We start from the raw sequence: 133323 nt of genomic DNA, 5'->3' as shown, positions 1-133323 counted from the left end.
TACAAAGTTCAAAATGATATGGTATTAATTGAAAAAAAAGTAAGGTGCTAGACACTAAGGCCACATGTAATTGCATTAATAAGAACTAGAATAAGTCAGTCCAGAGAAACAAGTCAGATTAGTGGTTACCAAAGGAAAGGGGGATGTCTACTTAATGAGCAGATGGTTTCTTTTCGGAGTAATAGCAGTCCTCTAGAACATGACTGATGATGATTGCACAGTACTGGGGACATACTGATTGTCACAAATCATGTAATCTAAGATTGTACATTTATTTATGTTCTATGCATTTTACTACACCTGTTTTTTTGAGAAGGATGTGGTATTTGAGGTCATTAGTAAATCCCCACAAAAATCTGTCCCCAAGACTTATAAAATGTTCAAGCTGAAGATAAGAATTAATTTAAAATAGCATTAATAACATAGCAGATGTATTAGATTAAAATTCTCAGGAAAATCCGTGAGTCCCATTTAGACTTACTGATGACAGTAGAAATAAAGCTGATTACTCATAATTTCCTTATATCGAAGACAACTGTGACCTAGTAATTTTTTCTGTTTTTTTTTTTACTTTGCATTTTGTTATGATCCCTGTGACTTTTTAAAATGCTTTGAAAAAGTATTTTTATGTTTTTTATATATTATGTTCCTTTTAAAGAACAAATACAATTATGTATTAGGCAAGATTTAATAAATTGGACTCTGCATTTTTAAAAAACTCCTTTTGTATTGTCTTGTGGAAAAGAAACTACTCGATTCTTGAGCTTTGTAAGCCTTTAATGATTACTTACTATTTGGTGAGATTGAAATTGTTATTGTGTTCATTGCATACTTAGTAAACACTCATTCCTGTTCCCATGTAGGTTTGACTCTGGGAGACTTCTAAACTCTCAAGTTTTATAGGTAATTTATTATTTTTCTATAATTTACCACCTCATAATGATGTTAGACAAATGGACAAATTCCAGTAAAGCAAAGGATTATGGTAAAGATTTACTTAAAATGTTTAACTACATAATTCCCTAAATACTTCCAAAAGGTGTACTTTGGCATATTTATGTACATATGGTCATTAGGAATTCCCTCAAGGAATTAATTTATTTCTCATGATTCTGGAAGGAGTTGATTTCAAGTCATTTGAAGCTAACAACTGTACAGAGTGCAAAGATACCAACTTTGCAAAATCGTAGACTCAGCAATTAAATTGCTTTGCAAATAGCTGTACTTGTCATATAACTGGGGGTATTCATGCCAACTAAAGGGTATGTTCTCTAAGTGGAATGACAATAAGTATAATTAAGTGAGATTACCATGATGAGGATACTGTGGACTAGATCATCAGGATAAAAAGACAAGAAGAGACTTGTACTACAATAGCTGTACTTACACAGGCCAAACAGGCTCAAAAGGAGAACACAGCAAATAACTCTTATTCATGCTCTGGCAGTTCATTGTATTTTGTTACTCTGTGACTTCTTATTAATGGAACTTGTGTACTGTTTAGGGAACAGGTCATTTAACCCATATTTCATTGTCTTCTATTCCACATTACATTCTATCTTTCTTATTCACTGTACTTATTTCTCCAAAACTTTGTATCTTTTAATGTTGCTGAACCTTTTCACCTATTTCCTTTGATAAAAATGTTCTCCTTCAACTTGCATTGTTCATTGGTGAAGATATAATTCTGATCACACTGTTCTTATACTTTCTTGTCGCCTTTTATTTTGGTTTGTTTTTCTAGTTATTTTTCAGCATTGATCACACTGCAGTACCATTTCTGTTTACTAGTATCTGTAACAAGGTTACTTGGGAACTCTCTAGGTAGATTTCCTGTTGAGTGTCTGTGCCTGGGTGAGACCCTTAATTTAGAAGGATCTATTAGATGTTTATTGATATAATTAGTGAATAATGATTAATTTTAGTGCCATTCAGTTAGTTTTAGTCTAGCAAACTCATGCTATGTTGGCTAGACTCTTTTGGCCTGCCTCACCTGCTGCCTGGTTGGCTCACATGTCCACAGTCAGCTGATTGATGAACAGATGATTAGACAATTTAAAATCTCCTTATGTGTCTGGTAGTTGGCAGGCCACTGGCCAGACTAATGGGATGCTTAGGCCACATATCTCTCATCGTCCATCAAGCCAGCCCAGACTTATTTATACAGCAGTAGCAAGAACAGCAAGTGAGTAGGTCCCAGTTGGCAAATCCTTTCCATGCCACTGTTTGTTCTATTTATTAATGTTCTGTTTCCCAAAGCAGCCCCATTGTCAATGAAATGGATTATCTTGATTGGAAGAGCAGCACAACCATGTTACAAATTACTAACATACAAGAATGGGGAAAGTCATCCAATTAAGCCTTAAAAGTATAATATCACTAATTTCCATCATCCTCAAACCCTTTCAACATTGTAAAAAAGATTCTAAATAACAAAAAAGTAACAGAAGTTGAAACCTTAGTGTTATGGCTACTCTTTTGTCTTTTTGGCTCTTTTGGGTGTGCACCACCCAGCTCCCAAATACATCACACAGGCTTATTCTTAGTTATGGATTCCTGGCCTTAGCTTGGCTTGTTCATAGCCAGCTTTTCTTATCTTTAATTATCCCCTCTACCTACCTTTCCCCTCTTGTCTTTCTTTCTTTCTTTCTTTCTTTCTTTCTTTCTTTCTTTCTTTCTTTTCTTTCTTTTCTTTCTTCCTTTCTCTTTTTCTTTCTATATATCTTACTTTCCTTCTTGGTCCATATCTGGCTGGGTGACTGACACCTGATGTCCTCCTTTCCTTGTTGTCATTTCTCCTATTTGTACTGTCTGCCATCCCCGCCTATCCTTGATCCTGCCTCATTATTGGCCATTGATTAGGACCACCAGGTGTTTTAGACAGTCAAAGAATCACAGCTTCACAAAGTTAAAGAAATTCAGGAGACAAACAAAAGTCAATAATAATGTAAAATAATATTCTACCACAACTTAGAACCTTTTTTTTTTTTTTCTTTCCTCGAAAATTAAAAGGAATCGAGCAGGGAAGAGAGGAGTGAGGAAATGCAGGGAGGGACAGCTAACATTAATGGCCATTTGGTGGGGTAATATTAAGACCTAATATGAGCTTCTTAAAATACAGATATGAATGAAATCTAAATGGAATCGCCAAAACAAAACCCAATTGGACCCATGTCACCACCAAACAAATCCTCTAGGACCAGAAATGGGTTACATCTAACTGAGTTGTTGACCAAAGGGGTGCCGTGGAAATCCCTAAACAACTCAGGCTATTGTCAAGGCTCTTGGTTGCTCTCTACAAACTGATGGTGAGGCCCTGTTGGTGAAGACTACCACATTATTCGCTGAAGACTAAGAAGCTGAGCGGGTGCCTACCTATGGCTTTTACCCCCGTACTGGCCTTCATGGTACTGGAAGGTATTCTGTACACTACCAGAGGAGAAAGCTAAACACCAACCCAGCTACAAACCCTTCAGTCAACAATAGGGACCTGTCTGAAAGATACACTGATGAAATCCTGGCACAGAAGTTATGGGAGTAACCAACCATTATCTGGATTTCAGGCTGAGTTCGAGATGGAATTCATGCCTGACATTGCTCCTGTGGCCAAGAACCTTAGACAAGATATGCCATGGAGCTAGGGGGAAAACTGTTGTAGTGCTAAAGGAGCATAGTAAATGACTCTTAACCTGCTATGCCCATAGATCAGTGTCTTAGCCAGCATCAAAGACAGCTTCCTTCTGCAGTAGATGGGAACACACTATACAGAGACCCGCAACTGGAAGTGTGTAGAAATTGAAAGGCCTTGGAATACTCAGTCCTAAATGGGATGTCTTCATCAAACCCTCTTCCTGGGGCTTGGAGAACTCTACGGAAAAGAAGACACACAGATTCTAAGAGCCAGTGGGAGTTGAAAACACCAAAGAAACAATTCCTTCCAGGCAACAGTATTGATTCACATGTGAACTCAGACTATAGCAGCATGCACAAGTCCAAACCAGCACTGAGAACAGAAGGGGATACCAGCCCCCATTCCTAACATAGAAGCTATAGCCAATTGGCAACAGCTCACAAAGGAAAAAATAGTTTTCTCCAATGGAATCACACTATGCAAAATGGGAAGCCTCATGCCCAGTGGTAGATGGCCAACAAAACAAACTCAATCGTATTTTTGGAGAACATTTGCCTCATAGTGCTTTGTTGGAGCATTTTGTACCTTGTCTTTTGCTTATGTGTTATGGTTTCCAATTTGGTGTTTTTATGGTATGTCTCTGTGTATATGTGTTTATTGTGCTTTTTCTTTCCGTCTGCTGCTTTATTCTGGCTTGTTTATTGGCCTCTGTTTTCTAGAGAGAGAGAGAAAGAAGGATTGGAGTTGGGTGGGTGAAAGTGGAAGGAGATGAGGGAGGGGCAATCATGATAGATATACTGCATATAATTATTTTTAATAAATTTAAAACGTTATATATTTGGCATTAAAGGAATTTAATGTCAAGTCAAAGAATATAAAAGCATGTTGCCTAGTATTTCAAACCAAATTTTATATATCTATATATCTATATGTATATGTGTATATGTGTACATATATGTATACACATAAACATATATATCATCTTATACTTCATGTGATAATTTGAATTTTGTAATAGATTTGACTGGATGACTGCATGCCAAGGATGTCTTCCCATCTCCCTTCCCTAGCACTGGCATTACAAGTGCATGCTACCACATAATTTTAATGTGCTTCCTGGAGATTGAACTCATGCCTTCATGCTTGCAAGGAAAGCACTTTACTTACAAATTCTTCCTACCCTTCCCCATATTTCTTTGGTAGTTTTCCACTCCTGTTCCAAGTTCCTGATCAGACAAGGCTCTGGCTACTCTCCCTGAATTAGTATACAACCACAATCTGGTATTCTATGCAAAGCACAAGTCAATTTGACTGGCTTGGTAGCTTCCCTGTTAGCACTGTCCTTCAGAGATATCACAGTGCTGTGTTGCTTCAGTTATCCACCTTATAGTAGTGCTCAAATTTTGGGTAGGAGCCCTGTAAACCAGGCCCAGTTCTTCTTAGTGCCAATTGGAAGAATTCCCCATGAGCTAAATATGTGTGGCCTTGGCTAATTCAACAAAGGAAACTGTGGCATTTGGACCACTTTTTCATGTAACTTAGTTGTGCCTTCAACCTGCTGATGCCTGATCACATACATATCACTTCATTGGGTGATTAAGTGCTACTGTGACTGCCTAACTTTATCCTGGTTGACCAAATAACATCTAGCTCATAATGACAGTTCAGGTCACAAGGGTAACTTGGCAGACCCGTGATGAAGCACTCTGTTTCTCCTAAAGCCAAGTAGCTGGCCAAAAACCTGTCTCTCAAAAGAGAGTAGTTATCTGCAGAGAATGGCAGGGCCATCCTCCAAATTTCTAAAGGTCTACACTACAGTTTTCCTATTAGGGTCTGCCAGAGGCTCCAGGGATTCCTTGTACAAGGTGAAAATACAGAGTAGGAAAAGGCTTTAAAGAGGTTAGTGGAATGAAAGAACTGGCAAGGGGAGAAAGGACTCTGAGAAATATTGGCATCACTTACATGAAAGCTTTCTGTGTTCCCTAGGAGATACAGTTCAGAATTCTTGATGTCTTTTCCAAATGCAACACAGAAGTTACATCCTCTTTACAAAACTAGGATAATAGCCTTGTTTTAGTTACTGTTTACTTACCTTATTATTAGAAGGCTTCAGAGATAGCAAAATTTGACTAAGATTCATCTGTAGAGCAAAATCTCAATATGTGGATGATGGGAATTTTATTGCAAGGGGTTACTTATGCAGTTGCAAAAAAAATGTCAGGTACATTCTGTATATAAAGTACAGCAGGGATGGAGAGAGGAACTTGCCTAGTTAAAAGATGGAAGAGATATAATGGTTTGGCACTAAGGAAATGAGAGTAAGAAAGGCGGTGAACTACATGGGGCAGAATAAGGGGATAATGTTTCCATTGTGTTTTAAGTAAGCTGTACACATGAACATATCTGGCAATTCTTAAAGAAAAAAGTGCAATTTTGGCTTATGCTCAAGTTTGCTTTGAATGCGACACTACAAATCAAACAGAAAGATGTACACACAGGCACACACCATATTCATGTGAAAATCACTTTGTAATTGGGTTGCCAGATTGTATAGAATATTGTTCTGGTTATAGACCCTTCAGTGGAAATGGTTTGTTAGAGACAAGAAGAGTATCCACTAAATTGAGCAAAAGAAGCAAGGTGCAAAAGAGTATACTTTGTTCACTTACATGGAATTCTAGAACAGGAAGAAAACTCCAGGGACGAAAAGTCAGCAGGTGGCTTTTTGGGGTTCAGGAGTGAGTGACTGCATTGCCTGTGGAGCCAGCCTCTAGCTTCGTTGGCTTTCTGCTAGTGTTTGCTGTTCCCTTGTCTGTGCCACACCATTCTGACCTCTGCCTTCATGTCATGTGCCATTCCCCCTTGTGTGCCTGCCTGAGTCCAAACTTACTACTTTATAAGGACGCCATTCCCAAAGGATTAGGAGAGTCCCACCTACTTAAGAGTAATTGAATCTTAACAGCTGTGTTAATGGAGACCTTGTTTCTAAATAAGGACACATTTGGACTGGAAGGTACCACATTTTGGTACAACACTTGCTTGTCGGTGGGAAAGAACGTTCACAAAATTAAGTGGTCCTGTCACCTTAGTGAAGTTTCTATGATCCAGTGGTTTGGTACACATCCATATTCACCATCTCAGGTAAAGTTGCTTTATATTGCCTTCCAAAAATCAAAGATACACAGCACTTACTGGACGCCTTTGGATTTTGGAAGTAGCATGTACCTCATTGAGCGTCTATTTCACATTTTTACTGCATGTTTCGAACAGTATCAATTTTTGTTGAAGCCTGAACAGGAACACACTACAACACCTAGGATGCCATGCAAACTACAGTAGTCGTTGGACCACACAGTCTAATGACGTTTAAAGGGTCAGAGGTGGACAATGACGTATGGAGCCTGCAGCAGATAGTTCATCACAGTGCTTGGCTATGCAATATACTACATCTTTTCATTCTTTGGATTTTCTTGTTTTCTTATATTAAGTAAATGACCTAGTTCAATGCAAAGCAGAAATGAGTGAGACAGACATTTATCTCCTTCCATCCATCTTAAATGGAAAGTATTCATTCTATCATTAGATTTGGTGGTAGCAGTAGGTTTTTCCTGACTGGTGGTTTAATTGAGAATGACCACCATATATTTGCATACTTGATCCCTCATTGGTGGAACTCTTTGGGAGGACTAGGAGATCTGGCCTAGTTGGAGAAAGTGTATCTATCACTGGGAGTGGGCTCTTGAGGTTTCAAAGAACACACCAGGCCCAGACTCAGTCTCCACCTGGGGATCAGGATGTAAGCTCTTAGCCACTGCACTAGTACCATGCCTGCCTTTTGCTGCCATACATACACCCCATCACGATGATTATGAACTAACTCTCAGAAACAATAAACCTCCAATTAAATGCTTTTTTAAAATAAGTTTCCTTGGTCTTGGTGTCTCTTCCCAACACTAGCTCCTCATTTGATTTTTCACCAGCATGTGCTACACTTACTTAGATTAGTATCATTTGTATATTGCAAAGAAAACCTACCTCTCAACATGTCTTCATTTATCATTGCTTCCTTCTGCATTAATAATTCAAAATAAAAGGAAAATTATTATGACTTCACAGTTCTTAAGCACTTTAAATAATGCACAAGTCTGCAACAGTAAATGGTGCCACCATGATAATTATTAATATGTTTGTCCCAGAAAGTGGATGTTTGATTGTTTATCATTCTCCTCATATTGATTTTCACTTCTTTGGGTTCTTGCTCTACTAGATATTTCTGGAAAGCCAATGAGTGTCTTGGAAAGTTGATTTGTTGTCAAGCTTAGGATATGTGCTGTAATAAAATTGATTATGCGACACCAGAATGAGAGCTTCAAGGTGATCCAGTCTTAATTTGCTGAAATATTAACTTCTTCTAATAATTCAAAACATCCTTACTGCATTATTGCATTTACAATGTCACTTCTTTCCATTTTCTCAGCTCTGTTCTAAAGAGTAATTTGTGTAGCAGTTTTCTACTTATGAGCTGTCCTGGGTACCCCAAGTATTCATGGTGTCAGGGCTACTCAATGACTTTTATCCTTGTGTTTTCCTTGAGTGCCATCTAGGTGTCAACCAAGTGTCTTCTAGATAAAACACCGAAGAAAACATACAGTTCCCCAGTTGATCTGCATCCTTAGCATCTAAAACAAGTCCACTCCTTCACTCTTAGAAGGGAAGTATGCCTCTAAAGGGACAGAGAGAGGAGGTGCCTCTAAAACATGCCATCGTTTTCAGCCAGTGAATTCATCTCACTTCCTTTTCCTGATTTCTCCTTCAGATAGTTACCCCTCCTCAATCCCAAATGCAATCCCTTTGCCAGCACTTTGTATTCCCTCCCTCCTGTGTTCAGGAGGCTTGCTCCTGAATAAAGCGCATTCCTTTTTCTCTGTATTCAAATCCTGTCTCTGCATGAACTTTTCCCCAGCATGTCAAATTTCATCACACAGTGGAAATGCCATCACCATTCTCGCTTAATTCCATCCCATCCCGCCTCTTGTTTCTTCAGGTCAAGTCTCTTGAAAGAGTGGTTTACTCGGTCTTTTTTCCTAAGGCATTATTTTTTTTATTTTTAAATTATATAAAGTGCGATATAGGAATTTTCCATATGGAACTTTCTTTTTCTTTTTCTTTTTCTTTTTTTTTTTTTTTTTTTTTTTTTGTTTTTTTGAGACAGGGTTTCTCTGTGGCTTTGGAGGCTGTCCTGGAACTAGCTCTTGTAGACCAGGCTGGTCTCTTAACTCACAGAGATCCACCCGCCTCTGCCTCCTGAGTGCTGGGATTAAAGGCATGTGCCATCAACGCCCGGCTCCATATGGAACTTTCATTCTTCTTACTATTTATTAGCTTCAGTCTCATTAACCAGTCACCTTGAGCAATTTGATTTCCCTTGCAAGACACCAAGGAAAGCATTTAAAAAGCTTTCACTGTCCCATGAAATATTTTTCTGTCCTTATCCTACTTAGAATCTTTGACTGAAGACTTTTCATTGGCAAACCTCCCTCCACATTATCCCTCTTGCTTTACTGTTTACTCATCAGTTTGGGCTGCTTTCCAGATGAATTCTCAAGGAAGTCTCAGATCTTATTTAAAACCTCCTCTCACTCTTATTCCTAAGTTCAGTGCATCGCACAGATGCACAAATACTTGCTCCTTCTCAGTCCTGGAAGTCTTTTAATGTGCCCACCAGGGCTTAATTCTTAAACTTTGCCTTCTCTCATTCTAACAAATCTCTCTCTCTGTCTCTCTGTCTCTGTCTGTCTGTCTCTCTGTCTCTGTCTCTCTGTCTCTCTGTCTGTCTCTGTCTATGTCTCTGTCTCTGTCTCTCTCTCTCTCTCTCTCTCTCTCTCTCTGTGTGTGTGTGTGTGTGTGTGTGTGTGTGTGTGTGTGTGTGTGTTTTGCCTGGTGCTCAACCCATTTGTTTAGGCTGGTTGGCCAGAAAGCTCTGTTTCTTGGCTTGAATAATTACTTTTAAAATGAAGCAATAGCTTTTGTTCACTGAACAGAATCCCCAGACCTCTAGCTCATTTTAATTGATGTTTTGTAATGTCATATCCTTATTTTGACACTATTTTCACCAAATGTCATTTGAACTGTAGCATCTTTTAATGCTAGTAAATTAAATTACCGCTTCTAAATACTTTAAAAAAAAATAGGATCTTTCAGGAATTGGTCTGAAGTTTCCAATTTAAATTTAGCTACTTAATTACTGGGAAAAGATAAAGAATTTATGTAGCCATTTGAGCTTTGTCTTGCTTGGTCAAACTGGACAATCATTTTCTAGTTCACACAATTGTTAAGAAAATTTTATTTGGTAGTGTAGACAAAGGATGATGTTCAGTGGTGGCCACAAGGTAGTTCTCCTTCAATAGATGCTTCAACTGTTATTGCCAAATCACTTGAGAAAATCCAAGTATCTCCAAGGCTAGACTTTCGCTCAAACTTTCTTATTTTTATTCAGTTATTTCACTTATCTAAGTGATGGTGTGTGTGATAGACTGCTCTAGAAAAACAAACACCCTGCAAAATTTCTGTGTGCCTAAAATAGATTTGTTTTTGCATATTTCTGCTAGTAGAAAAATGTCACACTTACAATTTCCCAAGTACAAATTGTTAAACAAGTCTTATGTAAACGTGAAGTTTTTTGGTCAGTAAATATGAGAAAGAAATTAGCATTTCCCCCAATTCCACCTTGGTTTTCCAAAGTTACTTGGCAATAGCAGATGCTTTAAAAACAAAACAAAAACAAACAAACAAAAAACAAAAAAACAACAACTTGTTGTGAATATTAATTTACCATTGAGACTTAATGTTTACTTGAGGATCAAATACAAGGTCACCAGGTACTTAAAGGACACAGTTGAAATCTAACATTAGCTCATTGTCAAAAGTGGCCTATGCTTTGCCCTTCCTGTTCAGTAATATTGTTGGGTTGTTCCTTGTGCATAACAAATTATAGTAAAATCTCTGGATCTGGCATTTTAAAAAAGGAATGTCATGTGGCCAACCACCCTTCTCAATGTCTAATGTGAGCCAGTCCTCCATAAGCATTCTTTGCTCTTTCTGCAAGTATACATACAACATGTCCTATGAATAAGAAGACAGGGTGTTTTGGTTTACTTGGGAAGGATCTACTTTGTATCTGCTATCACTGTTCATTACTTTGACAATTCTTTCCCCAGTAGCCTATTTTGGGCAACAGCTTGCATGGTCATGCTAGATTTGAAAAATTCAAGTCACATAAAAGAGCATAATGGGAGTGATTAGAGCATTGAAGACAGGCCTCACAAAAAAGTGACTGAAGAGGTGCTGGAGAGATGGCTCAGAGGTTACGAGCACTGGCTGCACTTCCAGAGGTCCTGAGTTCAATTCCCAGCAACCACATGGTGGTTCCAACCATCTGTAATGAGATCTAGTGCCCTCTTCTGGCATGCAAGCATACAAGCAGACAGAACACTGTGTACATAATAAATTAATAAATAAATTAATTAATTTAAAAAGTGACTGAAGAAATTAGGTTTACTTACTAAAGAAAAGAAAAAAGTTAGAGCGGTTATACTTTTTGAGGGACAAACAGAGGAAGAAGGTACTATTAAAAAAAAAAGCCATATACCTCTGCCCTCCCTCCTGCTGTAGGGTAGTATTTGATGCATAGCACTAGGTTTCATGCATGGGAGGTATGCTATGTAGAAATTAAAGATTAGGAGGGTGTTGGACACAGTGAAGAGTAATCTTTGGAAGGATTCTTTTCATCATTTGAATATTCTATAAGGAACAGACAGAATAGAATACAAGCTATGACTCTTAGTAGTTCTATGCTAAAGAATATACTTTAGGAAATAGTTTTGTGGAAATGTGCAAGATGAACCCACTAGGGTTTATTAGCTTCACAGATCCATACTGGAGACAATTCATCTACTCACTAATAGAACAATTTATAAAATATGGGCTATGCCATACAAAAATAATTTAATTATAGCTATATGTTTTACAATATATGAATTTTAAAAGCATATGTTGAGTACCAAACAAGAACCACCACAGGATCCAAGCAGAATAATTTCATCGATACAAAAACAAAAGAGTTGATGAAAATTTTAGCATGGGTGTTCCTTGAAGCAGGCCTTCCAAAAAGATTTTGAGTTCAACTGTTAAGGTAAAACATGAAATTAAAGGTCTGTAACCATTTTTGACCTATGAAAATGTCAAATATGGTTAAATCAAGTAGTTTATTTAGTAATGGAAGAAAAATACCACAGTGATGTAATAAGGAGGGAAAGGAAAAATACAGTGTTTGTTTGTAAGCCAGTTCTCACAGTATCTAGATTTTAATCTCATTAGAGAATCACTGAGGAGTCCATGGAAAATATGGAGAACAATTTATTTTAGGGGAGAAGAAGTGGAGATATTTCAACACTGCTTTCTGTTTGTTTTTGTTGGAAGGGTGCTTTGGAGTAGTGTACAGAGGCTTCACACAGCATCCCAGTCTCCTGTTAACATCTCAAGCATGAAGGGATTAGTTTAGGCACATGTTCTGGAAGATGTCATTACTGAGTCCACAGCCTGAGATGCTACTGAACCATTTCTCTTTCTGGGCACAATAGCAACTGGAAGTTTTCTAGTTTATCCAATGAAGACTGGAAATAATACTTTGAGATGTGGTGCATGTTTTTCCAAATGTAAAGAGGCTGACCTATGATTTTGTTTCACTCTTAGTTGAAACGTGTGATAATTGTCCTTCACTTCCAAAGTGATCCACTGGTTGTATTTCAGAGCCTTGGACTTTTGAAGGTATTATATCCAATTGTCCATCTGGTATGCATGTACTACTCTTGCTCTTTGGCTCCAGTGATTCTATCACATGGTGTGGCTTGTTGAAACATTCAGAAAAGTGTACAGATAATGGAGGTTCCTTTGAATTACACCATGCTTCAGATCAGGTGGCGATTCCGATGTCCTGAAAAAAAAAAGGTGCACTCTACCACCATCTATCATGATGTACATGGTTTAGAAAGGACAATGGTGATAAACTGGATAGAGTAGTGATGAGAACCATGCCCCTAAATCTTTTTCACTTTCAAGGGAGACACTAGTTATTGTCTTTCTATACCCAGTGAGATACTATTTCTCTGCAATAGAAGGGTTTACAAGGGCCTAAAAAAATTCTGTACTATATTTTTATAAATGTACTCTTCAAGTCAAGGAGCCAATTTAAAACTCACCTGATCTACCAGCCCCCTAAACACACCCATTTTGATTCAAGGACTGTGAAATAAGTGTGGATGCTTCCATAGACTCATTGGGAATAATGTGAACTAGGCAGTGCCCAGGAATCTATTTGTCAACTGACCATGGACTACCTTTTCTCTAGTTGGCTGCCCATGATATTTTGGATTCCTAATAATTCATGCCTGGTCCTATGTCTAAGAGCTCTTCAAAGACATGGGAGTTCTCATTTCTGCAACATAAAGTTGCTCACACATCCTTTTGGTGTGAAGATTTGAAAGTAACTGTACAGATGATTGCTGTGCCATTGAAAATGCCTTTGTTGAGGGGCCAGAACTTCCCTTCAATAAACAGTGTTACATCAGGCAGAGGTATTTCCTTCCTCAAAATCTTATCATTCCTATTTGATAACATGGAGTTCAGTTCCATAGTGATCTTCTCTGAGGCCTGGCCTGAAGTAAGAGTTGTCAACGGCAGCCTGAGAGCCAGTTTTCCTTCAGTAGAGCATCTGTTGCTGATCTAGCAAATGACAACCCTTATCTCCTCCAGTGTTCAGCTGGTGGCTCCTCTGGTGCTGAGTACATTCTCTTGTGCTCACCCCATAAGTCTGTCTTTCCCTCCATACTCTGAAGTAGTCATACTTCCTTTATAATCTGTCATAAGACAATTTCCACATTTTGCTTTATCCTCTCTCCCTGTCCCTATATTTTAAGGAACCATTCCAGTAATGGCTTTGGCAGTCCTTGCAAAGACATCGTTTACCGAGTCTTTGGAAAGTGCCCTAAAGTTAAAAAGCATATTTTTATCCATCTTATATTCTAGGTTCTGTTTCCAACATGTCCTCACAGTTCCTGTCTATACATATAGCTAGGTCCTGTGACACATTAAGTAATTTGTTCCCTCTTGGGGTTGAACAGTTCTCCAGTTAGGCCCTAACTGGGCATAATCCTAGTAATGGCTGTATAAACCATGAGGGGTAGAGTCTCAAGATATAGATGGATATGTTCCTTTTCATCTGTATAGAATTGCTGCAGTAAATAAACATACCCTCCCTTGGAAAAAAAATCAAGAAAAAACTGCTAGTTAAGTACTTGTTATGGCATTGCAAAATTCTTCCTGAAGGACCCCTGGCTTCCCCTCCAATTGATGGGGGAATAGGAACTGACTTAGGTTTGGTATTGGGTGAGGAAGCAATGTTTTTCCATTGTGACAGATGATTGTCCTCTGCTCTTGAAGTTATGATTCCAAGCGCCCACATGGGCAGATCACAACTGTCTATAACTCCCATCCCAGGAATTCTGATACCACCTCTGGCCTTTGAGAGCACCACACCCTCAGGTGGTACAAAGACATATGCAGACCAAACACCCATACACATAGAGAAAATTAAAGTAAAAATTTAATGGATGTATGCCCTGAAATTGGGTTGTTCCTGTCCATCAGGGTCCCACTTCTTTAACAGGACTTTAGATGGACATAGGATAATTGCTGGAACTCCTAATTCAGCATTCGAAACTCACAATTAAATCTAGTACCTAGTTTGTGAGTAGTCTACTCTATAGCCAGAGACAAGGAGGCAGAGCATCCCCTTTTAGAATAATCACTGCCTCCACATCCTGGAGTGAGTTGAACTGTGGCCCTAAAAAGATATGTTCAGATTCCAATCCTTGGCGTTGGTAAATGTGACCTTATTTGGAATTCTGCAGTTTTGGAGTTTTTGCAGATGTAATCAAGTTAAGATGCAGTCATGCTGGATTAGAGTCAGCTCCACATCAGTGTCTAGCACTTTTATGAGAAAGGAAAAGGAGATTTTGAGATAAAAAGACAAAAATGCAGAAGGAAGAATGTCATGTGGCGATGGGGGACGACTGAATGACTCAAACTGAAAGGGAAGGACCATGGAAGATTGCTGGCCCCACCCAAAGTTAGGAAGCACCAAGGGAGGGACTGTCCCTGGAGTTCTCCTGGGATCATGGCTGTGCCTGAAATACTGACTTCTGGCCTCTGGAACTATGAGAGAATGTGTTTTTAGTTTGTATTAGTTATGGAAGCCCTAGGAAACCAATGTAATTAGTGTTATCAAACATATGTCTACTGATAGTGTTCTTCAAATGTTCCATGTTTAGCACTGATATGAAGCCTTGGAATGAGCTTCTTTGCGTTTTTTTTTTTTATTCTGCTTATTTGGTAAAAATTTCACATATATAAACATCATCCATTAAATTTGAAAAATAATCATTTTAATATGGTATTAGGGATTGGACCCATAGTTCTGTGCAAGCTAGGTAAGTGCTCTACCACTGAGATTTAACCTTGGCCTTGAAAACGCCTTTAGTCCCTGCACTCAGGAGGCAGAGGTAGGCAGATCTCTGTGAGTTTGAGACCAGCCTGGATTACAAGAGGTAGTTCCAGGACAGCCTCCAAAGCCACAGAGAAACCCTGTCTCAAAACTCCCCCCACAAAAAAAATGCATTTATTTTGAGACAGGCCTAGTTAAGTTGCTCGGGCTAGCTTTGAACTTAACTCTATATTTTAGAAATGACCTTGAATCAGTGATCCACCTGCCTCAGTCTCCTGAGTAGCTAGGTGTACAAATCCTTGCCACCAGGGCCAGCTTTGAAAAATTGACAAGGCTTATTTATACAATTGTCTTGTCAAATTTTCTCTCCTTCTTTAGATCAATTATACATAACTGAGCCATACTTTAATCATGACCCTCCACCTTTGGGATTTCCTTGTATATGGCTCAATATAATTTTTTCTCTCTCTCAATTTTCAAACAATTTTAAACTTAGAGAAATGGTGAAAGCAGATCTCAAAAGCAAAACAAAAGAAAAACACAAAAACCTTTGACATAAGCTGTAACCAGCCAGACTCACTGTGTGGAATAGGCAGCACACGCTGTAAGCTCCTGCTCTCACCTAAGCTCCAGTGCCCTTTTGAAGTTACTGTCCTGTTCCCAGTTACTGCATATAATGTAACACAGTGACTTTCTGCATGTGCCCATCTAACATGGACCTTCTGATAATGTCCTTGTCTACTTACTGAAGTAAATTGGGAACACGTGGGTACCCAGGTGCAGGTGCATTAAAACTTGACTAGAAAAACCAGGCAAATAGAGCAAGGATGAAACCTCTTACATGGGAAGAGTGTGGTGGTAGTGGCTGCATTCACCTGCCATTTCTCCATTGGGCGCATGTGCAAGGGATGAACAGTTAGAAAGCTCCTGACTGCACATGGGGCTTTAGTTCTGCACAATCCCACTGACTGATGCCACCCTCTTGAGAGTTTCTGTTCATCTATCTGTCTTTTCAGTCTACCTTCCAGTCTGACTGTTCATCTTGATCATTCCTATACCCTGTCTCCTCCATCTACATTCCTGCATGTTGGCAGCTATGTATTGGGTGAATGAATTACTGTCATCAACCATCTTCCGTGACTTACTTTGCTTTATTTATTTCCTTGTGCGCGCGCGTGTGTGTGTATGTGTGTGTGTGTGTGTGTGTGTGTGTGTGTGTGCGCGCGCGCGCGCGCGCGTGCGCGTGCGTATGTGTATGTGTGCATGTGTGTGGGTGCGCTTGCATGTGTGTGTGCTTGAATATGTGTGTTTGTGTGTGCGCATACAAGTGCGAACACTTCTCAGGGTCTAAATTCATTGTATAAGCTTGCAGAACCAGCCCTTTCCCCACTGAGCCTTCTCCCCAGTTGGATCTTTTACAACTTTATTAGATCTCTGCTTCTGCCTTCAGTGTTTTTTCTTTGGACATGTGTCTTTTTTCTATTGCTGTGAAGAGACACCATGACCAAGGCAACTTATAAAAGAAAGAATTTAATTTGAGGGCTTGCTTACAGTTTCAGAGGGTGAATCCACGGCCATCATGGTGGGGAGTGTGGTGGCAGGTAGGAAGGTATGGTGCTGGAGCAGTATCAGAGACTTTACATCTGATCTGGAAGTTGGAGGCAGGGTGGGCAGTAGTATGAGCATTTGAAACCTCAAAGCCCCCACCCCTCCTTAACACACCTCCAAAAAGGCCACACCTCCTAGTTCTTCTCAACAGTTCAACCACTGGAAACCAAATATTGAACTATATTAGCCAGTAGGGATTATTCTTACTCAAACCATCACAACATGAAACCTGTTTAACCTTAGCCCGTACACCCCCTCTGTCTGTCTGTCTGTCTGTCTGTCTGTCTGTCTCTGTCTTTCTTCTCCCTCCCTAAGTTAATTTTAATGATTGAGATTGCTAGTGGCCACACTATCAAGAAAAATAGGATTACTGGTAATTGCAGTCAATGAAACTCTTGTAGCTTGTGAATTTATTACTAGTCAATAAATTTTAATAGTATGAAGATATACAAACATACTAATTTTTTGTTTCTGATAGCACATTCATGGTGCCTGCCAACCATGAACAATGCATATTGGATATATGACCCTCACCTTCTTAATTCTCTCGCTTTTTTATGTGTTAACCATATTTATATTGAATGCATATATACCTAGATATATGTACATAATAGGTACTATGTAAACATAAATATATGATTATTATAGTTTATAAAATGTGATCTGTTAACGTCATATACATTTTAAATATATTAATATTATATACACATGTTATGTTTATTATTGTAAAGAGATCTGAGAAGAGACCATTCTAAATTTTTCACTGATAGTTTCCTGATAATAAAAGGCTATGTTCTTTCTCATAAATGAATATTATATAATCATTAAATTAAGAAACTTACCATAAACATAATAATTTGTATCGATCTTTTACACTTTTGCTAGTAGGTCCAGTATTGTCTTTAGTGCATCTTTTTCCAGGCTCAGGGTCCAATTTAGGAATATGAATTTCATTTTTGGGGGGTTTGAGACAGGGTTTCTCTGTGGCTTTGGAGGCTGTCCTGGAACTAGCTCTTGTAGACCAGGCTAGTCTCAAACTCACAGAGATCTGCCTTCCTCTGCCTCCCAAGTTCTGGGACTAAAGGTGTTTGCCACCACCGCCCAACATAAATTTCATTTTTGTCAAGCTTTTGTCATCTTTAAGCTAGAGAACTCATTTGGCCTTTGTCTGCCATGGTATTGCATTTCTGAAAGGTAGAGATCAATTGATTATGAAATAAATCTCAATTTCACTCAGTGTGTCCTAATGAAAATGCCTGATCAATTTGGGTAGAAACTGTACATAGAAATAGTACATAAAGTTACATTGCATTGGCCTGCACTCCCTCTCTAGCCCCAGATGGTCATCTGTGTAGTAGCTAGTGTTCTTTGAGGAAGTGGGCCTTGGCCTATTAGGAAGTGTGGCCTAAGGGATCTGTTAAGGATAATTACACTGGATTAAAGCAGAGAAACCAATCAGATACATATTTCCCATGACACTCATTGAGTGACATTCAAGAGAAAGTTGGGCATAGGAAGAGCGATAGGAGGCAAGGAGAGAACAGCTGAGTCATGCCCAGTGGCAGAACACCAGAGGAGAGATCCCGAGGTTGCCAGCTTTTCAGCATTCAGGTCTTAGAGTTGCTGGGACACCAGAACCACTCTTGGCTGTTTGGAAGGTCTGGCTGTGTTGCTGTCTGCCTCTGTTTTACAGGGAGCTCCAATTAACCAAGGAAACTTAGTTGTTTCTATTCCTTCTATACTGGGACTCAAAATTAGCTAAACGGTGCAGGTGATGCGGGTGTGGCTTATAGGCTGCTTCAATGTAAATGAGCAGATCAATACCCACCCACTACTAGGACTGAAGGAATCCTGAAAGATAAAGTAATGCATAAACGAGGAGAGTCGCTACTGAGCATACGGTTTGTGCTTCAGCTAAATGTGCCAAAGCTGCTCTTCCTGTTGTAGATGGATGTCAACTGGAGAGATGGTAGTCTCAAAACTAATAGTATCCCTGCACAAGTACTCTTTCTTAGAATGTCCGTTCATAAAGAGTAGGGCTTTAAAATGCTGTTTAAATATGGAACTGTTGCTTTAAAGAGTAGTAGAAAAAATATTCCAAACAAAGCACTCTATGGCTGTATTGTCCAGTCTATCCTCTCTCTCTCCCTCCCTCCCTCCCTCCCTCCCTGCCTCCCTCCCTCCCTTCCTTCTCCTCCATCCCTTTCTCTTTCCCTTCCTACATTTGAAACAGCTTTTGTGTAACTCAGGTTATATTTCCTCTAGTGCTAGGATTACAGGAATTCACCACCATACTCATTTTCCATGGTGCTGGGGACAGAATCCAGAGCCTCATGCATATTAGGTAAGCACTCTTCCAGCTGAGATACATCCTCAACAGACTTTATTTTCTTGAAGTAATGACTCTTCTCAGTCACAGACTGTACATGTTACTACATTAGCCGTTTCATGAACTCTTGATACTGTCCTGTAGCACTTCAGTTAAGGAGAAAAATCTTCATGTTAAGGGGACTGTGTCTCTGTTAATCATTCAATTTCAGGAATCTTAGTTTACAGATGAAAACAAATAATAAACTTCCATATGAGTATTTTCTAATATCAGACAATGTAGCTGGAATAAAGGAGTATGCTTCTTGTAACCTGTAGTTCTAAGTGAAACAGTTCTGTCTTCCATTGTCTAGCCATACAACTAAGTACATTAAAACTGACTATGGCTGGGTGTCGGTGGCGCATGCCTTTAATCCCAGCACCTGGGAGGCAGAGACAGGTGGATCTCTGTGAGTTCGAAGCCAGCCTGGTCTGCAGAGCGAGTGCCAGGATAGGCTCCAAAGCTACACAGAGAAACCCTGTCTCGAAAAACCAAAAAAAAAAAAAAAACAAAAAAAAACAAAAAAAAAAAACAAAAAAAAACCTGACTATGAAAAGCATTGATATGTTGAAATGAATTTGTGTTTTTATTTATTGTGTGAAAAATTTCTAGTCACAGTCATAGAACCAATTGCCACCCCACCTGGAGCATGTAAAGTTAATTAAACTGTGAGTTGTTTTATTCAGGTGCTTTTAGTGGACCTGAAGTGACCATGTCAGAGCTGGACATGTAGCTGAAAGTTAAAGATTTTGAAATCAATCTATCATATCCTCAGAGTGAGAGTAAATCATATTTTCTAAAATGAAAATATGTTTGCATTACATAGATGTTTATTTCTGAAAAGCAATTTCATGTACTTAACACTTAACAAGTTTGGTAACTTAAGGAGATTATTAATTGTGTATTAGTCTTTCCATGACTGATAATATTTGCCAGGTAAGCTTGTGGGTATCTAAACACATATACTCCTTCCTGAAAGTGATAAGCAAGTAGATTATAACAGCTAACACTATGCAAATTTCTACCACCAGGAGAAATGAGACAGGGGATATGGAATGGCTTATCTCTTGATTTTAACAAGACTCATGTTCTGGTGTTCACATTAAATATCCAAGATATTATATTTTTATATATTTTCTTCTTTATAGAACTACCATGCTCATGTCCCCATCTCTTGTCTATATTTATAAATTTTTAAATGGGAAATATATAAGCTGAAGTAATAATTAGTCTAAAAAGTGATTGAGAAAGGCAAAATATGTTTGCCATATAATTATCTTAACATACAGTTTATGAGATTTTGAATTCATTACTCTGCTTCAGATGTATTGTCCCTCTGCTTTTGTTGATGTTGGTCCCTGGCTTAGAAATCAGCTTCCTTCTTCCTACTGAGAGAGCATCTTTTCCTTTTTTTCTGATGCTCCAGTTTTTCTGATGCTCTGTGATGACATCTCAGAGCTGCATAGGCCCTTCATGATGCAGCCTATTCTGATTGAGGGTTAGGTTAGACATTTCTCCATCACAAGCAATTTAGTGTCATTACAATGTAAAGACTTCATTTTTATATTCTGCAACTACTGTGCTGAGCTCTGTGGGGGCAAGGAGCACATCCTGGATATATTTGTATGCTTCACATAACCTAACTTAATGATAAATTTATCAAAAGTGTTTGTAATGGTTTCTTTACAAATAGATATGTCTTTGGGGGAATAATTTGAATAAATTAAAAAATACTGTTGTTACCTACTACTACAAAATGCAAATCAGTACCATGTTGTAGGGTAGAGGGATCTGTAAACTAAGTGCCTGCTTTTCTAAATTCTGAGTAATTAGGTTTACATGCACTCTCCGTTGGAAGTTGGAGGACTAGGCAATCCTAATACTTGAGATACTCAAAACACGAGGGATTCAAAACTTAAATAACTTATAAAGATGAGACAGAATAATTTAGTATAGCCAGGCGGTGGTGGCGCATGCCTTTAGTCCCAGCACTCGGGAGGCAGAGGCAGGCAGATCTCTGTGAGTTTGAGACCAGCCTAGTCTACAAGAGCTAGTTCCAGACAGCCTCCAAAGCCACAGAGAAACCCTGTCTCAAAAAAACCAACCAACCAACCAACCAACCAACCAGCCAACCAGCCAACCACAACAACAACAAACCTTTTTTTGTCATCTCCCCAAAGAATTGTAAATTCTTTAGTAGTTTTTCCCTATTTTCTCTCCTCTTGCATACAATCCTTGGCAACACATAATTTGCTTCATACCCCTGCAGACCTGCTTAGTGTGCTCATTTCATATACATGGAATCATACTATCCATGGTGTTTTGTGTCTTATTACTTAGCATCATGTTTTCAGGTTCATCTGTGTTGTGACAAGTATTTGTGCTTTTATTCCATCCCATCCCGTGATATAACAGTTGTTGATCCACTTATTAGTTGATAAGCATTTGGGTAGTCTGCATTTGGATTATTCTGAGTGATGTTTCCATAAGAATTCACGAAAAAGCTTGTGTGACATGTTTTTTTATAGAGGAGAGGGAGTGATGGGTTGTATAGCAACTGTATGTTTAACTTTGCTATTTTACATTCTCATGAGCATAAGGTGAATATTCCAGAAAATCAATATTCATGCTATATTTTAAAAAATTCTATTGGCTGAAGGGGGCTACAGAGTGGACTGTTCAAGCAGAAGATAAATAACAGCTTACACTTAGTTTGTGAAATACAGTTTGAGCGTTAGAAACTGGAATGTTGGGGCAGTCAAACCCAGCTGGCCCAGTCTCTTCTCCTCTTGCCTCAGTCACCTCACTAGTGGGATTTGTCCAGCAAAGAATTATTTCATTTTTCCTAATATTTCAATGCCTTCATTTATTTTACTATTTATTTTTAAGACCAATGACCAATGTTTATTATTTATGAAAATTTGTGCATATTTATCTGTTAATTATGCAGACATGTTCTCGATAGAACAATGAAAAATGCAATGATAGATCAATGGAAAATGCAGTTTAATAGTCCATAGAAAGTTAGTCAACTTTTAAATTGTAACCTAGTCATCTTTCTTTAGTTTTCTTTCAATGTTTGTTGAATTCTCTTCAACTAGTTCACCAACCTGCCCATTCTCTCATTTTATTTACATAAGAGTTACTTTGGAAAATTATACTTGACTGTGTCCTTATTATATGCTCAGACAAATATTTATCTTGGAATATATGGTTGGTTTCACTAATTAAATATGAATACAGTATCTCCAGGTATTACACAGGTGCTTTAGAGTACCAAAAGCAATAGGACCTATATGTGTTTGTGTACACACGTGCATTTCCATGCACATTATAAATGGGGACCTATCAGATCCGCTTACATGATAAGGTTCAACGGTGGGCATATATATATGCTCGAGGGGTCAAGAAGCTGCTCAGCCCACAAAGCCGGATACTTCAGCAGTCCCAATCTGGCACTGGAGGCCTGGAAGATCCATTGAGAGTCTCTGGTGTTTGGTCCATATTGGAAAGCCAAAGAAGCTGGAGTCTGATGGCAGGAGAGGATGGAGCAGAAGAGGTCGGTGTACTGGCTCAGAAAGAAACAAACACAGGTAACACTGCCTTTTCTTTAGACCGCTTCATAGCTGAGCCATCCTCCTGGAGAGGCCTTTCACTTTGAGTGTGAGACTTCCCCAACTAAGTTCCCCAATACCCTCTTCTGGCTGACACCTGCAGGCACATGAATATATGCACATAAATACACACAATAATATTTTCTAAAAAGAATGATTTCAAACTCACCTTCTGCCTGGACCCAATCTGCTTCGTGTCTAAAACAACTATCCCCCTCTACACTGATGTAAGATTTATTGGTAAGTATGACTGGTAGGGTGTGAGGTGCAGCACACAGGAGTGTAGGGCCCACTGTTTGCCAGGGGACCATATATAGGGATATATTTGATCCATGGCCACCAGGGATGAGCTTTAAACTTCGTGGAGCCCTCTCTCTTCTTTGTGATCTAGATCTTTTGGTTTCCAGGGAACTTAACAGGGCTCTGCACAGGGCCCCATTACATGTTCTACAGCATGGAGTCTAAGGACATGATGGCCTCACCAATGTGAATCCTGGCCATTGTGTCCTGGAGCTTCCCAAGGGCACACTGCATAACTGTCTGAAACCTTGATGTGGGGAAGCATGGCGATCCGACATATGAATATCCACCCAAAACTGTCTTCACGGGTCCTTATGAAAACCCATACAAGCATCAGGCTACATGTACTCCTCCCACAGACTCACCAGGCCCCCATGAAAAAAGGAACCTGGTCAGCTTAACTTGAAATACTTTTACTCAGTGAATGTGGTGGTACAAGCTTTTAATCCCAGCATTCAGGAGGCAGAGTTAGTCCGAAGCCAGCCAGTCTATGTAGGGAGTCAAGACCATGTTTCAAACAATAGAACAAAAATCTATGTTTGTTCTTATTATAACACACACAATAGTTAGAAAAAATAAGCAAACAGTGAATTATAGAAAGTTCAAATTGTTAAACATTTTTGGCCAGGTTTGTCCCACCCATGGTCTCTTTCACCAACCTTGGTCCTTGGTCCTTGTTGCTCTAAATCTTTTCAAGTGCCTGTGAGAACATCCCTTCCAGTGACCCCACAGTATTTTAAAGAAAACAATGGCATTAGTCAGCTGTCAATCAAGTCACTGCAGACTTGGAATGTTTTTATACCTGAAGGAAGCCTTAAACTGGTGTCTCTAACCCAGTTAACCTCCCTGGCCCTCACTCTCTCCTGGCAGAGTCCCTTTAGGTCACAGCCTTAACAGAAGCCATGTAAGGGTTCTCAGCTGAGGGAGGAGGTGTGGTTTCACGGTGATGATGGTGAGATGGGATGGGGGCGGAAAGCACAACGTGGTGTCTTTTGAAATGGCATATGCTGCACTGTAATTGTATAGGGGGGAATCTTCTTTTTGTTTGTAATTCTGTGCATGCATGTGAGTCTGTGTGAAAGTGTGTGCAGCTATCTGAACAGAAGAAGATGTTGAATCCTCTAGTGCTGGAGTTATAGTCAATAACGGGTGCTGGAAATTGAACTCCAATCCTGTGCAATGGCAGGGTATGCCTGTAACCAATGAACCATCACTCGAGCCCCTGGGGGAGAGCTTTTAAATAAACATATTTTATATGATAAATGAAGGATATAAACATAAAGAAGGAATACGGTATAAATAAGGGAAAAGGAGCATGACAAAGGGGCTGGGGCTGATATACTGGGGAAGGAAGAAAGGCCTCTTATGTAGTCCCACATTTCCAGAGGCGTTTCCCACAGCCTAACCCACTGTTTCCAGTCCAGAAAAAAAAATGGCTATGATTAACTAATGCACACTTCTTGATAATGCTGTATCAAACTTTCTCTGGGTTCTGATCTTTAAGGCACAAATCATTTAGCTTTTAGATATGTTCTTTGAAGTAATAAACTGCTACTTACACTGTGACTTCTACCATCGAGCATTCATCTATACACACACTATCACAAGGGAAGACTAACAGCACCCTGACTAGTGAAACACACCATCAGAAACATGTTACAACAGAGCCAGGAAATGGCTTTCCCCAAGGGGACTTTGAAGGAATGCATATTTAAATTGGATCCTGAAACTTGTAGGTTTGAATTTATTACCCATTCTCCAAGAAATATTATAGTTATATAAAAGATGGCACTATAGAAATGGAATTCAATGACAAAATATAGGTTGGTCTTTTAAAAATGATTCCCAGAATTATGTTTCTCCACTGAGCTGTGTTGGCTCTAAACTCAGCGTGTCACTGTAGCATTTAAATCTGACTGCAAATGGATTTATAAATAATCTCTTTCAATAAATACCAACACTTTTTGTCATATAAAGGAAGATTTGATAAAGAATATCCAAGAAAGAGTACGGTGGCGCACTCCTTTAATCCCAGCACTTGGGAGGCAGAGGCAAGAGGATCTCTGTGATTTTGAGGCCAGAATGGTCTACACAGTGAGTTCCAGGACAGCCAGGACAGTGACACAGAGAAACCTTGTCTTGAAAAACAAAGAAAAAAGAAAAAAAAGGAAGAAAATCCAAGAAAGAAAAAGATCTAGGTGTAATGCAGTTTAATCACTGGATACTCTATCGTGGCTTCTTAAGTCTGTGTTTCTATTATTAACAAAACAAATGCACAACCTGGGTGTGGTAGTTCAAGCCTGTGATCCCAGAACATTCGAGGTTGGGCCAAAAGGATCAGGAACTTAAGGGCAATTTGGGTCTCATATTGAGTTTGAGACCAGTCTGGTCTATATGAGATGTTGTCTAAAAAACCAAAAACAAAAAAAACAAACAAACAAAATAATAATAAAATAAAACAGGTGTAAAAAGAGCATAAATCCTTTATTTCCTATAATTTAAAGTCAAATCCTCCATAAACATCAACATATTTGTTTGTACAGACTCATTGATACTTTAAACTTTCATTTGGGCTTTATCTATCCTATTATTCTTAGGGATGAAATTAGTTATAGGAAATTATGAGACATTAATGTTTTATTAAAAGATGGAAGAGTAATATTTGAATATGTTTGGAAGGCTGAGATTCCTCAGTGGGTAAAAGTTCTTCCTGCCAAGCTTGACTTCAATTTCTGGAACCCCTGAAAATTGTACTCTACACACATACAGAGACAGAGACTAAAAGTAATAAAATTCAAAAAATACACATGGATTTAAATGCATTCCATATAAAAATTTCCTACCAAAAGATACTTTTTACATACTTAACTGTTAACAAAATGGATATTTTTTAGCATGTGACTTTTCCTTTTGCTTCCTGTGGAATGACCCCTTTCGTATCTCAGTTTCCTTGCATCTGAAATGGGGATGATTTTGTAGTTATCTTATAGGACTGTTCTCGAGTCAAATGAGATCATCAAAGAGAAAAACTTTGTCTTGTCATAATGACTCCTCAGTGACTATTACTATCTTTGAGTCAAAATTTGATTGAGGCATTGATATACGTTGCTTAATCCATATTTTGGTAGTCTGTTTTCCCCTTGCCCTTTGCTTGGTACACAATGTAACCATCACATTGTCATCATATTTAGATCTATGCTTAAATAACGATCACATTTTGTTTAGTGATTGAGAAGGGCAGGTTTTTCAGTGGTTAAAACATTTAATATCTTTATGATGAGAAAGAAGAAAAAGTCAAAGTCCTTTGGACCAACATACTGTTTTCGTTCTGACATTATTTCACCTCTGAGAGGGCAGGGCTCACTCTGGAGGCCTGGAGAAAATTCTACTGGACAAACAAAAACACACAGGGCAGTCAGTGCCACATACAAGATTGCTGAAGAGCTAGAGTCTGCTTCTGGAAGAAATAAACCACTGAAGTCTGACGGGTTCCAAAATAGACAAGTAGTCCTTTTTGCATGGCCAAATGGCCATAATCTTCCTAAAATTACCCCCAGGTTTTGTAAGAGACTTAATAAACTGACCCGTTTGCCACTCTCAGCTCACTTCTGTTTTGTGTCTGAATCAATCATGATTGGCCAGCCTTACTAGCTTCACATTTTCATGTTTATCCTTAAATGAAGAAACCAAGCAAAATCTGAGTGGAATGTCACTGTTGAAGAGTGACATGTTGTATTTGTTTACTAACTGTTCTGCAAACTGCAAAAGATTTTTCCTACTTTTGTTTTACAGATTTTCCAAATGCATAAAATTCTGTTTTTCTCCTACATCAGCTTCCAAATATTGACAAGTCCTATGCTTCTTGTGATTTTTACCTCATTTAGGAATGTGTACCAGGTTAAAGGTTGGTGAATATATAAAGAATACCAAAGTAATACTACAAAGCAACTAAGAACAGAGAATACAAACAGAACATTTCTTTATTCATTTCAACAACAAATTGAAGTGTTCCCCTCTCTTCCTGGCAAGATGTAGATTTTTCTTTTGGCAAAATAATGCCAAAGCTATTTCTTGACCCAAAGATGTTTTTTGATGAAAAACCAGTGTTAATATTTACAAGAAGCAAATTTGAAATAGCAGGTTTTTAATGACACACTCAACCACCCCATTGGAAGTGGCAGGGCTCTGGGCCTGTAATCCCCTCACACACACCCTACTCGCCCCCCAGAAGTAGGTTTGTAAATATACACACACACCCACAGTCGGGCTCTGGGCCTATAATAAGTTTGAGGCCAGTCTGATCACCACCTTGAGACCTTGCTTCTAAACTTAAATGTTTAGCATCTCATAATCAAGGTTTTGTTTTGATCTTGAGAAGATCATTTTCCATAGGCTACAAACAGGAGTTTGTTTTTTTGCTCTTAAGTTTGCCTAGGCAAGTTTGCCTGTGTTTGATGAATCCGAGTTTTGCGTTTGGAGTGGAGCATCTCTAGAGACCATTATCCATCTGCATTATTCCCACCTCATAAACAGAGGCCACAGAGATTAAATGTTGGGCTGCTGGGAGCTACAGGGAAGTCCTGGATCTTTCCTCAGCTTCACTGGGGGGTGAGGGTGGGGGCTCAGCCTGGATACTATTTCCTCCTTGGTGACTTAGTAAAGGCACTTTCCAGTCTCCAGGAAGACGACAGGACAATGTCGAGTGCCATTTCCCTCTGTCCTGGTCCCACGGTGGGGTCTCGCTGGTCCGGAATGCCCGCTTCCCGCAGCCGCAGCTCACGGGTGCACGGGGAACCTACAGCTGCGACCGCGTGACCCGACCACAAACACGCGGTACGGCACGAGTCCGCGCAGCCAGGGGACTCGCACAGCCGTTCACTGAGACGCCCAGGACGGGCCGCGCTCGGGCTCCTGCCATGCTGTTCCGCTTCGGCGTGGTGGTGCCGCCCGCGGTGGCCGGGGCGCGGCCCGAGCTGCTGCTCGCGGGGTCGCGGCCCGAGCTGGGGCGCTGGGAGCCGCGCGGAGCCGTGCGTCTCAGGCCCGCGGGCACCGCGGCGGGGCGGCCGCGCTGGCGCTGCAGGAGCCGGGCCTGTGGCTCGCCGAGGTGGAGCTGGCGCCCGACAACGAGGCGGCGGCGGCCGGCGGGACGGAGCCGGGCCGCGTAGACACATTCTGGTACAAGTTCCTGCAGCGCGAGCCCGGAGGCGAGCTGCGCTGGGAAGGTACTGCGCACCCGGGCCTCGGGCCCGCACCCCGCGGCTCCCCCGTGCACCCCTCGGTCCGTCACCGCCCGTCCCCCGAGGCCTGCCCACCTTGACCTCAGCCCCGCCGCACGGCGTCCCCGCGCGCGGCTCGCCGCCCTAGGCCTGACTGAGAGCCGGCCCCTGTGGTTCTCGGCCTCCGCTCCGCCCCAGGTCTCCAACCCACTCAAAGTCGCCAATCCCAGGCTACAAAGGGCCGCTCCCTGCAGGGAATTTTCCCGTAGATTTTGAGACAGAACCACCAGTGGGAAATAGCAAGCTGGAGCCTCCCCCAATCACAGCTCGCCCAGATCCCAGAGAAAGACATGACTTGGTTTCTTAAAATGCGTGAAGAGTAATACTGGTTGTAAAGAAATAATAATAATAAAAATAAGTACCCAGGTGTGATGGCACGAATCTGTAATCCCAGCTTTGGGAAGCCGAGACAGGAAGATTTCTGGGAGTTCCCAGCCCCATAGGATACCACAGAGTGAGACATTGCTTCAGGAAAATACTATAATAATAAGAATACATGAGCGAAAACAGCATTTCTGCCATGCAACACCGTAAGCACACACGCGTATGTGTAACTTTTTGAACAAATATTGTGCAATATATCATTTTGAATATTTATATTTTTTCTAACTATTATTAATGCAGCTGGGTGTGTTTTATTTTTTTAAGTGAAAAAATACTGTGCACCTGTCTCTGTGCATGCAGGTTCCTTTTACTTTTAGAGATTCTTGGATTGGAATCCAGGTGCAGAGTTTTCTTTCCAGCATTTGGGAGTACTTCTGTACAGTAGATTCGGAGAAGCCAAAATGTAGCCACCTAGCATGTGGCTACATTTATGTCGGGAATGTCCTGAAGAAGTGGTACCAGTGTGTTTTCCCACAACACAGGGTGGATTGAAGCAGCCTTTTCTTTGATGGAAATGAGCAGGGTGGAAAATTGAATAAAAAAAAAGGAAATGTCCCCCTCCCCCCAAAGGAGTAGCACCATTAAAAGGTGTGGCTTTGTTGGAGCAGGTGTGGTCCTGTTGGGGACCTGTGTTAGTGTGGAGGTGGGTTTTGGGGTCTCATATATGCTCAAGTCATGTCCAGACTCTCAGAGCAACTGTTGCCTGCCTATTAAGATGCCTCCATGCCACCATGGGGCATCATGGTGATAATGGACTAAACCTCTGAAAGTGGAAGCCACCCCAATGAAATGTTTTTCCTTTATTAGAGTTCCCGTGGTCATGGTGTCTATTCACAGCAATAGAAACCCTAACTAAGACAGCATGGCTCAGTGGTTACTTAAACTTCTGAGTTTGATGGTCAGCTTAGCATTACTGTTTTTCATTATACCAGAATCGAGAGGTACCCCTCTGCTTGTCCTTCCCTTTGAAGTGTATGTCTATTAATATGACTGTGGACTTTTCCACCATAAAATAACATCTGATAATTTTAAAAACAGTGTAAAGGTATACTACATCTCCCATTTCCAGCTTCTCTCCTTTATTAGCCTTTCTGACATCGCCCAAGATGCCTAGTAATTTGCTTTATTGCTATTTCTTACTGCACCCACTTTTGCTTGTCTGCTTTCAGTTTTTCTGATAGTTACCACATACATTATATGTAATTTGTAAAAATTCACATCCATTGACACCCCCTGTAAATGCATAAATTTAACAACTGCATCTCGTATAAAATATGAAGAATTTGGTCCATATTCATTACCTCTTTCTTCCCTGTGGATTTTATATCCTCATTTTAAATTATAGAAGTGAGACTGACTTTTATTTTGTAGAGGGTTCATTATTACGCTATTAAAGAAAATTGCTTTTTAAAAGATTTCTAAGAATAATGTACACACCACCTCTCCCTTTCCCTACCCTGTCTTTGTTTCTATGCTAACTTTCATTTGTTCATGTTGTTTTCTCACTGTTACTAATGCCCTCTTGTGGATGGGTCGGTTGGTGCTGAGGATTGGAAATTAATGAGATGATGCCCTGTCTTTAAGAGCAAGGATCACTGTGCTGTCACTGGAAGGGTTAAACTGCCTTACCCAGAAATGTGGTTTATTAGAATAGCATAGACTGAGGTCAAGTGATGCATGTATTAACTGATAAGGTAGGGTTGACAGGCTCTCTCACACTGTATGTAGGTAGCCCAGGCTAGGCTGCAGCTGGTGGCAATTACTCCTTCTACAGCCTCCAGAGTGCTGGGGTAACAGATGTAAACTACTATGCTTTGTAATTTTGTTATTGTCACTATAAAAACCAAGTGGTGCTCTCAGAATTAAAAAAAGAAAAGAAAAAAAGTCAGGAAGATGGCACAGGCCTTTAATCCCAGCACGCAGGAGACAGGCAGGTGGATCTCTGAATTTTCAGAAGCTGACTGGTGTACAAAGAGAATTCCAAGGCACCCAGAGCTACATAATAGAGAGACCCTGTCTCAAGAACACCAGAATAAATATATTTTAAAAAAAGAAAATGAGTTTCAGAGGCAGAGACTATCCCTGAGTGGGTAAAGTCCCACTTTTTTCACTATAATGCCAACCTTACTCAAATTTTGCTTTAAATGATTTCAGAGTTTGTTTTTACTGTATGCTTATATTGAAAAGTTCTTCTACAACTTAATTTCAGATTTTTTCTTTTTAACTATTTTAACAGAAGACTCACACTAGCCCCCATGATTTCTTGCTTAACTAATTCTTGAAAATACCTTTCCTTGCAGACCCTGGGATTCCTGTTGCAGTTATCACTAATATGAGGCTGCCCTGTTGTAGTCTGTCTTTGTGGGCCTTCAGTTAGATCTTTGCCTGGTTTGTATCTGAGAGTGGGAGTGTGGATTGAGAAATGGCAGGTAAAGATGCTAAGAAAAAGACAGACACAAGATAGAGTCAGGAGGACAATCCAGTGAATACTGAATGCCGAAGTTTATTCTTCAACATTCTTAAGTACCCCAACCAAAAGGGGAACATGACAAAAAGACTTCTTTATTATGTATAAGGAACAAACAGATTTTCTTCCCTTAATCCTCCAAACATTTGGTAAACACACCTAAGACTCAGTTTCCCATTATCTTGGCCTTTAGGGTCAAGAGTAACCACACCTCAGACCAAGTTTGTTGCTATTTAGGTAATATATCCTCTACCAAGATCAAAATATCCTATAGTAGACACACCTTAGACCCTTAGGTCTTTTGACTTACTAAGGACAGTTTTGAACTCTCTGACCTTGAGCCAGTGTGAAGCTGAGCCATCTTTATGGGCCTTGACACTGCCCTAGCAAGGCCACCTGTTCGAGACATTAACAACAAGCACCTGTGTTTACTTCCTTGCTTTGGATTCCACATCATCGTTCTTGAGCAATGTAAGCATTCTGTTGTATTCTCTAATAACTTTCAAAAAGTGGCAGATGAGACACAGTGTCTGAGGGGACACACAATGTTTAAGCCCTGCCCCCCAATTCCATATTAGTCTTTCAGTAGAGCATTCTGATGTCAGAGCCCTTTGCTCTTTGCAGGGTGTGTCTCAAGACCTTTGGGCATCAATGTTGGAGGATAATCCTAATATCAAACTCAGTCCACTTTTTTTTCTTTTGGTGGAGGTGGTCCATTTTATTTTCCATTGGAACTTTAATTTTTAAAATAAATTATCTTGTCAGGATTTGTCTCATTATGTTTAGTGTCGATTGACACTTGGTTGCTTCCTTTAATACCAAGAATTATTTTCTTCAATTCATGGAAACTTTTCTTTGACTATTTTCTTCTTTTGTTTTTGTCTCCCCCCCCTTTGAAAGGTGATAGCCATATACCTTCTTTTTATGCAATAAACATCTCTAAAACCCTTTTCTCTCATTTTTATCTTTCATTACATATATTTTCTGTGATTTTCTAAAATCATCCATTTCACAATATTGTCAGCACAGTGACATTTTTACTTTTGATGGTTATTGTTTTTCATTTTTTATTTTATGTATATGGGTGCTTTGCCAGCACATATATCTGAGCACCAAGTGCTTGCCGTGCCTTGTGAGTCACCATGTGGGTAATGGGAATTGAACCCTCGTCCTCTGGAAGTGAGCACTCCAACTGTCATATTTTTAATCTCCCAGATATTTTTGTTCTCTTCTGGTGTCTTTTTTTTTCGGAGCTGGTTGTTATTAACATATGGACTATTATTAATCTGAAACACCCAATGGATGTTGAATAGAGTTGATTAAAGTTGGTCTTGTCTTGCAATTGTTAGTTTACCCTATTTGTCAGCAATTGTTTTTTCCTGATGGCTTCATCGTGCTATAGATTTGCCTCACATACCTGATAATCTTTGGATGGCTGCTCTCTGGACAAAGGGTATGTAGGTAGTTCTGCTGTTGAAGTTGGTTATGTTTATCCAAACTCTCCTCTGAACAGATGGTGGGTGGGCAGCAACACTGGTCCAAAGCTGGAGGTTAGAATGGCTGGTGATCGTAAGAAGCTTGAGGGGATTTGGTTAAAGCCTCCGGTTCACTGACCATTGGGTCAGGTTCCTAATATTTCCTGAAACAATCTTAAGAGATGGGGAACAGTTATTATTATTATAAGGATAGAAACCAGTGGGCTGAGGAGAGGTAAGGGCCTGGGCCCCAGACGGGACATATGAGAATCCCACATTGAAAGTGGCCATGGAGGTCCAGGTTTTTTATTATTTATTTATTTATTTATTTATTTTTTGAGACAGAGTTTCTCTGTATTGTTTTGGAGGCTGTCCTGGAACTTGCTCTGTAGATCAGGCTGTCCTCGAACTCACAGAGATCCACCTGCCTCTGTCTCCCATGTGCTGGGATTAAAGGCTTGAGCCACTAATGCCCATCGAGGTCCAGGTTTATAAGCCAGTTTGTGTAAGTTTTTTTTTTTTTAATCCTTTTTTCCTCTTGACCAGAATGATGTACATAGTACCAACATATTTTTTTTTACTGAAGAAGAAACAAGTGCCTCTCTTTTTGGCAGCCAGCATGTCAAGAGCCCTCCAGTTGTGTAGGACCATTGAGGCAAGGGAGGTGAGTTCGTTCTGGAGCAGTTGTAAGGTTGAGGTTGACTCCTGGCTGGTGTCTGCCAACTGTGAAGAGATCTGCTGAGGTAGATAAAAGCTATAACACAGTCTTTCTCACCCCTGGCCACCCCTACCCCTTGAGCCAGCCCGGTAGTAGCTACTGAGGTGGCCAAACTTATCCTAGTAGTTACTGGGAGAACTGCAGCTCACCCATTTCTGTGTGTGACCTGGAGGAGAGTGTAAAATTCTCCCTTCATATGTAGGGTGAAGCAACAGAGTGGGGAAGCAGGGACCACATGGCAGTAACTATCTGGGAGAACCCTAAGGAATAATACATGATATGGATTAATGACATATTAGTTATCACTGTGGAATATGAAAGTGTATGTTCTTCCTCTTTATTAAAAGCTTTAAAGATATTTTATTTAAAGTATAAAGCACAAAAGAAAAATTTCATGAGATGTACAACATTTAACTGCCAGACAAAATTAGGAATATTTAATTCATTGCCTCTTTAAGACCAATCAATGTTCTCTAGGTATTAATTACTTCGTAATGTTGAAATGTCAAAAAAGGAATATACTTAAAAATAGAAACATCCACTAGTATACATTTGTACTGAAACTTAAAAAAAAAAAAGACTAGAAGGGCAAAAAGGCTCTTCAAGACCATGAAACAAAATACATTAGGGAGTCAGCAAGTAGAAAAAAAAATCTGTCAGTTCTGTTCCTGGTAAAGTGTTTACTTCAAAGAAAATTTTTATAGGCTGAAGCTAACATATGTCTTAGGGTTTCTATTTGCTGTGAAGAGACCATGCACACAGCAACTTGTATAAAGGAAAACATTTAATTGTGGTGGTTCACTTACAGTTCAGAGGTTTAGTTCATTATCATGGAAGTAAGCAAGGCAGCATGCAGGCAGACATGGTGCCAGAGGAGCTGAGAGTTCTTACATCTTGTCTTACAGGCAACAGGAAGTGGTCTGAAACACTGGGTGTGGCTTGAGCATATATGAGATCTAAAAGCCCACCCCACTGTGACACACTTCCTCCAGCAAGGCCATACCTACTCCTAGAAAGCCACACCTCCTAACAGTGCCACTAGCTTTGGGGGCCATTATCTTTCAAACCACCACATGCATATTCAAGATGATAAACATTTTTTCCTTTGGATTACCTACAAACACTTAAAATATATCTCAGATGACTAAAAGTATAGCCAAATCTGTCTCAATGCAACATAAAAGGATTTACTTTCCCCAGACTGTTACATTTTCTGAATCTAATTCTACCCAGCTAGGAATTCATGTGCTTAAGTTTAGAGAAAAGTGTCTAGTGAGAAGTCACACTGCCATTTCTTGGCTTTTCCCATAAATGGTGGTCAGAGCTCTGGTCATCAGAGGTATCTTCTGTGGAATTAGAAAGAAGACTGAAATATGGAAGAGTCAATTTTAGGAATCCCCTTTGTCTTGGAAGCTAAATGATTACTATACTGTCTCCCTCTACTCACATCTGTTATGTTTAGAATTGGCTTCTCTGTCTTGCTTGATTATCTGTATCAGTAATTTTCTGTTGCTGTGGTAAAACATTCCAACCAAGAGCAACTTAAGGAAGAAAGTGTTTGTTTTGGCCTGTGAATCCAGAGCGATAGAGTCCTTCATGGCCAGGAAGGCATGGCATCCTGACCCCATGAGCCATAATTCTTTATAAACTCTTGGTGAACTTCCTTCTATGTTCCTGATGTAAACATCCTGTATCTTAGTCACCCAAGAACCTACATATAAGAAAATGTAGGTTGGGCTGCCTGTATTGTAAGATCCTGGAGTGATAAATATTCTTTGGCCATATTCTTAGAGATTTTAATTTGGTAGTTCTGGTACTGATTGTAGAATGAAAACAATTTATAGTTGTCCAGGTACTTCTGATGGAAGAATTGGTGTGAATACTGCTATTGTATTCTGAAGTTAGAATACACTCTGCATCCATCTCAGACATTTAATTTTTATTCCAGTGCTTATGCTATAGATGTCTAGATTGTTTTTGTCATTTCAGTGGCCTTCCACATGCTGTCACTCTTGCCTTTCTTTTCTATTCAACCTTACCATTTCTATAAAAAAATTATCTGGCTAAAATTAGATGGGATAATGTCACATGTTATCAAAATTATTTGATGGATTATTTACTTCTTAGAAAATAAAAATGTAAACTTAATACAGCCTTTCTAATTCCTCACAGTCTGGTTATTACATACTTTTGCTCACTTTTTCCTCCCATTTCCTGAAGTCAGGCTATTAATACTTTAATTTCTCATCAGCATCCTATAACTCTTCCTTTCTTAGTGCCATGTCCATTCCTTGGATTTCTGTTTCAATTATGGCAGTCTCAGTTCTACAAAGAACTCTGCTATCTTCATTCCACCGGTCTTGCTGTGATATGAAAACCAGTTAGAGATAATGTAATAGTCTATTTGCTTGCTATAGCAAAAAGACCTTAGTTTAGATCATTTATAAATGAGGGAAATTTGTTTCTCATAGCTCTGGAGGCTAGGAAGCCCAAGGTCCAGCTGGCAGAGGTCAGGTGTCTGGGAAGGACTTTCTGTCTACTTCTAAAGTGATGACTTCTCGCTTCATCCTAATGAGGAATAGAAGATGAAAGCTGCATTCTCACATGGTGGAAGGAGAAGCCTTTAGCATTTTTACTTTTATTTTATGTGTATGAGTGCTTGTATGCATGCATGTGTCCCATATGAATTCAGTGTCCATGGAATTGGAGTTACAGATCATTGTGAGCCACCATGTGGGTGCTGGGAACTAATCTTGGGTCCCCTGTAAGAGCAACCATCATCAAGCTATCTCTTTAGCCCCCACAAACCATTTCATAAGAACACTAATCTGTAATGGTAGGTCTTTCTGCCAAGCTGCCTGAGCCCTGCCGCCAGGTGTGAAATAACACACAGAGTCTTACATTAATTACAATGCTGGTGGCCAATGACTAGGATTTCTTATCTGCTACCTCTGTCTTAAGTATCAACCATAATTATTAATCTATATATTTTATAAAGACTTATCTGATCAAGGACACCAGCGGCATGCATCCTCTCTTGTAGGGCTCACATGGCGGCTCCCAGAGAAGAGAGGAGGAGGAGGAAGAGGAAGAGAGCGACTTCCTGCTTGTCCCTGCTTATATTCTGAGTCTGCCTGCTATGTCACTTCCTGCCTGGATCACAAAACTTCTCTTTACTATATTTCCTAGAATCCTCCTCGACTCCTAGTCCCACCTAACTTGCTTCCCTATTGGCCAACAGTACTTTATTTATCAACCAGTAAGACAAACATATACACAGAAGGACCTCCCCCATCACTAATCCAATTCATGAAGGTTTCACCTTCTGGTTTAATTATTTCCTTTATGGTCCCACCTCTTAGTGAATTTTGCTTTGGTTTCAGCTTGAATTTGGGAAGTATACAAATATTCAAACTATAGCAGCTAGCTTCTTTAACACATACTTATACATATTTCTTAAACATAATTATGCATTATAAAATTAACTCTATTAAAAACCTTTCCATTAGCTGGGCATTGGTGGTGCACGCCTTTAATCCCAGCACTGGGGAGGCAGAGGCAGGTGGATCTCTGTAAGTCTGAAGCCAGCCTGGTCTACAGACTCCAAAGCAATACAGAGAAACTCTGTCTTGAAAAACCAACAAAACAAAACAATACAAAACAAAAAACCAAACAAAAAACAAACAAACAAACAAAACACCAAAAACCAAAGAATCTTTCCATTCACATGTGCTTATACTTGTTACTTTGGATTAAGGGTATAAGGCTATAATATCTCAATCTCTATGTGCATCTGCCATGGTTTGTACTAGGCTTTTTCTTTGGGCCACCAGCCAACTCCCAAATCATGTCATGGCGACTTCTTATTAGTTATAAATGCTTGGTCTAGCTTAGGCTAATTTCTGGGCAGCTATTTTATCTTAAATTAACCTGTTTCTCTTTACCTTTTGCCTTGGACTTTTTACCTTCCTTTTTTTTTCAGTATAGCTTACTTTCACTGCTTCTTGTGCCTGTCTCTCTGGTGCTACCTGGCTTCTAGCGCTGGCTGTGTTCGTTTTTTTCCTCTCTTCTTTCTCTTGTTCTCCCCTCCCAAGCCTAGATGTCTCCTCCTACTTATTCTCTCTGCCTGCCAGTTCCACCTATCTTTTCTCTGCCTAACTATTGACCATTCAGTTCTTTATTAGACCAATCAGGTGCCTTAGGCAGGCAAGGTGAACCAAATGAAACACATCATTACATTATTAAACAAAGGCAGCACAGACAAAACAGTGTACCTCTATGTAGTTAGAGTAATGTTCCACAGCATAAACAAATGTAGCACATCTTTACATAGTTATAGTGATTTCCACAACAAGGGTCCATTCACCGCACTCTAGGAACGGATGTTCATTTTACCTCTGCCACCTGGCCGGTGTTGATGGGATTCTACATGAAGGCTTTCATTCTAGCCTCCTGTGTGAGACATAACCTTTCTCATTAACAGAAAGAAGGAACACCATGTCCCTTTTCAAGTGGAGAAAATGTTACTGAGCTGGGCAGCTGGTTGGCATTGAGTGGAGTTCACATGCCTCCCTGTATGTATGACTTGTACACTTCCTGTTTCTGTTGACATCACTCAACTCTTTATCAACTTGGAATTCTATTAGTTAACTAATATATTGGTTCTAGATTTCACTTGTGCACATGGGCCCTGATGTTCTCACTTAACTAGGTATATGTACCATAAGCCACCGGGCTGTGATATAGACCTAGGTGGTTCTGATGAGTTTGTGGTGATAGAGTATTGTGTGCAGAACTGACTCTTAAAGCCAGGCTCTATAGTCAAAGCGTTATAAATGTCTTCTCCCTGTATGCTTGTCTCATATATCTCAGTACAATACATTTAAATAAATATTCTAAAAAGGATTATCCTTCCACCATGTGAGAACATGTGTTGTTAAAGCCTAAAACAATCTTGACACTTTCATTAGACACTAGATGGATGAATGAACTAATGAAATTCACGTTTCAGATCTCAAACAGAAGCATTCACACTCTCCATCTTCTCTCTTTAATGCCATCATGTGCCAGTGAGCTGAATTTTTTGTTTGTTTTTTGAGACAAGGTTTCTCTGTAGTTTTTGATGTGAGCTGAGTTTGTTATACTGGATAAAGATATAACATTGTCCAGAACTTTGTTCTTTAAAAAGAGACACTTGAAAGCAGAAAATATTTAAAACTTAAAATAGACATGCTCATCCTTGAAATAGAAGCAGATCTTACAATTTTTAAAGGAAAACAATAGAAAAATCTTCCAAGAGTTTTCATGTCAGTGACTTTTCCTCCCAGGCTGTTTTATGGGGACACTTTGTGCATGTCTGGTACCTTGGTGGCCTTGGAGTCTCATTCTAACCCTCTGTGGAGGTCAGAGTTTGGCTAAGAGCAGGACTTACAGGTTCCTTGGGAGTGGCCCTGTGGGTGAACAGGGGAGACGGTGAGCCAGGAGCTACTACTTAAACATAGACTCCACTCTCAGACTCAGGGAAAGCGGTAATGACCTTCTGCTATGTGGACAACTGGAATTTTTGAGGCATCACACACTTGGAAGATTAGTTTCCCTTATTCCAACTTGAAAATGCCATGAAATTCTTGCAATCTTTTAAAGACTTTTATCTGTCTGATCCCACTGGGTGGCAGTGTTTCATTGGTACTCAGATGTGCAGTTTTTGTGTTATCTAACTGTTTCTCTCCCTCTCTCCACTTCCTCTTTCTCTCTCTTTTTTTTTTTTTTTTGAGACAGGGTCTCACTGTGTACTTAAACATAAAAGTCAATATGCATACCACTCTGGCCTTTAACTCACAGAGACAGACACACCTGCCTGCCTCTGCCTCCCCTCCCCCCAGGATCTGGGATGAAAGGTGTATGTCATTACATTCAGCTTGCTTTAAGTGAGTTCCTTATTCTTTCTCATCCCTCTTTCTCCCTATTTCTACATACCCACTTCATCCCAAGAAATTCTGAAAGAAAATTCCCGTTTAGTTAGAAAAAGAGTGTTTCATAAGAGTTATTACTTCTAGAATTGTTTCATGTGGGAAGAAGTAAAGTATTAGTTTTATGTGGCTCCCAAGTATGTAAATTACCTTGATGCGGTAATGATGATCAATTAAAATATTCTACAAAAATCCTGGTATTTGTTTTTTTCTGTGTGCTTTAGCAGTTATATTTAAAAAAAAAAACAACTCAGGTTGTACACATGCTTGTTATAGAATCTGGGTAAGTGTGCATGATGTGCCTCCATATATGTATGTGTTCGTATGTGTGTGTGAGCATGGGCACCCATGTAGAGCTCAGAGGGCAGCCTTGGCTGTGGATCCTAGCCTTCCACCCTGTTTAAATTCAGGTCTCTTGTTTGCTGCTGTGGGTGTCAGGCTGACTGGCCTAAAAGCTTATGGGCCGTCTCCTGCCTCCTTCCATCTCTGAGAGGTTATCACTGGGAGGACAGATGTGCTAGAACGTTTAACTTTAAATGGGTGCTAGGGATCCAAATTCAGTTCCTCACGCTGTGAGGTAAGTGCTTTGTCCTCTGAGACATCCCCGGAGCCCTGGTGCGGATGTTTCTGACAACTTATGCTGGCTGTGCTCATTATATCAGATCATCCAGCTATTGTCACGCCCATGCTTTTGATATGTATGACATGTTCGAGAAGTGCTTTACCGTGCTTTCATATTGGTTTGTTCTGTGTCAGAATTTCCTGGAGAATTAATCCAACGAGAAAAGTGCCTTGTGAACCATGATAAATGATTGTTTGCTGACATCTGTTGACATTAAGGCTTCACTATGAGTGAACATATGTGTGTTACAACATTCTTATCCTCTACAAAGAAAAAAATTAGTTATTCAGTGGCGTAATGACTGTCAGTGTCTACTCAGGCAGGGGCAATTTTGATACTGCCATAGGTACTGCATTTTACTCAAGAGATATAGCTGCTTTGAAAAAATTAGGCTATTTAAAGTTGTTTATAAAATTTGATCCAAATAGAGGTTATCTTTGCTTTTAAACAGCTGAAACGTGACACAAAATTTTAATTGCCTTTTGCCAAATAAATTTTTTGCTGTTTTCTGGGAGGAAAAATGCTTATTTTATTTTACTTTAAAATGTCTAGAGTATGATCCTGAGGCATGTCCCCACCTCCTCACTTACCATTTTTTTGAGGCATGCTCCCATGTAGCCTAGGCTAGCCTCAAACTCACTATATACGGGAGAGTGAACTTGGCTTCTGATTCCACCAAGTCCACCTCTAAATTCCTTAGGGCTACAGGTGTGTACCGTCATCAGAGCAGCTTTCCTTTTTGTCTCTTGGGTCAAAGTTGTGAATTACATTCTTGTCCTGTACAGAACCTTGGGGACTTGTGGACACTACATGGGTAAGTCTTCAAAACATGTTTCTGACGAGGCTAGTTCATAATTTTGCACTGATTTACAAAGAATATTGTAAACCACATAAACCTCTTCAATTTCACCATCATTTATTTCTGATAAAACACTGGTCCCTGTTTTTACTGGGGGTAAAATGTGTTAGGAATGGTGACTTTCATTTTCAGGAAAGGATTTCTGAGACCTTGCACAATTTCTTTGTCTATGAATTTAAAAATGGAAGTGCTTGCCAGTGGGTTAGTTAAATAGACTCATAAAAGGTGAACAGTGGCTTCTCCAGGGCTCTGATTAATGTCCAGTGTGGACGTAACGTGGGAGCCAGAGAAACCCTGATGAGGGCCCTTCCTGCTCATCTGCTCACCAGGAAGGGTGTTCATCAGATTTTCTGGCAAGAGAAAAAGGGAGAGTCAGTAATTTGTTTGAGTGATTTACCCCCAAATAGGAATAAACCAACCAGAAGAAATCTGTAGAAACAACTCTGATATTTGCATTATTTTACAACAACAGAAAACAAGAAAACTGTTTACCTTTAATATAATCAAGAGGAAAGGTTTTTGGAGTTTTAATTACATTCAGTTCTCAGGGGCAGTTCCCATGGTTTGGGCAGAAATTTTTGTAAACTAGATGAATTACTGGAAAAAATTACATGAGACCATATGGAGTTACCATTATTATGATTTTGTCTGGAACCACAGTCTGCACAAAGCTGTTGTGCAAATCATCTGCACATGTTTCAGTAGTGTTCTACAAACCAGTGTGCAGATTTTCATGTAAGCTAGAAGGGTTGGGATTTGCTAGAGAAGAATCATAGAGCTGCTACTGAGTTGTGAACACCAACTGTGTGAGTTCCTGTGTTAAATCCTTTTAATGGACTATCTAATTGATTCCCTTGTAGCAACCCCATGAGGTTGTTAGGACTATTTGTCCTTTTTCTGCAAATGAGAAGACACAAGCACAGGTTGCTCAAATGATTTTCTCATTACTGACTGTGTACAAACAGTAAACAAGACACTCAGCCTTTTTGTATTGTTAGATTCCACATCTGGAGTCTACTAACCAACCTGGAGTAAAAAATACCTGAGAAATTGCATCTGCACCAAACATGTAGGTTTTCCCCTGTTACTAGTTCTTAAATGATAAAGTGCTACAACTATGTATGTCAACTTGACGTCATATTAAGTAGCCTAAGGAACCTAGAGATAACTAGAAGTATACTGAGGATGTGTAAATGATGCACCACTTTATGTAAGAACATGAACATCCCTGGATCCAGAGGGGTGACTGTGTGACTTGGAATGAAGTCTGATTCTAAATCATGGGGTTGAACTTGAGGTCTTCCAGGACAGCAGCATGATGAATACATAGAGGAGGGTTTCACCAGATGATGTCATGGTTTTGAGTATCACAGGTAGGTAAAGAAAGAAGAAAAATTAATGTGGCAGTTAGATGATTTCATTTCAAGTCTCCAGTGGAGTACTGAGGACAAATTCCATATTATGGTGTTCCGGATGAAGAGTAATAGGGAATGGGAGTGTTGGGTGAAGGCAGGCTAGACATAGAAAAGGTATTTTAAAAGAAATTATGGGGCACTTGACCTCTGAGCTCCTGGAATCACTGTGTCCGCACAGTCTGGAACTGTGATTTGGCCACCGTGGGAACAAGAGAGGGTCTGTTGTAACCTGTAGAGTAACTTTGGAAGACTATATCAAAATAGAGAAAATTGGATAAGGTACTAATGGTGTGTTGTAGACACAGGACTACTGGCCAGATAGTGGCCATGAAGAAAAATCAGACTTGAAAGTGAGGAAGAAGGAGTGCCCAATTCTGCAATCCAGGAAATTTGTCTATTGAAAGAACTTTGCCATCCAAATATAGTCAGTTTTCAGGATGTATCTAATTTTTGAATTCCTGTCTATGGATCTCAAGAAGTGCTTTGATTCTATCCCTCCTGGTCAGTTCTTGGATTCTTCCCTTGTTAAGAGTTACTCATACCAAATCCTCCAGGGGAGTGTTTTGTCATTTCTGAAGAGTTCTTCACAGAGACTTGAAACCTCAAAATCTATTGATCAATGACAAAGAAACAATTAAATTGGATGATTTTGGCCTTTTCAGAGCCTTTGGGATAACTATTAGAGTCCACACACGAGGTAGTGACACTGTGGTACAGATCTCTAGAAGTGTTGCTGGGATCAGGTCGTTACTCCACCCCTGGACATCTGGAGTATAGGCACCGTATTTGCAGAACTGGCAACTAAGAGCCCGCTTTTCCATGGTGATTCAGAGATTGACCAGCTCTTCAGTATTTTCAGAGCTCTGGGGACTCCTAACAAGGAAGTGTGGCCAGAAGTAGTCTCTGCAGGACTACAAGAACACGTTTCCCAAGTGGAGGCCAGGGAGCCTGGCATCCCGTGTCAAGAATCTGGATGAAAATCGCTTGGCCGGTTGTGGTGGCACACACCAGTAGGATTTGCTGAAGGAGGCAGAGGCAGGAGGATCACGAGTTCGAGGCCAGCCTGGGTTACACATTTAGCCAGGAGTTGGTGGCACATGCCTTTAATCCCAGCACTCGGGAGGCAGAGGCAGGTGGATCTCTGTGAGTTTGAGGCCAGTCTGGTCTCCAGAGTGAGTGCCAGGATAGGCTCCAAAGCTACACAGAGAAACCCTGTCTCGAAAAACAAACAAACAAACAAACAAACAAACAAAAACAAAAAAAAAAGAAAAAGAAAATGGCTTGGATTTGCTCTCAAAAATGCTAGTGTATGATCCTGCCAAACAAATCTCTGGCAAAATGGCTCCAAAGCACCCGTACTTTGATGACTTGAACAATCAGATTAAGATGTAGCTTTTTGTGGAGTCCCTGCTTGCTGTGGCAGGGCCAGATAGTGGCATTTACTGTTGGCTCTCCCCCATATTGTATATTTTTCTGTGGAGTCCCTGCTTGCTGTGGCATGGTCAGATAGTGGCATTTCCCATTGGCTCTCTTCCTATCTTGTATATTTTTCTTCTGTTAGCTTGTAAACCATCATCTAGACTTTTCTTAATTTCATACATATAGCTTAATTAACATGTAAATATTGTTCCATATGATTTTTTTTTGATTTTTTGAGACAGGGTTTCTCTGTGTAGCTTTGGAGCATATCCTGGCACTTGCTCTGGAGACCAGGCTGGCCTCGAACTCACAGAGATCCGCCTGCCTCTGCCTCCCGAATGCTGGGATTAAAGGCGTACACCACCAATGCCCAGCATTCCATATGAATTTAAATATAATAATTCTGTATAAAAAAAGAAATTGTGGTATAGCTGGGACTGCTGACATAGGCTGATATTCTCAGATACTCAAGGGCCTGTTGCAGGATGATTATAAACTAGGGACTTACCTGGGATACTGAATGAATTCAAGGCCAGTTTGGGCAATTTAGTAAAACCCTGTCTCTAAATAAAATAATCACGAAGTAGCTGGGGAAAGAGATCAGTGGTAGAGCACTTGCCTAGCCAGCATGCTTGGAGCCCTAGGTTCAATGTATACGTGGTGGGGACAGTTGGAAAACTAGGGTGGCTTAAGGCAGAGATTTGGAGGAGAATCCTATGTTATAGCAAAGGATTTGCAAAAGTAAACACAGTTAAGAACCAGAAAAACAATCTATTTATGTGTATAAGTACTCTCGGTTTTTTCAAGTACATTAAAATGATGTTATTTTATTATTGATTTACTTAACTAGATATTCTATATACCCTACAGTGTAATGTATTGGGTGGGGGGCAGGAGTGATGGCTCAGCAGGTAAAAGCTCCTGCACAACCCTGACAACCTGAGTTCAATCCTTGGATCCCATGGAGGAAAAGTCTGGCTCCTGAGACGTTTCCTCTAACCTCTCTATGTGCTCTGTAGCACAAGGACAGGGCATTCACAAGTCATATGCATGCACATGCAGAATAGTAATAATAGACAACACTTTTGAATTAAGTCAGGCTATTCTACAGATTCCTTTATTGCAAAAGATGATGTATTTGCCATGGGAAGTATTTACTTCTCCCCATTTTTCATAACTAATAGAATTTCCACCGTACTCCGATGCTCAGCCATGCTTGTGCTGTTAATTGTAGGTAATGAGATGAGTGAAATATTTTGGAATAAGTTGCCATGAAAGCATCAACTTTTCTCCTAAAAAAGGGACATTCAACTAATTGGCATATGCTTTGCCCCCTTTGGGGTTCCAGATATGAAGCTGAGGAGTCACACTCTATGGATGAGTTGACAAGCATGGTAACAGAGTCTGTGTATGCAGGGTGACAATGCTTTGGATTTTACAAGGAACTTAGTATTGACTGGTTCTGGGATGTCTGGTCTTCCATCCTCATTCTGTGGGACAGACTTCTGTTTAAGTCACCACTGTAGTTGGATTATCTTTTATTCTACCCCCATGTTGGAATGCTGAAATGTAGTTGTTGTTTTTACTATTTACTCTTGAGGGCACCACTACCCAGCTCTCCAAAAAATCATACAGAAACTTAATTCTTAGTTATGAATGCCTGGCTTTAGCTTGGCTTGTGTCACAGTCTGCCCCAACGGATCAGCTGGGTTACCTGAGTAGGGGTGTGATGACTGAGAAAAGGCAGCACACCGGACAGCCCCAAGTTTAATTTAGACTCTGCTTATATATGGACTAGAGGCAAAGCAGAACAAAGAGCAGCATAGTCAATTAACCAGCTCCCTGCACTGTCCTTGAATGGAGGGACAGCCAGGTTCACTATCTATCTCATGAGTCCTGCTAGCAGTAAGCAGCTTCATTTCCTATCTCTTATGTGCCTTGGCTGGCATCAGAAGCTTCTTAGTTAGACAATATGCTCTATTCCATGAGCTTAATCAGAGCTTTCTCACGGCTCTCAAGGAGACTGAAACAAGCAAGCTTGAACTCTAATGTCTTATAAATCACAATTCTAGAACATATCTCTGTAGGTAAACATTATGAAACTGTTTCTTAGAATTTGCCGTCACTGTGAATAACACAGATTTGGGACTACATATGAATAAAATTATTAATTAATATTAATTAATATTAAAATAATTAATATTAAAATTATTATTAGACTCCAGATGGAAACTTGTGAGCTCCCACAGGCTTTTTTTGCCAGCTTTTCTTATCTTAAGTTAACTGTCTACTTTTGCCCCTGGGCTTTTATCTTTTCTTACTTTGTATATCTTACTTTGACTCTTACTCTGGGGGTGGCTGGGTTGCTGGCCCCTGATGTCCTCCTCTCCTTGTTCTTTCTTGCTTCCTTTTCATCTTCTCCCAGATTTCTCCTTCTACTTATCTTCTCTGCCTGCCAGCCTCACCTATCTTTTCTCCTGCCTCACTATTGGCTGTTCAGCTCTTTCTTAGACCATCAGGTATTTCAGACAGGCAAAAGAATCACAGCTTCACAGAGTTAAACAAAACCATAAGCAAAAGCAACACATCTTTACATCATTGAACCAATATTCCAGAGCATTATCAAATGTAATATACTTTAAAATATTCTATAACACACCACCATTAATAATTTTATTCATATGTAGTCCCAAATCTGTGTTACTCCCAGTGATGGCAAATTCTAAGAAACAGTTTCATAATGTTTACCTACAGAGATATGTTCTAGAATTGTATTATTAGGCAATTTCATCATTGTAGAAACATCAAGAGTATACTACAGGAACCAAGACAATAACCTCAGTAATGGTATAATTTTATGGGGTCACCCTCATAAATGCAGTGTATGATGGGATAAAATCTCTGTATGACTTGAACTCCCTAGTTAAGTAAACCCCCTTTTATATTACATCGCATTGAAAGGCCTTAAAACAATGTGGTTTAACAATTTTTAAGAATAATTTAGTGTTTAAAAATTGCATTTGAATGCTCAGTCCTCTATCACAGCTTTGCATGCCTGGTTTCTTTCCAGTAACTAGATCAGGGCCCACGTGATGCTCATTGTAGCTGCATGTCTGTAACACTCATGAAATACATTGTGTGTTGGAAGCCGAAGCATAGAACAGAGAGGGTTTTGACAGCAGAACTAGATCAACTGAAGGGAATGCTTTATTAAACTACTTAATCTATGTTGTAAAAGAAACATTAATTGAAGAGATATTTCATGCCAAAATACTTACTGTGAAACTGCTAAGATGAATGTTTGCCAGGCTGTATTAGGGTGGAGTTGAAAGCAAGATAATCCTCCATGTTCTGAGGAATTCCCAGGATCGGTATGGTGGCGCTATGTTCTCTGCATCCAAACATTGGCTGTACTGAGATATAGCTACCTGGGAGGACACTGGCTTGTGAGTCATTGTTCCTAGTGCACCTGTTGTTTATATAAACAGGTGATATGGAAGCTTTTTGATAGGCTTCTAGGTATGTCAAATGAAGCAGCAAAACATGAGCATTTGCTTTATTTTTTTTTAATTAATTTTTTTTGTGTGTTCACATGTGTATGTATGTGGGCACTTCTGTGCCATAGCACATGTATGAAGGTCAGAATATAACCCTCAGGAGTTGGTTCTGTTCTTCCATCATGTAGATCTCAGGGATGGAACTCATGTTGTCAGGCTTGGTGGAAAGTACTCTTACCTGCTGAGTCATCTCATAGACCTAGTGTTTGCCTTATTTAGCCAGACTAATTAATGTAAGTGCTTCATCTACTTTTAAACCTTGGAGTTGTGTTCTTGTGCTGAAACGAAGGGAAATCACTAGTCAGTTCTGGGAGAGCTATGGAGAGAGAAAAATGACCTGTCAATTGGACCACAAAAAGTCTAGACACAACTATATCATTGTTTTAATGGCAATAGGAAAACCAACATTAAAATGTATTAGACCAATTAGATAAAAATTTATTAAGCTCATTAATAAACATCTCTGTGTGTGACATAGACAGTAAATGCAGAATGCTGCAAATATATCCTGTCATTCATAATAGATGACATCAATAAACTGGCCTTCTTTGTTTCATCCCTTGAACCACAGTGCAAATAGCAACCAAGCAACTGACCCTTTCACAATAGATTTTGGTTTCTTGCTAAGTTATAGTTCCACTGAATGTGTAATCAATAATTTGGTTTTGATGCTTTGAGTCAAACTATTAAGCGGAATTTAAGTTTCTGATTTTCTCTAGAAATTATACAGGAGAACTTGGTTATTGTATTTAATTTTAAATGGAAGTGTAACTGATGGGTAAAAGTATTATTTGATGAATATTTCCCATAAGCTTGGCTTGGTGCATTGAAACATTAGTCCCCAGGGTTGCCCTATAGGTGGCCCTTTAGGTTACTGGCATTTACTCTTGATTGGAGTAATGTGACTCTGGTTTCCTCCTCTTGTTCCTGCTTCTTGCTTCCTGGCTTATGAGGTGAGCAGTTCAGTTTACCACAGCCTCTCCACTGTTGCCAGAGGCTGGAGCACTGAATGAGCAGGCGTGGAAGCTTCCTGCACTATGGAACAAAGTAAATCTTTGGTCTCTTAAGTTAAATATCTCAGGTATTTCATTATAGTGGGAGAACTCATGAGTATGCCTTATTACTGATTAAAGGTAGATATCTTTCAGTTCTCTCCTTACCCAAGCCATGAAATGGAGTTGTATTCTTGTGCATTGCTTTGGTAAGTAATGAGCAGTGTGGACTATAAAGTTGTGGCTCTCTACCCATTGGATTAATTTGGTCTCATCGTTGTCTGCTTTGAATTGTTCTCATTCATACATTGTTGTGTTCCTCATCATATGTGTCAATCACAGCCTAAGACCCACCCCTCTATCATAAATCCTAAGTTCTAGTTCTCTCTGATGTATCCTGCTCCAGTGCTTTCCATCTTCAACCTTCTCCATCTTTGAAAGACTATCCTAATTTTCTTTATAATGAGCCAGTGCTTCTGTTTAAACACCACCTTGTAATCATCACACTTGGAAAATGACACCAAGACACAGCTTCTCTACAATCTTTAAATATTCTGTGTATCATTTATGCCATTTACAATTTCATAATTTAACATGTTTAGATAATGGTTGCCTTGTAAAAATCATATCTAACGAGCAAGTTCATTCCTGGTAGCAGTCATGTTTCAAACTTCATTGGTTACCTCATCTATCAGGAGTGGATAAAAACAAACAGCTTTCCATAACATTTTGCTCTTAGTTGGGTTAAACTCTGGAGTATTTTCTGTATATAAGAGTAACAGTGTACTAGGGCTGCAGTAAGCAGGGAACACAGGCTGTGTGGCTCAAATAGCAGAAATTTATCTCCCAGTGGTTCTAATGACTAGAAGTGCTATGTTAGATGTTGGCAGATTTCCCTTTTGGTCAGAACCATTCAGCTTGCACATGACTATATTCTCAATGCTTATATGAGGAGGTGTCGGGAGAGAAGGGTTAGGGTTTCTTGTTCTTATTTTCCTGATAGGAACTTCAGATAGGTTATATCGTGGCCTGCCCTTCCTATCTCATCTTTCCTTCATTATTTCCTATTTCCAATTATGGGCTTATGGAGTTAGGGCTTCAGTATGTGGAATTTGGAGAGACACAATTCAATCCATGCCTATGAGGTATTACATGATTAGTAAATATCTTTTGGAAAGAAGTCTCCCCACCCACCCCCAATGAGGTCTGCCTCCTTTATCATATTGCTTAGATTTAAGTAGAAAAAAAAGCTTCCATTATCCCCTTTTCCCTAATCATAGAGATTTTCCTTCTGACATTGTTGGGCCTGTTTGGCAGGTGTTTAAAGTGAAGCATTTCCTTACAATCCTGAGCTGAACCAACCTAGGCTCTTTGGGAGTTTTCCCCTGGAGAGCTCTTCTGGAGTCGAGAGAGTGAGTCCAGAAGGCTGAGCCATGTTAATTGCACCCCCTGTTCTTTCCTGTATGCCTCAGGCTTGCCTTCGAGAGGACCAAAGCATTGAAGTAGGTTTCCAAACAACTGTCTTGAGAATTCACTTATTTTCTCGAAGAATCCAGAGTGTGGTTGCTAATGACAACAAATGAGGCCAGAGCAATTTTTGTACAGAGATGTTAGTCCACTAACTTGTAATTCTATCAAATTATTGCTTTAAGGCTGTGTGGCTCATTTGCAACTAAAAAGTCTGGACAAGTTTTCATGTACAGATAAACAGAAAGGCTGATGATTATGTATTCTACATTCATTGTACTACCCGCCCCCAACAGCAGCACAGAGCATTATACCAAATGTCTATTACTGTGATGACTCTGTCATGCTTGATTTTTTTTCCTCCCTGGTACTTGAAATTCTAGCTTTGTTAAAATAATGTCTTCATGTATTTTTATTATAAATATTTTGAACTCCCAATTACTAGTCATGTACATTTATGTAGCATAATGTGATATTTTAATTTATATGCATGAGTGACTGGATGAATCAAGTTAATTAAAGCACCATATATCACTATTTTTGTGGAGAAGCTTTTGGTGTTTACTCTTAGTGATTCTAAAATACAAATGTTTTACTATTACCATCCTTCTATGCAGTAGATCTCGAAAACTCACTGTTCTTGTCCAAGTGAGTCTGTATACTTTGAACAAACCTCATTATTCCTCCTGACCCCTCCAGCCTCTGGTAACCACTTTCTTACTTTTTGTTTTTTATGAGTACAGATTATTTAGATTCCTCATGTAAGTATGATCTTGAGTTGTCTTTTGGTGCCTGTCTATTCTGCTTAGCCAGAGGTATTACAGACTAATGGATGTTACTTCAAATGATGGGGTTGTCTTTTTATGCTGATCAGAATCCCTTACGTATATGAACCAGATTTCCTTTATTTGTGATGACAGACACTCAGGCTGATGATATGTCTTGGCTATCATGAATGATGCTGTATGGGATTTAGGAATTTAGATATCTCTCTTGTGTATTAATTTCAGTTGATTTGACTGGATATATCTAGAAGTGGGTTGCTGCTGCTTATGGTTTATATTTAGCTTTCTGTGGTATCTCTTTGCCATGATGACTGTATGAATTTGAGTGTCGACTAGCAATGTTGTGAGCTTTGCTTTATTCACTAATGCTGGCAATCTTCTAGCTTCTGCAATAGCCAATTCTGACTGGTGTAAAGTGATGGCATCATCTTACCTTAAATTTGTGTTTCTCAAATTATTACTAGTGTTGAGTATTTTTCATGACTTCTTGGACATTTTGAAGTTTTCTTTTGAAAAGTTTGCCATTCAGAAATTTTTAGTTTAGTATGTGAAGTCATAAGTTTCTTTTTAAAATTTTAATTAGAAAGAAGATTATTTTACATATCAATCCCAGGTCCCTCTGCCCCTCCTCCTCCCTTACCGCCCCCTCTACTAATACCCTACCTATCCTATACCCTTTCTGCTCCCCAGGGAGAGTGAGGCCTTCCATGGGGGGGGTCTTCAAAGTCTGTCACATCCTTTGGGATAGGGTCTAGGCCAACCCCCTTGTTGTGTCTAGGCTCAGGGACTATCCCTCTATGTGGGATGGGCTCCCCAAGTCCATTGCTATGCTAGGGATAAGTACTGATCCACTACAAGGGGCCCCATAGATTTCCAAGGTCTCCATCCTCACTGACACCCACATTCAGGGGGTCTGGATCAATCCCATGCTGGTTTCCCAGATATCAGTCTGGGGACCAAGAGCTCTCTGTTGTTCAGGTCAGCTGTTGCTGTGGGTTTCACAGCCTGGTCTGGACCCCTTTGCTCATCACTCATCTTTCTCTGAAGCTGGATTCCAGTTCAGTTCAGTGATTAGTTGTGGGTGTCTGCTTCTACTTCCACCAGCTGCTGGATGAAGGCTATAGGATGGCATATATGTCAGTCATCAGTCTCATAATTAGGGGAGGGCATTTAAGGTAGCCTCTCCTCCATTGCTTAGATTGTTAGCTGGTGCCATCTTTGTAGATCTCCAGACATTTCCCTAGTGCCTGATTTCTCTGTAAACCAAAAATGTCTCCCTCTAATATGATATCTCCATTCTTGTTATCATCTATTCTTCCCCTGACTCAAGCTTTCAGCTCCCTCATGTCCTCTGCAGCTCTCTTCTTCTCCTCTTCTCATTCTCCTAGCTCCCTCTCCCCTCCTTGAAGTCATGAGTTTCTTTGTGGCATCATTATACTTCGTTCTCACTCATCACCCTTCTCCACTGACCTTTCCTATGATCCCCCTTTCCAGATGTTCCCTTTCTTCTTCTAGTTAATCCTACCTTCTGTTTTCTTATTACATTTATTATATTACCTTCTGTATCTCCCCTGAGATCTTTTCCTTTCCTCTCTTGATCCACTTCTTAGTTTTGTGATCTGTTATTTTGAATCTGAGAATTCTATATGTGAGAAAAAATGTCTTAGGCACAAGTCTGGCTTATTTCACTCAATGTATGGTTTCTGGTTGCATCCATTTGCCTATAAATGCCATGGTTTTGTTTTTCTTTACAACTGCAGAGAATTCCATTGTGTATCATACTATCTCTTTCTTGTCTATTAATCAAGTGATAGGGATCTAGCTAGATCAGTTCCATTTCCAGGCTGTTGTGTAGAATGCAGCTATAACATGAGTGTTGTGTAGAATGCAGTCATAACATGAATGTTTGAAATTCTTTGTGGCATGCTGGCTTAGAGTCCTTCAGGTGTATTCATGAGTGGTGTATCTGTACTATGTGGCAATAGTAGTTTTGGTTTTGTGTGGAGCCTCTGTATGGGTTTCTATAGGAGCTGCATGAATTTACATTCTCACAGGTGGTGAATCAGAGCTCCTTTCCCAGATCCTCAAAGCATTGGTTGTCATTTATTTTCTGTGTATGTTCATGTGCATGTGTGCCGGTGCCTTCCTCCTGTGTGCGTGCGTGTGCTTGTGCGTGTGTGCGTGTGTGCGTGTGTGCGTGTGTGTAGACCAGAGGACAATTTTAGAGCTCTTCCTCAGTTTTTTTTTTTCCTTTTTCCTTTAGAGACAGGGTCTCTTAATGAGCCTGAAGTTCACTGATTCAGCTAGGCAGTCTAGAAAGTGTTATCCAGTTATCTGTGGATGTCTGTGTCCCCAGTGAGGAAGTTACAAATGTGAGCTGCTGTTGCTAGGCTTTTGTGTGAGTGCTGGGGATTTGAACTCAGATACTCACATTTGTGTGGCAAGCACTTTATCGACCCACTTGTCTCCCTAGCCCTTCACTGTTCCTACAAGAAAGCCATTTTGACTGAGGTGAGATGGAATCTCATAGTAGTTCTAATTTTCATTTCCTGGATGGCTGGGGCTATTGAACGCTTTCCAATATTTATTGGCCATTTGCATTTCTTCTTTTATGAACTGTCTATGAAGTCCATTAACTCATTTATTGATTGGATGACTTAGGTTTTAGGTGTTTAATTTTTACAGCTTTTTATGTACCCTGAGTATTAATCCCTTGCCTGGTGTGTAGTTGGCAAATATTTTTTCCCCTAATTCTCTAGATTGTTTCTTCACTCTGGTGATTGCTTCCTTTGATTTGTAAAAGCTTTTTAACATCAGGCAATCCCATTTGTCAATATTTGACATTATTTCCTATGCTATTGGAATCCTGTCTATGTATGTATCTTTACTAAAGATTTATTTTTGAATTAATTGTGTGTCTATATGTATTTGCACATGAGAGTGCAGGTGCCTGGGAAGACCAAAAGATGTAATCTGAATCCCTAGGGCTGGATTTATAGGGGGTGACCTAGGTGCTGAAAACCAGATTCAGGTCCTCTGGAAGTGCAGTTAGAGCTCTTAACTGCTAATGCATCAATCCAGCCCAGCTCCTGTCCTTATACCTTGAAGTGTTTCACCCTTGTTTTCTTGTAGCAGTTTGAAAGTTTGAAATTTTGAGATCTTACATGAAGGTTTTTGATACACCTTGGATTCATTTTTATGAAAGGAAAGGGATATGAATCCAGTTTCATTCTCCTGAATGTAGAAACCCAGTTTCCCAGCACTGCTTGTCAGCCTTTTTTTTTTTCTCTCTCTCTCTCTAAAGGATGCCTTTGAGAGCTTGGCAACAGGTAGATTGCTCCAACCAACTGGTTTTCTCAGTCTTATATTGCAGTGTTCTGATCTGGTTTTTTTTTTTTTTTTTTTTTTTTGTTTTGTTTTTTTTGTGCCAGCACCATGTTGCCTTTGTTCTTGTGGTTCTGGAATGTACTCTGAGGTCTAGCATGTGGTACATCCAGGGTTGCCTTAGCTCTTCAAGGCCTTTTGTGCTTCCGTAAGAATTTGGGGATTGTTTTCTCTAGTTCTCTGAAGAATGCCATTGGGATTTAGATGGGGATGTAGTCAGTCTGTTGTTGCTTTCAGTCATGTAACCATTTCTCCCAATAGGCAATCTTTTGCATTCAAGTTTCCTGATATTTTCCCATTTGTTGAAGAGATTGTCTTTTCCCCTTTTTGTGTTCTGGGTACCTTTGTTGAAATCACCTTCCTGTATGTGCTTGTTTCATTTCAGTTTTAATTCAAAGATTCTAATCACAGTATTCTTTATCAGTGTAATCCTCTAATTATTTTCAATACATAATTGTCATAAGTGAGCTGGACTTTTAAAAACTCCATATCTACCTGAATTAGTACAAAACTTCCTTCATCTCCTAATGGGGTCTTTGTCTTGCTAACTTTTATCAGTTTTTCTTTTGTCATTATCATGGCCTGTTGTCCATTTAAATTTTGCATTTAATTTGTGCATCTTAATGATTGAGCAGTTTAATGAGATAAAATCTTGTAAGTAAATATGTTCTATGCAAGTCATACTTATGATTTCCTATTGTAATTGCTTTCTTTCGCAGAACTTCATTCCATCTGTTTGTGCAGGTTCTGTAACTTGTAAAACACTCTACCAAGGGTTATCTTTGAATGCTGGTCCGACTTCCCACCATATGTAAAGGGAATCTGCTCTCTGATCCTAAGGTGAGGTAGGATGGAAACCCTCTCTGGATGCCTGCATAGTGAGAAGGGTTTATATCCTCAGAGCCATCCTTGGCTTTATTATTTTGATATTGCTCAGCCTGACAAATATGATTTCTTGTAGTTTTGCCTATAGCAAGTCAGCATAAGCAAATAATTCTGTTTTTAAATAAATTTTCTTTAGTGTACCCTCGATTTTCTCTTCTCATTAGAATTCCTTGTGGGAATATAATGGGTTATAATGACGTTTGGAGAAAAGAGAATAATTACAAGTGCAAACATCTTTGCCTTGTAATGTTTTCCTTTGGTGGTCTCTTGGCCAGGGTGTCTGTCATCCTATTTTACCTTTGACAGTTTGTTAACTGGGCTTCTCTCTTTTGTTCTGACATAGTCTTCTCTTCAACCTCTGTGTATCTTTCTCTATTCTCTCTCTTACTTTTACCTCTGCCCTTTATCCTATTATGTGCGACACACCAGCTCTCTCCATTACCGCAGTCCACTGCAAACTGCTCTCTACTGTCATATTTTAGTTTCATGAGGTCTGCTGCAGCCTGACTCACCCTTTCAAAAAGCAAGCAACTGGCAAACAAATCTCAAATGTTTGTTTTCTGTTCTTTCTTTTTCTTTTGCCATTATAACCATATTACAATGCCAAGGAGTTTGCAACAACTTTCCCATGTTTTCTGCCACTTTATTCACTAATAGCTTCTGAAGTAGGGTGAATTAATAGCTAAAATTAGAGATTAATGTGTTAGGTTCAGGATTTATGTTCATATGCTAGAAGTAAAAACTGTAACGTAATTAAATTACAAAGAGGATATATTTAAACAAATAGTATGAATAATAAATATATTTTATTTTGTGTAAGATGTCTACATTTACCCAGTAAATGATGCTTATCCAATGTAATTTCTATTTATGACATTATAAAACTAAACTTACTTTAACCCGAGTCTTCAGCCTTTGGAACTTCTGAGAACAATGAGTTTATTCTGGCATTTCTTCCTTCTGCAGTTGGCAGTGAAACGCCAGACCTTGGGATCAGTCTGCACTTTCTTTAGACTCGCCTGATGGCTTAATCAACAAAAACAATGGCGGCCAAATACACTCTGAGGAAGTAGGTGTTTCGTTAGTTTAACTAATCCTTTTCTACGTTTTAAGTAACAATGAAGATTGAATTGTCTTTATGAACTGTTTGATGTGTATTTATTTAAAATAAATGATAAATAATTTGCATTCACCAGTCCAGTCTAGACAGGTAACATGCCCAGATAAAAGTAATTTTTAGACCACACACACACACACACACACACACACACACACACACACACACACACACGCAGGGTCTCACTGTGTAATTCTGGCTAACCTGGAATTCATTATATAGACCAGTCGAGCCTTGAACTCAAAGAGATCTAGCTGCCTCTGTCTGCTGAGCACTGGTATTAAAGGCTCTTACCACACCTTGCTGTCTCCTTGTCCTCTGTTAGTCAATTTTAAAAGTAATTCAACTAGCAAAGAAATTTCTTGGATTTATTTCATTGCCCATTGTTTGGATTGAAAGACCCCCAGAAGCTTAGGCCTCCAGGATCTCAATCCAGGAACGTGGCAACCCCAATCACCATGCAGAGGCAGAAACTTGATGCAAACAGCAAGAGGCTTTATTGAAGCTGTTTAACGAGCTAACCCCATGTTAGCTCTGGCCTTTCATCCACCCGCCATGGTAGATGGCTAGAAAGACAGCTCAAAGCGTCTGCATAGAGATCTTATAGGGCAGCATAAGGGGAGTGTCTAGGGGTATGCACAGGCCTAGGATTGGTATGCCTCCAGGCTTGGAGGGTTTGCCCTGTGTTGATTGATCAACTGATTGTTATGGCCCATAGGCCTTTCCAGGGTGGTTGCTATGCTCTGCGTGTCATTGCTGTGCACTTGTCCTTAAAGCACACCTAGATCCGTAAAGCATAGCATCACCAGCTAACTTCTGATGGGTTCCTTGCCATGAGGCAGGCATCTGACCTCCTAGTGACCAAGACAAGGTTAGACAAGCACGTGTTCGGCTGTTATGGCTGCCGAAATGGGGAGCTGGTCCCTTCATGGATATTTTTCTTTATTTCTGGAGGATGGATTTACTATATAAGTGTTTTCTTTCAGAGCTTGAAACATGCTGTGTCCTTTGGCCTTTATGGCTTCTAATGGTAAATTTGCTGACGTGAGAACAGTTTTTTTCCTTCCTCTATCCTCTTATTTCCCAAGTTTCTTGTAGCAAGGATGACCTTGAGTTCTTGCTGCCTCTACATCCCAGTGCAAAATTTGGAGGTTATAGGCAAGCATACACTCCAGGCTGGGACTACTTTTATTATTGTTTTCTGGCTACTTTTAAAACCTTCTGCTGCCAGTTTTCAGAAATTAAGATGTGTCTTAGTATGTATTTCTTTTGATTATCATGGTTAGGTCACACTTCGCTTCTTAAATCTGTGTTTGTGTTTCTTGACAAATTTCACAAGTTTTGAAACATTATTTATTCAAGTCTTTTCTTCAATGCTGTCTTTTCCTTGTCTTGTAGGAATGTTAATTATTTTGTTACAGTAGTAAACATCTTTTGTTTGATTCATTCAATAATTTATTGAGAGGCTAAGAATACAAAGGTAAAACGTGATCAGAGATGAGGCATATGCACAAGTGTAGGAAGCAGTAAAATTCTCTGCATTATAAGAGTGAAAGAACAACGCCTTAGGAAAACAAGAGATTGCTTCCAGTGTGCAATGGGGGAATGGATGGCCAATTAGAACAGGGAATTGAGAGTAATAAGACCAGTCTAGATTGCTGATGGCACTCAGTATGGAGTTTGTTTCTTCTTTTTCTCTTTTCCTATCTTTGGGCTTAATTTACCAGTAGGGTCCAGGTGTGTTCAATGTGCTTTTTCTATACTTGCTTACATTTTTGCCTTAATGTGGTCTGCAGAACTAGGTCCTCTAGTGTTCTAGGAGTTTTTCCTGTTTATTTTTGAAGGACTCTTGACCTTTTGAACTTATTGTTGATGTTTTTAAGTCTTTTCCATTTTGGGTTGATTTTTGTGCATTTTCTGACTGTGGTGTCTTGTACGGATTTCTTCACTGCAACTTTTTCTTCAGGTTCCTCATCATCAAAATCATTTTCATCATCCTCATCATCTTCATCAAGTTTTGATATTTTTCTGTGGAACTTTCCTTGTTATCACCTCCAGAAGAAGATCACTTTCCAGACTGACTTAATAGTTTTTCATTCACTGCATCTTCATTTTCTGATTCTGCATCTTCCTCTGTAGTTACCAGGTGTCCATTAATGTGCACAGGCTCTGCACCACACTCCAATCTGAAGACCACAGCTTATGTAATCTCAAAGACTCCAAGGGAAACTGTTGGTTGTACCGACATTTTCAAAGTTTCTAGGTTATGTTAATTAGACTGCCTTCACAGTTCATTGTTTCTTCATCTACAATGTGTGATTCATCTTTTGCCCCTGTCCCTAAACTAACCGTTCTTAGTGATAACTGGTGCTCATTCTCATCATTGTCCACCTTAAAGTGATAATCTTTGTCAGCCTTTAGTTCACAACAGAAAAGGTAGTTCTGAGGCGTAAGAGGGCTCATATCCATCGATTCTTCCATGAGGTGGAGGTGTGCACTTTGGTGTGAGAGAGAAGTCAGACAGAGAAAACTGCCTACTGCTTGATCCTCAGAACAGACACATAGGACAGGAAGTAGTAAACATATTTAAGGATTTCTTGTCTATTTTTTCTGTTTTCCCTGGATGGGTAATTTATATAATTCTCTTGAAGTTTGCCGATTCTTTCGTCTTTCCCTTTTAATCTTAAGTTTATCCACTGAATTGTGTTTTTACCTCCATTACTTTTTTTCAGTTGTAGAATTTCCATTTTTTCTTTTCATTATCTTTTTTCTTTGCTGGGACTTTCTGATTTTTCTTTGTTTGAAATTGGTCATAAGAGATGGGTGAGTCTTTATAATCTGTCATCTTGGTGTCAGAATCCACCAAGAGGCTTCCTTAAGAAATAAGCTTGAGGTCGTCATGGTTCTGGGTACAGTGAGTTGCTTACACTTGGAAATTGAACATTTGGGGTACTACCTAATGAGACTGTGGATCTTGTGAGAACCTTGTTTTTTAACTTGGCTTCTCTGGTTCTGTTTCAGTAGGAGTGTGAAGGTTTAGTATTGTTACTGAGGCTCCTCTTTCAGTCTCCAGTGGTAGTCAAGGGATTGGAGTTACATTATTGCTTAGTGGATGGTGTTAAAAGGCTCCATAAGCTTCCACCGATACATACCCCTCACACCTGGAGACATGAAAATGTGTTGTTCCTGTTCCCTATATGACCTCCATGTTGGTGATAGGAAGGAGGTGACAATCCTTACTCTGCTAGGCTTACTCAGTGGCAAAGGATGAGACAGCTACTTAAGACTATATGAAAGTAGATATCCACACTCCACCTGTTCTTCAGGGACACTGCCTGGAAAATTGTTGGAAGATTAAATCCTCTATTTGCCTCCCTCTGGTACTTCCCTAGTTAGTGGATTGTGGTGCTTCATTCCAGCCTGGTGACAGTGGAATCACACATGGCTGTTGCTTGTGTGGGTGGGTGTAGGTCCATACTGTGTGGGTGGTATCTGACTGGAGCCAAGCAGGTATTAACTTAGAGATTACAGCTGTGTGAGGTGAAGAGTTGCTACAGTGGTTAAAGTATTTCCTTTGCAAGCATGAGAATGTTAATTCAATCCTCGGTGCTGTCTAAAAGCCAGGTGTGGCAGCACATCTGTAGCTCCAGTGCTGAGGATCAGGAGGTGGGAGGAGTTTAGAGGTTTGCTGGCTAGCTTATCAAAAATGGCGAGCTGTGGTTTTAGTGAGAGACCTTTCCTTACCCACATAACAAGTACAACTGTGCACTCATGCATAGTCATAAATATATAAACATATACACAAACATATAACACACAAGAACACAACACACACATAAACCTAATCCACGTATAAACACAGAACTCATGAATGTATAGTAACATATCCCCCCCACACACTTTCATACTTGTGTGTACACATACAAGAAGAAGGTCTGATTTTCTGAGCCACTCCTCTCCTTTTCTTGCTAGAGACTGCAGTTCTGTTGTTATATTTTGTCTTGTCTGTCCCTGTTGGTATTAGCAGGTCACTGGCTTTTCAGATCCAAGTCTGGGATATTCAAGACTTCACAGAAGCCAATTATGCTCCAGAGGCTGCAAGTGGTTTATTCTACTCCCTGATCTTCTAAGTTCTCTTATGTTGGTGTGAATTACATGTCCAGTTCTGGAAGGAAAAAGAACAAATATAATCTGCTCCATAGTCCTGGATGTAGAAATTCCACCAAATAAAATTATTACTAAGTTTTGGTATTTCCTTGGCCAAATTCAAAAGACCATGACTCTATTCTAAAAGATGCTGTAATCACTGTGACCTCATTTGTATAACATAGGTTACTTGGCATAAAAGACTGCCTTAAAATTGTCTAATACATCTATACATAAAATTGTGTATTCAGAAACCAATTCTAGCAGTGAAAAATTCTTTGTAATATAATATATGACATTTCTATTGAACATTATAATTTATCTACATTTTAGCTCCTCAATAATTATATCCATATAGGAGGTATTATTTAAGTCATCATAAATCTATTTAGTGATCACTTGGAAAGACATTTATTCTTTTATTGAACTAATAGCATATTGGATACTTCTGAGAGTGAGCTATTCATTTGTTAACACCTGTTCTTTGTAACCAATCAGTCAGTTTGATTGTTTACGATGGGATAATTCCCACCACCAAGTTTCCCTTCCCAGATACAACCACTGTTAATACTACAATGCATTGTCTACTTTAGTCTATATTTCATTTTAACTCAGGCTGTTCTTCGTTTTTTCTCACTCCTTCCCTCCAGTTTCTCTTCTTGTGCGTCTGGAAGGTACTTTTCCATATCCATCTATTGAATGAACAAATGTATTATTTCTCTCAGTGACTCATCTATATGCCTAAATACCATTTATATACAGATGATTGATAGCTACTTTTAGGTCAAGTCCTTAGGGTGTCAAATCCATAACTCCAGCTCTATTTGATACCCCCCTCCTTTTGGATATCTGAGTAGCACTCATAATCCATTATCCTCAAGCTGCTCTCCTCCAGATCTTTCCTCTCAATAGATGGCACTACTCTAAACAGTAAATGTTCACTGAAAGTTTAGAGGTCTTTACTGATCCTCCCCTTCTCTGTCCATGTCTGATGATTCACAAATCTAGTAGCTTTTTCCTTATGAATCTACCCAATCTTTTCTGTTTCTACCAACAATATTCTCTCATCACATTCATTGTCTAATGCAGTAATTTTCTAAATGGACTCACTGCTTTGTGTGCACCCCCCCCCCCGTGTGTGTGTGTGTGTGTGTGTGTGTGTGTGTGTGTCTGTGTGTCTGTGTGTGTGTGTGTGTGTGTGTGTGTGTGTCTGTGTGTGTGTGTGTACATGTGTTCAGATATTTGTGGGAGCAAATGTACATGTATGTGTGTAGAATCCAGAAAACAACTTCAGATGCCATTCTTCAGGCACAATCCTCCTTATTTTTGAGACTGGGTCTCTTATTTGCCCAGAGCTCACCAAACAGGCCATGCAGGATGGCCAGTGGATCCCAAGGGCCCACCTGTTTCTGTCTTCCCAGGTTTGAGATTACAGCATAGGCTGCTGTTCCAGCTCTATATATGAGCTTTTGGAATCAAAATCAGGTCCTCATGCTTGGCAAAGTAAGTACTTTACTAACTGAGCTGTTAGCCAAGCTCCTGGACTCTCAACTTCATCATTCTGACATTAATTTTTCACTCTAAGCAGAGAGTTATTTCAGAATAAAAGGGTGGTGTTGTAATATGGCTGCATAAAAGTGGAAACTTTTTAAAATTTTTTTATTTTTTATTTTATTTTTATAATATTTTTTATTTTATTTGTTCAAATTAGGAACAAGTTTGCTTCATATGTCAATCCCTTCTTCCTTCTCCCTCCCCTTCCCCCCAACATCCCACCTGCCCCTAGCCATCCCCCTCCACTCCCCAGGCAGGGTAAGGCCCTCAAAAGGGGCTTCCCAAAGTCTACCACATCATCCTGGGCCAGGCCTAGGCCCTTCCCCATGTGTAAAAGTAGAAACTTTTAATTGCTCTTAAGTTAAATTCCTGAGTCCTTACTATGACTTTGCATACTACCTGTCTCAAATATTGATTGAAAGAGTAAACATATCATTGCAGCATTTGCTGTTAAAATAGTACTGCTGTATATACTTCTCTGTTGGATATACTTGTCAAAGTTGAGATGCTGGTCCATTTGGATATCATCTATTAAATATAAAGGTACTCAGTGAACAGATGGTGTAGTGCCTTTTAGCCATCAAGAGAAAAGAGAGGAGTCTTGTCTAGGAAGATCAGTAATGATTTATTAGGCAAATATTTCTGTGACTCGTAGCTGAAAAGATGCTGTTATATGCTAGAGAATCAGCTACTAGTTAAGGAGTATTTTTAGATTTTGTGCCAAGCAACTTTCAGTTGAAAAGTAGCAAGTGAGTCAAATTTTTTGTATTCATAACAAGTACAATTTATTCCTACAAACCACAGACATTTGTTTTATTTATAATATATAATAGGTGGGATAAAAAAGGAGATAATTTGAAATGAGATGAGCATGTAAGTTCTAATTATAATATAGCTCAAATTTTAATTTCATAGAAATAAAGGCTCCAGTGTCTTATTTGCCCCGCAATAGTAAATTCCATAGTCCGAGAGTTTTAATAAACCAGAAATAGATTTCTCAAGAGTTCCGAGGGTAGGGAAAAGCAGGATCAAGGCATATTCAGCATCTAGTGAGGGCTTGCTTTGTGCTTCATAGATGGTATCTGCTTGCTGTGTTCTTCTAAGGGGAAGGAATGGAGAAGCTTTAACATAGGACTCTGGGGTGACGCAGACATTCAGGCCATACTTTGTAATGTGGGTTATTATAGGAAAAAATCAGCAAAGTAGGCAAATGATGTTTTTAGAGACAGGCTCTTCTGTTTCTCTTTTGCTCTATGGCACTGGGAAGGAGGAGCATTTGCCTTTTGTGCATGTGAAGGAGGCAGGGATTAGCAGAAGGGCATCAGGTGCCTGAAAGACAGGGTCCGGTGGGAGTCACCATCACACTGAGCTTAGAAGTTCAGTGGGCTTAGGTAAGCTAATTAACCTCTGCAAAACTTAGTTTCCTCATCTGTAACTCTAATTCACACTTTACCTTGGAATTAAATTGGCTATGATCATTTATTTTACTATTTATTCATGTGTTCATATTTATGTATTTACTGTTTGCATTGGCACTAAGATGCCTTATTTCTGACCTGAATAGTACATTTGCATACTGTAAAGATAACAAGGAATCCAGGCATGCTAATGACTATTAAACCATTTCAAATAGTTATTGGGCTATAAAGTGAGTCATAGCTTGTTGTAGGGTGCAGAAGGGATCCATGGAGTCCTGAAAGAGTTAATAAAGCTTTTTATTAAAAAATCAAGTACTTAGAAGGAACACAGACACTAAGATTTTCATAAGTAACTTTAAAAATGCCCACTTTTCTCTGACTCCAGTCTATTTTGTTTTGCAATTAAGCAACTTTATGTTTATTTTAATCTTACTATTAATTTTGTCACAGTCATTTCAAGGTTGTCTAAGAAAACACTGACTTAATTGCTGTTTGTTACTTCTTGTTCTAGGAAATGGACCTCACCATGACCGTTGCTGTACATATAATGAAAACAACCTGGTGGATGGTGTTTATTGCCTCCCAGTAGGACACTGGATTGAGGCCACTGGGCACACCAATGAAATGAAGCACACAACAGACTTCTATTTTAATATTGCAGGCCACCAAGCCATGCATTATTCAAGGTAAAAATAGTGCCATGTTTATAAGCATCAAAGTAGGACGGGAGGTAGTGCTAGGACAATGGAAATATTTACCGAGTTCAAAGCTGCAGTGCTTCAAGCAGATAAATTACAGTGTGTCAGTATGTGAGCTCTTTTGGTTCTCTGTGTGAAAGATTTTAATAGAATTCATTATTTCATGTATATGCAGCTCTCAGCATATTTAGACAGAATAGTAGTTAACCAATCTACTGATTCAATTGATTGAATATAAAAATTGCTCTAATATATCCCAGGTTAGTTTGTATCCTTTATCTTACTTTTTACAGGAGGGAGACAAATGTTTGTGGTCTTCTTATATGAATTTTCTCAAAACTTAGTGTGAGAAATAAGATACAAATAGATGATCGTTTGCTTATCATTCATTAATATTGTTTTGCATTTGTTCACTTAAATATTTTAATAGCAACATGTGCCATAACAAAAATGCAGCCATCAATGAGGATGGCCAGTGAAAGACTCACTACACTTTCCCTCATTGTCATTCATCAAAAGTGATAATGTTAAACCTCTCTATGGCTAGTTCCTATAGAACTTTAAATACTATGCATATCCTTTATTTGTTAGTGTATTTATTTTCCTCTAACACAAGTGTGAATTTTAACCCTCATTTGTTCCTGTCCCCTACTCTAATCTCTATCACACAAATTTAAATATTCTGTTTCTTACCTTCATAAAAGGTATATTCTATGATCTATCAGTTTTAGGTTATGTCTTGTCATTTCCTACTTTGTGTATTTTGTGCCTTTATTTTTTCCAAATCTGCTTCCTGTCAGTAACTGTCATTACTTTTACATTTTAAGATGTATGGAAACTATGTTTAATATAGTAAATATATCTTTCATGTTTTCTTTGCTTGAAATGTAAAACCAATCTTCAAATATTATATATTATTTACTGTTAAACATGTAATGCTTGTGCCAATAGCCAAGAGGCATCAATGTGTTCTTTAAAAAAATTTCCAAGTTATACTTTGTGTGCGTGGGTGTTTAGCTTGCATGTATACATGTGTACTACATGTGTTCCCAGTGGCCTGAGGAGGCCAGAAGAGAGAATTACATCTTCTGGACTGGAGTTTCAGACAGTTGTGAGCTGCCATGTGGGTGCTGGGAATAAAACTTGGGTTTACTGGAAGAGCAGCCAGTTCTCTTAACTATTGAGCCGTCTCTCCAGCCCCTTTCACTGTGTTCTTCATAAATGTATTGCTTTGAATAAGGATCTCTTGAGAGAAAGGAAATAGGCAATGCCTGTAAGTTGTTCAAAACAGGAGAACATTGCAATTCTTTTCAAACATACTGTCTCCCATTCATGTTTGATGTTAGTCTTGATGGACTGAATGCACGGTGTAAGAAGGACAGAGGTTACACATGATTCATGAATGTAAGTATATTTGAAATGCTGCTTAAGTGACAGAGCAGGTAACACTCTGGTACACAGAAGCTTGCAGGAGAATTTAAAATGGTCATAGGTGCCTGGGAGTTTCCACTATGGCGATGACATTGAGAGTCATGAGTCTAGTGAGATAATGGAGCAAATGAGTGAAATAAAGGAAAAACAGAGATGAAATGAAAATACAAACTATTGTGTGCATACAATGTAGACATCAGGACAGCAGACAGCACAGTGAGGGTGAGAATCAGCCCCGGCTGAGCTATTCTAAGCCCTTGTGAGGATGTGCTTGTGGGTTGTCTCTCATTTGTCCTGGACAAAACTCCCTAGATCCTCCAAAGAGCCATGCCCTCGGCTCAAGAGACTTCCTTCTATGATGTGATTACCTTATCATCTTCACTGCCTTTGATGGCTCTTACTAAAGATTCTTGTTAGATGAGTGTTGGACCTGTTGAATTCACATCCATTCTTAAATTCTATGTTCTTCACCTGTTGCTTTTATTGCTTTATATTTTGGAGACTTTCTCAGTATTTTTCCAAAATAAAATACAAAATAATTCTTTCTTAATTTTTGGAATTTTAATCTTACTATGATTTTTGTTTGTTCTAGTTTATGAATAGATTTATTCATGAATCTTTCTTTCAATACTTACAAATACTCAAAAGTTCTTCTATCTATATGATCTTGTTTCCTCCCCCAATTAGTTGTTATTTTTGATTTAACTATTTCTCTTTTATAGTTTTAAAATAGCCAATGATTCTTATTTGCTTGCCTTTGTTACATAAAAACTAGGTTGGTTATCACATGTAGTTGATATGAGCTTCTTCTATAATTATTGGCTTCTGTATCTGTGAGTGTTGACTGAATGTCTGACATGAACAGGTTTTGTTTCTCTTTCTCTCCACCAAACTGTGTCTCTTACTCTTTGAGTCGTTGGTCTCCTGAGATCATTGCAGTTCTTCAGATCCACATACAGTAACAAAGCTGTATGTGAAGTGGGAAGGGATGATGGCTCATGTACTCAACTGTAGAAGAAAGGCAGAATTTATTTTCCTTAAAGCATCTTGGCTTTCTAGCCAAATCTATCTGCCTGAATTCTTGGGTAACTTAATCTTCTGTTGCATATCATAACACATAAAAATGCATTTATGGTTTGTAATAACCTCTAATTTTTCATTGTTAAGTGTCATGACCAAACTAAGTGGAATATTGGGTGTGATTGGTTTTTTTGTTTTGTTTCAAAAGTGGGTCTTGTGAGATGCTTCTTTGGGTAAAGAAGCTATCAAGACTCACAACTCGTGTTTAATTCCCAAGATCTGTATGTGGAAAGAAAGAACTGGATCCTGCAACTTCTGACCTTTCCACATGGGTTGCAATGGGTACTACATGTGCAATGTGTATGTGTGTGCATGGGTACATATACACAGAGACAGAATAATTAAAATGTGAAAGCAAACATATATGTATTTAATTATTAACACTATATTTCCACTTGTATCTATGTGTATATGTCTCTATTTCTCCAAGTCCCAGGACCTTCATTTGCATCATCTCCATGTGGTTATTGTGCACACATTATTGAAAACTACTGTAACTTCTCCAAAGAGGCAGTAGTTTTGAATGAAGGAGGGATATTTTCACATATGTTCATATATTTTAGTTTAATTTGCATTGGATATTCCAGCTGCCATATACCTTCATTTCCAACTGGACAAGATAAAATGTACATTTAGTTTAAATGAAAAGCTATTTGTATATTTACTTATTAATTTGAAAACACTCAGTTGATATGTTTGTCATGTTCATCTGAGTATAATGTGTAAGTTTATCTTAGCTTTTGAAGTAGATCTACTCATGACAGGTAATATGCTTGAGCATATGTAATAATATAGACATTAAAACTTCCTTAAGAGGATACACAGACTAGTTTGAATATGGGAAGAGAATTATGCCTGGAATTCCTTTATGATTATGGTAAATTGTATCAAAGTGAGTTGTCAGGATCTATTACATGATTCTTAGTCTTCCAAGAATACAAACACATAACCATTAAATGATATGTCATAGATTGTATGGAAAAGTTTGTTGATTCAGTAAGAGCTATGACATAGCCCATGTTAAATGCTAGTCTATCAGAGGCCTCTGCTCTCAATGGACTCATAATATCCTAGAAGACAGACATATACACATCTATAATTCAGAGAGATTATTGTTGCAATGAATTTTTATATGCAGCTTAGTGAGGGACATGAATTTTAGTTCAAGAAATCTTTGTGAGGAAGAATGTAAACTGGAATATAGAGGGTGGGTGGTTTTTTTTCCCAATAGGGCATCTGAGGAAGACAGGTCAAGTTAAGAACAGTGGCCATTGTAGAAGCAGAATTCAAATGACCAAATAGTTTTGTACAGCCAAGTTACTTCAGAGGGCAAAAGAGGAATATTTACTACTTAGCCCAGATAACAAGTATAAAACTGTCCAGTAACTTTGGGAAACAAGGCAGAGGGCAGACATTTTCCTTAGAAAATAACATTCTGGCCCCTTTCAATAGTCAGGAGTCAGAGATTTTAAATTATCAACATTATATTTCCATGTTCTGGCTATACATGGGAAACTACACCTCCCTCTTAAATAGAACTTTTTTCATGCAAAAGAACAGATTTGCATTAAAGACACAGACAACTAATTTAATGAAACATTAGTGGTAAAGGGCTATAATTTCTGTTTCTTGAAAAGGTTTATTGCCAATTGAACACCCTTCAAGAGACATAAATTAGACTTAATGAACATAACACTTTAGACTCTTGACATGTTACAATTTAGAAATGTATTGTAAAAGCCTGTTTATACTTAATAGGCCTTAACTTTATTAAAAATGCATGGTTATTTTTAAAACAGTTATTTTAAACAACACAGCACAGGGGCTTTGTATACTTTAAAATACTGTTTGATTTGGCATTTTTTTAATGATGAAATTAATTACTTGGTGGAAGAATTAAGGATCAACTTGCAGTCTTGCAATCTACTCTCAGTTTTTTATTTTCTCCTGGGTAACCTTGGGACAATCCTTGTAATAGCTCTGTAAACATTAGTTTTTCAATTTGCAAAGCAAGATGTGTAACTAAGTGACTGCTAATGGCAGTTCTAGAAATGGACTATGGTTAATGATATAAGAGAGGAGGCCTAGGTAACATTTTGTCAGCATGTTATATTCACCTAAAATGACTATGTCATGTCCGCTTTTCTGGTTTCAGGTCCAGGGACCAAATGCTCCATCTCCAAATGATACTTTCCTCACGTGTGTGGCCTAGGCACATATTCAGTTCAGATTCATAGAAGCCATATTTACAAACACACATCTTATAGCCAGCATACAGTTGTCTTTAGTGAGTATGCAAATGCTTCCTACTTAATATTTTTATATTACTTATGTTAACAATCAAACTTTGGTGAGAATTTTCCTTTTGGAATAAATAGAAACAAATCACAAGATACTTTATGTATCACTAACAGATTGCATTGCCCTTATTATGCAGTTTAAATGCAAAATACTGTTGGTCAAAGGAGGACAACCAGTTTCAACTGGTATTTATATCTGGTCAAATGATTTGAGATTCTTTAAATCTTAAAATGAGACTACAGTTGTCCATAGTTGAAGGAAGGGGAAGTGGCATGCTTCTTCTGAGTAGGAAGGATTTCTACTGATCTACTGAAGTGTTTTTTTGGTTTTTCGAGGCAGGTATTCTCTGTTGCTTTGGAGGCTGTCCTGGAACTATCTCTTATAGACCAGGTTAGTCTTGAACTCACAGAGATCTGCCTGCCTCTGCCTCCTGAGTGCTGGGACTAAAGGTGTGCACCACCACTGCCCGGTTTTCTACTGAGTTTTAACTGGTGTGTGTGACTCCTTTGAGGGTCTCTTTTCCTGTTTGCATATGGTGCTGTTCATATTTCATAGGCCGGTTATTGACAAGTGCTCTATTCTTCCAGATTCACAGCTATATTTTATGTGAAACATTTAAGTAAAATGTTTCACACTATGAACGTAGTTATGCTGGGATGATTTATTTACAATATCATGTGAAAGGAAACATATCAATGATGAAAGGCCTCAAATTGGAGTCACCCGTCAACTCAAGTGTGTGAAGACGTCAGTTTTTGCTGATAGAGCCATCACAGCCACAGTTCGGTTATAAAAGAGGCAGCTGGTTTCGGTGCTGTCTTGTACATTATCTATAGCATGGCATTTAAATGATGATTTTGTATTGTCTTCAAATGTCTCCATCAGTGGTGAATGAAAGGAGATTGAATGAGAGTGTGTGACTGTCAAATCTGAGGTCATGGCTATAAGAATGATAGTGAGTAGAAGATTATTTTATAATAAAGAAGCAAGGAAATGAGATTCATGAGACATTATGTGGGTAAAGTATGGCAGTGTTCCTGCCACCTATGAACTTTACCACAAAAGAGCGAGCAGTGAGATGAGGGTATATGCAGTAAGAGAAAATGGCATAAATGATATCTGTTGCAGAATAGCTTCATGCTAATGAAAGTGATCCCATAGGATTTGGGAAAAACATGATCAACTGAAGAAAGGGGACAAGAAACCAATGCAAAATTATTCCGCAGCAACAGAGAATAGAATAGACTCCAGAAGAACAGGATTCCTCCAGGATCATGGGAGAAGGATGCAGAGAGTTTGGACTTGGATGCAGTAGGTTGCTGTAGTGGTGAGAGCATGTAGAAGTTCATGTTTTGATCATTTACCACTTTCTCAGTAAAATATGAAGCATAGTTTTAAGGAGAGAAGAGAAGAGGAGAGAAGAGAAGAGAAGAGAAGAGAAGAGAAGAGAAGAGAAGAGAAGAGAAGAGAAGAGAAGAGTGAGCAGAGGAGAGAGTAAGAATAGTTTTAGGTGAAAATGAGATATCTGGACCAAGTGACTAATGGAATATAAATGAAATGACTCCTGAATTTTAAGTTTTACAAGATTTTCCCAATTCTACTATAAGTGTCTATGACAACCAAGGAAAAGTTATTCTCTCAGATTAAATGAATGTAGAAGGCAGAGTGAATATTTTTGACAAGCAGAGATAGCCTTTGTTCTAGAGTTTTCTGTGTAACTCCAGATAGATCATAAAGAATTCTAAGTGACATGCTATAACAGTGTTGTAAGATAGGTGCTTTATATCTTTTTTTTCTTAAAAAACATAACCAGGATAGAATTACATGTGTTATGTTGGTTATGGCAGGGTCACTTCAGAAAGCCAGGCAACCTGCTTATGTTAGGAAAGAACAAGTCAACGAATGTTTGATCTTGTTTTTAGAGGATTGATGTATTTAAATCACTTAGTCAGTTATTGAAAATAACCATTTAAGTTGATTTAAAATAACTGGTTTCCTGATTACAGTCTTCTCTGGGTGAACAGTGTGGAACAATTATCAAATTAACAGAGAAGATCAATAAAAGACAGCAAACATGCATGCATTTCTTCTTTCATGTGAGAAGGGCTTGTCCTCAGCCATTTAGGTATCACAAAAGTCATGTTGTGACTTTTTAGTTCATTGATAATTAATTTTGAAAAGGTAGGTCTTTATTTTTGAGCTTTGATGTTATAAAATATTTCTTCAGATTTGTTTCTCAAGCTCTTAAAGTTTTTCTCTTTAAATGTCATATTTAAAAAAATTTTTTTGAGACAGGTTTCTCTGTGTTGCTTTGTAGAGCGGGCTGGCCTCACAGAGATCCTCTTGCCTCTGCCTCCTGAGTGCTGGGATTAATAGAGGCATGCACCACACCACACAGACAACTTCTTGTTCTTGATAAGTGAATCACTCATGATGAAAATATTAGCTTAATTGATCAACAAGTATGAATATCACCGAAAGTATGAATATCACCAAGAAATCTTGGGCTTATAAAAATATACGGATACATGTATGTACTTACACACACACATGCACATACACACAGTATCTATTTATGTGGAGTCTCAGTTGCATAATAAGTATTGTTTTCTGCCTAAATACATAGATATGAAACAAAGGAGTTGGGGCAGGGCCCTGCAATCCAGACTAAACGTAGAGGGTCCTGATCAGATGTTGTATAAGACTGCATTGGGCAAGTTAAAATATATAATATTTATAACCCTTGACTGTGTGTGTGTGGTAGGGGGAGAGAGAGAGAGAGAGAGAGAGAGAGAGAGAGAGAGAGAGAGAGAGAGAGAGAGAGAGAGAGAGAGAGAGAGAGAGATGAGTCTTTATAGTTCTCCTAGGTCACAGGATAAGAACAACCGTGGCTCCCCTGAACCTTCCCTAGGTGAGAACAGTTGCTAAGCACTGAAGAGCCCCCTCCTAGAGCCACCTCTTCATCCTTCAGTTCTCAGGAAGTGGAGCTTCCAATTTCTTGTTCCATAACATCCCTCTAGCAGGTTTTCATTGAATCACCAGTATAGACACAAACAACTGACATAGAGATTCTATTTATAGCAAGTGACTTATTCAGTCACAACAAGGACTTCTTATCATTTCATTTCCTTTTAAGAAAACACAGGCAGGGGTGCTGTGGATGTGAGAGGAGCACTCTGAGAGGCAGCAAGGTTCACGTGCATTCATCCATGGTCCTCAGCCTGAACAATGGCTGTTGACAGTTGGTGAGCTGCTAGTTCAGTGAAATCAAATCAAATGCTGCTAATTATGTTGAAATATTAGGTGGTAGGATACACTGGTGTTACAAAATTGAAAATTGTGCCCTGGGGTGCAGCAGTGCACTTGGACATCTGAACATGGGCTTTGAAAATGCCCCTTTGTGAGTTTGTCCATTATTATTCCCTGTTTTAAAAAAGAGGGATCTTAATTTTAAAGCATAATTTTGATTATATATCAGACATATATTGTGTTAGGAATTATAGATGCTCCAGTTTAACAATATTGTCATATTTAGATGGCAGCAAAGATGGCTTTTTCTGCATGTAAAGATTCCCTTATATTAGGCAAGTGGATACTCTCAGAATAAAAGCTAAGTGGTAGAATCTCCCCTCACCTAAGTGAATATCGCCTGAGGGATATTTTGGGGTCCTTTACTGCTATATGACTTGAATAAAAAAGAAATAGAAGTATCCTCCAAACTGTGAGCCACGATTAGCTAGTTGGTTCACATCTCAACAGTGAGTAGTGAGAGGTTTGAACTGCAGGATGTGGGTCTGTGTTTGTAAAACTTGACATAGGAAGGTGGCATGGATTTTTCTCACCCTTGTGCCTATTCTATATCCCCTCATTCATTTCCATTTCTCCACCATTTTCTCTACTTCCTGGCTAAAGTCTCTCTGGCCTGTATTCGTCTTTATTTTCCCTCCTTCCACAGTGATGCCATCTCTCTTCTCTCTTGTCCTCCTCTGTTCTTCTCCTGACATCTCTTTACTATCATGTTCTGTATTAATTGTCAACTAGACACAGCCTAGACCCTTGAGTCATCTGAGAAGGGAATCTCTGTTAAGGGACTGCCTGAATCAGATGTCCTGTGGAAGAGTATCTCGATAGGTAATCGAGGTAGGAGGCCATTTCACTGTGGATGGTACTCTGCCTTGAGCAGGTAGCCTTGGGCTAAGGATGAGCCTGCAAGATAGCCAGAGAGCAGTGTTCCTCCATGGTTACTGCTTCAAGTTCCTGCTTGAAATCCTGCCCTGACTTCCCTCATTATGTCCTGTGACCTGAAAGGAGAAGCTTTTCCTCCTCCGAGTTGCTTTTGTTCAGACTGTTTTATTACAGCATCAGAAAGGAAACTTAAAACACACCTCCATTTTTATATTGTCTTCTTGATTCTTTATTAGTAAGACAATATGGGGTTGAACTTCACATCTGAACACAGCTTTAAAATACTTTGTATTTTCAGGTCTTGTTATGGTAATTAGGTGCCTGGGGGTCATTTTCATTTCATCCATTCTGTGTTTGGATAATTTTTGAGTTCCTACTTTTCCCCAAAAGTTGGGTATGAGAGGTACCTGTTCTGTCTCATAAGCTAATGGTCTCATGGTAAAGGCACATGAAATATACATTTCTATGAAAATATTAATGCAGTTAAGTTACTTTTTATGTCTCTGTGAAATTTTTTTAGCTTATTTTCTTTAAATGGCCAAAACCACATCAAGGACTTGGAGTCCTGTTTAAATATTACATTTGCAATGTGACTTTGCTTTCAAAAATATATTTAATATTTAATAGCAAGGAGCAATTTTTTAAAAAATGGAGATATCATGTTAATTAAAATTTTATGAAATAAGGAACTTCATAAAAGTTTAATTTATCTCACATTCATATTTTCTCATCCTAAAAAAGTATTTTTAGTAATTATAATATTGAAGAACAGGAGAAAGGCTTGTAGGTAAGTATAATGCTATCAAAATTATGTCTTAGACTTTTATTGTTAAAAAATAAAATTTAATATATTATTGAGAATCAGACTTTGCTCCATACATCATCAGAGTATATGGCTTATAGAGTATTTTATGTGAATTCTTCCATTTCACCCCATCTTCTCTGTGTTGTACAAAGTCTGTTTTGCTGTATGTGGAAAGATTGCTTGGATAATTGTTTTGGATACCATACATCAATCCAATCCAAGTCTTAGGAAGGTGTGTGTGTGTGTGTGTGTGTGTGTGTGTGTGTGTGTGTGTGTGACATAGTAACAGCTTCTAAGAAATTACCAATATTAATTTTTTTGGGTCTGCCATATCTCCATTGGAAGTGTTTGAGTTAGTTAAAGTGTTTGTGTTGGTAGTTTTTAAACTTATCTAACTTCACAATCTAACAAGTTGTCTGGGACACCAAGTCAAGAGAAGTGTTTCTAAACATAGTAGAAAATGGAGCCTGTGATGGTTAATCTTAACTGCCAACTTGACAGTCATAGAATAACCTAGACAGTAACCTTCCAGAAGTGTATGTAGGGAAGTTTCAAGTTGGGTTTAACTGTGTTGGAATGACCCACCCTAAGTGTAGGTGGCACCATCACATGGGCTGGGATTCTAGACAGTATAGAAAAGAGAAATCAAGCTGAGCATAGACACTCATCTTTCTCTGTTTCCTGACTGTGGGTAAAACGTGAACAGCTGCTTCATGATCCTGTTACTGTGCCTTTGCCAGAATGAGGGACTATACTCTTACCCTCAAACTGTGAGCCAAAACAAATCCCTCTGTATGTTACATGTGTGCTATCCATGAGAAAGATAACCAATACAGAGATTTAAAAAAAAATCTCAAGTCCATTGGCAAGATCAACAAGTACCATTTTATTTCTATTGAGATAATCACTTAGGGTGTTGTGATGCTCAGGTGGTGTGTTTAAGTCTTACTTGAAACATATTTTCTCACAGTAGAATATTATTTAGCCACAAAAGATAGTATCTTATCATTTTCAACAAAACAGATGGAGCCATATCAGAGGAGATGATACTAAATGAAATAAGGCAGGTGCAGAAAGATAAACTCCAAGTGTTTCCCCTTACAATGAGATGTTTAAGAAGAGCAACTGGACTGTATCAAAAAGATTGCTGGCAGTTGGGAAGTGTATGGGAGGCCAAGTAGCCCAAAATAAACATTGATATAAGGAGTAAGTTCCAATGGTTCAGCCCATTCTAATCAATGATGAGGAGACATTCAAAGGCTCCAAACACAAAGTAGGGAATAGAGATGTTAATTACTCTGACTTTATTAGTGCATATTGTATACATGCATTGAAATATCACACTGTGCTTCATAAAGAGGCATTTTATGTGTTAATAGATTTAAAAAACATAAAAAGATGGAAATATTAACTAACTCTCCTCATTATGCTGTAAATGTGTAACATGAAATTATCACACTGTACCCCATAAATTTGTGTAGATGAAATAAATGTTAAAAACTCAATTGACATTAATTCAATTACACACAAAAACTAATTTAGTATTTGAAAGTCGAGAGCCATTGCCATTTTCCATTACTTGAACAACAAAGGCAAAATAGAATTTTCTATGTATTTAATTTACAAAATAGCCCAATAAGGAGTATGTCATCCTAGAGTAGATTTTTTATTGCTTAATTATGAATTGAATTTTAATGAGAACAGCACAATGTTCGTCTGTAATTCAGCGAGCTACACTATTATGAAATAAGACCAAAATAAGTCTTTTTGTTTATATCTTAAATGAAAAGAGTAAGAAGGACATCTGCCAGGGCTTTGGTTCTTAGAGTGAAATCAGCAGACTCTCTGACTGGAAATGGTGCAGAGAATAATGGCAACGAGGAGAAATGAGCTTAGGAGCAGAAGCCATCTATTGTGTTAGAAATGGGGAATCCAAACCACATATCCTCATTAAAAATAAGAAGGCCATGAATTTAAAAAATGCTCTAGAGTGCAGAACAGGTCAGTCATTTAATGGAACATATCTATAATTAAAATGCAAAATAAAGAAAAGGTGAAATGTGGCTGTATGCTTGGGCAGATGCAGACAGAATTTACTACTCAACTTTGGTTTGAAGTATTTTGTCTTATTCTCAAAAATCATTTCTTTAACATATTTAAGATATTTGTCTTGGGCTGGCTTCTTGCTAATGCAAGTGGATTTTTTTGGGCGGGGGAGGGAAGCAGAGATAAAATAGTAAATACAGACACTATACAAGTAGTGTACACAGAAAAAAAATCCAGGCAATAAATTTTAATTTCAGACTCTCATGAAAAAAATATAGTGTCATGTGCTAAGCTGATGGGAATCAGTTTTATCATCATAGGACAAGGTTGAAGGTCAGTCCAAAGAGATGTATTTCGTGAGTACCTGCTGTGTCTAACTACAGCAGACCCTGGGGACAAAGGCTTTAAATCTTCTACCATTTCAAGATCAAAATGATGATAGTGTTCTGATTAAAACATGGAATTGGCCCTCAAAACGAACTTGAAGATTTTAAACAAAAGACTGTCTTCCTAAAGTTCTAAAGCGGATCTGCCCTGTGATAGCCTCAGACACCAACTAACTGAACAGGATGCCAGAGAAATGCCACAGATACTGAAGTCAGATTCGTTGCTAGGGATGAAGTCATTAGGAGAGGCTAGATTTGGAAAGGTAACACAGAAAATGTCATAAAAAACAAGCAAAGCCCAGGAAAAGAAGCTAAGTATGTCCTGGAAAGTGAGAATAAATCTCAGAGAAAGAATCAGAGGGAGCAGCTTCCCCCAGAGGAAAATGGCCACCCCATTGGTTTGTTGTTGTCTTTACTCTTCAGCTATCTAGTAGATTCTGAACTTGGTGAAATTCTCCAAAATGAACCCCAACTAATTAGTAGGCTTGAAAAAAAGTCTAGCTTTTCTAAACAGTAAGTTCTCAAATGTAAGAGCCACAGGGATATTTCACCTTAAACAGTACAATATCCAATTATGCCTACTTTTATCTGCAAGATTGGGAAAATTCCATGCTACAGTGCCATCTAGGGAATCTTTGAAGATCTTATAAATTTAAGTTTATAACACAGCACATAAATTCTAATAAGGACATAAAAGAGGGACTGGCTTGGGACATGGTTAAGAGCATTGCAAATGTGACTACAGCATGTGTCCTGTCTGCCAGGATTTAACATCATGCCCTCATATTGACCAGGCCCCCATCCGATGGGGACAACCCTGTGACTCCTGGCTTGGTAATGAGGGTAGAGACTTCATCTCATTCCCAATGGCTTTCCTAGCCTCACTTAGCTTACCTGATGTGAAAGGTATGCAGTGATTCATTTCAACTTTCCTATGAAAAGGCTTTGTACCGATCAGTGAACAGTTTATATCTGAATTCAACTTCATCACCTGTCATTGCTATCGATGTATTAGGCACCTAACTACTGTACCTGTATCTAGATTGAGTGGTGAAATTTGTGAAGTCTAATGACTCAGGATCTTTTGCCATCCTGGGAGGTTTTCAAAGCTTTTGAAGTCGCTGGAGTCCATGAATGGTATGGAAGAGGGTGAAGTGGAGGAGATGACAACCAAATTGCCATAGAGCTGTAGAGTAGCCACTACCAGGGCAATGACTTCTTCCCTTTTAATCTTCTAGGCTGCTAGAGCCTGCTCCTGCATTGGTGGCAACAAGGAGTGGGGTCCCAGAAAGAAGCAGCTATTATCCTAATTTTAGTGGCCTAGATGGCTCAGGGGATAAAGGTACTTGCTGCCAAGCCTGAAGACTTGAGTTTTTTCCCCAGCACTCATATGGTAGAAGGAGAGAATTTCATCAAGTTGTCCTCTGACCACCACAGGTGTTTTGTGACATGCCTGTACCCACACATGCATACACATGCCCACATTAATAAGTAAATCAATGTAGTTAAAATAGCTTCAGGGGCTATGGCTGGCAGTTTGGAGTAAAGAGTAATAAATTTATTACAAGAAAATTAGACCTGTCATTGTAAACTTCCCCAGAGTTAATTGGTCTCCATTTATAAAGGCAAATGAGGAAGCAGGTGGTTGAGTGTTTCTGATTCACTATTCAAATAAAATTACATCAGTCCAGAGACTAACAGCTTTTAGAGAAGCCTGAAGGAAATCTTAGCCCTTTGCTGGACTCTAAAATATGGCTGGTGAGAGTTCTCTCACTTGACATTAAATAACAAAGCAAAGCTAGAAACTTTCTCTATTCAGATGTAGTTTGCTATGCCTAAAAGTGCAAAAAATATATTGATGTTTATTATCCATTTTCAGTGTGTGTGTGTGTGTGTGTGTGTGTGTGTGTGTGTGTGTAATTGTGCATGCACATGTACATGGAAGCCTGAGGTTGATTACAGAAACCATCTTCCATTGCTATTCTGTGCCCACTTGGCATTTATGTAGGTTCTAAGGATCTGAACTTAGGTCTTCATGTTTATACAGCAATAGCTTTATAATCACTGCACCGTCTTCCCACCCAGAACATGACACCTATTTCTCTTCTGGGGAGGTCTATTATGTACTAGGCAGAGGGTGGGAAAGACATGGCAGATGGCTGGGAAAGACACTGCAAAGCCACGGCATAGAGATCTTATAGGACAGCCTAAGGGGAGTTTCTAGGGGTATGCACAGTCTCAGGATTGGTGTGCCTCCAGGCTTGCCCTGTGTTGATTGGTCAACTGGTTGTTATGGCCCATAGGCCCTCCCAGGGTGATTGCTATGCTCTGCACATCATTGCTGTGCACTTGTCCGTAAAGCACACCCAGAGCCGTAACACCACCAGCTAACTTCTGATTGATTTCCTTGTCATGAAGCAGGCAGCTGACCTCCAAGTGACCAAGACAAGGTCAGGCAAGCATGTGTTAGGTTGTTATGGCTGCCGAAATGGGGAGCTGGCCCCTTCATTCCCCCATTTTCTTTTTGGAGATTCCAATTATGGAATTGCTGTCTCTCTCATCAGGGAGTGAGAGATATTGGCGTCCCCTATGTAAGGGAGTTTATTTTCACTTAGCATTTCAACCAGGGAAAATGGGCGACGTATTCATTCCCATTATACTTCCTGCTGACTTTGGGATGAAGTTAGGGACCCAAGAAGGCTGAAATGCTAGTCAAAAGCAAAAACGGGAATTTAGGCAATGGGGAATCCATCAGGAGCTTCTGGTTGGCAGACTCTGTTGCAGAGACAGGGGGTGTCCGCATCAGCTGGACTGGTTCACATCCACAGCAAGTTCAGGGCTCGGAGTCTACTTAGGAACAGCCTGTAGTCAGCAACTGATACTCAGATGTGTCTGCCAGAAGCAGAAACCTGTTTAAGACATGTTTAAACTGGGAACAGAAGTTAAAACTTATTTACTGAAACCCAGAGTGCAGAAAAAATGGATATCTGTCCAAACAGCAGGAACATATTTTTTGAGTCCCGGCAAAAACTACATTTGGGCTAGAAGCATGTACATTTCCCTTCTGTTCAGAGAGCCAGGTATGGATTGGACAAAAGTGCCTTTGGCCTGATGAAAAGCCCTTTAAGTTTATACTTAGATGACAACCAAAATAAACCTAAAAACCTTGAGCTTGTGACTGAACAGTAGGTAGTCACTACAGTATCAGCTACCAAGCTGACTATAGTCTTGTGGATCTGACTGCCTGATGTTGCCAAGCTGACAACCATTAATGCTTTCAGAGACCTGAGAAGGGTAAATTTTGTGCAGTTTCCGAATCTATTAAAAAGTCACAGGAGCCAGTCCATATACAGTTAGCCATACCCAAGTCTTTCCATTAGCGTTGGAGGCAGGAGTCTCAAAGAACAGCGATCTTCGCCAGGCCTATAAGGAGAGAGTTTTTTTCTCTCTGTGGAAGAGGGACATGGAAAAGACTGACCTTGTTTTGTCTAGGCAAAGGGGATGCAATCAATTTTCCAGTGTCCAGCAGCTTTGTCCACAGTCTTGGCCAGGTCCTGGTGGGCAGCAGGTATCACATCTGAGCAAAAACAGCAGATATGAAAACACAAAACTGACACAGCACCGAAAAGCAGGTGGGCAGGGTATGGATTGCAACAGATCAGATAACAAACCCACTTAACTAGCCAGTCACAAAGCCTGTTCCGATCCTCCAGACTTCACAGAAACTGTACAGAAACAAAGACAGAAAAAGGAAAGTTACTTAGTGTGTTGACACGTGACTCAACGAAAGGGGGTGTTGTAACTTTAACTGACTGACTATGGTCCTTAACGTCCGTCCAGTGGTCAAAAGTCAGACTGAGGGGGATGGTTATGGTCGGTCCCATCGTCAAAGTCACAAATAAGACAAAACAGAAACCCAAGACACACAGACAAAAACTAACAGATGTCTGTCTCCACTTAGACAGACAAAACCACTCCAGAAATACAGACAGCCGGGAGGGCTTATAACTTCCCCAATCCAGGAGAACTACTGTACCCTCACCGGCTCCCAGACGGGAATCTCCCAAGCGTCCCCGAGGTTCTCCCAGACTTCCTGGGACGTCTCCCAGGGTGGCAGTCAGTGATCTCCTAGCACGTCTGCTGATCACACTCTCTGTCTCCTCCCGAGACTTGAGCGACTGTGAACAACCTAAAGCACTTTTACAGAATACAGAATAGACAGAGCCGGCAGACAGTAGACAAGACAATACAGGGTACCCGCTTACCTCCAAGATCGACTCTACTCAGGTGAGGGGTGGTTGCAAATCCAGGACAAGCCCCCAACCCCCAGAGGTTCAAGCCCCCAGAATCTCGGTCCAGGACTGTGACGACCCAATCACCAGGTGGAGTCAAAAGCTTGATGCAAACAGCAAGAGGCTTTATTGTAGTTGTTTAACAAGCTAACCCCACATTAGCTCGGGCCTTTCATCCATCCACCATGGCAGATGGCTAGGAAAGACGACACATTCATTTTCTAGCAGCTAGCCCAGCTGATGTTCTGAGCCCATCCTCGTGATGACTGACACAAGGACTGAAAGTTCATGGCCAACAGTCAGTCAGTGGCTTTACTGCCATAGGTGGTACCTGCTCAGCACATATGAATCCTGAACGTTTGTGTACCTATGCTCAGAGTGGAGTTTTTTCATTTTATTTTCTAATTCATTCCTCATGTTGTTATTAAAAATCCTGGCTTAGAGTTAGATTGCCTGGTTTGAATCTTTGCTTTACTTTAGCAGTAGGATTTGGGTAAGTGAGTTACATACAGTGTACCATTATTAGGGAACTAGAGCAATAAAATTTGAGAAGTGGATGCCCAGATTAAAAGTGGTAAAATTGTAACACTTTCCTAGCCATTTGTTTTACAGTCAAATTACTTTCTTTTTAGGTTGCATTTTTATATTTAAAGGCTTTGTTTTATTGACATTCTTAATTATCACAGCAACTATAAAAACAAGCCCAAAAGTTATTTTATCTTCCAGAATTCATTATGGAAGTTCTTTTCTTGTCTCTGCAAAATGTTTAAACAGGTCAACAACAAAATCCACTACTCAGCTGGGTGGTGGTGGCACACACCTTTAGTCCCAGCACTCGAGAGGCAGAGGCAGGCGGATCTTTGAGTTCGAGACAAGCCTGGTTTACAAGAGCTAGTTTAAGGACAGCCTCCAAAGCCATAGAGAAACCCTGTCTTGAAAAACCCAAAAAGAAAAAAAATCCACTACTCTTCCAACAAATGGGACCTTAGCCTTGTAAACAGAAAGCTCACTGCTATGGGATGGTCAAGAGTTTTAAGTTTCATGTAAACTCTTTTATATTTTTTTTTCTTGAATTCAGCCTTGCATGGTATTAAATTTAAAGCCTTAACAATTCATTCTGAGCCCATTCTGGTGAGGCAGGGCAATTTTGAGCAGTATAGTGAGATAACTTTCACAAACAAACATCCTAAGCCTTAATTTATTTTTAAATATTTATTTTTGATTATGCACTTGTGTATGCATGTTTGTGTAAGTGAATGTCAGTGCCCTTGGAGGTCAGAGGCATTGGATGCCTCATTGGACAGCAGTTAAAGGCAGTGGTGAGCTGGGAACTGAACTCAAGTCCTCTGCAGGACTTGAGTTCTTACCTGCAGAGACATCTCTCCAGCTCAACTTCATTCATTTTCTTTTGTAATTTTTTTATTAGTTCAAATTAGAACAAGCTTGTTTCACATGTCAATACCTTCTCCCTCTCCCTCTCCCCTCTCCCTCTCCCCCTTACCCCTGACCTGCCCCAGACCCCATCCATCCTCCACTCCCCAGGCAGGGTAGGGCCCTTAATGGGGGCTCCACAAAGTCCACCACATCATCCTGGGCCGGGCCTAGGCCCTCCCCCATGTGTCCAGGCTGAGAGTTCATCCCTTCATGTGGGATGGTCTCTCAAAATCCCTTCTTACACCAGGGAAAAATACTAATCCACTACCAGGGCCCCCCTAGAGTTCAGAGGCCTCCTAATTGACATCCATGTTCAGGGGTCTGGATCAGTTCTGTACTGGCCTCCCAGACAGCAGTCTGGGGTCCATGTGCTCCCCCTTATACAGGCCAGCTGTTTCTGTGGGTTTCACCAGCCTGGTACTGACCCCTTTGATCTTCATTTCTCCTTCTCTGCTACTAAGTTACAGAGTTCAGTTCAGTGTATATTTGTGGGTGTCTGCCTTTGCTTCCATCAGCCACTGGATGAGGGCTCTAGGATGGCATAAAAAGTAGTCATCAGTCTCATTATAGGGGAAGGGCATTTAGGTTATCCTCTCCACTATTGCCTAGATTGTCAGATCGTGTCATCCTTGTAGATCTCTGGAAATCTCCCTAGTGCCAGATCTCTCCTCGGACCTATAATGGCTCCCTCTAATATGGTATGTCTCCTCCTGCTCTCCTCTCTTCTTCCCCCAACTCAACATTTCTGCTCCTCCATTTCCTCCTCTCCTCCCCTCTTCTCCTCATCTCATTTTGGCAGCTCCCTCTCCCCTACCCTCATGCTCCCAATTAGCTCAGGAGTTCCTGCCCCTTTCTATTCCTGGGGTCCTTGCATTTTCCCCTTAGAGTCCTTGTATCCTAATTTCTTTGTGAAGAGAATTGTAGGCTGGTAATATTTTGCTCTATGTCTAAAATACATATATGAGTGAGTACATATAATGTTTGTCTTTTTGTGTCTGGGTTACCTCACTCAGGATGGTTTCTTCTAGTTCCATCCATTTGCCTGCAAATTTCAAGATTCCATTGCTTTTTTCTGCAGAGTAGTACTCCATTGTATAAATGTACCACATTTTCTCTATCCATTCTTCAGTTGAGGGGCATCTAGGTTGCTTCCAGGTTCTGGCTATTACAAACAATGCTGCTATGAACATGGTTGAACATATGTCCTTGTTATATAGAGTGCATTATTTGGGTATATGCCCAAGAGAGGAATTGCTGGTTCTTGAGGTAGACTGATTCCGATTCTTACTGATTGCCATACTGATTTCCAGAGTGGTCTTACAAGTTTGCACTCCCACCAGCAATGGAGGAGTGTTCCTTTTTCTCCACATCCTTTCCAGCATAGATTGTCATTGGTGTTTTTGATTTTAGCCATTCTGACAGGTGTGATGTTGTATCTCAGAGTTGTTTTGAGTTGCATTTCTTTGATGGCCAAGGATTTTGAGCACTTTCTTAAGTGTCTTTCAGCCATTTCAGCTTCCCCTGTAGAGAATTCTCTATTTAGTTCTGAACCCCACTTTTTAATTTCGTTGTTTTGGTGGCTAGCTTCTTGAGTTCATTGTATATTTTGGAAATCAGTCCTCTGTCAGATGTGGGATTGGTGAAGATATTTTCCCATTCTGTGGGTGTTCTTTTTGTCCTACTGACGGTTTCCTTTGCCTTGCAGAAGCTTCTCAGTTTCAGGAGGTCCCATTTATTAATTGAAGACCTCAATGTCTGTGCTACTGGCGTGATGTTCAGGAAGCGGTCTCCTGTGCCAATTTGTTCAAAGGTATCTCCCACTTTCTCTTCTAGAAGATTCAGTGTGGCTGGATTTATGGAGAGATCTTTGATCCATTTGCACTTAAGTTTTGTGCATGGTGACAGGTATGGATCTATCTGCAGTTTTCTGCAGGTCCGAATCCAATTGTAGCAACACCATTTGTTGAAGATGCTATCTTTTTTCCATTGTATAGATTTAGCACCTTTGTCAAAAATAAGGTATTCGTAGGTGCATGGGTCAATATCAGGGTTTTCAATTCGATTCCATTGGTGTATCTGTCTATTTTTGTGCCAATCAATACCAAGCTGTTTTCAGAACTATGGCTCTGGAGTAGAGCTTGAAGTCAGGGATGGTGATGCCTCCAGAAGATCTTTTATTGTTCAGAGTTGTTTTGGGTATCCTGGGTTTTTTATTTTTCCATATAAAGCTGAATATTGTTCTTTCAATGTCTGTGAAAAACTGTTGGGATTTTGATGGGGATTGCATTGAATCTGTAGATTGCTTTTGGCAGGATTGCCATTTTTACTATGTTAATTCTACCTATCCAAGAGCATGGGAGATCTTTCCATTTTCTGGTATCTTTAATTTCTTTCTTTAAAGTCTCATAGTTCTTACTGTACAGGTCTTTCACTTTTTTGGTTAGTGTTACCCCAAGATATTTTATGTTGCTTGTGGATATTGTGAAAGGTGATGTTTCCCTGATTTCTTTCTCATTGGATTTATCATCTGTATATAGTAGGGCTACTGATTTTTTTTTGAGTTAATTTTGTATCCTGCTACCTTGCTGAAGGTGTTTATCAGCCGTAGGAGTTCCCTGGTAGAGTTTTTCGGGTCACTAATGTAGACTATCATGTCGTCTGCAAATAGTGAAAGTTTGACTTCATCCTTTCCAATTTGTATCCCTTTGATCCCCTTTTCTTGTCTTATTGCTATAGCCAGAACTTCAAGTACAATATTGAAGAGATATGGAGAGAGTGGACAGCCTTGTCTTGTTCCGGATTTTAGAGGAAACGCTTTGAGTTTCTCTCCATTTAGTTTGATATTGGCTATTGGTTTGGTGTATATTGCGTTGATCATGTTTAGATATGTTCCTGTTATTCCTGTTCTCTCCAAGATCTTTATCATGAAAGGATGTTGGATTTTGTCAAAGACTTTTTCAGCGTCTAGTGAGATGATCATGTGGTTTTTCTTTTTCAGTTTGTTTATATGGTGGATTACATTGATGGATTTTCGTATGTTGAACCATCCTTGCATCCCTGGGATGAAGCCTACTTGATCATGGTGGATGATTTTTTTGATATGTTCTTGGATTCGGTTGACCAATATTTTATTGAGTATTTTAGCATCGATGTTCATGAGTGATATCGGTCTGTAGTTCTCTTTCTTAGTCATATCTTTGTGTGGCTTGGGTATCAAAGTGATTGTAGCCTCGTAGAAAGAGTTTGGCAATATTCCATCTGCTTCTATTGTGCAGAACAGTTTGAGGAGTACTGGAATTAGCTCTTGTTTGAATTTCTGGTAGATTTCTGCAGTGAAGCCATCTAGCCCTGGGCTTTTTTTGGTTGGGAGGCTTTTGATGACTGCTTCTATTTCATTAAGGGTTATAGGTCGATGTAAACTGTTTATCTCATCTTGATTTAATTTTGGTAAGTGATATTTATCCAGAAAGCTGTCCATTCCCTTTAGATTTTCCAATTTTGTGGAGTACAGGTTTTCAAAGTATGACCTGAAGATTCTCTGGATTTCCTCAGTGTCCGTTGTTATATCCCCCTTTTCATTTCTGATTTTATTAATTAGCATGCTGTCTCTCTGCCTTTTGGTTAGTTTGGCTAGAGGTTTGTCTATCTTGTTGATCTTCCCAAAGAACCAACTCTTTGTTTCATTGATTCTTTGCATTGTTTTCCTAGTTTCTACTTTGTTGATTTCGGCTCTCAGGTTGATTATTTCCTGGCGTCTACTCCTCCTTGGTGTGTTTGCTTCTTTTTTGCTCTAAAGCTTTCAGTTGTTCTATCAATTCTCTAATGTGACTTTCCTCCAGTTTCTTCATGTGGACACTTAATGCTATGAACTTCCCTTTTAGCACTGCTTTCAGAGTGTCCTATAAGTTTGGGTATGTTGTGTCTACATTCTCATTAAATTCTAGGAAGTCTTTAATTTCTTTTTTTTATTTCTTCCTCAACCCAGGAATGATGCAATTGGGTGTTATTCATTTTCCACGCGAATGTAAATTTTCTGCAATTCATATTGCTGTTGAATTCTAGCTTTAATGCATGGTGGTCTGATAAGATACAGGGGGTTATTTCAATTCTTTTGTAACTGTGGAGGTTTGCTTTGCTGTCAACTATGTCGTCAGTTTTTGAGAAGGTTCCATGTTATGCTGAGAAGAAGGTATATTCTTTTGTGTTTGGATGGAATGTTCTATAGATATCTGTTAAACCCAGTTGGGTCATAACTTCTGTCAGATCCTTTGTTTCTATGTTAAGTTTCTGTCTTTCGGTCCTGTCTAGTGGTGTAAGGGGGATGTTGAAGTCTCCTACTATAAGTGTGTGTGGTTTTATGTTTGGTTTGAGCTTTAGTAATGTTTCTTTTACAAATGTGGGTGCTTTCATATTTGGAGCATAGATGTTCAGGATTGAGACTTCATCTTGATGGACTTTTCCTGTGATGAGTATGAAATGCCCTTCTTCTTCTCTTTTGATTGCTTTTAGTTTAAAGCCTAATTAGGATTGCTACAACAGCTTGTTTCTTGAGCCCATTTGATTGGAAAATTTTTTTCCCATCCTTTTACTCTGAGGTATCGCCTGTCATTGAAATTGAGGTGTGTTTCTTGTAAACAGCAGAAGGATGGATTCTGTCTTCGTATCCATTCTGTTAGCCTATATCTTTTTATGAGTAAGTTAAGACCATTGACATTTAGGGATATTAATGTCCATTGTTCATTGGTTCTTCTTTGTTTTGGATTTATTGTTGGTGGTGTCATTGCGTCTGGATTTTGCCCTCCTGTTTCTTTTTGTGTTTGGTAAAATTAGATTATCTATTGCCAGTGTTTTTGTGAGTATAGTTATGTTCGTTGGGTTGGAGTTTTCCTTCCAGAACCTTCTGTAGAGCTGGATTTGTGGATGTATGTATTGTTTAAATCTGTTTTTGTCACGGAATATCTTTTTTTCTACATCTATAGTGATTGAAAGTTTTGCTGGGTACAGTGGTCTGGGTTGACATCCATGCTCCCTTAGTGCTTGTAGGGCATCTATCCAAGACCTTTTGGCTTTCAGAGTTTCCATTGAGAAGTCGGGTGTGATTCTGATTGGTTTGCCTTCATATGTTACTTGACCTTTTTCCTTTGCTGCTCTTAGTATTTTCTCTTTATTCTGTAGATTTGGTGTTTTGATTATTATGTGTTGGGGGGACTTCTTTTTGTGGTCCAGTCTGTTTGGTGTCCTGTAAGCTTCTTGTACTTTCATAGGCATATCCTTCTGTAGGTTGGGGAAGTTTTCTTCTATGATTTTGTTGAATATGTTTTCTGTACCTTTGAGCAGTGTTTCTTCACCTTCTTCTACACCTATTATTCTTTGGTCTTTTTATGGTGTCCCATATTTCCTGGATATTTTGTGTTAGGGATTTTTTGGAGTGGAGGTTTTCTTTGGTTGATGAATGTATATCCTCTAGCGAGTCTTCAATAGCTGAGATTCTCTCTTCCATCTCTTGAATTCTATTGGTTATACTCACATCTTTAGTTCCTGATTATTTATCCAGCATTTCCATTTCCAGCATCGCCTCATTCTGTGTTTTCTTTATTGTGTATATTTCAGCTTTCATGCTTTGAACTGTTTCAAGAACTTCCTTCACTTGTTTGGATGTTTTTTCTTGGCTTTCTTTAGATTCTTTAAGAGATTTGTTTATTTCTTGAATTTTTTGGTTTGTCTTTTCCTCCATTTTGTGTAATTTTTTGTTTGCTTTTTCTTGTATTTCTTTAAGGGATTTTCTTGTTTCCTCTTTAAAGGTCTCTATCATCTTGCTGAGATAATTTTTGAGGTGCATCTCATCTTTATGCTCTGTGTTGGGCTTTTCAGATCTTGCTGGAGTGGAGTCCCTAGATTCTGGTGGTGTCATATTGGTCTTTCTGTTGTTGAGTGAAATCTTATTCTGTCTTCTTCACATATCTTCTTTTAGTGGGTGCAGGTGGGGTCTCTCTATCTCCTCTTGTGACCCAGTGGTGTGTGGGGGCCAGGAATTCAATGTCCACAACTCTGGATGGTCTTGTCTCTCCTAGTAGTCTCCTCACTCCTAGTTCCTGGGTCGGTTGGCGGAAAGGTAGTCTTTCTTTTTCTACTAAAGGTTATCTTTTAAATTTCACCATACTGCTGCTTCAAAGACTGGAGATACTATTGCACAAACAACTCCTCCCTTTGGCAGTGATCTCATTATTTTTTGTTCTTATTAGCTGGTGTTTTCTCCATTCATTCTAATCATCTATTTTTATTTTTAAACTGCATACAATTTTATTTTGATTATACATTGTTTTGACATTTTAATCAATTGTTTAAGCTTGATTATTTATTTAAATTAATTGCTTGCCATTAGGGAGTCTTTCATATGATAATGACATTATTTATCTCAGCTCCCTTTTATTTTTAAACCATTATTGGCTGGGTTATGAATGTGGCTTGGGTTGATATAATGCTTGCTCTGCAAGCAGAAGGACCTGAGTTTCCATCTCCAGCACCAAGTAAAATGTTGAACTCCTGGAATCCAGTTGTAGAAAGGGAGGAGTGACGAACAAAGGAGTCAAGACCATGCTGGGGAAACCACAGAAACAACTGACCTCAGCAAGTGGGAGCTCATGGACCCCAGTCTGACAGCTGGGGAACCAACATAGGACCAAAACAGGCCCCCTGAATGTAGTTGTTAGCTAGGAGCACTGGGCAGAATATGGGGCCCCTGGCAGTGGAACCAGGATGTATCCCTAGTGCATGGACTTCAGGAGCCCATCCCCCAAGGAGGGTACTGTCTTAGCCTAGATACACAGGGGAGGGCCTAGGCCCTGCCCCAAATGACTTGACAGATTTTATGATCCTTCATGGAAGGCCTTACCCTCCCTGGGGAGAGGATGGAGGATGGGATTAGGGGGAGGGTCTGGGAGCATGGGAAGATGGGAGGGAGAGGAACTGGGATTGATATGTAAAGTAAGATTGTTTCTAATTTAAATAAAATTTGTATTAAAAATGTAGTGGTGCATGTCTGTAATGCCAGTGCAGGGTAGGTGGGGGATAGGCATATCCTGAAGCTCCCTGGCCAGCCAGCCTAGCTGGATCTATGGCTTCCAGATTCAGTGAAACACCTTATCTCAAAAGAGAATGTGGAGAGTGATTAAGGAAGACTCCCATTGCCTCCACCATTTCAGCACCCCTACCGCACACAGTAACACACATAGCAACACACTCACATGCACTAGTGTGCACAATGTTAAAATCATTATGGTGTTAACTAGATTTACTAAGTAGACTTTTCAAAGAATTCATAAAGATGAAATTTTAACTTTTTCTACATATTTAGTATGCTTTTATATTTTGTTTATACAGTTTGGTTAGATACAGAATATTTAACTGTCTTTAAATGTCTTTAGCTGTCTTGTATGTGTATACACTTATGTGAGAGTTCATGTATGTGGACTGTTAAAATAAATCTTTCCACCAAAAGCCGCCTGAGCCCCACCGCCACGTGTGCGCTTTATGCCAGCCACCCACCCGAGTTAGGCCCAAATGAATACACAGAAACTTGTATTAGGTTCAAAGCTGCTTGGCCAATGACTAGGATTCCTCATCTGTTAGCTCAGTCTTAATTATCATAAATCTATATATTTTATAAGACTTATATTATTGGACACCTTATTGGCGTCCCTCCTTGTCGGTGGATCACATTGTGCTGCTGGAGGAGCAAGGAAAAAAGGGACCCTTCCTGTTTCTCCTTCGCTTAAATATGAGTCTCCTTGCTATGTCACTTCCTGCCTGGAACACCACATCTCTACTACATTTCCCAGAATCCTCTTTGACTCCTAGTCCTGTCTAACTTGCTGTCTCATTGGCCAAACAGTATTTTATTTAACAATCAATAAGATAAACATACACAGCACATTCCCCATCAGTGGAGGTATGCATAGAAAGGTGTGTGCGTGTTCATGAAAGCCACAGGATAACCTCAGGTGCTGTTTCTTAGGTTCAGTTGACCTCGTTTTTTTCAAGAGTCTCTTACTGGCTGGAATTCTTGACTTAGGCTAGACTAATGAATCCCTGAGATCTGTCTGGCTCTGCCTTCCCATCATGGGTACAAATTTGTGTAGCAGCACAGCCCCTGACCTTTTAAATGTGGGTTCTGGGGCCAAACTCAGATCCTCATGCCTGCATGACAAGCACTTTTCTCAGAAACCTGAGGCTAGGCTGACATATCTTATGTCTCTGTATAACGACAACTTCTTCTTCTTCTTCTTCTTCTTCTTCTTCTTCTTCTTCTTCTTCTTCTTCTTCTTCTTCTTCTTCTTCTTCTTCTTCTCCTCCTCCTCCTCCTCCTCCTCCCTCCTCCTCCTCCTCCTCCTCCTCCTCCTTTTCAAGATAGGGTTTCTTTGTGTAGCTTTGCCTGTCCTGGAACTCACTATATAGACCAGGCTGGCCTTGAAGCCACAGAGATCTACCTGTCTCTGCCCTGGGATTAAAGGCATGCGCCACCACCGTCCAGAGCCATCTCATAATTTCTGCCTGAATCTTCAGTACTCACTTTTCAAGCTGTTTCCATCTTGATGGTCTGCATTAATGCTTGTCACTTTTCCTCTGACTCATGCATGTTCTAACTCTGCCCAACCAGTTAATTTGGATGCCAGTCTGTCCAGACTTAGAGGGTTTACTGTAGTGACTTTTGAGCCTGTGAAAGACATCCTGTATAGAAGTGATGTCCTGACTCTTTCCTTCTCCCCTTTTTCTTGCCATCTACCTCTGGATATAGGGCCTACTCTTTAGTGTGGTTAATAAACCCCACGAGACTCCACTGTAGGAAACAAACTCTCCCTCTTCGAGTAGGGATCATGATGAGGGGTGGGAGCCTGTGTCCATTTCTTCTCCGTCCTGGGACTTCATCTGGCTTGAACATGTGTAGGTCTTATGTGTGCTGCCACAGTCTATGAGTTCATATATGCATCAGTCCTGATGTGTCTGGAAGACACCGTTTCCTGGAGTAATCTGGATTTTACAGTCTTTCCACATAGTTCTCTGGATCCTGAGGGGAGGGATTTGATGAAGGCCGTTTATGTAGGACTGAGTGTTCCAAAATCTTTCAGCCTTTGCACATTGTGGGTCTCTGTATTAGTTCTCATATACTGCAATAGGAAGGTTCTCTGATGATAGCCGAGACACTGATCTGTGAGTATTGAAGAATGTGGTTGGAGTCATTATATTGCTATAGTCCCTTAGTGGAACAGTAAGTAGTATTTGGTTTCCTCTAGGTCTGTGGCCTATTTAGCACCAGGTTCTTGGTTAATTGAGCAGTGGCACACATGAGTTCTGTCTCATGGAGTGGGCCTTAAATCCAATCAGATAGCGGTTGGTCACACTACAAGTTTTGTGCCACTATTGCACCAGTGTGTATCTTGCAGGCAGGTTACCATTGTAGATTACAGGATTTTTAGCTGGGTTGGTGTTTTACCTCTCTTCTTTGGTAGTGCAAGCAGTGCCTCCCAGAACCATGAACACTGGTCAGTAAGGATGAAGGTCCTCGTAAGGCATTGGTTCAGCTTCTTCGTGTCCAGTGATATATGTAAGTGTCTTCAGCAATAGGGCCTTACAATCAGTTTGTGGAGAGCCACCGATAACCTTGCCAATAGCCTGGGTTGTTTGGGGGTTTACATGGGGCTCATTTGGCTAGTGACTCAACTAAATATAACCCATTCCTGGCATTGGAGGTTTCACTTAGTAATGAAAGATATCTAGTTATGGCATTCTTGCCCATATTATTTGGTGATTCCACTTATAATCATTTCATATAAGTTTATATTTTAAGAAACTTACAGTCGTAGGTTTCCATATGACCCTATGAATGGCCATTAGTGTTAGCTGTCCCTCCTGATATCACCTCCCTTGCTCCTCATCCATTCTCCTTCCCATTTAATCATCCACTCCAGTTTCTACTCTGTCTCTCCGTACGATTATATATTCTATTTTCCCTTCCTTGGTGGGTCCTCTAATACCCTCCCCATTAATACATTACTTGATACTTATCTCTGTGTTTTATATGGATGTCCTACATCTATTGAAGGCTTAAATACTAACATTCACATATAAGAGAAAACATATAATATTGGTTTTTCAAAGTCTGGGTTACCTTATTCAATAATAATTTTTCTATCTCAATCCTTTACCTGTGGTATGTATAATTTCATTTTAACAGCCAAATAATATTTCGTTGTGTAATGTACTGCATTTTCATTATCCTTGAACTTAAATTCTATACCCATTCACTAGTTAATGGACATCTAGGCAGTTTCCAATTCCTGGCTATTTTGAATAGGGCAGCCAATGAACACTGATCATAAACTGTCTCTCTAGTAGGATTTTGAGTCCTTTGGGAATATGCCCAGTAGTGGTATAGATGGCTCTTTCGACAGATTATTCCCAAATTTCTGAGGAACTGCTGCATTGATTTCCAAAGTGGCTTTACTCAAAAAGTGTTTATGTTTACCATCTTTTGAAGTTAGTAACATAAGGTTGTATTTGCAGCCCTTGTCATATATTTTTGGTGTGTATTTGGTTTGTGAAGGAAGCTTTGCAAGTTTGGGTCTGCAATACAATGCAGACTTTTTCCTGGAAGTGGTTTTACTTTTAAGATGTTAAGATCTATTATTCTAAATAGATGAGACCAATTGTGTTACAGGTCATGGGAATCAAACTCTGGACACTTGAGTTCAGAGTTTAACAACTTAGCTGAAGTTCCATCCAGACATTATTTAAATAGAAATATAAGATGTTATTTTTTTTCAGTTTGGGGTATTGAACACAAGGTCTTTTGCACAGTGGACAAAGCTCTACCACTGAGCTACATCTCCAGTCCTCAAGATGAGGATTTTAATTAGTCTTCTTTGCTTATGTATTTTTCTTAGCTCATAAAAGCAAAATAAAAGATACTTGAAAGTAGAAGACACCTACATTATTAGTAAGAAAGGAAATAAAATTTTGCCGAATGTTTACTAACTGCTAGGTAGTAAGCCAGACAACTCCTTGCATGAATTCCCTTAATTTTTTCAACATTTAGTTCCCTCATTTTAATGACAAGGAAGCTTATAATTAATAAGCTAAATCCATTAACCATCCTTATTTAAGAAGTGAGGGTATTCAATTCCAGGACTGTCTTTTTTTTTTTTTTAAAGAGATTCATTTGTGTGTCTTACTGCCTCATAAAATGTGATTAAAAGTAAACACTAATTTTCAGAAATGAAAATGAATAGGCAGGGCTGAAGACTCATATTTACTGAATACACATATTTTTTTGCTACAAAAAACTTGACAAGCTCTGAAATTTTTGCTAGGAGAGTTTGTTGAGGTCTCTGTGCCTCATCCTTATCATCATCCATAGACTTTTGAAAACCAAGCCCTGAGCTTAAATTCTCTCTCCTTGGGCATGTTACTGGACTTCTGTTTGTTCTGAACATTTTCATTTTAAATCTAGCAGCAAAGACAGGCCCTAGCTCAATGCTCACACTGTATTTTTGAGTAAACATACAAAGATTTTCATATAGCAACTCTCAGTTCTAAGAACCAAACTTCCTTCTTGCTTTATGATATAACATTGATTCCATAAATTAATTGGAAACATTTTTTTGAATTGGTAAATACCAGGGTTTTCCCTTTTGTTTTTTTAAACTCAGCATAACTTTGCCTTGCAAGGACAAATTTAAAAAACCAACAACCAAAAAGATGGTTTTATTGTTTTGTTTTGCCAGTCCTTCAAGATATTCTCCTTTAAGTCATTGGGGAGAAGCGGCATTCTCATATAAGAACCCAAATTACCCATAAATTTGAGCCCTTTGGATATTCAATTATGATGTTATGAAGTCATTTTGTTTTGTAAATTTAAACATAGATTGTGACCTCTACCTCTCAAATACTATTTTAGGGGCTGATGTCATTGTGGATGAGGCTTTTTGAAGTTAGGGACTGTGTCTTATTTGCCTTTGAATCTTTGCAACTGAATTCAATGCTTGGGAGAAGAGTTCATGCCACATGGTCACTAACAATTCTTCTGCATTGTCCTTACTGTTCATAGAATCTACACATGAGTAAATTTGACATGCTTAATAGTGAGTTTGCACTTCCCTAGGTCCTTGGATAGTATCCTAACTGTACAGTAATAGATGTTCAAGTACTTAAACAGATGATGGTAGACTGTCATGGTGGACAATTGCTGGGAAAGCCAATTCTGCTGCCATTGTATTATAAAACATTGCTGTCTGGATGTCTGCTTCCTGCTGCTTCTAAAACAGTTTTGCTCCATTGTTGGCCAGTTTGACAAGTGTGGGGCATTTGCTTTTGCACACACTTTTGCCAACATGCATGCATACATATTTTTCCACCCAAGCCACATTGAAGAACAGAGAACAAACTTTGGGAACATAGAAACAATTCATGATGATGCACAGTAAAATTACCCTCAAGGGGCTGACAGTCCATAGCAGGAAAATGACTTGTTCGGTTTTCTAGAAGGTCAGTTTTATACACAGGAACCCTGGAATTTGGAATATTAGTGGAAATATCAAGATTCTAAGAAAAGAAAACTTGTTAGAATTTAAGACTCAAGCATAAATTAGGTTTTAGTTTACATTAACTAGCAACTCGGTAGCCCCTTATCAAATTCTCTGTATAAGCCTTTCTGCTTTATTATTCTTACCCAGGAAATGATATTAGTGACTAAACAAGTGTGTGTGGGTGTAGGTCAGATGTCATAAACATAAAATGTCATGAATGTAAAACAGCCTTAGGCATCCCTTGGCAACTGCAGATTCCTCATGAACTCTAGTGTGGCAGATCAAAAGATTTCTTAAAAATTATTTTATTAATGTCACCATTTTGTGGTGCATGTGCGTGCACATGTTGTGTGAGTGTGTGTGTGCATGCTTGTGTGTGCAGGTGTCTTCAAATACTGGAAGAGGTGTCAGATTCCCTGGAGCTGAAGTTACAGGTAGTTGTATGCCACAGCTACAGGTTCTGCAAAACAAACTCCCGTGCCCTGAAACACCACTGAGGCATCTCTCCAGAATCCCAAACAGTTTTTGTATTACCTGTATTCAAGAAAAATTTCAGCAATATAGAATGTTAAATTATTGTTTGGACCCTGATAACCTGATCCTAAAGTTATTTTCCACCTGTCTGTGCTTTCAGACACTATTTGGATCCCATAGTCTATGCATTAATAGATGTAAGACTGATAAAGAATACACTGCCAAGTTCATACATATAGTGAGTTCTGTGGTTAGTGCAGGCCAGGATCAAGGAAATTCAAGACAATCTACTTAAGTTGGAGCTTATGATACATTGCTTATCTTGTGTATGTGTCTATTCTTTTTCTCTGAAGAATCTGATTCACACAGAGCAACAACACTTGAGTGCTGTGGTCTGAGCAGGAAAAATTACCCGAAAGCATGGTTATAATGCATCTATTGCTTCTCTTTCTGGTGCTTAATCTTATCTCCTTGATGGGAAGCTGCTAGAGGTGTGGGGTGGAGGATAATACAGAATGTCTGCTAGAGAGGCTCTGAAGGAGAGTGTCCATTGATACTTAGGTTTGAAGCAGTCAGAAGTTACCTTACTGTGCAAAAGACTTTGTCTTTCCAGATTATTTCTGCTGGCTCTTAGGGAGGCTTTTAGAGGTCAAGGCAGTTCTTTGGATGCTCACTACATAGTCTCGCTTGCTTTTTAGGAGTTGCATGGTACTGTGCAGTTTACTCCAGGTCTCTGTGCCTCTGTCTGTGCTGGCAGATGAAGTGGAAGTTCTTCAGCAAGAAAGCAAAGCCAGTCTGTGTTGTAGTCATGAACTGTTTAACATTAGAAACAGGTGTGAGTGAAGCTTTTCTGAGGCTTTTGGGATCTGAGTGTTGCTATACAGATGTATCCAGTGTGTTAAGAAAAGTAATTGAGCAGTATGCTCATGGACATGTTTATTTTATGTTACATTTCAATAAAGGATTTTTTATAGCACTTATACTTAGTTTTGTAAATGCTTTTAAAATCAGTAGAACATGGATATAAGGATAAATAAACCAAAATAATTTGTTGCAGTCCTTTCCTTCAGTAGTTTCCATCAGAATACTAGGTTCCCATTAATGGCAAACAAAAAGAGGTGGTAAAATACAGGCCAAGGAGAACAAACTTTTCCATCTACTAATGGATTTTGAGCAGATTTGCTGAAAGCAGGCTTCAGATCCTTGGTACTGTGGTTGCTTATGTGCATTTCAAAAACTCAGAGAAGCCAAATGTTCTAATTGTAAAAGTGCTCTTAGGTATTCATTAGAACCTAGTGGGGAAGCCATGTAATACTGCTGCGTTTTTATAGGTTCTAAAAAGACAGATCATCTTTTAAGAGAATATTTGATGCTTTACAAGTCCTGGTTATAAATGGAATAGTTTAGTGGTTTAATAAAGCATTGGGACCACATACCATGCCAATCACCTGTTATTCATGCCATTGTAAAGAAGAGGGATAGAATTTTCACACACAGACTCTTCATTGCAGGCAATGAAATACGCAATTCCTGTGGATCTCCCTTGAGTAATTTAAAATATCAGAATCTTAATATATGAGGTTTTGTTAAAAGTTACCAAATAGTTGAGGGCCATTGTTATTGAGGCTGTCTTGGCCACTAGGGTTGGGTATTAGTTTATCTCAATTTTCTCTTTTGCTATCTAATAGTCCTGACCATTTTTTTTCTCTTATGCAAATATAAATCAGTATACCATGCAATTCCCGATTTCTTTGAAATGGAAATCCTTGCTAGGGAGGCAATTCATGAATACATCACTCCATATTTCAGGTTGCACAATGCTAGCAGAGAAACAGGCTCTCAGGAGAAGCTTCCTTCGCATTGATTGAAGCAGGTGTTCTCTTTGAGTTGTCATGGCAGCTCTCTTCTGAGAATCTCAGATAAGTGGTCCAGATTACATCTAAGAGGAAAACTCGCCAAGCATAATTACTTTTCATCAGGGTGCCACAAATAATGAAAGGACAGGAACAGTGGAAATATATTGTAGGCTACTTAATCACCATCGTTTTAAAAAGCTGATGTAGAATTCCTTACTTCAAGACTAATTGTATGGCTTTGGTAGTAAATTAGATGTATTTTCTAAACACTAAATTATATTTCTTCTCATTTACATTTGCCTAAGAAAAGCTGACTGGCAGTGGAGTACAAGACACATGCTTGCACCTGCTGTTTTCAGTCATTCTGCTTTTTATTCTTCAGTGGCTTCCTGTGTTTCTATTCACACAGAGCGCACCCCCTACTTTCTCTTTCCCGGTGATCAATTTCATGAGAGTTGCTATCAACACAAGATGCTGGCAGGTTCCTTATTCCAACTTGTCTTTCTACACTGACAACAAGATCTGAACTTCCTGAGAGCAATAGATTGGTATGGATAGAGAGCATAAACCTTTGCCCTGTGATGAACCATTGTTTATTACAGTGTGAGAGATTCTGGCCACCAGAACTTTATGAAACATTTCTCCCTACTTAAGAGTTTGGCAGCAAACTCTAGATTGACCAGTTTCAACAGGCCCCACGGAAACCCCGAGTCTCATAGAATGAAGTTGTCTGCAAGTTTATCCACTGCTTACATGGCAGAATGTACTTAAAAGTTCATGCCTTGGTTTATTCATTAGGGCAATAACTGCTGTGCTGTAAGAATCAAATAGCATGACATAAACATCTTTTCTGAGCATGTACTTACTAATAAGTGAATAAAATATTTTTGGGGCAGTCCATATAAACCACTGCAAAGAAAGTGGCCATCAAACCAGAACATTTTAAAGAATAGCTTATATTTATCCATGGACAGTCTCATATATGTCTATCACTTATCTCGATCATTTACACCCCAGTCCCCACTAGACTCCCCCAAATACCTCTTCCCTCCTTCATGTTTCTATGTCTATCTCTGTGAGTGTATTGGCCATGCCATATCCAGAAGACAGCATTTCACAACACTCCTCCCATCTTCTGGCACTTGCATTCTTTCTGTCACTGAGCTTTTGGCAGGGCAGAAGTACAGTTACATTCTTAACCTGAGTTGAGAACTTTAACCCACTTTCTGCATTACTGCTTTTTGTCTCTTTCCCATCTGAGGCATCTCTGTGCTTCCCACTGTTTGCCTTGCCAGCCTGTACCACACATAGCCTGCTTTCTCAATAACCAACACCCTTTAGCATGTATCACACACAGCTTGCTTCCTCCACAGTCAATCCCTTTTTATGCTCCAACCTCTTACAATAGTTTCTTTTCTCCTACAGCCAACTAAGTAGATAGATAGAAATCCACACTTGTGAAATAAATCTGGCCTCAATGAAGTTACTCTGGGGTAGAACTGTGGGCTTGCTAGTATATTATACCCCAAAGGTAGAGATCAACAATTTTCTTTTTAGAGGAATAAACAGGATATACTTTTGGCTTTGTGAACCATGTGGTTTCTATCACAATTGTTCAAATCTGCTCTGGTTATAGAAAATTTAGTATAGACAACATAGGTGTAAATAACTGAGTGTGGCTATGTTCCAATAAAACATACAGGGAGATGTATCACCTTATACTTGAGTTTAAGGAAGGCAGGCAGTCATGTAATCCAGCTTTACCCCATCACCAAGTGCCATCACCCTATAATGAAATCATCAGTATTTGGTCACATAGAATTTTGAAGAGGCTCACTAGACACTAACATATGAAGGACCCTGCCCCCTTTCAGGGGTAATATCAAGAATCAGATGAGAAATGTGCTTTAATAGCACTTGATAGGTGGCCAGAACTAGTCTATTTTATCTGTATTAACTTCACTTAAACTTGCAACCCTATTCAGTATTTTGTACCATAAATTCAAGCCATCTATTGATGATGAAATCAAGGCACTGGCTGAGGAGACAGATTTAGTGGATCTAGATGCCCAGTGAGCTGCCCCCCTCTCACCACCACAAACCATCTTGATACCTGTATGTGATAAATACAGGAGAGCCTGGAAGGTATTACCGATCCAGTTCTCTCTGTGCATACCTTAGAAACATGGGGCCCAGAGAGATGTAAGTGACTGTTTAAAGGTCATACCATCACTGATAACAGATAAACAGGTCTTGAAATCAATGTAAGCCACTACTGGGAAGGCCTGGCAGTGGAAACAGTTCTTAAGTTAACTGTCATGAAGACAAAAATCCCTTTAAATATGCATAATTGCCTCTAATTTCTCACTTTAAATTTTATTTTTATAGCCAATTTCACTTCAGTTTGATAAGTACACAATAGGTGGAGTTATTTTTATTTTTGACATCTTGAGAGGCAGTGCACTCTCAAAGAGAATGTGACATAGTTTTCCCTCCACCCCTGGCCTCTACTGGGCTCTATGTCCATGATTCCGAATCCCCAGGGTGTATAAGCATCACTTGAGAGTGATTAGGATAAAGGATGCTGAGCACCGGCTCCCCAGCCTGTAGACTAATTTCATTGAGGATCTGGCAGAATCATGACAACACCTTTAGAAAAGTCTAGAATACAGCCCAGGGTGTGAACACTACCAGGGAATCTCATTTAGTTTTGTAAGCTGAAATGTCCACATGCCTGAACAGCTTGAATTAAAAAATGCCATATGGCATGAAATAAAACTGCAGTTAATTGTGCATGGGTTATAGTAATAAAAATATGACCACATTCCAAGTAGGAATGGAGCTTTATTATCACAAATGAACTGTACTGAGGGCTGTCATATTCAGATCAGTTCTGATTGAGGGCGATTTTGGGGTTGACATGCATAGCTTGTAGAACTAAATTGACCAACGCTTGGAGATTCTGATGGGTGGCTATGAGCCTTTGTGGCTCACCTAAAGTCTGCTTTCTACCTTTCTGTTGCTGTCTTACTGGGAGGGCCTGAAAGGGAAAGGAACAAGTTTTTCAGAGAATTAGATTTTGCTACCATTTTCCACCTACCTACAAATATATAATTATTTATAACAGAAACTTTGGAAAGCAATTGTGTATAGTAAAAGAACTTGGGATAGAAATAGACCATCTAGGAGAACAAGGAGAATACAAATTACCAGGGACTCCAGACAGTGTAATTACTACTATTAAATTTGAAATTTAAGTTTTCTGGCAGTGAGAGCAAAAGGGGATACATGTTGGGTAATATTGTTTCATACTCTGGGTAAAACCAGCTTTCACATTTGACTGCAGAGAAAATTGTTATTTTTGAGCAAAGCTCAACCAATAATTTAACACATATGTTCTTGAGATAATATGGTTGAAAATGTCTTCACTACAGCTCTACAAAAGTTGTAGAAGTGCTGTGGTATTGACTTGAATGAGTCATCAGCTGATTATTACTTCCTTAGTTTTTCATTACATTTGCTTCTAAGATGAATAAAATGGTTGTAATGTTAATCTCTTGTTGTGATACAGTGATAACTGTATTTCTCTTTTTGTTTGTTTATTTTTGGTTTTTCGAGACAGGGTTTTTCTGTAGCGTTGGATCCTGTCCTGGAACTAGCTCTTGTAGACCAGGCTGGTCTTGAACTCACAGAGATCCGCCTGCCTCTGCCTCCCGAGTGCTGGGACTAAAGGCGTGTGCCACCACTGCCCAGCAATAACTATATTTCTTATTCTTGGGGAGTTCACCATACAAAACAGGAAAAGCAGTAAGTCAAAGTCGAGGAGGCAGGAGTCTGAATCAAAGCTGAACATACTTTTAACAAAAGAATAAATAGGGTGCTGTGGGATATCAGAAGGAGAACTGACAGGATATGTATGTGTGTTTGAATTCATGAAAGCAGACACGTGGGCACTGCAAATGCAATCCAAGAAGAGTAGCAGAATTGGTGGGAGGAAGAGAGGTGTGGTACCTTAGCAAAATTACTCTCCTAGATTGGATGGAAGACTTACATGGTAGCATGGGATGAGAGAAATCTGTAGGAGTTAGATTTGAAAGGGTTAGCACAAACAATTGTGATATCATATCAAAGCCATGAGTAGTCACTTCAGTGCTTTTGGCCAGGGACTTGCATGGTTTGTGTTTTAGAAAGAACATCTCAGTGCAGTGTGGGAAGCAAGGTAGGCCAGAAGGTCACCTAGGAGGCCCTGGGTGTAGTTCTCTTTTTAAATGCTGAAGATCTGAAGGAAATCCATGACACTAGACCACAATTACAGAGGAGAATGTAGGCTTAATGATTGCAGGAGAGATAAATTGGAGTGAACCAAAGATGTTTTCTTGCTTAGGTGCCTGGGTGGTAGGCATAATTCATGGAGCCAGGAAAAATGGAGGCAACTGTAGATAGAGAGCAAGCTATGTAAGTTGGTGAAGATGAGTTCAGTTAATACTGAAGGCTATCCAGTGGAGAATTTTCAGGATTGCCATCTGAACTGAAGGCAATATATTTTGAATTTATCAGGATGTAGATGGTAGCTCAAACATGCTAGTGAAATATCTGGAAATCAAGAAACTGATGAAAAAAATCAGAGTTTGGAACTCTGAGAAAATTTCACTGTTAGAAGTTATGTAGAGAATAGAGGAGAGAGAAGTGTGGTTAAAAAAACAAGTAAGCAAGGAATACAGAGAATATAGAAGTGACCAGTGGGACATGTGTCAATTCCTAGTGATGAAATTTTGGACAGAGAAAGTTAGCAGAAAACTGTCTCTGTGACAAAGCATCTGTGACAGGTGGAATTAGATAGACATCGGGTCTCCTTTGAGTTTTCTTTTGAGGTGCCTGTGGTAGTTTATTGTTTGGAGGATAGGTGATTTACATATTGCATATGTTTTCTAGCTTAGATGAGATTTTCACACAGTTGAACTCAGCAGTGAGTGAATGTAGAATAAATGTAGCTCTTGTATAGAAGAGAAATGACAGTATCCTGAGCCATGGAACATGGAAGAGATTGTAGTTCACAAAATTTTGAGGCCCATAGTTTTCATCTATGAATCACTTCACTATATAGAAATGAAGCACTCAGCAGAATGAATGGTTTCAAAGAAAACTGTCCTGAAGGCCTTGCTAGGGTGGCACCTTGTTAGTAGAAGGTAAATTATCGCACCACAGTGACTTTGCCACTGTTAATCTTCCTTTTCAGTCATCAATATGAACCCTGTAGAGGTTCCAAGGTTTCTTTTGCTGACATCCCTCTTGAATGCATCCGTGTCTGCGCTCTGCACACTAACCGTATTCCAAGCCATCAGTCCCAAGTTGTTTCTTTTCTCTAATATAGACTATACTTCCTGCTTCACCCGTTTTCCACAAGTAGTCAGCCAAATCAAAGCCCAAGTCATTCTTCTACTTAACGGTCCTCTGTTGATTCTCCACTACCTTATATTACTATATAGATTTCTAGAACATCGATAAATTATCACAATGTGCTTCCAGCCTTTCTGATCTGCATAGTGTTATGCACACGATGTCTCTAGAGTTTTCAGTTCGCTAAATGTACCTTGTCCTTCACTATAATGAACTTTGCCTGTTGTATTTCTTTTCCTATGTTAGTTCTTATGTTACTCTTTCAAATGAGTCCTTCCTGTATATTCTATGATCTGGCTTTCAGAAAACTGACCTCAGTGAAGAGTGAGTTGAGGCTCAAAAGTCCAGTCCCCCAGTCTTAGCTGAAAGTTAGCCTTATCAATTCTTAACTGTATTCAGTCCAACAGTTTGGGCTTCTATTATTATGAGCATTTCCTTCTTAGGCTATCTCAGCACACTGTAGTTGTAAAGAAGAGAACTATTCTACTTCTTTAAACTCAACCACAGAGAGCACCATATACCAGCCCTACTACACTGATGTTTCACTCTTTTGGATGGTGAAAGGTCCATAGCACTGATTTGTTTAGAAGGCTGTGAAAGAGTACTTGCCAAGCTCCTCTTCCTGGCTCACAGGAAGTTACTTGCTGTGTCATCACATTCTTCTCTTCTCTTCTTTTAGTGTCTGAGTATTGGCGCTCTCTTCCTATGAGAACACCAGTCATAATGCATTAGGGTTCCCATGGGTGACCTCAGTTTAACTTGAATGCTTCACAATTTCAGAAACTGAGTCAAGAATTCAACCTAGGAGAAAGTATTGTTCTAGTTTTGTTAAGCTGCTTCAACAAAATACATTGACCAGAAGTAACTTGAGGAGGATACGGATTATTTGACTTACACTTTCAGGTCATAATCCATCATTGGGGAAAGTCATGGCGGGAACCTGAATCAGAACCTATAGAGCAGAGGTTCTATACCTTCCCAATGTTGTGACTGTTTAATACAGTTCCTCAGGTTGTGCTGACCACCAACTATAAAATTACTTTTGTTGCTGCTTCATAACTGTAATTTTGCTACTGTTATGAATCATAATGTAAATATCTAATGTGCAATCCCTGTAAAAGGCTGAGAAACACTGCCAGAGAGGAACCAGGGTAGCTGACTCACTCTCTGACTTGTTCATAGATTTATGCTTAGCTGGCTTTCTTATATAGCCCAGGTCCACATGCCTAGGGATGGCACTTCCCACAGTGGGCTGGGACCTCTATATGAGTTATATATTATGGCAATCCCTTACAGATATGGCCACAGGCCCATCTGATCTTTGCAATCCCTCAATTGATACTCTCTTAGATGAGTTTTTGCTGCACCATGTTGATAGCTAAAACCAATTAGTACAAGTATCTGTCAATAATAGGGCTCCATAGTTGATTTAATTATATGGTAATTGGTAACAGAAAATGAAAGAACAGTAGGATAAATTATTTCTTTCATATATTATCTGTATTATTTACTTTTCTGTTGGTGTGATAAAACACCATGACTAAAGCAACTTAACAACAACAACAAAAGAATAATTTGGCTTATATGTCCAGAGAATTAGGGTCCATATGGACAGGGATAGCTTGGAATCAAGGAGCAGGAAGCAGAGCAAACTGAAAGTATGTGAAGTGTTTTACTCTTAAAGCCCACCTTCAGTAACATACATCCTCCAGCTAGGCTCTGCCTCCTCAACTTCCTCAAACTGTCACGAACTGGGCGCCAAGTGCTCAAGTGTCTGAAACTATTAATGATATTTCTTATTTGAACAGACACAACCTGTAACCCATGTAACACATCTAAACAGAACAAGAAACTAGCTGTGCTTCTCCAAATCATCATGTACTATATTTATACTGTTGTCTGTGACCTGTAGTAGTACTTTTCTTTGGGCCTCCAGCTCACAGTCACAGAGACTTATTAATTATGAAAGCTTTAGCTTAGGCTTATTCTCAACTAGCTCTTATAACTTAAATTAACCCATTTATATTAATATATATTCTGCCACGTGATTTGTTACCTCATCTCCATAATGCCCATTCTGCCTCCTCAGTCATGTGACTAGTGACTCCACATTTTTTCCTAGAGTTCTCTCTCTGCCTGGAAGTCCTGCCTATACCTCCTGCCTAGCTATTAGCCATTCAGCTTTTTGTCTTGTTTTTTATATTAATTAGATAAAAATTATAGGACTGATAGAATTTTCTTCATTACTCACTATTTAATAGCTCTGTCACATTTTAATATCATATAGGGTTAGCCATAAAATGTTAAATAAGTTAAACACAACACAGTCATCCAACATAGGAAGTTTTCTTTTTTTTTTTCCCAACTTTTTTTATTTGAATTAGGAACAGGATTGTTTTACATGACAATCCCATTTCCCTTCTCCCACCCATCCTCCCCTACCCGCCCCCCCCAACTAAAACCTTATCTGTCACATATCTTCTCTGCTCCCCCTGGATGGTGAGGCCTTCCATAGGGTGTCATCAGAGTCTTTCGTTTCCTTTGGGGTAGGGCCTAGGCCCACCCCCGAGTGTCTTGGCTCCGGGAGTATTCCTCTATATGGACTGGGCTCCAAAAGTCCACACCTATGCTAGGGATAAATACTGGGATTCTACAGGAGGTCCTGTAGATTTCCGAGGTTTCCTCACAGAAACCCACGTTCCTTGGGTTTGGATCAGTCCCATGCTGATATTCCAGCTATCTTCATCTGGGTTCCAGTTCAGATCACTGATTAGTTATGGGTGTCTGCTTCTACTTCCACCAGCTGCTGGATGAGGGCATATAAGTCTGTCATCAATCTCATTATCAGAGGAGGGCATTTGAGGAAGCCTCTCTTCCATTGCTGAGATAGTTAGCTGGTGTCATCTTTGTAGATCTCCAGACATTTCCCTAGTGCCTGATTTCTCTGTAAACCAAAAGTGTCTCCCTCTATTATATCTCCATTCTTGTTATCGTGTATTCTTCCCCTGACTCAACCTTTCTGCTCCCTCATGACCTCTGCATCCTTTCTCTTCTCCCCTTCTCATTCTCGTAGCTCCCTTCCCCCTCTTCCCATGTTCTCAATTTGCTCAGGGGATGGTGACCCTTTCCCCTTCTCCAGGGGACAAAGTTTGTCTTTTTTAGGGTCTTCCTTGTTTACTAGTTTCTCTGGCAGTGTGGATTGTAGGCTGGTAATCCCTTACTCTATGTCTAAAATCCACATATGAGTGAGTACATATTATGTTTGTCCTTTTGCGATTGGGTTACCTCGTTCAGAATGGTTTCTTCGAGTTCCATCCATTTTCCTGCAAATTTCAAGATTCCATTGTTTTTTTTCCACTGAGTAGTACTCCATTGTGTAAATGTACCACAATTTCTCTATCCATTCTTCCGTTGAGGGGCATCTAGGCTGCTTCCAACTTTTGGCTATTACAAATAGTGCTGCTATGAACATCGTTGAACATATGTCCTTGTTGTATGAATGTGCTTCTTTTGGGTATATGCCTAAGAGTAGAATTGCTGGATCTTGTGGTAGACTGATTCCCATTTTCTTGAGGAGTCACCATACTGATTTCCAAAGTGGCTGTACAAGTTGGCACTCCCACCAGCAGTGGAGGAGTGTTCCCCTTTCTCCACATCCTCTCCAACATGAACTGTCATTGGTGTTTTTGATTTTAGCCATTCTGACAAGAGTAAGGTGGTATCGCAGTGTTGTTTTGATTTGCATTTCCCTGATGGATAAGGATGTTGAACACTTTCTTATGTGTCTTTCAGCCATTTTAGATTCCTCTATTGAGAATTGTCTGTTTAGTTCTTTACCCCACTTTTTAATTGGGTTGTTTGGTGTTTTGGAGACTAGCTTCTTGAGTTCTTTGTATATTTTGGAGATCAGCCCTCTGTCAGATGTGGGGTTGGTGAATATCTTTTCCCAGTCTGTGGGCTGCCATTTTGTCTTGCTGACTGTCTTCTTTGTCTTACAGAAGCTTCTCAGTTTCAGGAGGTCCCATTTATCAATTGTTGACCTCAGTGTCTGTGCTACTGGTGTAATGTTCAGGAAGTGGTCTCCTGTACCAATTAATTCAAGGGTATTTCCCACTTTGTCTTCTAATAGATTCAGTGTAGCTGGATTTATATTGAGATCTTTGATCCATTTTGACTTAAGTTTTGTGCAAGGCAATAGGCTTGGGTCTAACTGAAGTCTTCTACATGTCTGCAACCAGTTATGCCAGCACCATTTGTTGAAGATGTTCTCTTTGTTCCATCATATAAATTTGGATTGTTTGTCAAAAATCAGGTGTTCATAGGTGTGTGGGGTAATATCAGGGTTTTCAATTCTATTCCATTGGTCTACTAGTCTATTTTTGTGCCAATACCAAGCTGTTTTCAGGACTATAGCTCTGTAATAGAGCTTGAAGTCAGGGATGGTGATGCCTCCAGAAGTTCCGTTATTGTATAGGGATGTTTTGGCTATCCTGGGTCTTTTGTTTCTCCATATAAACTTGAGAATTGTTCTTTCAAGGTCTGTGAAGAATTGTGTTGGGATTTTGATGGGGATTGCATTGAATCTATAGATTACTTTTGGCAAGATTGCCATTTTTACTATGTTGATCCTACCTATCCAAGAGCATGGGAGATCTTTCCATTTTCTGGTATCTTTAATTTCTTTCTTTAGAGACTCAAAATTCTTATGGTACAGGTCTTTCACATTTTTGGTTAGTGTTACCCCAAGGTATTTTATGTTGTTTGTGGCAATTGTAAAGGGTGATGTTTCTCTGATTTCTTTCTCCACCAGTGTATCATCGGTGTAAAGTAGGGCTATGGATTTTTTTGAGTTAATCTTGTATCCTGACACTTTGCTGAAGGTGTTTATCAGCTGTAGGAGTTCCCTGGTAGAGTTTTTGGGTCACTATCATATCGTCTGCAAATAGTGAGAGTTTGACTTCTTCCTTTCCGATTTGTATTCCCTTGATCTCCTCTTGTTGTCTTATTTCTCTAGCTAGAACTTCAAGGACAATATTGAAGAGGTATGGAGAGAGTGGACAGCCTTGTCTTGTCTCCGATTTTAGAGGAATTGCATTGAGTTTCTCTCCATTTAATTTGATGTTGGCTGTTGGCTTGCTGTATATTGCTTTTTATTATGTTGAGGTATGTTCCTGTTATCCCTGATTTCTCCAAGACCTTTATCATGAAGAGGTGCTGGATTTTGTCAAAGGCTTTTTCAGCATCTAGTGAGATGATTATGTGTTTTTTTTCTCAGTCTGTTTATATGATGGATTACGTTGATGGATTTTCATATGTTGAACCATCCTTGCATCCCTGGGATGAAGCCTACTTGATCATGGTGGATGATTTCTCTGATATGATCTTGTATTCGATTTGCTAGGATTTTATTGAGAATTTTTGCATCAATGTTCATGAGGGATATTGGTCTGTAGTTCTCTTTCTTAGTTGTGTCTTTGTGTGGCTTGGGTATCAAGGTTATTGTAGCCTCATAAAATGAGTTTGGCAATGTCCCTTCTGCTTCTATTTTGTGGAACAATTTGAGGAGTATTGGTATGAGCACTTCTTTAAATTTCTGGTAGAATTCTGCAGTGAATCCGTCTGGCCCCGGGCTTTTTTTGGTTGGGAGACTTTTGATGACTGCTTCTATTTCCTTAGAGGTTATAGGTCTCTTTAAGTTGCTTATCTGTTCTTGATTCAATTTTGGTAAATGATAACTGTCCAGAAAATTGTCCATTTCCTTTAAATTTTCTAATTTTGTGAAGTACAGGTTTTCAAAGTACGACCTGAAGATTCTCTGGATTTCTTCAGTGTCTGTTGTTATGTCTCCCTTTTCATTTCTGATTTTGTTAATTTGCATGATCTCTCTCTGCCTTCTGGTTAATTTGGACAACGGTTTGTCTATCTTGTTGATTTTCTCAAAGAACCAACTCTTTGTTATATTGATTCTTTGAATAGTTTTCTTTGTTTCAACTTTATTGAGTTCTTCCCTCCGTTTGATTATTTCCTGGCATCTGCTCCTCCTTGGTGAATTTGCTTCCATTTTTTCTAGCGCTTTCAGCTGTGATGTCAGATCTCTGGTGTGGCTATTCTCTAGTTTCTTCATGTGAGCACTTAGAGCTATGAACTTTCCTGTTAGTACTGCTTTCAAAGTGTCCCATAAGTTTGGGTATGTTGTGTCAACATTTTCATTGAATTCTAGGAAGTCTTTAATTTCTTTCTTTATTTCTTCCTTGACTCAGGAATGTTGCAAATGCATGTTGTTCAATTGCCATGCATTGGTGGGTTTTTTGTACTTTGATTTGTTTTTGATTCCTATCTTTAAAGCATGGTGGTCTGATAAGACACAGGGGATTATTCCAATTTTTTTTGTACCTGTTGAGGTTTGCGATGTTGCCGAGAATGTAGTCAATTTTTGAGAAGGTTCCATGTGATGCTGAAAAGAAGGTATATTCTTTTGTGTTTGGATAGAAAGTTCTATAAATGTCTGTTAATTCCAATTGGGTCATAACTTCTGTTAGTTCCTTTGTCTCTTTGTTAAGTTTCTGTCTGGTGGTCCTGTCCAGGGATGAGAGTAGGGTGTTGAAGTCTCCCACTATAACTGTGTGAGGCCTTATTCGTGATTTGAGTTTTAATTTTCTTTTACGAATGTTGGTGCCTTTGTATTGGGGGCATAGATGTTTAGAATTGAGATGGATTTTTCCTATGATGAATATGAAATGACCTTCTTCATCTCTTTTGATTGATTTTATTTTGAAGTCTATCTTGTTATATACAATGATAGCTACCCCCTCTTGTTTCTTGGGTCCATTTGATTGGAGTATCTTATCCCAACCCTTTACTCTGAGGTAATGTCTGTGTTTGAATTCGAGGTGTGTTTCTTGTATGCAGCAGAAGGATGGATTCTGTCTTCGTATCCAATCTGTTAGCCTGTGTCTTTTTATAGGCGAGTTAAGACCATTAATATTGAGGGAAATTAAGTTCCATTCAGTGTTTATTCTTGTTTGTTTTTGGTTTTTGTTGGTACTGGTATTGTATGTGGATTTACCCTGCCTTTTATTTTGTGTTTTTGTAGAGTGGGATTATCTATTGCCTATGTTTATTTGAGTGTAGTTAATTTCCTTAGGTTAGAGTTTTCCTTCCAGTACTTTCTGTAGGGCTGGATTAGTGGTTACATATTGCTTAAATCTGGTTTTGTCATGGAATATCTTGTTTTCTCCATTTATAGTGATTGAAAGCTTTGCTGGGTATAGTAGTCTGGGCTGGCATCCATGTTCTCTCAGAGTTGGTAGAATATCTATCCAGGTCCTTCTAGCTTTCAGAGTTTCCATGGAGAAGTCTGGTATAATTCTGATAGGTTTGCCTTTATATGTTACTTGGCCTTTTTCCCTTGCTGCTCTTAATATTTTTTCTTTATTCTGTACATTTGGTGTTTTAATTATTATGTGTTGTGGGGACTTTCTTTTGTGGTCCACTCTATTTGGCGTTCTGTAGGCTTCTTGTACTTTCACTGGCATGTCTTTCTTTAGGTTGGGAAAGTTTTCTTCTATGATTTTGTTGAATATGTTTTCTGCACCTTTGAGTTGGGTTTCTTCTCCTTCTTCTATACCTATTATTCTTAGGTTTGGTCTTTTCATGGTGTCCCAAATTTCTTGAATATTTTGTGTTATGGATTTGTTAGACTTCAGATTTTCTTTGCTTGTTGAGTTTATTTCCTCTAGTTTGTCTTCAGCATCTGAGATTCTGTCTTCCATCTCTTGTATTCTATTGGTTATGCTTGCATCTGTGGTTTCTGTTTGTTTACTCAGCTTTTCCACTTCCAGCATTCCCTCAGTTTGTGTTTTCTTTATTGTCTCTAATTCAGTTTTCAGTCCTTCAGGTGTTTAATTGTATTTTCTTGGCTTTTTTGGCTTTCCTTGATTTCTTGCATCTTTTGGTTTGTCTTTTCTTCCATTTCTCTGAAGGATATTTTGATTTCCTCTTTTAGGTTCTCTGTCATCTCCATGAAGTTGCTTTTAAGGTTGCTCTCTTCTGCTTCTTCTGTGTTGGGATGTTCATGTCTTGCTGGTGTAGAGTCCCTAGACTCTGGTGGTGTCATATTGGTTTTCCTGTTGTTGGATGTGTTCTTATATTGTCGTCTTCCCATCTCTTGTTCTATTGGGTACAGTTGGTGTCACTTCCTTTCCTGGTGTGTATGGATCCGGTGTTTTCTTCAGGTGTGTGCAATTGACTTTGATACTCTGATGGATTTCAAGTTGGGTGCAGGGAGGTCTGAGGCACTTGCTCTCCAGGTGGGTGAGAGCAATACTGGCACAGAGATGTCAGCACACTCTGGGTTGTTTGGTCCTCAGGCGTCGAGTCGTCCTGTCGAAGATCCCTGGGCAGGGTTTGCCAGAGTGGGCAGATGGAAGTTGGGCCCAAGTCAAGGGCTGAAACAGCTCCCCTCTGCACTCTCTGCACTCTGTGGGGGCTGGAATAACCTAGGGAACTCAGCAAAGTCAGGATCCCAGGGGCCTCAGGAACAGATTCAATCTGCTTGTAGATCCCGGGGAGGGATTTGCCAGTGCTGGCAGGCGGAAGTTGGGCCCAAGTTAGGAGCCCAATCAGCTCACCTCTGCACTCTCCACACTCTGTGGGGGCCAGAATGGCCCAGCGATCTCAGCAGAGACAGGATCCCAGGGTCCTCAGGGACCTATTCCGGAAGTTTTCTGCACATATACACACACATTTTTTTCTCTTTCTCAGGTTTTCATCTGGGTTTGGATTTTGAATAGGGTCTCAGCAAAATCTATTTTCTGTTCTTGGAATATACTTCGCTGGCATGTTTATTGAAAAGGAATTCTAACTCCACAGTTAGGATTTTTTTTTTTTTTTTTTTTTTTTTTTTTTTGTGGTGTGATAACTTAACAAACGTCCATGTTCATGTAACCATTTCATTTCTCTGGTTCCCTTATCTTCTTATTATCTGTGGCCAGAAAATAATGCTGATTTTCCTTTTTTAGGAGAAGGCTAGTTTCTGTCTCTAATAGCCTTTAGAGGTTCACACCTCAGGTGCTGTGTCCATATAATGAACTTGCCACTTCCATGCCAGCGTCTCCTGTTGATCCCCTGGGATGGATTCTTGCCTAGTGCTTGTATGCTCACTCTGCCTGATGTTGGCATTATTGCAGATGAGGTTTGCTTTGACTGACGGCTGAAGCACAGCAAGCACCCCCGTCCTTATGCCTCAGTAGCTCTTGTACCTCAGGCGCCAGCCTGTCAGGTGAAGCCAACAGCAGTGTCACAATGTTGACTGCCTGGCATCACAAAGCCACATTCACTCAGATGAATTAAACTGATTTTGATTTGCAATAAGAAAGCAGAATTGTAGAGTGGTAGCTACTCATTTCCCATGGTCTTCAGTTAAGCTGTAGTGTTAACAGGCTGGGTTTTATTTAGCTTGAGGTTGGTTGAATCACAAAAGAAGCAGTCCTAAGGCTGGAGAGATGGCTCAGCCGTTAAAGGCTAGGCTCACAACCAAAAATATAAGGAGCAGTATAATACAAGGTGGTAATTTTCTTCAACAATTTTCTATTCTTTAAAGAATTATTCATTCTTTGAAGGATATATATATATGTATATATATGTATATATAATATCTTGATTATATATAACCCCCTCTAGCTTCCCCTAGGACTTTTCACCTCATCTTCTTCTCAACTTCCTGGTCTTCTTTTATAATATTTATTTATTTATTTACTTATTCTACTGAATTCTGTTAATACTATGCATATGCACACACACATGGGGTCATTCACCGGGGAATGGGAAACCTTCTAGTGGCCACAGTCCTAAAAAAGCGACCCTCTTCTCCCAGCAGACATCAACTGCCAATAACTCATCTAGGGGTGGGATCTCAGGAGCCCCGCCCCGTGCTAGGCTTGATCTTGTGTAGGTTAGTGCCAGTTCCTCCGACTGCCGTGAGTTCCCGTGTGTAACAGTCCTGTCATGAGACAGAGCTTCACATCATGTCTCCCCCACAACGTTCCATCCTTTTGTCAAAGTTTATTTTTAATTATGTGTATATGTCTCTGTGGGGATTTGTGAGTGACTTCAGTGCTCATAGAATCTAGAAGACGGCATTTAGTCCCCTGGAATTGGAGTTACAGGCTGTTGTGTGTAACCTGATAGAGATACTGGGTGCTGAACGTGGATCCTCTGGGAGAACAGTACAGTCTGTTAACCACTGGGCTGTCTCTCCTGCCTCAACACAAAGTTCTGTTCTCATAAAACATATTATTTTTTGCAATCTACGTAGCCTCTGGTAGTGGATCAGTATTTATCCCTAGTATAGGAATGGACTTTGGGAGCCCATTCCCACATAGAGGGACACTCTTTCAGCCTAGACACATGGGGGTGGGCCTAGGCCCTGTCCAAATGATATGACTGACTTTGAAGACCCCCCTCACCCTCCCTGGGGAGCAGAAAGGGGATGGGGCTCGGTGAGGGGACAGGGAGGGAGGGAGGGAGAGGGAACTGGGATTGACATGTAAAACAAGCTTGTTTCTAATTTAAATAAGAAAATGAAAAACCCATTTTTTTTTTTAGATTTATTACTTTAGTTTTATGGATGGGTGTTGAACATTACATATGTATGTATATCATGTGTGTGACCGGTGTCCCCATATGAAGGCCAGAGGAGGGTATCAGGTCTCCTAGAACTGGAGTTATGTATTGCTGTAAGCTATCATGTGTGTTCTGGGAATTGAAACTGGGTTTCAATTTTGCAAGAGCAACAGTTGCTGTAAACCACCAAGGCATCTCTTCAGCTTCCAACCATCATTTCATTCCTAATGCATATAACTTTATTAAATATTTCTCAGGTCACATAGGCAGGCTTATTTTGGACATTTTTGAGAATAGTGTGCATTATAATATGGGCACACCTCTTCTTAACTTCTATGTCATGAACAGTTTGCAGTTTCTCATTCTGTCTGTGAATCTTTTGGAGAAAGGCAAGGACTTGGACTTAGGAGTGTACATGTAGAGCTGAGTAAGTCCCTCTTATTTTACCTGCAAATATTTACTCCCTTTAAAAGGAACTAAAATTTACACAGTATGTCCCTCCCACCACTTGCTGAGTTGTACCAGGCCAGTGGGTCTGAAACAGAGTTCCACAGATAAATGGGTAATTTCTAGGAACACAGAAAGGCAAACAGAACCCTGGCAAATAGACGGCTTTATAAAGGTCTTTTCTGTTCTGTGAAAGTGAAGCCTGGCTTGGGAACTTCATTCTGGAGTGACTGAGTGTTAATATTAATTTGGCACAGTGGCTTCCATCTGACCTTTCTAAATAATCTAAATACTGCAGCCAAAAATATCTACCATAACTTAAAAAACTATGGTAAATTATTCATAAATATTTCTCTTGGGGCTTATAATATAATTTATAATATAACCATAAGCCATAATATTTGCTCCTTAATGATAGGCTTAAATTTACCTAGAGATTTTTGTTCTGTAAACTTCGTATTTCACTAATTACTTTTACCTTAAAATCCTACATATTAAAAACTATTTAACTACTACTGACACCAAAAGAAGATTAGCATAAGGTGAGATGAATAAAAATGAATTTTTAATGATGTCAAATTATCCTTCTGAGTGAACTAAAAGCTGAATTACAATTTAGAAAGTACACTATGCACTTCATCATTTCCAGTGTGCCATGTAGGACTGCAGCACCTGCTGTGAGAATGAGTGCAAATAGGATGGCCTTAAGGGACACTTTGGCTGTCTGTTTAGCACTGATTTGTGTGTTTCTATCGAGCTCCAGCCTTTATCTCCTCATCCCATAAAATACTCAGTTTGATTCTCTTTATAACTCATTCTCTATCTTTTAGTACAAGCTTGCTGCAAAGTTTATCTTTAGTTAGCTGTATCCTGGGTTCACAGCATCTTATTTAAAGGAATCTATCATTTAATACTCCTTTCTTTTTTGGGGGGGTTATTTTTTATATTTTAAAATTGATTTTTTATTTAAATTAAAAACAATCTTATTTTACATACCAATCCCAGTTCTCTCTCCTTCAGTCCTCCCATTCCCCCACCCATCCCCCATCCCACCCCCATCCACTCCTCAGCGAGGGCGAGGCCTCCCATGGGGGATCATCAAAGTCTGTCACATCATTTGGAGCAGGACCTAGGCCCTTCCCTGTGTGTCTAGGATGAGACAGTATCCCTCCATAAGGAATGGGATCCCAAAGCCCATTCGTGCAGTAGGGATAAATACTGATTGGCTCATCATATTACTGGAGGAAGAGTCATGTAGGTTATGAAAGTGTTGGAAATATTTAATGTAGAATATGGTCTTTATTTGTGATGCAGGCATGCGGATGATTTTCATGAGAAATACAATGTCAGATTATCTATCTATCTGTCTGTCTGTCTAGTGTCAAGCTTGGACTTGATTTTTGCTTTGACTTTCTCCATTTTTTCAAATTACTTTAAGAGCAGAGCTGAATGGGATGGCAGAATAGCACCCCCAGTGCCCCCTTTTAGCATCATGATTCTATATGAAGACTGTAGTAGGGACTCTGGTTTTATTTTGTTTTTCCCAGTGCTCAAGTCAATTAACCTTTGGCATATCTTTGTGAACTGCTTTTCAGCTTTCATGCCAATTGCAAATCCTTTTTGGAAAATTAGTCAGCCACTTCATTTTTTTTTCACATATCGGCTGGGTAAATATTAAATGCCCCTCAGTCAAAGAGAACAGAATTTAAGAGAATGCTGAGCAACATTGAAATTCAATTTTTCTGTCATCAATACACATTTTGACATTTTACCAGTCCACTTAAATTTTTTCCAGGAAACTATACATTACTATTCAATAGGTTATGTTACTTAATTCAATAAACGAGTTCCTACTTCCCTTTCCCACAGCATGGGGTAACTTGGTGTGCTGAGTTCAACTCTAGAGTATACATGTGGAAGCTCCACGCTACATTCCACAGGCATTCTGCAGGATCCTGGAAGGGGAATCTCCAAGGAGTAATAGAAGGTTAGATGTGGCTCTAGATGGAGCCAGATCCTATTCCCTTTCCACCATAACACAAGGGGCCATGAAACTTCTACACTTGTGTGAACACTAAGTACACAGGCACACGGTCCTTCTGTCACAGGTCTAGACATTGTGCAAGTGCGTGCTTCTGGTCTTTCTCTTAGTCTACTAAGTGAGACTAAGTGAGATAGTGTCCAGTGGACTATCTCAGAATTCTTTGGGGTCAAGAATTCTCAAGCCCACCTTTCCAGGACCATTATGCTTTCCTTGATTATTTTTACTTTATTACCTCCATATGGATATAGCTACAATTATCTTTTAGATAAGAACCTAACTAGGAAAAAAAAAACACTTCCCTATTTGGTAAATAGGGAATAGAAAGGTGGTTAGGTCCTTTGAGATGTTTCTCCTGAGGATCAGAAATACCCACATTTGAAGTGAGTGGATTGTTTTCATGTTCACATCAACAGCAGCAAGAATTGCCGAAAGAGAGAAAGCAAAAATGAACAGACAGAAGAAAGGACAAAAAAAAAAAAAAGAAAGAAAATCCAACATAGACTTCATACTAAAAAATAAGTGACTGTTTTATACCTTGCAGCATTCAAGTGAAGAAAATAGAGAAAAATGAAAATGCATTTTGGCGAGTATGATATAGTCATTTGTCAGTGTTATTGATCAGTATGAATTAAGATTATAGCTTGATGTAAACTGCACTCATGGTTCTTGCGTATTTGTGATTGCCTTATTCAAACACCGTAGTACTTGATTGTACTTACTTTGTGTAGAATTTCTGTGATTTGGTTACTTTTAGACCTGTTCCAAAAAATGAGCACATCAGAAACTAGAGATGGTAAATGACAGTCATGTGACTGTTACTAAGTACTAGTACTGACATTTGAACTTGACCTTTTTGGCTATATGTAACACTATTTCTTCTATAGATAAAAACATTAGAGTGATTTTCAGATGTCTAATAAAGAACTTCTATTTTGTCCTAGGTCCTTCTTATATTTGCATATATGAATATGTAAAGATTTATTATATATTATATATATATTACATATGGGTGTTTTGCTTGCATGTTTGTGTTCTGTGCACCTTGTGAGTGTAATGGCCACAGAGGCCTGAAGAGGGTGTCAGATCCCCTGGATCTGGAATTACAGACAGTTGTTAGCTTCCATATGGGTGCTGGGAACTGAACATGGGTTCTCTACAAAAGAAGAAGTGATCTTAACCACTGAGCCATCTCTCCAGCCCCAGTATATATTTTAAAATACTATGTAAGTATGTTATTGTCAGTCAGAATAGAATGAACTATGAGCGCCACAATCCCTGGTGAGATATGGTGAGCTTACACCTATTCCACGTTGTCTTCCTCAAGGGGACAGAGTTCAGTGCCATTTTTATTTTTATAAGCCAAGGTTCCCCCCGCCCCATGTGTTGCTAACATTTTGGACTAGATGGTTCTTTGTTGTGGGACCTACCTTTTGCATTGTAGATGTTCAGCAATACTATGGGTCTTAACCTGCCAGGTGTACATGCCACATCCAGTATGACAACCCCAAACTTCTCATTAATATTGACAAATCTGACTGACATAGTAGACTGCCACTGCTCTGATGTGTTTATTTGATTTATCAATAAAAAATTGGGAGTCAGATATCAGGGTAAGAACCCGAGTAATCAGAGAATCGGTGGAGAAGCAATCAGTGACCTCCTCTTCTGTTTCTCCATCCAAAAGGACTGAGATCCTCTTAGACCTGCCTTACTACTTCCTGTCTCTCTATCTGTACACAGTCCTCCAAAACTTCTATGGTTAATTTTGGTCAGCTAGTGGTAGCTCCACCCTCTGATTCAAAACAAACTTTATTGTCAGAATTCGATCAAAGTATCACACAACACTGCTCTGAAGTCAATGTGAAGAGACCTTACTGAAAACGCAAACCCCTGCACAGTTTCTGTCTTGCATGTTAGGAGTTTCAAGCCGTTAATGACATATGTTGTCTTACCAAAACAAGATAGGTGCATTGCTGAGGTAACAAACAAAGCCCAACTGGATCTTAGCTCTGTAGGGCAGCTGGTCTTGTGACTGGAGCTTGGCATTCTAAGAGCATTCCAGAAGCTCATTCACATTTACACTCAGTCACTGCAGCAGGGAAAGAGCACAGAGAATCATGCATGCAGTTTTAAATATACCCAATGGGAAGTGGCATTTCTTGTTTATTAACAAAAGCAAGTTGTATGGGACACATCTAACTTTGAAGCAGAGGGAAGCAGACATGGTTCTGGAGAAGGAGTTAAGAAATCTACATCTTGATCACAGGAAGTGAACTGTGTCTACATTGAGAGTATCTTGAGCATAGGAGACCTCAAAGCATAACACCCCCCCCCCATGACACACTTCCTCTAACACAGCACTAATTACTTCAGGAAAGCCACACCTTCTAATAGTGTCACTCCCTAAGGGCTTATAGGGGCCAATTACATTCAAACTACCACATCACCTTTTATGACATAATAGAAAAATATTGGGGAGCTAATGGATTTATTTTGGTTTTGATTTTATTTAACTCAAGTTCACTGTTTCTGAGGTTTAGTATGTTTCACAAGTCTTATACTATTTGGAAAAATTACATAGTACTAAACAGGAGTGATGGCTGTATTTTAGCAATGTGTATTTTTAAAATTTGAGATGATGGTATCTGTTTTCACATTTAATTTGGTAGTATTTGAAATGAATTGATGGATTTTGTGCAGCATTCATACAGTGAGCACATCTTGGGGAGTTCATTTCTGTATGTTGCTGGATTTAGTTTCTAACATCCACTTCCTGGTGTGCTTGTTGAGTCATGATGTGTTTTCCTAGAACAGTAATACTGGTATTTTTGAAAAATACTATTGTTTCTTATATCCTTAAAAATCTAGCCTTTCCTCATCAGATTGAAAGATTAATTGTATATGGTGTATGCAGATACTGAGAACTCAGGTTAGAGCAGTAGTCATTGTTGATTCCATGTGTTTTATTTTTTTCCAGAATTCTACCAAATATCTGGCTGGGTAGCTGCCCTCGCCAACTAGAACATGTGACCATCAAGCTGAAGCATGAATTGGGAATTACAGCTGTCATGAATTTCCAGACCGAATGGGATATCATCCAGAATTCTTCAGGCTGTAACCGCTACCCTGAACCCATGACTCCAGACACCATGATGAAGCTGTACAAGGAAGAAGGATTAGCCTACATCTGGATGCCCACACCAGACATGAGCACTGAGGGTGAGGGTCAGAAGAAACACTCTGGTTCTTTGCTGAACTTGTTTCAGAGGCACACTTATTGTCTGTCTTTCCGACATCTGTAATTGAATGTCTCAAATATTAATTATAAAATGGAATTAACATAAGGATTTAGATTTAATATGTCTTTAGATGGTTTGACAGGATTCTGTCTAACTTTAATTTTTATACTATATATACTAAATATATATTTTATAACATATACACATATTATATACTTAATATATATTGGGTATCTACCGTGTGTGTGTGCATTATGTTAGTGTCCGGGAGCATGGAGTGTATAGTCCCTTATGGATGGCAAGTGTTAATGGAATGGACAAAAATAGGAGTTTAAAAGCATAATGAGTTAGTTTTAAAGAATCACAGACTTCTGCAGAGCTTGGATAGATAGTCTAGAAATGCTTTTGAGGAAGTGGCGTTTGAGGTAGTGTCTGAGCACTGAATGGAGAAACCGCAGGATGGGAGAGAATGGAATAAGGAACCCTTATGTCAGGAGAGGAGGTGGCATGTTATAGGAGCTGAAAGACCAGTGTGGGTGAAGAACTGAGGATATGAAAGTGCCGCCAGGATCTGGGCTACAGTGAGAATGTCACACTGTACGAGCAAAGCTACAGCAGAGAAAGGATGAGACGCTGGGCAATGTCATGGTTCTTTTTAGTGTTTTCATCATAAGTCCACTTCCATTGCAGCGTGGGCAGTTGGAGCTGGGCCTGTGGATCCAGTGATGTGGGTGTAGGAAGATGGGTGATAATGTGAGCAGTGAGGCATGGGGGCTGTGGGGAGGACGGTAGAGTCAGCATCGACTGGGCAAGCACTGGAGCGCAGTCTTTACGAATGGGTTACCTTGGATGGGTGCCACTGGGAAAGCAGAGACAATACGCATAAGATGCAGTAAGGCAAGTTCAGAACCAATTACAGCGGGAGTGGACAGTGAATGATGTGATGTGCTCTGGGGGTTATGCCCTCCTTCACAAGAGGGCAGATAGGCAGCCTACATTAATTCTGTAGCATTTGAAGTAGATCTGGCTTGGAAGAGAGATGTGAGATGTGGGCAGAGGGAGCTCAATGTTAGTGCAACAAGGAACATAGACAAAATCACAGAGGCTTGGAGTTGTAGAAGAGCCGTATGTAGATAAGGTAGACAGTTGCTGAGAAGTAGGGGTAACTTTTCAGGTAAGAGAACCACATCTGAACGACAGTGTTAACAATGTGTCAGCAGAGGGCAGCAGAGAGCTGTAGAGAGTGCATCGGCTTGGGGAGTTAAGTGATTCATTCTTCTGGGTAAAGAATGGCAGTGAAGCCTAGCTAGGAAGCCAGAAAAGGCTTCTCCCCTCCGCTTCTGTAAAGACATAGTGTGAATCCAGCCCACTACCGATTGACATGCCTTAACTCATCAAGTTCTCAGAAGGTCCTGGATAGACGTTATAGTCAGCCCCATTTTGCAGAGGAAGAGAGAGGCACAAAAAGGTTGTGTGGTGGGAACAGGTCTTCTGACTGGAAAGAGTCACAGCCCAGATTTTGAGGGTGGTAGTCTGACTCACAGCAATGCTCCCCAAGCCAGGCTGTGAAGCAGCAACTACGTGTTTCTTCGTATAGCTCAGGCAGAGTCTACAGACCGACATAATTTCAGTTCCTTGTGTTCCTGATTAGCTAGAGGTATGCAAAGCCGTGAATTGAGTGGACATAGCTCATCAATCACCCTAACAACCAGTGGTCTGTAAGCAGAACACCTTGAGGACTATAGAAAACCTGTGTCACTGGCCACCTTTGGCACTTCAAATACCTCAGGTGATCTTCCTGGCCAGACAGGTCCCTCTGTAGATTTGAACTGTTCCATCATTAAGGAGCAGTATAATTTATGTTCCTTGTGGTGGGGAGAAATACTGACACTCCGGTTATTTCTCGTAGTCATCTGATCATCTGAATCTTAGCTTAGTTTAAGAGCCTTGCCATTTCTCCAGGCTAAACCCCAAACAGAAACAGAATTCGCATCAGCTGAAAGCGGCATGGGTTTGCTTTTGCACAGATGGTCTTTGGTTTTAAAACAGTCACAGACTTGTTAGGACTCTTGTAACCCACACAGACACTTTGATTTGGCTTCTGTGGCTCTAATTTCACAGCATTGTTGCCCATCCGTGTAAATATGGGGGAAACAGGCAGGGAACAGTTGAGCTATTAATTCTAACTGCTATTCACCCCACTGCATTCCCTGCTCTGCTAAATGAAGGCTCTGCAGGCAAATAGGCAATTTGTTCAGTAGTTTGGGGTCTATTTATCCACTAGGACCCATTGTACTTGTATTCAAAGTGTTGGAGGGGTGTCACTGGGTCACCAGGTTAGTGCATATAAGGCCAGCTAGCATGTACAGCCAGCAGAGCAGCAGGATGAGAGCAAAGAAGCAGCCCCCTCCACTATCTCCTGCAGTAGGACAAACTGATACTGCAGCAGGACAGACTGACACTGCATAAAGGATTCCTTTGTCTCAGTCGGACCTGGAGAAGTGACCAAAGAGTTAACTATTTCTGAGTAGCAGGGTGACTGCCTACCAACAGATTAATCTATGTAATTTACAGTTACAGACTAATGCATATATAGATGAATCCACCTAGATATTTTTAGAAGTCCAGGGGGAAGGTCTGGGATCTGTCTGGAAGCATTCCGAGCTCCTTGGCAGTGCTGTCAGGCTAAGTCTGCAAAGGAGAGTCTGTTAGACTCAACTGTCACAGGCCTGCTGCAACCAATTGTGCTATTGATCCTCCCTGTTGTACATTTTGTCATATAAGGTATAGACATTTTTTTCATTTCTTCTTCTGTAAAATGTGGTTTGTCTCTTTCACCTGGAAAGGGAAAAACCTCCAAATTCCAGTAGTTACCTCAATGAAAGAAACTGCATTTGCCTATTAGTACTTCCTTCTCAGGGGAAGTCAGACTCTGGGTTGACCTCTCTTCCGGTAATACCCTCTTCCCTTCCCATTGAGCTCTATGAGTCTGGCCTCAGTTGGTCACTTTCTCATTCAGCAGGTTGAATTCATCTCTATCTTTATGCAAAGACACTGACCATGAGACCAGAAGCTGAGCAAGCTGGAGCTTTATAGGCATTGAGTAGCTTGTAATGTAGGCAGATTAATTCCAGCATTGGACACCTAAGGGTGGGAATCTCTACTAACTAGATTATAATTCAGGCATCTGTACTGGCCTGCCCTTGGGGTTCTGACAGGATATACCCTTAGCTACAGCCACTAAGAGCACAATTCACTATGTTCATATTCACTATGTTCCCTTTTAAAAGAGCCCTGCCCATCTCCCAGCCTGCCCCCCATCTCTCCCCCCTCTCTCCCTCTTTCCTCTCTCTTTCCTGTGGCTCCCATTCCCGGAGGCTGGTCTCCCTCCTTCCCTTTCCCCTTTTTAAGGCCCCTTTCTCTAATAAAAAACCCTCTGCTTGAACCCTGTCACATGGCATCTTTCATGCACCATTTTTCTTAAATTACACAGTAATGCCGGTGGTGGTGCACACCTTTAATCCCAGCACTCGGGAGGCAGAAGCAGGTGGATCTCTGTGAGTTCGAGGCCAGCCTGGTCTCCAGAGTGAGTGCCAGGATAGGCTCCAAAGCTACACAGAGAAATCCTGTCTTGAAAAACCAAAAAAAAATTTACAACAATAATAGACTGTATGATTAGTGACAAGTTTTTTTAAAAAATGTTTTATTAATTCTCTGAGAATTTCATAAAATGTATTTTGATAGACTTACCCTGACTCCTCCCTTGTAATTCCTTCCAGATCCACCCCCCACCTTCACCTTCATATACCCTTCCCACATTGTATTCTTTTGGTTTGTTTTGTATATAACTCATGGGGTCTGTTTTGTGCTGACCATATGATGTGGGTCCATCCTCTGCAGCATGGTCAACCTACAGGAGACACATTGTGAAGCAAAATGGTTTACCTGGAAGCTCTCAAGGGCCAGTAGCTCCTCAGATAGGGGTGGGAGTTCTTGAACTTTCTACAAAGGATGCCATAGATAAGATGCACCCTCATCTATACTATAGCTCGAAGGTGGAAAACAAGACTGTCCAAGTAAAATAATGCTGTGTATCTTTACAAACTGCCCCCAGGCTAAGAAAGGAAAGGTGTGCATGCATGCCGTGGATTTCTTTCTTGGTCAACCTTAGACAAAGTAAAGCATCTCTTTTGGGGGCATTTGATCTCCCTTATTTAAGGTCCTAAAGTGCCAGGTGTTAAAAATCTCTGTTTTTTTTTTTTTTTATAACCTTGGCTTGTTCAACACCTACTCCCCTTTCAGGGAATTTTTAGTCATCCCAGATTTAGGTTAGCCTGTAGCAGGTTTTGAACACAAGGTAGAACAGAGAAGCCTAACAGTGTCTTAGATCAAACAAGTGGTATTGTTTCATTATTGTTCCTTCAGTTTTTAATTGAGATATTTAATGATTGTTGATCGAGTATCTACTTATACCCAGTGCTTGTTTTAAATTTCAAGGGGAGAAACACAGATGGTGGAGTGTTTTGCTTGGCTGTAATTTTTTCAATTTAGTTAGCAACATTTAAATGGAATATTTTTCATAAATTATAATCTTGGAGCAGGGGTGATTGCTCAGTGGTTAAAAGCACTTGTTCTTGCAGAGGACTCAGGTTTGATTCCCAGCACCCACATAGTGGCCCACAATAGTCTGTAACTCCTGTTTCTGGGGATCTGACACCCTCTTCTGGCTTCCACTGGTACAAGGTATGATGGGGTACAAGAGGCAAACACTCATACATAAGATAACAAGTAAAACTTTAGCAAAAGAATTGGATTATTTTTACCTTACTGTTTGAGGCTGGAAAATTTTATCAAATAAAGTTCCATGTGAAACACACACTGGCACATGCATGTGCTCATGTGTATACACACACACACACACACACACACACATATATATATATATATATATATATATATATATATAGAGAGAGAGAGAGAGAGAGAGAGAGAGAGAGAAAGAGACGAAATGTAACTTTGTACGTTCTGGTTGATACTATCTCTCTTGTACAGTGAGGACCCTTTTTCATTCCTTGGTGACTCAGGTTTTGCACTGGGGCCCCTGGAGGCATACTTCTTGGAGCTAGGAAGACACTGAAGTCACACAGGGTCACAGCAACATGGAGGGACTTTGAGAATCCAGACTGAGATGAGAGATGGAAAGTGCCAGTAACCAGGTGAATTAGGAAGGAACACAGCACGGGGGTCAAGGTCAGAGGCTTTGGGGTCAGACTGACTTCATTTGAGTAGCCACTTAAGGATTTCATTGGGACCATGACTGAGGAGACCTTGGAGCCATGGTGAGCTTCTGTGAGAACTACCTTTCATGGTACTGGCTCCTGATTCCAAGGCACTGTATTGGCCATGTCAGGGTATTAGCACTTCTAAAGAGGACATCTCAGGGGTGAAAGCCACTGGGGAGAATCTAGGCTTCAGTGAAGATCTGCAGGTGAGGGAGGGGCTTCTCATCTCTTCAGTCATTCAACAGGAACCACAACATGGACATGAGATAGCTAGCTCTGTAGTCCTGGGAGATCCTGCTGGGACCATTGTGCCCTTCAATGATATACAGAGAAACTAGAGAATGCCAAGTTGCAAGTGCACAGTTAAAACCCAATAGTTCTGTGTAGTCATCCCCTTTAATTCCCTTCTGAAGTAATTTGTCATGATGCTGTGCACCAAAATACTAGACAGATAAACAAAAACTCACTGAATATCTCTATAGGGAGATCGTATGAGCAGAAAGAATGGTCAGCTCAGAGTTCAGAAGCTGCTTGGTTGTTACTCTCCTGCCTGGCTGGATGCAGGAGCTGCTGGGGCTCAGCCAGAACTAGCATACTTCTCAGGATGGGGAGACATTTGATCATCAGAATAGCAGCCAGAGGACAGTAACACTGTGGTCACAGCTTTCCAATAACACAGAAAGAAATCAAATCTGTGTCAGTATTCACTGGATTGTGGTGGCATAAATAATTGGTTATATAACACTCGGTTACTTGAATGAAAACCAGCATATTAAATTCTGTCTCAAATTGCATCTGTCTAAGCAGTGAGTACGACTGAGTCATTAACCAGTGTGAACTAATTGTGGGCTTTCTGTCTCCCTGGAAGGACACTTAGGAGTAGTGAGATTGAGGGGGACAGGATTTATCAAGTTTCCTTTGAAACCCTCTAAAACCATTGCCAAATCTCTGCAAATGCTTCTAAAAAGATGTTAAAAATCCTTTCTTCTGACCCGTGCCCTGTCAAAAACATTTGGTAGTTAACTTTGTAGAGAGATTTGCATCAATATCGAAGCTTCTCAAAAAGCTTTAATATCCCTGGAATAGTTAGGTTCAGAATAGTCTGATGTCTCTGGGATGCTCTCTCCACCTTGATATTCTCAGGTATTAAATTTGTTTCACTTTTTTTCAACTAAAACAATAAATGAAGCAAACTGTCACACCCCACTCCCCTGAGCTCAGGGTTCTGCTGTAGTGCACTGGTAGAATTTCTAGCTGTGACATAGTAGTTTCTCTAGTCACTTGTATTCTGTGCTTTCTCTGTCTAGGCCGAGTGCAGATGCTGCCACAGGCAGTGTGCCTCCTGCACGCCCTTCTGGAGAATGGACACACTGTGTATGTCCACTGCAACGCTGGGGTGGGCCGCTCCACAGCCGCAGTGTGCGGCTGGCTCCACTACGTGATTGGCTGGAGCCTTCGGAAGGTGCAGTACTTCATCATGGCCAAGAGGCCTGCAGTCTACATTGATGAAGAAGCCTTGGCCCAGGCACAGGAAGACTTTTTTCAGAAGTTTGGGAAGGTTCACTCTTCCATATGCAGCTTATAGGTGACCAGCCTGCCTCTCCTTCTAGTTGTCTTAATAAGGAACCAGGGGTGTGGTTAGTGGAAGCTCTATAGACAAAGACCCCATCAGAACTGAGGGGACTTTAGCCCCCAGGTCATGTGTGGATACCCTCTATTACAGCTTGGTAGGGCTTATCTTTGAAATATTTTGCAAAGGAAACTGCACGCCACGTGAGAACAATTCGAAGTCAGCTGGGCAGCGTTATGTATATATGTAGTTGCTGCCACCATAGGCTGTTATGGATTTGTGATGCTTTGGCATGCAGAAGACGAGAGAGTGGCCATGTGGATTTGATCATCTCTCTCTCTCTCTCTCTCTCTCTCTCTCTCTCTCTCACACACACACACACACACACACACACACACACACACACACACACACACACACACACACACACACACACGGCATATGCACATATTCAAAACACATACAGCATTTTACTGAACTGAAATTCTAGTCATTTGCTGGTGGAAGAGATAAATATATAAACCTGAATGTGACAGAGAAAGAGCTCACTATGGCCATAAAACAGTGGCTTTCTCTTCCTTTTTTTTATTAGAAAGAAGATTATTTTACATGTCAATCCCAGGTCCCTTTCCCTTCCCTCCTCCCCTGCCCCCCCCCAACTAACACCCTACCTATCCCATACTCTTTCTGCTCCCCAGGGAGGGTGAGGCCTTCCATGGGGGGGGGGTTAAAAGTCTGTCATATCCTTTGGGATAGGGCCTAGGCCAACCTGTCTAGGCTCAGGGAGTATCCCTCCATGTGGGATGGGCTCCTAAAGTCCATTCCTATGGTAGCGATAAGTACTGATCCACTACAAGAGGCCCCATAGATTTCCAAGGTCTCTTCACTGATACCGACATTCAGGGGGTCTGGATCAGTCCCATGCTGGTTTCCCAGCTGTTAGTCTGGGAACCAAGAGTTTTCCCTTGTTCAGGTCAGCTGTTTCTGTGGTTTTCACCAGCCTGGTATGGACCAACCCATGGTAACCTTTCTGCCCCAGTCTCCTGAGAACTGGGATTATAGGTGCGCTCCCATACAGCACCACCATTTCCCAGTGGAGGTTTATTGAGCACAGCTGGCTTGCCCAAGTCTCACAGTAAGTAGGAACAAGGTGAAGTTTTTGATTCTATCCGTTTGGCTCAGTGCTGCTTACCTTACAGTAAGTTGGTCAGCAGACTGTCATGGATGCAGCTTTGCCTCTCTCAGGGGTAATGTTGCAACCCCTGCGGTTGTTTCTACAGTGAGAAGTGGGATAGTGAATTGAGGAAAACTATTTTATTCTCTTCAACCTCCTTTAAGCTGTGGTGTGTGATCTCAAGGCCAATTTATTTCAGTGGAAGGAGCCCGAGGAGGCCAAGTCCACAGATCAGTGTTGTATAACTAGGAACTGATTCTGGCACAGTAATCCGTTGCAGTATAGCACAAAACACATATTGCTGTTCCTCCCAAACATGTGGTTTATCCTGGTAGGTTTTATCAGAAGTACAAATATCAGCAAAACTTTGCCACTCAAGATACACATTCTAGAAACATCTATGTTCCATCCTCTGGAAGACAGTCCCCATCTACAACTGACATATTAGGACATTAGTGCCACTGTGTGCCAGTTTCTTTCCTACCCTAATTCCATGACAGTTCACTCTGGGAAGGGTTATTGTCTCTGTTTAGAGGGGAAGTGAGGCCCAGAGAGGTGAAAGCACATGTCCATTGACATTGTCATTGATGTAGCCCATGAAATGAGATACAAAGCTAGGGTTGCCTCTAGGATCTCATACCATCAAAGGATAAAATGTGAGGCCCAAATGTGTTTCTCTTCCTTATTTTATAAGCACGTGTTAACAGATAGAAGAGGTGGTGATTTGGGAGGCAGAGGGGACAAGAAGGCCACAGCCTGAGTTCCAGTAGTGCTCAGACTATGGAGAGATGTGTAGGCATGATGGCACTCTGAGGAGGTAGCAAAGGAGAGAGAGATGTTTCAACATGGCAGCAAGACACCCTGGGGAGAGGGCTTTTGCTTTTTTGGACAGAGAACCCTACAAGAAATATTTTTCCTACAGTTATGAAGTTAAGTCTGTAAACCAACATCGAGTGATGCCTAGCCTCTTCTACAAAATATAGCTAGGTGTAGCTCCTGTGTCTAAGAACCAATCTATAGTCATAATGTTTTATGTAAAATTTGATTTTTAAATGGAATATTTTAAACTAATATGGTGTGCTTGTGTGTGTGTGTGTGTGTGTGTGTGTGTGAAAGAGAGAGAGAGAGAGAGAGAGAGAGAGAGAGAGAGAGAGAGAGAGAGAGAGAAAGAGACACAGACAGAGAGAGCCTTTTCATAATGTCTTAAGAAATCTGGCTATACAAGTTCCACTGTGCAGTGGCCTTTTCCAGGTGGCTTTTTCTCTATGGCTCTGGTAAAATTGTTGAGAACCATTGACGAACATTTTAGAATGACCCTACTTGCCCTCAGTGAATGGGTTGTCTAACATATCTCAAAAATCACCCTGGAGTTTTGCTAAATAAAAGCATAAAAAAAGACCTTTGTGCCACAGAATTGTTTAATGCTGTCAACTTACTCTGAAATCTAGAAGAACATACTTTTTTTTATTGTAAAAGGGGCATTCAGCTGAGCAAAGTCGAGTTTTCTTTGTTGTCTTTCTCATTAACCTATGAGAAAGGGTGGCTGACAGGAGTCTGATATGGAAGCACCACAAATAAGTGAGGTGAAACTCAAGAATGTTGGAGGAAGACCACACAAGATTCTGTCTCAAGTGACTCTTACTGAACACTCTTTTGAGTATGGGTATGTATGGGGTGCTGGGATGAAACCCAGGGCCTCACAAATGCTAAAGTACCCTGAACGCTGAATTCTACCTCCAGACCAGTGAAACTTCGCTGACAGGATTCTCACAGTGAATCCTAAGAAGATCTCATGCTTGGTAAGGAACACAAAGTTACAGTTACTGTCCTTCAGACTCCGAACATGTCCTTTTATTTTATGGGCTAAAATTGGTAAAAAGGAGAAAATAACAAAGCATTTTTTTTCTCTTTGTCCATTTGGCTTGTCCTAAAAATGTTGAAGAAAAAAAATGTAGTTAAAAGTTTGGGAATGAGAAGGAAATAATGAAGCATGAGACTCAAAAGTGAACTAAATGGGAATTAGAACTCTCCGTACACTGTGCAACAGAGGCAAGATGGAAAGTTAAAATAAAAATTTACCTTAAAGATAATCAAATGCAAATCCTTTAGAGGCAAAAGAGTCAAAACTCCACATTATAATGGAAAGTGTTGTAACTGAGGGCCAGAGGAGATGGGTAAGTCAGGAATACAGGTAAGGTGATTATCATGGTGTGGAGGAGTAGCAAGGCTTAGTGCAGATGAGGTCAAACAATAGAGAGGGGGAAGACTTGATGGAAGGATTAATGAAAACTGGGGTAAGCAAGGAAAAAAACCAGAGTAAACACAAAGCTAAGTTATATTTCTGCCTTAGTTTCTATTGCTGTGAAGAGACAGCATGACTAAGGCAATGGGTTCAGAGGGTTAGGGTCCATGACCATCACGGGGGAAGCATGACAGGCAACATGGTTTTGGAGTAGTAGCTGAGAGCTCACATCTGAAAGTTGGAGGCAGAGAGAGACAGAGAGGCAGAGAGACAGAGGGAGAGAGAAAACTGGGAATGGCGTGGGCTTTTGAAACCTCAAAGCCGACTCCTAGTTACACACGTCCTCCAACAAGGCCACACCTGCTAATTCTTCCTAAGCAGTTCTACCAACTGGGAACCTAATATTCAAATATATGCATCTATGGACATTCTCCTTCAAACCACAACAATTTATATAAAAGGGAGGGGCTGCTTTCAGGAGGAGTCAGGAATATGATGCAATGGAAGTTCTGTGCTCAAGAGACAAGCTAAGCATGTAGCTATTTCTCTGAGGCACAAGATCCCATTTAGAAGAATTAGCTATAAGTAATGTTTCAATCCAACAGTGGGAACAGTATATATCTTTTATTACCCACTAGAAAAGGAAAGGACATCTGAAAGGGCAAGCCTAAGAGTAAAGGGAGAAATTGATGAAGCTACTTCTGTAAAAAATAAGGACAATACTAAAGGGAAGAGGAAGGGCATAAATGGATCCGTTCCTTTGTTCCCTAAACCATTATACCAAAAGTCTTCTCAATCTATTTTATGGATATGTATGCCTGTCTTTCATTGCTGTAACAGAATGCTTGAGGCTGCTTTGGCTAATGAATGAAGAGGAAGGACTTGTTTTGTCTCTTGATTCTAGTGCCTTAGAAATTCAAAACTATGGTGATGAGATCTGCCTGGTTTTGGATAAGGGATTTGTGCTGCTTCAACTCATGAAAAATGAACACATGGTCACAGGAGAGACCAAAATTGGAGCCATGCTTGCTAAACCATTTTTTTCTTTTTACTTTTGTCTTTCTTCAAGTTTTTTTTTGACTTTTTAAAAATTTGAATTACAAACAAGATTGAATTACATGACAATCCCAGTTCCCTTCTCCTTCCCTTCCTCCCCTATCACCCCTCCCCCAACTAAAACCCTACCTATCACATATCCTTTCTTCTAATCTACACCTGACTCAACCTTTCTGCTCCCTCATGACCTCTGCATCCTTCCTCTTCACCCCTTCTCATTCTCGTAGCTCCCTTCCCCCTCTTCCCATGTTCTCAATTTGCTCAGGGGATGGTGACCCTTTCCCCTTCTCCAGGGGACAAAGTTTATCTCTTTTAGGGTCTTCCTTATTTACTAGTTTCTCTGGCAGTGTGGATTGTAGGCTGGTAATCCCTTACTCTATGTCTAAAATCCACATATGAGTGAGTACATATTATGTTTGTCTTTTTTCAATTGGGTTACCTCGTTCAGAATGGTTTCTTCTAGATCCATGCATTTTCCTGCAAATTTCAAGATTCCATTGTTTTTTTCTGCTGAGTAGTACTCCATTGTATAAATGTACCACAATTTCTCTATCCATTCTTCAGTTGAGGGGCATCTAGGCTGCTTCCAGATTCTGGCTATTACAAATAGTGCTGTTATGAACATCATTGAACAGATGTCCTTGTTGTATGAATATGCTTCTTTTGGGTATATGCCTAAGAGTAGAATTGCTGAATCTTGTGGTAGACTGATTCCCATTTTCTTGAGGAGTCACCATACTGATTTCCAAAGTGGCTGTACAAGTTGGCACTCCCACCAGCAGTGGAGAAGTGTTCCCCTTTCTCCACATCCTCTCCAGCATAAACTGTCCTTGGTGTTTTTAAATTTAGCCATCTGACAGGTGTAAGATATAGTAGGAGAAATAGATTCATCCGCCAAAGAAAATTTAAGTCCAACAAATCCCTAACACAAAATATCCAGGAACTATGGGACACCATGAAAAGGCCAAACTTGAGAAAAATAGGTATACAAGTTGGCACTCCCACCAGCAGTGGAGGAGTGTTCCCCTTTCTCCATATCCTGTCCAGCATAAACTGTCCTTGGTGTTTTTTAATTTAGCCATCTAACAGGTGTAAGATGGTATCTCAGAGTTGTTTTGATTTGCATTTCCCTGATTGCTAAAGATATTGAACACTTTCTTATGTGTCTTTCAGCCATTTTAGATTCCTCTATTGAGAATTCTCTATTTAGTTCTGTACCCCACTTTTTAATTGGATTGTTTGGTGTTTTGGAGACTAGCTTCTTGAGTTCTTTGTACATTTTGGAGACCAGCCCTCTGTTAGATGTGGGGTTGGTGAATATCTTTTCCCAATCTGTGGGCTGCTGTTTTGTCTTGCTGACTGTGTCTTTTGCCTTACAGAAGCTTCTCAGTTTCAGGAGGTCCCATTTATCAATTGTTGATCTCAGTGACTGTGCTACTGGTGTAATGTTCAGGAAGTGATATCCTGTACAATTAATTCAAGGGTATTTCCCACTTTATCTTCTAGTAGGTTCAGTGTGGCTGGGTTTATGTTGAGGTCTTTGATCCATTTTGACTTAAGTTTTGTGCAGGGCGAAAGGCTTGGGTCTATCTGTAGTCTTCTACATGTTTGCATCCAGTTATGCCAGCACCATTTGTTGAAGATGTTCTTTTTGTTCTGGCTAAACCATTTCTATAAGAGAGACATTAACCGTCCATGAGGGCCCTGATCCCACCTCCCAGCACTGATACATCAAGGAATTAAGGATTCTTTATTTGATCTTCCAGGGAACACAATAAGCAGTAGGTTTGTACCCAAGTTGTGTTTGACTCCTCTCCCTTTCAGACATTAGATTTGATCCATCAGAATGGCATGCCATATCTCTAGTATAAATACCCTGACTCCTTTACTAAACAGCTCCTCAGAGCCAGTCTGGTCACCTTGCTGTGTTTCAAGAATAGATGTCTATATGTAGTTTTTGATTCTGTCCCTCCTTCTCCCATAATTGCCACACCTATCAAATCTGCTCTACATAGTGACCCATGCGGTGTCAGACTTACGCCCAAATTCCAATGACACTGATGGTAAAAGTCAAAGCTTCCTCAGGCTCACACAATCTATATCCCTATATCCTCCTGACCTGTTATTCTACTGTCTTCCAAGTTATTTGCTCTGCTTCAACCATACTGGTTTTTTGCTATTCTTTGAATATCTTAGGCAGGTTTCAACATCAGGACCCTTAGACTTGCTGTTATCCCGACTGTGCTGTTGTTAGGCTGTGATTTGTCTCTCAGAGTTACACATGTTGGAAATCTGATCCTCTGGGTTGATATGTGGAGAGCATTGCAACATTTAGGTGGTGGATACTATTGTCAGGTAATTAGATCATTGGAGTCAGTTTCTTCAAGAATGGATGAATGTAATTTTCATGGGTCCCTAGTTGGTTTTCATGTGAGTGTTGTATAGCAAGGCCACTGATGCTCCGGCATCATTTTCACACAGTCATTTCCCTCATCTCTCTTCCACCCCATGCAACAGTGTCATGTGCATCTTATCCAGAGGTTGAATCTTTTGGCCTCTCTGATCTGGGACATTCAGCTTCTGAAACCATGAGGTAAGCAAGTCTATTTTAATTGACAAGCACCTAGTCTCTAGAGTTTTGTTACAACAACAGAAAATAGATTATTACAAACAGGAATGCTTTCTCCAGCAATGTACACTTCCCTCAAGGATGCCTCCTGGAACCACTTATTTAAAACATCTTGACTGGATTAATCACTGATGTCCCATAGTCACTGCTTTATTTCTCTTCAAAGAACTTATGGTGGGATAACATAATACAAGGTTTATCACTTACCACTTACTATCCTATTACCACTATGTAGACTTCACAGAGCTTAGAATTGATACCTTTTGGTGAAGTACTTAAGGCTACAGAGGTTGGCATATAGTACAACAGAGAAGGATGACAATAGTTATAGTTAGTAATTATTGCAAGCATACAATGTTATAAGCATTGTTCTATAAGGCTACACACACACACACACACACACACACACACACACACACACACACACACACACACATCTACCTTTGATATAAACTGTAGGCATATGATGTGTGCCAGTTTGCTAGGGTGGTTGTAACAACGTACCTCAGACATGTTAGCTTCAACAACAGAAATGCATCCCTTGATGATTTTAGAATGTCAAGCACAAAATGTCAGCAGGGTTGGTTCTTCTGAGGACTGAGAGGCCATGTTTCTCATCTTCTTTTCCAGAAATTTCTGACATGTTTGTGGTTTGCAGAGGAAAATTATCTTGTTCTCAGCTCTCATCTTCACTGAGTCTGAGTGTATGCCATGTGTGGGAGTCTGTATTCAAATATCTTGGTTTTTATTGTTTATTTAATTTGTGTATGTATGTACATGGATCTCCATGCATATGTTGAAGTCAGACAATAATGTAACGTATTTTTAGGTGCTAGCCACCATAAAAAAATTTTAAAAACTCCCACTGACTTGGTCCTTGCCAAGTAGGCTAAGCTGGCTTCCTGGGACCTCAATTATATGTCCTTTATTTTCTCTCCACAATAACAAGATGATGAATGCATGCCATCATACCCAGATTTTTTGTTTTTTTAATTGTATTTGGGGATTAAGCTCATGTCTTTGTGTTTTCACCTTGCTGACTGAGCTGTTGCCCTGTTCAC

At 39.7% G+C, this 133323-nt stretch overlaps 1 protein-coding gene and 3 pseudogenes across 1 annotated transcript; 2 read left to right on the top strand and 2 right to left on the bottom strand.

The window, feature by feature from the left end:
- Positions 1–23375: 23375 nt before the first annotated feature.
- On the bottom strand, positions 23376–23492 carry LOC113834257 (annotated as a pseudogene).
- A 4211-nt stretch (positions 23493–27703) lies between these two features.
- Epm2a (EPM2A glucan phosphatase, laforin) lies at positions 27704–125850 on the top strand. Its single transcript, XM_027402020.2, is given in 5 exon segments — positions 27704–28139; positions 28142–28303; positions 63502–63676; positions 118048–118289; positions 124899–125850. Coding segments are annotated over 5 exon segments (999 nt in total). The 5' UTR covers positions 27704–27997; the 3' UTR covers positions 125177–125850.
- Positions 39907–43710, top strand: LOC100766722 (annotated as a pseudogene).
- On the bottom strand, positions 57616–58353 carry LOC100764778 (annotated as a pseudogene).
- Positions 125851–133323: the final 7473 nt, after the last annotated feature.

The sequence above is a fragment of the Cricetulus griseus genome, chromosome 2 (assembly GCF_003668045.3).
Source record: "Cricetulus griseus strain 17A/GY chromosome 2, alternate assembly CriGri-PICRH-1.0, whole genome shotgun sequence".
Lineage (NCBI taxonomy): Eukaryota > Metazoa > Chordata > Mammalia > Rodentia > Cricetidae > Cricetulus > Cricetulus griseus.
The sequence above is the reverse complement of the archived record's forward strand: the minus strand, read 5'-3'. Positions and strand labels throughout refer to the sequence as shown.